Here is a 128,289-nt window from a genome sequence, read left to right as displayed (position 1 = left end):
TAACATGGAGTAATGGCATTTTGCACAAGTTCTGGGAACAGGTAGATGAGCCAACTAATTCAGTTTTGACATCTGAATTCTCAGCATTCAGATCCTCTAAATTACTACTAAAAAAACCCCTTAGCATTCATCAGTCTTAGCCTCAGCAGGGACATAACTGTATGCCACTGTTCTCAATCAAGCACACAAATGTAAGTAGTGTGACCAATGCATCTTTGTATTTCTTCAACTTGCTTGCACTTCACAAGATTCATCTGCAGAGATATCCTGAAAGCCCCAGTCAAAGCTCAGAGTCTGTAGAAACCTGTCCTTCATATGCACATGCACGCACTTCATTGAAGCTTGATGCTTGGGTTTTCAAGGATTTTGATGAGTCTTCTCTATTCTTGAAGTCATTTATTCGTAGGAGTCAGGACCTTACATTTCGTACTGTACTGTACCATTTCTTTTCAGCTGTCCATTTGCTCTCAATTAACAGTTTGTCACGACAGAGTGCTCTGACATAGTCAGGGTTCCCCTTCTGGCCTAACAACTGGTCACCCCCAACATTCAAGAGCAGTACTCCTGCACTGACAGGAGCAAACAGCCAGATTTTGCTTGCTTGCTTGCTTGTTTTCCAGCTAACAGTAATTCTCACCCGCTCTGGTGAGCGTGTGTGTCCCCACACACTGTTGCTGGTCCGCGAGTTTTAGATGGGGAGGGTCCCTGTACTGTCAAAACAGCAAAAAAACATTTAGCTTTTAATGGGAATGGATTACACCTCCTTAATAGGTGTTTCATCTTTCCTTAGAGCACAGGAGAGGCAAACCATTCACAATGCAGCTCCTCATCCTACCAGAGTTAGATCTATCCCAAAACTTCACCTAAATCCAGCATCCAGTGCTGTGGCCAGCAAAGAATTGCTGGAGATAGTAAGAACAGAGAAAGCAAGTAATGGTATTTTCCTCCACATGCTCTTTCAGCATCCTTGTATTTGCAGGTTAGGGACCTCCCAATTCAGATTTGTCATCTTTCCATTTAACTTGTGCTTAGTTACTACAATTAGCACCATATAGTACCTTATCGGGCTTCACTTGCCCAAGAAATTTCTATAGCACACACTATTCTCTTCTGCGAGCAGGCAGGAGAGAGGGGGACGTTAGACAATCTAGTAGGATAAATTTGTCTGTGTCGCATAGTCACACAGACCAGAAGACAGTATACTTTCAGTTTTTATCCCTAGAGCAGAGTACTCTTCCTTCAGCGCTTGCCAGTATCAGTTACTCATGAACGGAGGGGACAGAAATCACTAATCAGCATCAGTCTTTCACCCCAATATTAGAGTGTTCCCAATCTGATTAGTACCTCTACAGAAAACCTTTAATGCACCAGCACTGTAACAGGCGCCATATTTTAAAGAAGATTTAAAATACAAAACACTGCCATACTGAAATTCAAGAGAAATACTAAAGCAAGAAACAGAGAGCAGCTACTGGAAATCCCACATCTCCGAATGCAATAATGAGATGACAGAAGACCACTGCAGAAGCAGGAAAGGGGAGGGGGGGAAACAGGATGCAAGAACAACACACATTTTTAAAAGGAACTACAGGTTATCCTGATTATGTCGTTATGTTCCATCCTTCATTTCACCCCAGGCAGCTGACTGGAACAGTAGTTTAAGCAAATGCTACTTGAAAATGTCATGAAAGAACCTACACAACATCATACTTGACAGACAGGCTGAGGTATCAGTACCAAAAAGAGGCAAGTGGTACCTGCTAGTTAAAACTGACAATGAAACAGTCTTAGATAAAACCAGGTCCAGCACATAATCCACCGCCCACCCCTCCCATTGGCTTCTCCATTAGAACTGTAGAGACACAAACTGTTTCTACGTACTTCATTCTGAACTAACTGATCCAGACCTAAGACTCCTCCTGGACACAGACAGGCCACAGAACTCAGAGACAGATGGTGAAGATTATGCTAGGACAGAGCTATAGTTCAAGCCCACTTCCTACACACAGGTCTTCAGACAGCTGGTTCCACTTCCTCAGTTCCACTTTACCTAGGAGGGGTCACTGCTAAAGCAGATGTTTGAGAAGCAGCAATTGTTCCCCGGATCACAGATAAGCAGAATAATTACAAAGCTGATTACAGCTATCACAAGACACCATCAGCAGCTCTCCTACGCTAGAGCACATCAGACAGAAGTTATCAGGCAGCAAAGGCTTATCATAAAGTTAATGAGATCCTATACCCACTCAAAGAATAAGGACAGAGTGGGAGCCAAGTAGAAGAAAAAATCCCAAAAGTGTCAGGCTGAAATGAAATATAGGGAGCATGAAGCCTGTGAAGAGCCAGGACGAGTAATAAGAAAAGAGGTTCCAGACATGGTAAGGTCTGGACTGAATAGGAAGCTGCTTAGGAATGAAAGACTTACTTGTTTGGCACAGGTGACAAGACTACATTGGGCAAAAGCAGCATCTCCTAGAAGCAAGGAAGTATTTTGCTGCTAGAGGCTTGATGTGACACTATGAGCTAGGCAGAATGAAGGAGAGGAAATCTGAATTACAAAAGCTTAGGATCCTCTATCTCAAGAGATCACAAGAATACAGATGTTTCTTCTGAAGCAAGAGCATGCTTAGGAAACTCGTCAAATCTAGACATGTTATGATTCAAAGGAATGACATACGGTCCTGCCCTCCACCTCAATTTCACCTTTAAGATTAAACTTGATATTTAATGCTAAATCCAGAAGCAGCCAGGTTACAAAGAAGCCTCCTTTAGAAGTAACCAATTCTGGAAGTATAAATTTCATGGATAAAGGACCTGATTTTGTCAGAGTTGATGACAGCAACCTGCACAAGATGAGCCACTAGTAACCCATGGGATTGCCATAACCTTTGGCACAATTCTTCAAGTCCACATACTCTTATTCCTTAAGCTACCTTAGAAATAGCTGAAACATTTCATTACTATACATGATTCAAGACATTAACCCTACAGCACTCCGTTAAAAAAGCAGTAATTCCTTTGGTTTACTCCTTCCTATAACCCTATAAGGCTCTGCATGTGTTAGGGATTAGTGTACAAGGAAAGACTATTTGTATTTTTCTCTGCTCCAATACAAGCAGTTTGCTCGCCTTTCAGCAAGCAAATCTTGAACTTACACACACCTCTTACATGGTGACAGCAGCCTTTCCTTATTTCACAGAATTGGAGATAAAAACATCATGTATTATCTTTAGTATGACAGTGCTAGGGTCATGAGTGTCTAAAATTTTACATTCACAGAGCACTTGATAACAATCTCAGACAAGCTTTGAGACTTCACTCTCTGACCCTGCACTCAAGATTAAAGAAGATACATAGTCCAAAGCTTCCAGTAATAACCTATTTTCCCTCTTGTCACTCAGACACAAAAAGCTCCTTTGACTCAAGCAAGAGTTACTAACACGGCAGTCAGAGCCTAAGCCTCAATCAGTGCAGCTTCAAGAGGGGCAGTTCTTTCCCCTGCATTTTCATGTCCTCCCTCAACCCTGCACTTGCCCTCCGAGATCACATCGGGTTGTTTGCCAAGAGAGGCCCAACAGACAACTGAAGGTCTGATGGACCAGATGGCTGCACGCAGAGCGTACCAATGATGTAGAAGAGCCCTTTTCAGCAACATGGATTCAAGCCGACAGTGAAACCAGACCTACAAGGGCTACAAAGAAAAACAAGAGCAGGGGGAGTCCAGAACCACCTCGCACAGGAATGACAGAGCTGCTGTGCGCGGGGGAGGAGCAGAACCATTTACACCACCAGGTGAAAAAGGTACTGAAAAAGACCACCACGTGTGTGAAGCGCCAAGAGCAGCTATCCTTGCAGAAAAAAATAAATATCAAAGCAATACCCGAGACAGGGGAAGTTTTACAGAGGCCCCTCTGAACACTGCACTCTTGCCACACCTCTTATGAGTCACTGGGAAAGGAAAGAGTCGCACTGGGAAGCCATTTTATAGTGTGTTCTCTGCTCTGGAGATTTTAGATGAAGAGCACTTTGCACATGTCCTTGACTAGTACATGTGGGCTTCATGCCACTCCTCACAACTCAGGGTGGTTTTTTTTTAAACTTATTCCACTGATAAGGCAGAAACGTACTCAAAGTACATTCGGTTTCTGTACCATAGAATTTTTTTTTTTTAAACAAGCTCTAAGTCTTCTCAGCAAAACTACTGGGAAACTTGGTCACAATAATCCCATTGAACTCCAAGGTAATTCCCATTACTTGAAAATAATTCAGATACCAACTACAACCAATAACAAAACCCACTGCAACATCACAAAACGTTATTAAGGATAATGTAATGTCAAATACAGCACTGACAATCCAAATAGGTGCAAAATAGGTCATTGTAAAATTACCACAAGTAAATGCAGTGTTCCCTGACTAACCCTACTGAAGTAACGCAAGAAGTCCATTTGACTCAAGTAATCGTATGCAACCGAATGCACAAGCTTCCATCTGTTTTGGAGGAAGGCTACCTCCAGGTTAAAATGCTTAATTTCAGACTCCCTGTCACGCTTTATCTGCTTACTTAAACAGCATGCTTATGCACCTCAATTAGTTATGACTGTTCCACCAACCTGCTCTGTATGGCCATGATTGAGGTTTTTCTTAATTTCTCTCACTGGACGACGCAAGTTGTACAACACTGATCTTGTTTTTCAGGCAGGGAGGCATAGTTCATTTGCCTGACGATCTCAGCAAACAGTTCATCCACCATTGTTTTGCTCTTGGCTGATGTCTCCATGAAGGGACAGCCCCATTCCTGAGCCAGGGCTCTGCCTTCTGCAGATAAAACCTCCCTCTCCGACTCCAGATCCACTTTATTCCCCACTAGGATCAGAGGAACTTTCTCGTATCTCTTCACCCGGACAATCTGGTCCCTCATCGGCTTGATGTCCTGATCAAACAATCCAACCGGTTAGCATGTGTAAGTAATCACATGAAATTGCTATATAACCGCTACAGAAGCACATTTTAATAACCCTCACATGCAACTGAACATTCAAAATACATCAGAAGACTTCTTAACTTCATATTCATGCAGCCTGGAACTCGGAGAAAGCTTACTCCCCGTCTTTAATAAAAGTTATTTTTCATTTATAAATGAAAATACATACACATTTTATAAAATGTATGCGTATATACAAACAGAAAGCAACTACTGTACTCTAAGAGAGACTTTCGGTTCAGTTAGAGGAAGATACAGTACAGCTACTTTGAAAGTTGATTTCAGTTTTCTGAAAAAATTGTCTCAAGTCTAACGACCTGTAACATTAGCAGGAGCATGCGATTACACAATCATTTAGGAAGCTTGTGTTTAGTTTACGGCTTGAGAAAGCAAGTAATTTAAATAAAGTCTTCTCACTTCTGGAATGCTTCGAATAATTCATTGTGAACACATTTAATCACACGTAAGTAACCAAAGTAGATGCTGTAAAGAGATTTTATTACCTAGAGATGCATTTATTCAAGTCTGAGCTAACATCAGGAGTTTACACTTGAAAGCCTGAGTCAACCTCCTCTGCCCCCTGAGTGTTTTAAGCTACTATCAGTACTACTAAGTTCTACAAATTCTTGCATAGTTCCAAGACAAAGCAATTTAAGCATTTGAAGTTACCACTGTGTAAAAGAACTGCAGAGAGTGGTTTACACCTACAGGCTTCAGAGTAAACATGCTATAGACAGACAAGAATAATTAAATATTAACAGGGTGGATTACTAACTATATGTTCATTCCTCGAGTAATGGGGACTCACTGGTCCCCAAAATAAGCGAAAACGAGGGGAGAAGCATCTCAATGTCATTGCTATTGTTTTCCAAAGAAAGTATGTCTTTAGCTCGTACACGGGCTATTTCGAGGCCTCTGCTAAGATAAAGTTCAGCCTTCAGCAGAAGCAAACATTCTGCTTCAGTGGGGGTGTGCAAGGTTTTGCCAAGCAGCTGGAATACACCCAACCCAGCAACTGAAGCCAACGCAGTAGTTGCAAATCCCTGCGCTGCATGCAGTGCTGCTAAACCCACTTATTCTCCATAAATAAAGCCTCATTTCTAGAGGCAGCTTAGACCAGTTACTGGCTGAGATATTTCCATTTTTTGGAGAGTTTTAATAGTAGAAATGAAATCCAGACCCACAAATTATCGCATATGGCTTGCTTCTCCTCTCCAGTACACCACCTACGCTCTGAAAGCATCACGCTTATGCTGGACAGAAATATTGGGGGGGGGGGGGGGGAGAGCAGAAAATAGCAGTTTACTTAACAAGTCACAACTGCAGAACAATAAGACTCTCTTCAAGACCAACTGAAGAAACAGGCCTTTTAAGAGGGAGGGGAAAAAAAAAAGGGGGAAGTCTCGATTTTAATATCGAGTGATTTCTTCATAGACGGGGACTGCCAAAAGATTTCTTTTGGGGAAGTGGGAGTGGGTCATTGTTCTCCGACACTGCGTGGGATTTAACAATGGTGGCACCCTGATAAGTACCTGCAAAGCAAGCAGTTTTCCATCAGGAAGCAGAGCTGGCAAATGCACTTTCAAGCGCGGCATTTTCACTTTTGCCCCTTCGGAGATAAAGAGCTTAATACCCACACATGGCTAACCCTAAAACCCCCTCCTCGGCTCAGCGCCTTCCCCAGGGCAGGAACGGCTGTGTCCGAAGGGGGGACGCTGGGGCCAGCCGCCTCCCCGTCCCACCGAGCCGCCGCCCCCGCCCAGGGCCCGGGCGAGGTTACCTGGAAGGACTGCTGGTTGACCAGGCTGTAGACGAGGATGAACCCCTGGCCGTTCTTGATGTAGAGATCGCGCATGGAGGCGAACTGCTCGGTACCCGCCGTGTCGAGGATCTCCAGCACCGAGGGGGACGAGTCCACCTCGATCTCCTTGCGGTAGAAGTCCTCGATGGTGGGGTCGTACTTCTCGATGAAGGTCCCGGTGACGAACTGCACCGTCAGGGCGGACTTCCCCACCCCCCCGCTGCCCAGCACCACCACCTTGTACTCCCGCATCGGGCCCCGCAGCCGCTCGCCGCTCCCCCGCCGGGCCCGCCGCCGCCGCGGCCCGGGCCTAGGGCAGGCGGCAGCGCGGCCCTCGCATAGCCCCGGCCCGTCTGAGGAGAAGGGCGAGGCCCCGCTGCTCCCGCGCCGTCCTGAGGGGGAGAGACAGCCGTTAGGGCCCGGCCTGGCTCGGCCCCGCCGCCGCCCGCCGCCCCGCTCCTTACCGCCGCGCCTCACTCCATCCCGCCGCGCCTCAGCCGCGGGAACCGCCCGGCAGCGGCCGCCCCCGCCCGGAAGGGTTATGCTGCGGCACCCGGAGGCGCGCCCCTCCCCGCCGCTTTCCCCGGTCACTTCCGGCGCGGAGCTCCGGCAGCGCAGGCTGGGCACGCCCCGTGACGTGCCGCGTCACCGTTCGCGCAAACAGGGCCCGGACGCTTAATGCGGCGACACCCGCCGCGGGGGACGGGTTTGAGTGTGGCACCGAAGCGCCCTGCTCGCCTCCAGCGGGGGGACGGATTTGCATGTGGCACCGAGGCGTCCTCCCTGCCTGGCCTCGGAGGGGGGCTCCGCCCCAGCATGGCGCCTGTCAGCAGCCCCCGGGTGCGGCGGCGGAAGCCTGCCCGGGCCGGGGCGGGGATGTGGCACACGGGCAGGCTGTCCCCGAGCTGTGCGGCCACACACGCCTCCTCGGTGTCCCCTCACGCCAGGCCCGGGAGGGCCGGACGTCCCCGCGGGATGAGCGCAGGCCCCGCGGCCGATCGGGCCCAGCCCTGCCGCCGGCCACCTGCTGAGAGGCCGAGCTACTCCCGGGCTCCGGCGCACCGGAGCCTTACTGGATCCTTCCTGCATATAAATCATGCTTAATCACGGCAAAGTTCCCGAAAAAGTCAATTTTCTTGAGGAGCGCGTTGGCCCGCTCTTGCTCAGCCGTTAAACTTGAGCAGAACTCGCCCCTGAGCGCGCTGCCTCAGGGAAGTACGGGGGTTGCTGATGAGGAGGAGGGGCTGGCGGTGCGGCGGGGGCAAGGCAGGCTGCGGCCCCGCGGGGCAAGGCAGACGGCCTGTGGCACCGACAGTGACTGGCAGGGAGGGTGGAGGGAGCAAGTTCACCATCATGATTTTACGTGCCTGAAAGCGTGCTATAGATAAAGTGGGCTTACAAAAGATGTTATCTCTACTTACAAGCTTTGTCCTGTATCCTTAGGCCTTTCCGGCTGCAGCAGAAGACACCGGATCTCACAGCTTGGCTGCCGTGAACTTTCGTAGAGATTTTGCGTGTTCGTCCTGTTTTCTTTCCCTCGGAGCCCTTTGCATGACAAGCCTCCCAGAGCCGGCACTAACTCTTCCAAACAACTAGTGTGTGGTGGCTCCGGGGCGCTCGGTAGCTCGGGCGGCTTCCTCACTCCTGCCGGCCGACAGCAGGTGTCAGCAGGGCGCCGCACACGGGAGCAGAAGCCGCCGAGCTGCCGGGATGACCTCCGGTGGAGCGGCCGCTGCCGTGCTCGGCGTCGCAGCCCACCCAGATGCATCCCCGGGCACTTTTGGAATTAGCCCTGGCGTTTCCCCCATCAATGAATTTCCCCCGTTGTTAAGAGGAAGTAACTAAAAAGAATAACCGGCTGGTTTTTTTCTAAAATAAAATCCCTCAGTCAATTCAGACCTGACTCGATCGTTTGTGCAAAGCATTCCCGCCCGTAGGAGAAGCTGCCCTCTAATATAACCAAATATGTTTCTGGGCGCCAGGCTGCTGCTTCTCACGGTCTGCAGAATTTCAGCAGACACGTGTGAGACGCGGGATTTGTCCGTTTCCTCTGTGCATCACCTGTTTGAGCGAAAGTCTGAGGCAGACAGCGCCGTCTGTCTGTGGTGTGTCCGTGCCACGCTTCCAGTGGGCCCTAGAGAGGTGCCTGGTCAAGGCAAAGCGTCTTCCAATATAAGGTACTGTGGAGGTGGCTCTGCTTGTGGCTGTTTTCGCAAATAGCATTTTATTCACTTTCTTTCCATAAAGAGAACATGTCCAGTATGGAGAAAGCTCGGTGAGGACTTCTGGCCACCAGAACAAATCTTACATAAGTTACAGCAAATTTGAGTCACTCTTCTTTATTACATGTAAGTAATAACCTCTCTCCTTCCTTTGCCATTGCCTCCAAAATTGTTTTGTCAAGTGAATTGCTGGCATGAGGTAGACGTGCTTGGATGGAAGATGCTCATGTGGCTGGTGAATCAGCTCAAAAACGTAAAAAGGTGAGCACTAAAACAAGCTGCCTCCTACTTCAACCCTATTATAAATCATGAGTAGTTGCAAAGTACCTAATGCACTCAAGGTGCTCAGGGTAAAGGAAAGATGCAGTCGCTTGCAGAGGAGCTTCCCATCTAATTTTAACCATGGCACAATCAGCGACAGTGACAAATGGCGGGGAGGGAGAAAAGGGGCAAGGGAGGATGAGGGTGACAATAATGAGATTACACGGTCACTTAGGTTCATTATGTGCATGTCTTTGTGGCCCGCTGGTCCATCCCTCCTGGGTGGAGGAAAGACTAAGGGAGAGGAATCTGGGCAAAGAGCACAGTAATGGGGCAAGCCGAAGAAAAAACAAATACATTTTTGTGCAATTTGACTTAACCAACGATGCCTCACTCCTGGACTGAGTGGACAGCCCAAGGGGGTGGGTGTGGGAAAGGCTGATCTCAAAGTGCACCCATCTGTTCATTATCCGTAAGGCGAGTCGTTCCCTTCATTAAACAATTTGCGCAGCTATGTCACCGCCTTCTATGCTACCACGTACTTGGAGCCACAAAAATAGCTGGTGATGTAAAAGGTTTTGAAACTCTGGATGGGTATAGCTGCTTCTGCCATAAATGGCCAAGCCCTGAGCCAGCCACGCAGGGCACCTCCGGCCGATACTGCCGCTCCGCCGCTCCCTCGCTATCACCACCTCCGTACCGGTGAGGTGCGGCACATCCCGGGTCAAAGGCCTGATTTGATCTCTGCTGTCACTTTCTCCGCAGCTCTTGCCAAGCAGAAAGGCACAGAGCTCGGCCCTCAGCGCTGCCCCAGGAAGGTTTGCCCTCTCTCAGCAAAACAAACCTCCCAAATGAGCATCTGGGCAGGATTTGATTGCTGCCAGAGCAGCTCTGTGCTGTTGATGGTCTCAGCTGCTCTATGCCATGCCCACAGCCAGCAACAAAAAGGCAGGCTCTTATTAAATTAACCTGCTAAGACACACATCTTGCAGGGATGTTCGGGGAACGGACAGATGGCACAAGCAGGGGCCAGGAATAATTGCAATCCCCATCTCACCAACGTGCGAGACAGATCCTGCCCGGTTCAGTGTCCGGCAGGGAGGCAGGAGGGAGGGCAGGCAGCGCCCTGTCCTGCAGAGCCATCCCCGAGAGGTGACAGAGGAGCATCCCCGAGCTCTGGAGGGAGTGAGGAGCCTGGAGCATCTCCCACGGATGCCAGCGAGGGACTGCACCACCTCCCCACCCCAGCCACGGCGTGGACGCTGCCCGGCTGCGGCCGCTGCCTCTCGCAGGCTGTCCACGCTGTAATTATGGACCAGCTCGCTGCTGTGACCCGCTGTGTCTGCCCGAGCTATAAACCAGGCTCTTCCCTGCCAGGAAGCCTGCAGCAGGCTGCCGAGCAGAGGCGGCTGGGTAGATAACGCAGCAGGGATAGCCTGGATTTCACCTAAGTTACCGTCTAGCTGGGCACATCATTTGCATAAATACATGCAAAACCAGCTTAAGACCTCGTGTCGTTTCTTCTCTGCCTTTTCCAGCGGTTTTGCTAATCCACTTATTGTGCCTTATGGTGTTCAGCGTGTAAGCTGCAGGTTAGGGACTGGCTCCTTGGGGCTCGTACGGCTGCCGAAGCACTGGGGGCTGCTCTCGCATGCGGCTCTTTCGAGGAGTCGTACTGGTTACCGTCATACCAGTCGCGTAACTGTAATGACAGCTTTCGATTTCAGCTCTCTCAGATTACAGTGAAATATGTCTTAGGGGTTGGATGTGTTCACCTGGCCCAGACTCCTAATTCTGGGGCTGTTTCAGGCAGTACGACCTGCAGAGATACTTTTCTTCTTCGCCAGCTTTTCCTGTCAACACAGAGATGACTCAGAGGCAAATTCTGAGGACCTTTCTCAGAAATTTCTTATTTTCTGCCATCCGTCAGCTTTTAACCATTATTTTAGTAGCAACAAAAGGCATGATGGCACTTAAAAAAAGGTAAAGGGCATTTTCCAAAGCAATTACTTATTCTGGGGCAGAAGTGGGGCTGCACTGAGTTGTAATTGATACAACAAAGAGGTTATTGAGATTTCTGGGAGGAGAAGCATCTCTCTTTGGTCCCCAGGCATGGTACCAGATCACCAACTGTTTAGAAAAGCTTGGCCCAGGAGCTGGCTGTTGCTGACAAGCAGCACCGCAGGGGAAGTCGCTGTTGCTACACCCTGCCACGCTCACAGCCTGCAGCCCCTTACCTCCGCACCAGCCCTCTCTCCTGGTTATCCCCTCTGATGCTGCATCTCCTGCCTGCAAGATCAGCATCCCGCACCGGGGCCAGCAAGCGGGACTGCGGGTGGTGAGGAGTCACCGCTCCGTGCGAGGATGCTGGTGGTGCAGCAAGCAAGCTGGTTTTACGCGTCACTCCTCTTCCTATTTTCTCCAGATGTTGAGCTATCTCCTCATTGCCCTTCATGGTCCGAGCTAATCCAATCCGTACCGCAGTGCCTGGGAAGCGCCTCCAGGTATCGCTCACCGTATCCGTGTTGGGCTCGTGCTGAGCTGCAGCTCCGTGGCTCCCAAAAAGTGGCCCGTCCTCCACGCGCATGACATGATGAGCACAGCACTCTCTCCGTGGGTACCAGCTTCCACAAATTTCTGCAAAGCTGAGGGGACGGGGCTGTCCTCAAGCTTTAGCTTGTCAAATCACCAACACGTGGACAGCCTTTCCCTAGAAATATATATACATACATATTTTAAAGTTTCTAGCCAACATTGTAGTAGAGTAAAACTGAAAATATAGCTCCTAAAGGCTCCTTAAGGCTCAAATGCAACAGTGAACAACCAAACTTGTTGCCTTAAACCCCAAGTGAAAAGCAAGGAGGGGGGAACATAAATACACTCTCAACATATATTTTTAAGATTTGTGAAAATAATGCAATTTTAAACTGGCGTCTAACAGAAGAGTTCTCATTCGCTTTTAAAATTTTATGGGTTTTCCTTTTTTTGTTATATTCCTGCAGTATTTGCAATTTAAATGCCACAGAAATGTGCAGACTTGTGCATGAAATGTGCTAGCAAAATGAAGCAGCCAATTACTTAGAGTGAGACTCTGCTTTATTCCCATTTCAGAGAAAGAGAGAGAGAAAACGTAAAATTCAGCCCAAATGGGGTATTGAGAAAATACTTTAATATGATGTTGATCTTAATAAGCAAAAACATTTCTTTCTTCTTTTTAATAAATTACTTTTCACTTGACAATTTCCTCGTAGCAAAATGACAAGTATTATCCTGAATCGTTAATTCCTCCGTGCAGACTCTGGCGCTGAGCTCATTAAAACGTGCTGAATCCCCGGGCGGGAGCTGCCGGGTTGTGCTCCCATCCAGCACGGGATGACCTGAGACCATTAAAACTGGCAGTCTCATCTCCAGCCCTGGGACAGGCGGTGTCACCGAGATGGCCGAGCACCTTGCCTTGCCAGTGGGACCTGGGTGCCTCGGTTTGGTGACACGGGGAAGTTTCTGCTGAAATACTGGTGCCTCTTTCCCGGGGCGACCCGGAACATCCCTTCTGGTTGGGACGGGATGCACACACACACAAAAACCGGGTCCTGGCAGCCCTCACGGCACGTGGGAGCTACATTTCCCAGGTGGGCAATGCCACCGTCACCAACTGCTGCGGCGTGGCACATCATCCGCATGGCGTGGCACATCCGCATGGCGTGGCCTCGCTCGCCCACTGACGGCACTTGCTTTCCCACCCATCGCTTTTCCCCAGCCACAGCTGAGGACACACATACACGGCAAAGTCACCGGAGAGTCCACGTGCCAGGCACACATCCCCAAATGGCACGCCGCACGGGGCTCTTACGAGGGTGGAGGCAGGTCAGGGGCTGAGATGCTTCTGGAGGAGATCGACCTGAGGTCGGAGGAAAGGGCTTTCCAGACAAGTGCATTGGCAGAGCTGCGAGCAATGGCCAGCCAGGCAGAGCTCCCCAGACTGCGTTTGCAAAAAGCTAACAAAGCTGTCTGCGAAACGAGAACTCGGCGAGCTCATTACGAGACACTTTATGAGCCTTCCTGGCCAGGGAGGCCGACGGTGCAAAGCTGCGTGTCCTCTGTGCCAGAGCCTGTCAGCCCCCCTGGAATCGACACCTGGCCGCTTGGAGGCAATCCAGGCACCAGCGAGGGTCTTCGGAACACCCCAGAAAGCTGCAGCCTGGATAATGTGTGGCATCCGTCATCGTCATCCGAGGGAGCCGAATCAGCAGACCTCAGAGGCTGGCTGCTCCAGGAGCCCGGCACAGGAGCTGAGGGGTTAAAGTGCTCGGCCGGGGAAAGTCCTTGGAGAAGAAAAGCACCAAAACTGCTTAATTAGAGTATTCAAATTGGATGGGGTTGCGAAGCAGTTAATTTCTCAACTTGGAAAAAAAAAAACAGAATTAATATTTGCCAGCCAGGATCAGAAGCAGTGGGGGCCATCAACAGCCTTGCTGGGGCTCCCTGTGCTGGGGAGGACTCCAGAGATCTCCGCTGTAATTGCCCGCAGTCTTTAGTATTTTGTTCTGCAGTTTAAGAACTTGCTCGAGTTCATTTTGTGGATAAAAGCCAGTGAGCCAAACCCCAGCTGTATCTCCGCCTTCAGCAGCAAGGGGCTGCTGGCTGGTTTGTTTTTGCAGAGCGGTGCTTTGGTGTTTCAAAGAATTTCCTAATTTGCAGAGTCTGGAGAGGATCAAACCCGTGGCTGGTGAAAGCGAGCGTGGCTCTGACGGGGCCGGCACTCCCTCCCAGCCTCCGCGGCCGCCAGCCGCCTCGCCGTCCCTGCACAGACGGACAAACAAACAGAGCCCTGCATGAACAGAGCCGCTGCTCACGCCAAAGGTCCTCTGCCTCGTTCATCCACAGCCACGGGCATCTTGGCATCAGCAGCCCCCGGGCAAGCCCAGCTATGCCAGTGCTGGGGAGAGGATGCTCTTGCCTCTGCCTTGTGCTGTGCCAGACCTGGAGGCAGGTCCAGTGTGGGGATGTGGACTGGGGATGCTGGGGGGAGAGTGCCGAGGCTCATCCCTGGGCTAGTCCTCATCCACGGGCTGGTAGCTCTCCTTGAGCTGGTCCATCTGCCTCATCCCTCAGGCTTTTCTCATCTCCTGCTTTCCCCCAATATTTAATCCCAACCCAAATTCTTCCACATCCTCTTAAAATTCTGCAAGTCTCTTAATTTTTTATTTTTTTTTAGCTTGGCTGCACAATTGCAAAAATTGCAAAGTGTTTCGAATCCCTCTGTGTTTAGTCTTCATACCTTGTGCCACCGCTATATTCTGATCACTTAAACATGAGGTCTTTGCATATTACGCCTGCTTGACACAAATTTTTGCGTGTTCCCTAGAAAGAAAATCATCCTCCATTAGCCAGTGCTTTGCGGTAACGAGAAGGGACGGCACAGCAGGAGCAGAGGCAGCAGCTGGGGGTCCCCACCCTGTGCTGCACCTCGAAGCGATGCTGATGTCTGAGCGGAGCTGGGGTTTCTTTCCCGGCAATATCTAGTTGCTCTTCAAGGCTGCGAGCAAAAGGCTTTGACACCCTCCATCAGCACTGCACCAGGCGAGGGCTGGCGCGCGGCCGGGCTGCACGGCTCTGCGGGGTCCCCTGCTGCCCTCCCGCTGTCGAGGTGGCTGCCACCATCCCTGGCATCGCCTGCCAAGTCTCAGCATGATGGGAAGGGGGAGAAAAAAGCCGCTTCCCCATGCGCAGAGACGTTGCGTCGAGAGCAGAGAAAACTGATCTCTGGCTGCTGAGCCTCTCTAGTACTTCGTGTTGCTGAAAGGAATAATCAAGCCCAGCCCTGGAGAAGACAAAGATGGAAAGAAAATAAAAGCTTTCCCTGTCAGGCTGATTTCTGCCTGGGGTTGGGGCCCTCCCCGGGGACCCCGGCGGTGGTTTTGGGAGAGGATGCGCTGGGGCCGCTCTTGCTCCTGGGGCTGGTTCAGGGGCAGCTGCCGTGAGCGCTGGATCCACGAAGATCCTGCAAATTTTTGATTTTCTGGCTCAATCCCGCAGGGCTGGAGGGGAGGGCGGCTGCTGGGACTCCCAGCCGAGCCCCCGGCCACGCGGCTGCCACGTGCACTCACACCGGGCTCGCCCAGGGGACATCGCTTAAGCCACAACCACAACTTGTCTCCTGACCTTCTTGCAAAAGCCACGTCTGGTGCAGAAGCCTGGCTTTCCCGGGCCGGGGCCCTCGCGTGGCTGCACAGGCTGGAGTTAGGAGACAAGGAGCAAAATGCCGAAGTGCCGCTCGGGGGGCACAGCCGGGAGGGAACGCGCTCGAGGGCACCTCACCCGCCTGCTAATGCAAAGCAAGGGCTGAGCTCTGCCCTCCACAAGAGCATGGGACGTTTGCCACAGACACCACCACCAGCAGCTCAAAATCTGGATCTAATACTCCGCTGCCTCAACAATTACCAGGGAATTAAAGGGAAAACCCACACTGAAACGGGGAGTCCGGAGGCTCCCACTGCTCCCGGCAGCTCACCCTGAGCTGGCCCAGCCCCAGCTTCAGCTACTTGCAATCTGGGGGACGCATGTTTCGGCAGGCAGCCCCCCAGCCCCATCCTTGCCAAGCTGTCTGACAGCGGTGGGCAGAGCTGTGGCAGTGCCGGGCACCTGCAAGCAGGGGTACAGGGGGGTCCACCCCATCCCCACGCTGCCACCCCAGCCCCAGGCCAGCACTGCTGGAGGAATGCTGCATTGTTTGGTATCTGGTGGAAGATGCAGGTTGATGAGGCTGGAGGTGGGGAGAGGCAGAGGAGGAGCGGGGCAGCTCGGGCTGGAGCAGCTCTTCTCTCCCCGCTCCTGCCCGCACGCTGCAGCCCTGCGCCGGGACCGGCGGGCCGGGCTGGCTGGCAGTGGGCGTTCGTGACTCATTATCCCTGGTCGCCGTCCGACGACACGTTTACTGCCAGCAGGACAGGCCTCCCGCCAGCACGGCAGCCCCGGAGCCTTGCGGGAGGGCGGCTGGGCGCTGCTGGCGGCTGTGCCGATGCAGACGGGCTGGGAGGTCACCGGCTGCAGCCCTGGGATGCACAACCCCACCTGCACCCTGGCTGGGTGCGTAATCGGGGCAGACCAGGTCCCTCTGTCCAGTGCCCCAGGACTCGGGGTGCGAGCGCAGGGCTGGCTGCGGGTGCGGGTACAGGCAGCCCAGGGCTGAGCGCGGCAGGTCGCGGAGCCAGCCCAGCACCCTCACCTCCCACAGCAGCCCCCACCCCCCACCCCAGCATCCTGGCTCACGGCACCAGGCCCACGATGACAAATGCCTTTAAAACACTCTTTATTAAGTGAGAAATCTGACTCCACTCCCCATGCCAAGCCCTAATACAGTGCAGACCTAAATACAGCACTAATGCGAAAGCTTAAAGGATTTCCCATAATTGAGCAAAGCTGGCAGAGGGGCGAGAGCCTGGCGGGGGAGCTGCAGCCCACCTCCCTCCCCAGCACGGGCCACCCTCTGCCCAACCCTGCTGGTCCGAATCTGGCCACAGCCCCCACCCTTGGACTGTGTGACGTGGGGAATTAAAAAGACTTCCAAGGTCTCATCCTGCCCATCCCAGAGCCCCAAGCTGCCCTCATCACCCTCTCCAAAATCCCCTTGATTTATGCAATAGCACAAGTAGCATCGCCACATGTGGATTCCTGCCTCCCCGCATCACCCCTGTCCTCCCACTGCAGACTCTGCTGGGGCCCTGCCTGCCCCTGCCCCTGCCCCTGCCCCTGCCCCTGCCACCCCGACCCGACCCGACCGCCTGCTGCGGGGCACGACGGGGCCGGGGGAGCAGAACTGGGCACACGCAGCTCCCAAAGCCCGAAGGATGCTCGGAGCAGGGGAGCTGCCGAGCCAGCACCCGCTCCTCCTGTGCACCCCAATGTCATGGGGCTGGGGTGGCTGCCAGCACCCTGCAGCCCAGCAAATACACGGACTTACCTTTGCATTAACCCTGCCCTGGTGCTGCCGCACGCCGGCTCTGAGAACAGCGATGGTTTAATGGGCAACGTCCCATGTCTCCTTACCGGCGTGGCAGCGTGACCCTCGGGCAGGTTCACCCAGCAGGGCAAGAGGGCCGACAGCTTTGAGTCAAGCCTGTGTTTCTGCAGGGGAAAGCAAATGGTATTTTTCTTCAGCAGGAGTTTTCCGTGAGCCTTGCAAAGTACCCGCGAGCACCTTTGCTTTGGCGCAGACATGCGCACCCCAAAACACCGCCCAGCGCCCCTTGACACCCCAGTGCGATCACCAGGAGCTGCTTGCCAGCGGGAGCCCTTCCAGGCGTCCGGCTGCCGCCGCACTGCAGGCATGGGGGCAGGAACGGAGGGCTGGCGGGGCTGCGGGGCAAGCGGGGCCGCCGGCGGGGACACGGCCGCAAAGCCCTCCGCCGGCTGCCACGGCGTGTGCAGGACACACAGGAGCTGCGGCAGAAACACTGCCACGGAGATCAGCTGAATTACGGTGGCCTAAAGCATTAAAGCAGAAGCCGCATCGATTATAAACACAGGCTTCGAGCGCGCGATGGCTGCAGAGGGGAGGAAGGCAGCAGCTCCCTTGGGAAGGCGCAGATAACATTTACGAGCAAATAATTTACATGCACCGTGGAGCAAAGCAGAAGTACCTCTGTGCAACCCAGCTGCAGCTGCGAAGAGATAAACGGCGCGGCAGCATCGTACCACGGCCTCCTGCCTGGCTGCGGTGATCCTCGCTGCAGCAGCCGGCGCGGGTGTCGCAGTGCCGTCGCCTCGGGGCTGGATTTACACCTTCAGATCCAGGGCAAGGGCAGTGGGAACCGCTGGGGAGAGGACAGAGCATGCTGCTGCTAAATGGACTGGCAGAGCCACCCTGAAAAAGGCAAAACGAGGAGGAGAGGGCAAAAGCATTTGCAGCAAACATCTCCCAGGACCCTGTCAGAGCCGGCTTGCTGGGCACCTGCTCCTCCAAGCCCATCCCCATGGCCTTCAGGCTGCAGCTCTTTCCAGCTCCGTGCAGGTCCCCCTGCCCGCAGACACCCCAGAGGACTTCCAGACCCTTTACAGGGATCGCTTTTTGGGATGTGCTGCCATTTCGGAGATGCACCCGAGGCAGGGTCCCACCTGGGCTGGAAGGGGCACATTGGTCCATCGTCTGCAGTAACACTCAGAGCACAAGCGAGAGGCGACGGGCGATTCCTCCTCGTGCTGCAGCCCGCTCTGACACGACCCCTCCTGGGAAGGGTTAACGGGCTGCTCGCATTGGGGAGGATATTTTAGATCCACAACTCATCAGGGATTAACCAAACATTTCTTTCTCCAGTCTCCTTTTTCTCATAATAAATAGATCAAAGTGATCTATTTATCCAGCACCAAGTCCAGATTGAATAAAAACTGGCTTTGGACCACAAAGGCTCATCTGAATATGGGGCAAGCCTTGAAAAATAGATTCTTTTCCCTCATGTTTCCCACTGAAGCTTCAACAGCTGAAGAGCTAAATGGAGATTTTTATTAAACTTGTCCTTCCTGCACAAATGTGCCCCAGTGGAGAGGAAGATAGATAGGCTAGATGCTGTAATATTTCCAAATGACACATGCTGTAAATACAGTATCACGTACAGTTTGCTCAGATTCTTTAATCCAACTGCATCTATGAAGGGGTTTACAGCAGCTCCTCCTGTCACTTCTGCGAATGGGCCCTGGGTAAAATCCCACAGCCCTGGCCCAGGGATGCTGTTCAGGCTTGAAACACAATTTAAAGTCTCCTGTTAATGGGCCACCTTTGAATTTCAGTGCTAGTGCGGGACTGCCATCCCCACCCCTCCCCGCGGGGGATGCTTCTCCCAGGTGGAGCTGGTGCCTCCAAGCAGCCAAGGCTCAGCCCTTCCCACAGCTCCAAGGAAAGCATCCCTTGCAAGCCCCTGTCCCCTTCCCGCAGAGAAAACGAACCAGAGGAAAGCTGGCAATAAAAACTCATGACCATTCGGGAAGGATCCCATCCTTCCACAACATCCACTGCTTAGAAAAGTTTCAGTTCTCCCTCTTTTTTGGCGTTAGGAACAATTCAGACATTTAATTGTGCCATCAGACGAGTCATTTATAGAAAAAAGCCGTAAGTGGCCTTGACACACAAATGGAGTCAATTAACCTGCAAGGAGAAGTCAGGGAAACAGGCTGACGAAAAAAACCACTTACATAATTCATCCTGGGCTCGGTCTGTCCCGTCTCAAAGTCAACAACTTGCCCTACTAAAGGTGATGGGGAGGAGCGGTGCCTGCCCAGCCTCCTCCTGCAGCGTGCCTCCTTGCCGCACCGCTCCTGCCCCGAGCCGCTCTAGCAGACCTGCATCCCCTGAAATACTTATTTTTCAAACTCGTTTTTCCCCCAGAGTCAGATTCTTGAAATCCCGGGGGAAAATGGCCAAAGGTCCCTCCCGTGCTGCGCTCCCCTCCCTCGTGTTGGCATCAAGCCCCTCCTGTTGCACGATCTGGGCTCGCCTGTCACCTTGGTGTCCCGCGTCGCAGCAGCCTGGGTGCCGAGGCCAGACCACCACTCAGTGTCAGCAGAGTTAAGTTACTCACATCTTCAGGGGCTTCTCGATGTCGTCTTCTGCTGCTGCCCATGAGATGAGCGATGCTGCAGCCCGGCACGGCCACGCTACCCGGCTTGGTGCCTCCAGCTGAACCAACACGTGTTGCGACCGGCCAGTAAAAGCTTAAGCTTTTAGGGAGCGAGCAGTGATCTCAAGCCAGTTTAAGGGCAAAAGCCCCCTTTTACAGCAATGCTGCTGGCACGCAGGTGGCGACGCCACTGCGCAATTTTCTTACCTCTAAATCTATGCAACATTACAGAAGGGACAACCAAACCTGGCAAGAAGCAATTCTCTCTTGCAGAAGTCTAGACCAAGCTTAGCTGCGGTTGTTCTGGGCCACGGCGAGAGGCATTCCCAGCCTGCGCCGGCCGGAGGCGTGAGCCTGGCAAAGCAGCCCAGGGATGAGCTGGGCACTTGGAGGAGAGCTGGGGAATCCAGGCCGCTGCCAAAGGGAGCTTACTGTTGTATTATTGCACTGGGACGTTCAAAACGGTATCTGACACAAATGCTGAAAGAGAAAAATTAATACACACATCACTGTGCTACAAAAGCTGCAGGCCTTTGAATGATAGTCAATTTATTCTTCATGGTTATCTTCAAATGCACAGCTCTGATCTCTCTAATCACATCACAGATAGGGTTAGAAAGGAAGCACGGAAAAATACAAACCAAGCATAGCACATCACATGTGTCTCAGAAGGTCTAAGGCACAAGAGAAACCAAAAGGCAGCATCTGGAAAGTTTTACTTTTTATTTTTCTAAAATACAAATGTCTTTCTTGTGTTAGTAACTTTAATATGATAGGCCGAATGCATCCAATAAAAAGGAGGCACTGGCTACAGAATTCAAAATACTGAAGGTACTTTCTGGAAAGAAATTTATTCTGTTGTTCTACACTTTAGATATAACATTGAATCAAATTCATCTGTTATTATTTTTACATCAGAACCTTTAAAGTTTGGGACTAATAAACTGGAACTTGAAAAGTTTTTAAAGTAAACTCCTATTAATGTGTAGATATGGATCCATAAAAAACATAACCAAGAATTTTATACACTTTATTAAAAGATCAAAAAATAAACAATAACAATATAGAAGTAACATACTAAAATGAGTAGCATTATGCACATTTCTAAAGCACGTACAAGCACTACAGCAATATAACGTGGCAAAAAGAAAAATAAATTCAAAGCGTACACCCTGTTGGTAGCAGTTGAGGGAATGAACTATCGTGTTATGGAACTGAAATATTGCATTAGCCTACGCCTGTCTGGATCCGATGATATTTTAATTTCTTACAATTCCACAGGGCTAACTGTAATCGTTTGTATATATTTTCTAAACTATACCATTAAATTGATATCTAATGTTTCCCTTACTTTGTTTTACCAGAAATGCCTATGAAAAGAAGAATGTGCTTCAAAGATCTACTTTACACAGTACAGTATAAATGTTTTTATATATTTAAATTAAAAATTTACAATTTAGGAGAACATTCTCGCTTTGATTTTAGTGATTGCCTAAAATACAATTCTCTATTTATAAAAAAAAATAGTGATTTGTTGTCAGGTGATATAATAAAGAGTGTGGGGAGTCTCGGTTCGTTCTCATGATTTAAAATAAAATATAATTAAAACAAAGCTAATTGGAAAGAAAAAAAAAATCCCATAATCCAATCTAAGAATGGTCTTATCATCCCCTCATCTGCTAGGATACAAAAGCCATGGCAACAAAATCATTTGGCTTCCACCACTATCAAATAGCATCTGTGTACAGTAATAAAGAACTGGAACCTTGTAATTCGGTGTCAGGTAATTCTTTCTGTTGTGTGTTTGGAAAAATAACTTCATTTTATTTAATAGTTGTGTTATTTTTGCATGTTTAAATATCTCATTTGAGAGGCATATAGAGTTATTTTTGACGATAGAGGATGTCAGTAAAGATCACTAGCAAAGATTTTAGCAGTGTTGTCATGATCATGCTCATACCCCAACGAAAAGAAGTTTGACCAGCTACGATTCATTTCACATAGTGCAAAATATTTTTCTCTCATAATCCTAGAAATGAGAAAGAGCTTGATTACAAAAATTATGGCAAAGGGAAGCCCTAATAGCATGGTGGCTAGAATTAGCTGATTATTTCCTATTAAAATCTAGGTTATTATAACACCCATGAAGGAGGCAACATCTGACTTTTTCCCCGTTTTAAAGACACTGGGACCGCACGATGCTACGGCTCCGATTCAGCAAACCACCCGCTTAAGCAAACCCCGTGGTGCCATGCGGGCACTCGCTGCCATCGCGAGGAGTCGGAAACCTCCGAGATGCCAGCAGCGGTGGCCGAAGAGCAGGTCTTGCGCTCGGCAGCGACACCACGGCCCCCAACCCTGGAACAGGCAGGGAAGGGGGACGGCCACATCGGGTGCCACCACCCACCGGTTCTGCTCTGGGGTGCTCGACTCATCGCTTGAGTCGGGACCAGCCTCACAGCAAAACCAGTGACCTTTCCGAAGCAAATCTGGGGCTTGGGTTTTGCAGAAAGAGAGACTTGTTCTAATCAAAAATAAATGGGTCAACACAGGCGCTTCAGCTTCTCCAGAATCCCCCCGGTACTGCAGAGCCCGGGCAGTACCACCAGCACAGAGGAAAGGGAACCAAGAGGCTGCTCAGCAGGCTGGGGGACCGTGGCTGCGCTCTCCTTTGGTGGCAACTGAGTGGGGCTTGTTAACCCCAGTCAGAAGCACCAAGCTGGCCACGCGGCCACCATCAGCCTCCACCTCCCTGCCCCAACACCCAGCCGGCAGCACCAGGCAGCTCTCTCAGAGGAACACCACGGCTGTCGTACAGCGGAGGAAAGCGGCCCAGGACAATCCAAAGCCACCCCTGTCCTTCCACTGCTCATCAGTCCCTCCACTTTGTTACCTTGCCCCAAAACGGTAAAAAAAAAAAAAAAAAATTAAAAAAATCAGCAAGTTGCAACATTTCAAATTCCCTCTGGGATTTAAAACACTCGCTGCAATGACAGTCACCTCTAACGGATAAACACTCCCAGCTAGAAATAGGATTAGGTGCTAGGAAAAATGTGTGTATGCCGCCGCGGACCTATCAGTCCTAATAGGATTCACCAAGAACACAACCTACCAGAAAACATGACCTAGGGTGTGTTTGAAAATGTAGGCCGGTTAAAACAGAAAAAAAGTAACTCAAATCTTTGCTAGTGACCTTACTAATTAATTAAGCACTGTTTCCCATTTCTCTGTGCTGCAGGTTGGAGCTGACCTGTTATCAGTCTGCTGTATAATAAGCTATGGCAAACTACAAAGCTTTTACAACAGCAAAGCAACATCATGCTTTCAGATAAGTTTTATAGCAAAAAACTCCTCCTTTTCAAAGCCTTAGTAATACCTATCTCTTTTACAAACTTTTCCTGTATTATTACAGACTTTTTATATTCAAAATAAGTTCCAAGGATTTCTTTCGTGGACTATGTACATAAGTGCAAAAAAGGTGTGTCTCACACATTCGTACACTAACTGAATCAGTTTAACTGCAGCATATTTGTATCTTCAACACTGTTACGGGGTCATTCCACAATATTTTTTTTTCTTATGTACAGTTTTTGCTAATATAAATTAGTATTAAAATAGTTATATGCTTAATTATTTAGCCCTGATCTTAACGTAATCACGTGAGTGCTCAATTTCTGGAGAAAAGAAAATTGCAGGCAGAGCTACAGTACTGAAACGGATTAATTCTGAATTCCCACCGTGTGAATGAACGTGAAATGAAAGCAAGACCGGTCACTACGTCGTAAATGCAGGCTGTCATGTTTTCAAAGTGAAAATACTGTGGAATAACCCTTGCCACACAACAATTTCTACAAGCTATAAAACCTGACTCTAAATCCATGTGTTGTAAACTTCTTGACTGAAAAAGTGACCTTAAAGACACAAATTCAGCGTTCACATGGGACTTTGGGATTTTAAAAATATTCAATCATATCTTTATCTGACAGTATCGAACTGTACCTTTAACAAGCTCATACTGTTACACATCACTTTTAATTTACATGTGAAAATTTCACAAATAATGTATACAAAGGTAGCCATGTTGTAGTTTTGTTGCCATAGCAACAACAACTTAATATAATTAGTTAACAATGAATCTATCATTGTAGGAGTTACATACAAAGTTAATTTTGTTCTTAAACTGTAAACTATACAAACTAGTTATGGACTGTATTCTATACCTTACCATGCTTCAGTGTTGGTTTAGAATATAACTAAATGGGCTGAATACATGTATTAAAAATTTTAAACTTTCTCTAACTCTCCTTCAAAATTAAATTCATTAGTTACTAAAGATATCAAAAAAAGCAATAATGAAAACCTTAAAAACTAATGGTAGAGAAATGAAAATATATGAATGAATTAATGCGTTGTAGCCTAGTAACAATGTGTTGTAGCTCTATTTACATTTGGATTAGGCTATCAACTATTTTTTTTTTTTTAAAGTTATTACAGTCTTTAACATACAGTATATACTCTAAGGCCTTCAACAGGCACATGGTAAAATCAGGTCAATATCAAACTAAATCCATTCAACAGGAATGGGAAATTAGATTTTCCTCATAAATTTCACCTTTTTCAATTTTCATGTCTGTGAAATGTACAAGGGATAAACAAAACGAGGACTCCAGTTTCTCAATCGTTGTGGACCCGCCTGTCCTAGAGCTACTCTACCGCGCCCGCCGGCAGCCCGCGAGGCGGAGGAGAAGACGTCTCGCCAGGCACGCGCGTCTCCTCCTCCGGCCAGCTGCACCCACGAGACACATACCCATCTCCATCGCCGCCTCGACGGTGCCGGCCCAGCTCCGGCGGGACGTCCGCCGCCACCGGCACGCCGGGAGGACCCGCCGCGGGAACCCGGCGCGGCTGCGGTTGGCGGCCAGCCCGGCAGCGCCGCCGTTCGGGAACACTCCGAGCGTGGTGCGAGACGGCAAGGATGGATGGCAGAGAGGAAAAGCGCTTCGGAGTGCTCGGGAAGGGGGCCGGCGCGGGCTGGCCAGGGAGGTTATCGGTTTCTAGAACATCATACACAGTCAAAAATCATCAGCTAGAAATTTCCAACTAAAAAACACGGCTGATTGTGAAATCATGTTCCAAATTACTAAAAACACTGTATTTAACAAAAATAATCTTAATAGTTTTATGAATCCATTTTATTTTAAATCCCTCTTTTATTGTCTGCTTATGTTACAGTTTAGTAGTAGTACTTTTTATTGAAACTACTAACAACCTTTTTTCGTGAAAATGATCAATCTCAGCTTTCATTTTCCCTCTGCATGACCCGTTTTATCCAAGTTTCAGCATTTCTTGCATATTGTTTGCATAAGGCTGAGAGAAATGGACAAAGAGAAATAACTTTGGATAAATAAAAAATATAGGTTCATGGAAAGTGGGAAGCTTATAAAAATGTCACTAAAATTATATCGATTTAAACAAACTTACATACATCTCTTGTCAAATAAAGGATGATATTCATGCTTTTATGACATTTGTTTAGAGTCACTAACTAGCTTGGTGACTTTGTAATAGTCTATTTAGGAAATTTATAGTCTGGCGACTGGTTTTTTTTCCTTTTCTTTCTTGAACAAAGAAAATTAGAGCAAGTCATTGCACAACTAGTTTAAATAGTGCTACCTCAAAATGGCATTTTTGCCGAGATTGTTTTGAATTTGGTGAAGTTTAGTGCTTCAAGCTTTTCTTTCCTTAAACTCATTTACAAATTAACTCTAAATTTGCCAGCAATATAAAAACTGTTGTGGCACCTAATATAACTACCCTGAACATCCCTCATTGGACCTCTTTAATAAAAAATAATCCTTAAACGCTTTTTTTTTTTCAGTGCTTTAAATGTGACATGAAAACAGCTGTATTCTAGGTTTACATTCTATGCACATCTATGCCAGATGTTTAAGTCGATAAATAAAATAGGAGGTTACATCAAAGTGTCAAGATATACAAAAATCCATTTAGCACTGAAAAAATTCCAACCTCCTTGAACTCATAAAGCCATACAAGCTTGAATGCATCCTTTCTGGCTTAAGAAGATCAGCTCTGTTCTTTGTTGAGGCACTGGCACAGGTTGTGCAAAACCCATTTTTGATACACAAATAATTTCAAACAGGAAGTACTCAAATCCACTTTTTCCACTAACAATGTTATGGTTTTGGGAAACAGAAACTCAGTGGTGAAAAGAACAGGTATGCGGTCGCCAATATAAATGAGAGTCACTGATTTCAGGCAACGCTGCTGCTTGTGAACGCTGATGGCTGGGGAACATCTACGGACACAAGCGACTGTCAAAACACAGGGTTCATAAAGGAGAGTCTCAGGGTGGGTGTTTTTTCCCCTCTCTCAGGGTTTGGTTCAAAGCCTGCCGAAATGAATGGAGAGATTCTTTCTGGCTCAAGGCCTTTTTGAGCTGAGCTCTTCAAAGGTTCTTGCTATGAACGAGTCTCCACGGGCAGACGGTCAGAGCCTGCTCTGGGACGCACCGGCTGTGCCCTAGGTGCCCCTCCATCACTTGTGGTCCACGGAGATACACATCTAGCAAACTATCTGCGCTCACACGCAAGGAGAGAGGGCAAGGAAAGTCTCTAAGCAGGGCCAAGGAACTTGGAAAAGAAAAGAAAACCTGGTTGTCAGAATTTGGCACCCTACAGGACCTCTGTGAGCTCGGGGTGGCCGGCCCTCTGGACACTGGGAGCTGGCCTCTTGCTTGGTTTCAATAATGATTCTCTTTCTCCTTGTATGGAGTTCATGGATTTACAGCAGCAAATCCATCTCTTCCATAATGCCAATGATACTGTAGAGCTATGACAGGGATGAATTTGGCTGTATCCTCAACCAAAATGCATTCTGCAGCCAGATTGTTCAGCAACGTAGCGAATGACAGGCTGGGCTGTCCAGGGTGCACGGGCTGGAAATCATTTTATTCGTGCGTATGAGAAGGAGGTATTGAGAACTAGCCCTTGTTGTGTGGCAAACATTGCTCTTGATCAGGTTGAAGGTGCCAAAATAAATCCACTGACCTACAGGAGCTCCATTAAGATGAACGTTTATCTACGGTAGGAAGCTTATGCTGAGCTTTTTCCTGCTTTGTTACTGCTGTGTTTGCTTTAAAGGGCCAGAGATCACGGGGAAAAAATCACCCACTTATGGAAAATGGTGATTAAATAATCAGTGCATGCTGACAAAATTTCAAGAAGAGCCACGTTAAGATTTCAGGCCGAAATGTTTCAGCATGCTGAGAGGAGACAAGCCCCCAGGCATGGTATTACCCAGCCTGGGCTAAGTCATGGCTACGGGCCTGCTCCAGCTAACAGTTGGCATTTGCTCCTCTCCAACGCAATGAGTCTTTGCCTAACTGAGGCTGTCTCGCTTCACCACCTATTTTTTTTTGTTGTTTTGACTGCACCATGAGAACAGCAAGAGAGATTGTGCGCCGTTTGCAGCTGAGAATGCACTTCAATGGACAACAAAACTGCAGAAATCCCTTGATGCTTACCACCCTCTGAGCAAATCGTTCCTGTCCCCTTGCTGAGCCTGGGCTTTTGTGGGTTTTTTACCAAAAGTTTCCAGAATCAGCTCATTGTATTGAAAGAAATACCCTGAACTAGACTAAAATGATAGCTGTCCTTTCATATCACTTGTACTAGAAATTTGGAGACTCTATCTGAAGGCAAATTTTAAATGATAAAAGGAGCATTTAACACAAGCAACTTTAGCTGACATTAACAGCAAAATCCAGCAAAGGGCAGAACATTCCTGTGTCGTGTTTTTCAAGCACATAATTCCTGTTTCCCACAATAACATTTTTAGTAAAAAACAAACAAAACCCCATAAAACCTACAGTATATGAAAACTTAAGACATAACAATAATGAAAAAATGGTATTGAGTATACTTGATAATGATGTACACTTTAAAACAAATCAATAGACTATGATGTAAACAAAACAGTAAGATAACACTTTAAAAACAAGACAAACATTTATCCATCGATAGTATACAGTAAACCAACAGTCCGCTGTGCAGATGCACTTATCAGGATGGTAGTCATAAAATGATTAAGTGTGTTAAAGTAATGTGTTATAAAAGTCTATTATAATTTTCTACTTGTATATCTCATATAACAGAGCGCTGTTTGTTAATTGTTTCTATAGTGCTTTTTTTTTTTTTTTTTTTTTGACATTCCCATTGATCAGTTTTTGGTTAACATGTAGGCTGCAACAGGCTTACTGTAGAGGTGGTAGAGAACGATAGAGGGAAGAGGGGATATATACAGAAAGGCCATGCGCAGCTTCCCACCAAGAAGTCCTGGTGCTCCATAATTTTACTGTTCAGATTTCAACATGGTCTGCTGCAGGGGAAAGAAAAAACAACAACAAAGAAAGAGTGAGAAGTTAGAGAGAGATACATCTATATTTTAATAAAAGTCATTCTAATAAGATACATTTACACTGTGTTGCCCAAGAGGTTGCCATTAGTATGTTGCAGAGAGAAAACATTTTATTCCCTTAATTTTCTGACCTAGGGTGAAATTGCTAATAACACACTTGGCATCCTCTTTAATCTGCACTTAGGACTTTCCATTTCCAGTGCGCTTCACACACACTGACAAGACAATTAGTGAAAGAGGGAGATGGGCGAATAATAGTCTTATTTTTGAACAGGATGGCAGGTAGAGAGCAACTCAGGAGAGGGCCAAAGGAATCCCTGACCCCTGCTAGCTCCTGTTTCCTTCGGAGAGAGCCACAGATAGTCACATTAAAATCTGATTCTAAGGAGCCACGAGCCAAAGGCGAATCAGGCCTGGAGACAAAAACACAGACACAGAAACCTGTGCTCAGGGGACCCTCTTCTGGGAGCAAATCGCCTCTCTTGGGATGTACTTGTGAAAATCCTCCCCTGAGGGACCCAACACTTGTCTCCTGCAGAGCCAGCCTAGCCAGCCTGGCTACCAGGACCTCGTCAACCACAGAGGAAAAGAAAAATATCTGCCAGAGCAGCAAGTGTTTCAATTACCCAGCTCCCACTCAGGAGCTTTGGGAATTGCCCCTCAGCACTGCAGAGTGCCAACCAAGGTCCTTGTCTGGCAAAACACTTGCGCACAGGCACAATTTCACATGCTCGGGTGGTAGCATGAAACGATGTGTCCTCGAGTTTAGTTTATGCATGGACCCGCCGGGCAGCAACCCAGGAATGGGATCAAAACACACATGCTGCTCCATGAAAATGGTCGCTGGTGGGTCTGTGAGCACTGGGGATGCCGGGGGACATAGCCCTTTTCTGCCAGCCTCCGAAGGTGGTTTATGTCCCGCAGCTGCGAGGTGTTAAGAGGACAAGTGCTTCTGCAGAGTGGTGGCTCAGGCACGTGCTCACACTGCCCTCGTGAAGAACAGGCTTCTTCTCTGACCCAGACCCAGGCCCTCTCCATGCCCAGTAGCCTGATCCCCAGGAAATCCCACCAAATCCAATATGTTGACCCTACTTCTTTCAAGCAAAGGTTTTTCACGGTCCTTAACAGTACAGCCGACGCTTTGTTCGACAGACTGTGCTGTGCTCCCTACTTACTAAAGAAATATATCCCACGGAAGTTCCTCCCCGAGTCTGAAATCACTAACTATTGACAGTGCGAGTTTAAGCACACACACATGTAAAAGTGAAAAGAATTCAGAAAAAGGAAGTTTCCTGAAATAAATGCTGAAAACAATCTCAAAGAGTTAAAGAACGAGGCTCTTCCGATGCAAACGATCTCCTTATCGGGTGGAACGGGCTGTTTTGCATGTGTTATGGAAATGGGTTAACATGTCAGGTGTCACGTCTGTCTGTCTGTTGTCTGGGAGAGCAGTACACTGTGTAATGCAGAATATTTTCACTAACGGGGATAGCTTGGTGTTCACCCCTACATGAACAGGAGTCCATGGCCACAGTCAGCCGGTCATTTATATGTATGGTACTTTATTAAGGTCGCCAGAGATAAGGGCCACCACCAAGATGAATAACTTCTGTCGACTGCTGAAGATATCATTAGAGAATTGCTTGCCAAATTAATTTCCAGCATTTAAGTACTTGCCTGTAATATGTGACCTAAGGAAGAAACCAGTTGCATACCTGTGTATACTAAATGGCCTGCATTGGGAAAATCTGGTGACCTCATGTTGAATTGGCTGAACTGCTCTTTACCCTCCTGGGGTAAATAAATACAGTGATGAACTGAAACCCTCAAGGGATTTTCTCTCATGAACATCAGCTAACACTCACAAAGAAAAGCAATGGAAAAATGACACAGCTGTGAAATAATACTCTGTAAGTCAAAGAAAAGGACAAAAGTCCTCCATCATTCCCACTCAGAGAAACCTAGCAGCCTATGGAAGCCCAGGATCTGCAGGCAGGGTGAAGGATATGTTGCTTGTGGCATTCATCCTGGTCTTAAACACATACGAGGACCTCTGGAGAAACCCACCATGAGCCAGGCCCCCCACTGCAGCTGAACAGCAGATCTCTGCTCAGACCAAGCCAGCCTTGCAGATGCACCGCAGCTGATGATGACCCAATCCTGCTTACCTCAGGAAAGGAAATATGCCACTAACAGCAAAAGAGAAGTTACACCTTTTCAGCTGACTCATTACCAGAGCAGTCTTTACCATCAATAGCACAAATCCCTGAGGCAGCTGCAGGCAGCTGGGAGCCGTGCAGAGCGAGAGTAACCTGTAAACACAGCCGTCAGACTCAGGGGGATGCAAGAGGGGAGGCTGCGAACACCGTAAAACAGGTATTTTAGACACAAGGAAACATTGCTTGTTATAAACGATAGGACTGGTCCGTATCTGTGCTGCAGCTGCTGAATTTCTGTTGAGTTGGCAGAGCGTGAAGCCACTGGGGTCCCGCAGGCTCTGCCTGACCCAGCCCCCCTTTTGGGGGATGCAGTGCCCTTGTATAAAGCCGTAAAGAGAAATACTGAAAAGGAACTTACTGTTCTATCGGGAACTTCTACATTTGTGAAACAAACATGCTGCTACTCAGTTCATCTACTGATAACTGGGATATCTACAGCAAAAAAAACAAAGAACACAACACATTAAAACATTGTCTTGAGATCGGGCTGCTCATTCTGTCTTCAGTATCAGGTTAGCAAGTACATCAGTGTCTTATAAAACAGGATCCATTCCCAAGATGTCTTTATTTTGCCACACATTGAGTACAACGTAGCTGCATCAGTACTGATGCCTCGTGGAGTACGTGGTAATTGTACCGGGATTTTAACTCCATAGACTACAAGTAAGACAGAAATGCCCTGAAACTATCTGGCTGAAACAGGACTCATACAGCCACAGAGCAACGCTGCACAGGAAATTCTGCTTTCTTCTCATGACCAATACGAGTAAGACCTGCTCTACCTGAAAATAACAGCAAAGCACAGAAAAAGACTAGCAATCCCTACTGCGAGCAGTAAAACACTGCCTAGGACTTTTGCAGGCAAAACTTCTACTGAAAGCCTCGTGACCTTGCACTAACAAAAGACTAGAGGATGCCCCCTCAGATATTACTGACGTTCAGCATGGCTAACGGCCTCCTACAGAACAAAGTGACACCCCGTTTTCTTTGCAATAGCTCTAAACCTGAGAGCATGACTAATAAAAATGCTAAAAGTAGTATTGGGGGGAGGGGAAAAAGTGTTTGAAATGTCTCTGGTCTAACTGGGAAAAGTTGTGGCACACCAAATTATCAGGAAGCATCACTAGGACAGGTTGTGCATATACAGTTCAGGACTGGTGCGGAAGCAGCCATCACAACTCAGTATCTTCAGAGGAAAGTTTTGGAGAGAATTATGGCTTGGCAGACATGCATGAAATCCTGTACACTTATGGCAGTGCTACAATGGCACGTACTGCACATCCAGAGTCATTTCTGTAGGGATGGGTGACGTTACTGGTGTCAATAAGCTTCAGACTTCATAGCCTCGCCACTGATTTTTTGGGTTTTGGTTGGTTTGGGGTGTTTTTGGTTGTTTTTAGAGTCCAATCTTGCGGTGGGGAGAGGCCGCTTTGCATTTTCACTTCCACTTTCCAGCCAGGAGAGGACATGCCAAAATACCACAGGGAAGGATGCTCGGGGTGGTATTTCTGCTTGAGACTGAAAGCAGAAGTGCTGCAGGTCTTGCACGACAGTATGGTCGGCAGTTTTACAGCCCAGTTTTTCAGGACCCGGGGAGGGGGGGGTGTTGTTTTTGGAGAAGCGCCTGCATCCCTGCCCATCGCCCATCCCTATGCTCCGGCCGGGCTCGCCGCCCATCCCGCACACGGCAGGACCGGCCGGTGCCCCCTCACCGATCCCCGGACACACGCACACACACGCTGCCTCTGCGCACCCGAGCCTGCGCCGAGCCGAGCGGGTCGGGAAGGCGCTCGGCCCCGCGCAGGATCCGGCCCTCGCCCGGTCCTCGAGATCTGAACACGTGAAAGAAAGCCATTGAAAGGGCCAAACCTGATTGGCGGTAGCTGTTGCAGCGAAGGGGACGCTGGTGGCAGGAGTTGTTGCTGCAGACACAGTGGTGGGCGTAGCACCGTGCATCATGGGCACTTTCGGAAGGGAACCATGGAAGCGACATACGGGAGGGTGGAGCGTATATATTTTTTTTTTTTGGTTTTTTTTTTTTATGTAACCATGGCAACATGTGGTGGATTTGGGGGCGTGGCAGGAATCACAGCAACAAGCCATGTGACATCGTCATGAAGGACACATCGGGGCGCAGCATGCAATCACAGTGCAAAGCAAGACAGCGTTGGGAAAAAAAATAAACAAGAGAGAAGGGGAAAAGCCAATTACAATTATAATTAAGGAAAAAACCAAAACATTCTCAACACTTAGTACATTTATAAGCAGAACAATGATGTATTAGACTCCAAGGGCCAAATTTCCAAAGGGGGGAGAGGGCGGGTGTGCTAGCAAAAGCCCACGTCAGCTCGCACCCGTGGGGAGTTAGACACAGCCAGTGCACGTTCCTTTGGGTGGGGACATTTTGGCAAGCGCACCCTCCCGCCCGCCTGGGAAAGCTTGTCCCCTTCCCTCCCCACCCCGTCCCCGCCAGCAACCAGAGGTACATGATGCACTTTGCAGCGGCTGCCGCAGCCCTTTCACCGGGTTTTCTCGCCTCTCTCTAGCGGGGACGATGTTTCGGCACGGGACAGAGCTGGAGGCACGGCAAGCGAGCGGCTGGCAGCCCGAGCTCTCTCCGTACAAATTCAGCGTGCTTCCCTTCCACCCTAATTCTAGAGGATTTGGCAAAACTCCCCTCTTGCGGGGTGGGGGGGATGGAGAGGGGAGGGGGCCGAGAGGGAAAAATACACAAATGCATCTGAACAGCTACAATTTGCAGAAAGAGCATCTGAAAGGCAGCAGGGAGCTCGGCAGCCTCCTGAAGCTGCGCGTGCCGCAGAGCACGGTGCTGGAGGGGATGCTCCAGGGCCCCCTCAGGGATCCCCCAAACCCCAGGGGGGGTTTGCGGGGCCGGGGAGCCCGCAGGAAGGCCCGGCCGTCCCCGCAAACATGCGGCGGGGAGGCAGACCTGCCTTCCCCTCCACCCCTGCCAGCCCCAGCGGGCAGCACGCGTGCCTGCGGCTGGGCACGCTCCAGCCACGGGACGTTGGAGCATGTGGGTTGGGGTTTCCTACAGGCAGAGGTGTGTTTGAAGGGCTCAGCTCCCCAACATGCAAGCGGTGTGCCCTCCCTGCGCTGTAGGGATGGGGAGGTTTGAGAGCAGAGTGCTTAGCCATTCCTGCCAAAGCTTTCAGACCTACTCCCCGAAAGCCCTGCACCCTCCCCAGGGCTCCGGCTCCCACCTCTCTCCCTCTGGCTGAAGCAGGCACACACCTGGATGCTGGTAGTCTTGTATAACCTTGGCTGGAGGATGAAAGCTCAGCTTTCACCCACCCTGCTGTGCCCAGCAACTGTAGACAGAAGGGAAGGTCCTGCAAAGACCTGCACAGGTTCCCAGTAAGACCCAGATGCTGAGCCTGAACATCCTGGATCCCTGCAGCAGCAACGAGCATGTACTCAGCCCTGCCGCCTCACTGCATCCCACGTGCACCAGCAGCGGTACCTCCCTACGGTCCTCTGTACCTGCACAGCTGACACTTCACTAAAGAGATGAATCTTTAGCCAGTCCACAGTCTAAGCCCTGCTTCTCAGATGTGTTCCTCCTTAGCGCCTTTATTAAACCAGTCTCCTACAATGTCCTCAGAAGGACAACCGAAAATCCAAACTCTAATCCACCTGATGCCTGATACAAAAAAATAAACCAACAGGATCCTCCCATTGCTATTTCCTGTTGTTGGATGACTTAAATGGGTTGTAAAGACATTTCAGTGACAAATTTTTGTCTCTGCAGCGGAACTAAATAGGGGTGGGAACACATCACCTTGGATTCTCTTATTAGTCACACGAAACACTGCACTGCACAGAAATTAAAAGGGATACAACCATTTAAGCCTCAAAGAAGACAGCGGATAGACAGTCACACCACTCAGCCACCCAGGTTCTCACTGATGCATACTAACTTGCTGTCTCTTTCAGATTAGGAAAAGTTGAGAAGTTTGTGTAGAAAAACCTACCAACGCTTGCAGTGGGTGTCATGCACAGAACTGACCCTGCACACCATGCATTGAAGCGTGGAAAGATGAACAAAAGGGATATTTCATTAGTGAAGCTTCAGTGTTAGAAATCACTTTAACTAAAAAGCAGGTATTCTCTTTGCAGCATTTGGTATTTAAGCACATGCAAACAGATTCTGCATATTGGTACATAAATAGTTTAAACTCAGTTTTAAGAGATCATAGCAAACCAAATTAATTCTTGAATTCTTGGGTAGTAGAGAATATACTTCTTCTCCCACTCTGGTATTAAATTATATGATCTATCCTAGAAATCAGGGTTGTTTGGGGTCTTTTTTGGTATCGGGTATGTTGATTTCTTTCCGATCATGTCAGCAGAAAACAAATTGCCCTTAGAGGAACATCACACTCATGTTAAAACTGACTTTCCAAAAGCAATTTACTCCTGCAAGCAGGGACCGGGACTCAAAGTCTCTAGTTTAAGCTGAAAGAGGCAGTTTTTTCCTGGACTTCAAACAATTGTAGTGATGATGCCATTTTCAACAGACGCCCTGACCTTCCCCCCCATAGGCAACCCATGATGCTGATCTCTCAGTAACTGAACATGAGAAACTAAGAAAAGCAACAGCTCGCTTCCCCTCTGCACAGTGTGAGCTGCTACGTGCCACTTCTCTGCTTCGCCTTCCAGAGCACCGCAAAGGCTGAGACCAGATCTGCAGTCTGATGCATAAGGGAAAATGGGGATGCGTAACGTAAATTCATCAGAGATCCGTCCTCTGACTGGAAATTTGCTGCTCTGCCCAGCATTAATGTCCTCAGACGAGAGCAGGTGCCAGCAAATAGACCTGTTATGCATCAGCCCTGCACTTAATTTCATTGCTGTGAGACAGGGCACAACAGCACCGGGAGAGTGCTGGGTAAAAGCTAATTTATGGTGCTCGCATCAGAAATGCATGTCCTTATGTCAACTTTGGCAACTGCGACCTCGAGGAAGAGGAGCGTGTAGCCAGCTGGGGGACTTGGCATTCTCAAAGGTGTCAGTGTTTCCTGAAGAAGTATTTCACTTGGCAGCTAACAGAGCTGCGGCAAGGTCAGCTCAGCCCATCCCCTCCAAGAGCACTTTGCAGAGCACAAGGGGGGAGACTACTGCTGGAGTCCCTCCCTCCGCCTCCCCGTGCAAGACTCCCCTTCCCTGGAAGAACACCTTGGCAGCTGCAGAGTTCTGACGGTCTCCAAGTGCTCTCATAACAGAAAGGCCACACGAGCACAGGGTTTAGGTCCCAGCTCTCTGGGCCCACACTCACCCCTGAGACAGTTCGGTCTCAGCACAGGACTGCCTCTAAAGCTTTTCCCCTGGCCCCAAGGAACGGCAAGGCCAAGGTCCAGGTCCGCCGCGTGTTCACCTCGAGGGGCCAGCCCAGAGAAACACTTTGTATATTTTTGTAAATATCATCTAGCAAGTGAATACAGCATTAAACATTAAAAACATTGGGCGTTCGTTTTCTTATGATGCTCTGCAATGGTAATAATGATACTAAAAAACGAGCTATCAAGTCTGGAATATTCCCAATTCAGCCACTTATAATACTTACTACTCTAAGCAGGTTTTGTTTTTCATTTTGCTGCAGTGAATAGAGGTTAATTGGCTAGTCAGCAGTCACATCTGCCACATCAATATTTCGAGTCCTATATGAATTACTGAACTGCATCTTTCAATTTTACTCTGAGACCTTAAAGGTACAATAAAAGCTGGGAGTTAAATTGCTTTTAAAAAGCTTAGGCTATCGTACTGGTCAAAAGACAAGCAAGAGGGAAATATATGCCTTTAAAGAGGATTATGTAATTTGTATTTACTAAAGACGAACCGTTCCCTTTATAAACATCATGGGTGCTGGAACATGTAGGTCACTGAGATAGAAGCTCAGAAAGATACCTGCAGCTTCAAGTGAGCAGGCATAGAGGTCCACAAGACATTTTAACATGAGCCCATAAGAGTGCTACGCAAGAGTCAAAGAATTAATTTGGGATTAACCAGTTGAACCATAAGGAGAAGAAACAGAAAGTATGAATTCAAGAAACATGCAGACATTTTTCTTAGTTCGACTGCTTAAAAAAACCCAAAACCATACAAAAAAGGCTAAGAAGGGATCTTTACAAGTGAAAAGCTCTGAATTGTAGTAGGTGAAGGGAAAAAAAGTCAAACAACAAACATTAACTTTTCATCCATTTTTAACACGAAACTACAAACTAATACTCTTTTGCTAAGGACTCTTACAAATCTGCTCATTAGCTCAACACCTACGTCATAAAAAAAGAAAACTACGATGGTGGGGAAAGCAAGGAGACACTTACCTGTGGGGATGAATGTAGGCTGTTGCAACTGCATGTTGGCTAGAGCCTGTTGGTAGTGGAAAACGCTTGGGTTAAAGACTGTGGTGGCACCATTGTTTTTTTCAAGTGCTGGCCTCTTTGGTAAAGGTTGAAGTGCACCAGGCGGCAGGGCCTGTGGATAAGGGAGTCATTAAAGACAAGTGGAGTAAAAAAAAGGGCCCAGATGTAGATCACGCATGCAATAAATAACAGGGGGTCTTGGCTGCAAATCACCTGCAACTGCATCAACTTAGCAAGACAGGAAGAGAAGAACAGCTAAATTACAGTAGAAGTAGTAGGTGAAACCACAGCTTCACTAGGTAAGCAGTTAGTAAATGCACCAGGAGAAGGGGCAGAGTCCACAAGGAGGAGAGATGCTAAGGGAGCTCTTCAGCAGGACTGACTTGGGCACACAGCAGAAAAAAGCTTGAGGAGCAGGAAGGGGAGAGGTGATCACCTGGACAGGGTACTACGAAGAGCAGTTGCAGGCAACAAGGATTTAAAAAAAAATACCAGGTAATAGAAATATAGTAGATGACTATTTAAAAACAAGAAGATTAGCATAAGCAACAAATGCCATTGTGAAAAAGGGGTGCTTGCCTCTGTCTGTTTCAACACCTGCCTACATGTATGTGCGCACGTGTGAAAGTGTGCACGCTTGTGTGCAGCCGACCCATATGTCCAGGTGGTAAAGCGGCAGCTGTTGCCAATTACATGCATAATGTACACGTTACATTCATAGTAAAATGCATTTCCACTTGTTAGGAGAGAGGCTGAGCAACATGGTCAAGAGCAGGCCTGATTCTTCACCGCTCGCACCAGCGGCACAGCTCACCACCAGCAGATTTGGACTTGCTCCCAATTTCTAGAAGGTGGCCTCCAACAGTTCAGTGGAAAAAGCCATTGACAAATCTGGTGTTGGAAGAGGATTTGGGTGGGCCCTGCTATCAGGCAAATCCTCTCTTTTGTTCTACCACACCACCGGGCTTCTTCCAGCCCGTCAAACCTGTTTCATGATCAGACTTGGCAAAAAGCATCAACCCAACTCAGGAACTTTTCTCAGTGAGTTACTCATCATTCATCCAAGCATGTCTCAACAGCAAAGTAGTATGTCAGGTTCTTAGGAGACAGGAATGTTTCTAATGATTTACAGCTTTTCATTGTACCCAAGTAGAAACCACATTTTTTTTCTCCACATTGTGATAGAAAAGGGTCCTTTTTAATTATGCCCTGCAGTCCTTTTGCACGTAACGCTCCCATTGACGTCAATGAGATTTACGCACGTGGAAGTCATGCAGAATCAGGTCATTTCTGCCTAGTTGTGTCAGTCTATATCATGTAGCAAAGCAATGGCTGAAAAATAGGGTTATCACTCCTATTTTTTTTAATAGGTGACAGTGAAGGGTAGGTAATGGAGAAGGTTTAGCTAATGAAGGTTAAGGCTACAAACACACAGTACTCGGAAGAAAATACACAAGTAAAAAGATCTTAAAGTGTTATGAAGATCAACACACAACAGAATATAAGTGAAAGCTTGCAACAGTTTGTCACCAACTAGAAACAGGTTTCACTTTAAATTTAATTTGCTATAGGAGACTGCTCATCTGAGAAATGTTAAGCACGATACTTCCAGGCAAAATATTACTCCATCCTATCTCTATTCACATGGTGGCTTTTGGGTGGTTTTAATATTAAAAAAAAGAAAATTAGAAGAAGAAATTGCATTTGCAAAACTGCCCTCAGACATGCACACATCCTCTGCTAATGCTAGCGGGCATCCAGTGCCAGCACTAGGACTTAATCCTTCCAGACTTCTTCTGGCTAGTACCAAAAGACACCAGTCAAACACGGGACAACAGTCTCAGACACAGGCACCGAAATCTTTTACTTAAGATCTGTATTTTAGGATGAGATCTTTTAGGTAAAGATCTAAGAGTTTCCATTTCTAGGGAAGCCGTCATTGATATCTATGTTAAATCTGACTGTATCTACATCTCGCCTATTTAATGATGGCTACATGAATGTTCCTCCAGGCATGGAACAGATTTGCAGCTTGTAGAGACTGGAGTAGCTCCACTTACATCAGAGGTGTTTTGCAGATTTACAGTGACTGAAGAACTTGCTGCTTAAATTCATGCTCCTTACTGTGCACGATTGCAAAACATTCTTTTTCAGACGCTTCCAAAATCTGCCTCAGAAAAAAAATTACTAATTATAGCAAAGCAACTGTGCCAGGCACATAATGGACTTTTGACTCCTTGCTTCTTGGCCAAAGGCTGTCACCACCCCAAAACGCCCATTATCCCTTAATGGCAGTGCCAAAAGCAGAACAGCTGATGGCTTTGAGACCTCGCTGTGATGTCCCGGCTCTTTAAGGACAATTCCTCAGCCCAGCGTTGCAGTTAGAGGGAGCATACAAACACCAACAGGCCATAGGGATGTCAAGGCACAATGGTCTACCCCATCGTCTCTCTAACATCACCCTTCCTCCTACCCTGCTACAGCCCCTTGGGACCAAGAGAGAGAAAGGAGGTACGGCAGTCCCACTACTGCTCGCTGAACTGGGAGCTGGGTGGAGCTGGGTGGAGAAACCCAAATAAATGCAACATTTCCAGAGCCTTCTAAAGAAACAAGCACACTGCAGCAGCTGCTGTGCAACCTGAAGGCCAGCTCCGCCACGTGGGCTCTGTGGGCACAGGAGCCAGGAGCCCGTCTCTGTCTGCTTCTGGTTTGACAGAGCCTTCCGGGTCACCTCTCCCATCCCAGCAGCTGGGGGAGCATCCATACAGGAGCATGCCCTGAAGATGCGCTCCTCCTGTTGCCAACCTGCCTGATTTCAGATACGAATGTGGAAGAGGGCCCAGAGGGACAGAAGGATCTGGCTTCACCACTTCTTCAGCCCTTGCGTTGAGGTAAGAGCCCCAAGTCAGGAGCACACTCACTGAAAGGTCTATCTACAAATGCCTGGGAGAGGTGTTTAAAATTGCACGTGATGAAGTTGGGTCAATACAGCTCCTGCACAGGGATCTGGCAGGGACACTGGAGCAAACAAGTGTATCTCATTTGAAGCGGGCCAGCATTTCTGTAGCGGTCTCAGGACCTGCAGGAATTGTAACAGCTCACAGGCAGACATTTCTGTCTTGCACCATGCCCTGGTTCTGAAGGAATCCCCCACGCATGTCCTGCAGTCACTAGGAGACTCCTCACATTTTGACCTTACTGAATTCTGCAGCAAGTGCCTCCCCGCTGCAGGACAGGAGCTAGACTTGTAGCAAAGAACTTGGTGAGTTTACCTCATCCTGCTGCTTGTGATTTCCCTCTGGACAAGCTCTGACCATCACAGATGTAGCAGTAATCTTTGACAGTAATCTCTTCTGACTTTTTTTTTTGCCCATGTGTTTGTGTGCGCACATGGGTATGCAACCTATGCAACACGATCAGATCATCTGCACTGGTGAAAGGGTTAATCCCCATGTGATAGTCTGCACTGATCCCAATGAACAATTCGCACTACAAAAATGCCAGGCACCCTCCCATTTTTGGGCTGGGAAAGCCACATTCCTGCTGGAACACAAGCATCTGAACAAAGAGGTTTGTGCCACTTCTCTGCATGGCATGGAAGGCAATCTTTCAGCATGACTGACAGATAAAAACGCACTGCATGCCAAAATCAAAATTTCCCACGTGCTGGTTAACAACCCTCTCTTGTTATTTTTTGCAAGACAAGAACTGGATTAAATCTTTGCAACAAACAATTTAATTGCACCTCAAAGTTCCCCTCAGATGGCTATCTCCTGGGAGCAGATCACACTTTCACCCCTTCGCACTTAGCAAAGAGGGGCTGGGTCTGCATCTGGCTCACTGCTTCATCCTTGACAAATTCAAAATGATCTGAGAGCGGGCAGAGGTAGTGCCCATTCCCTGGCAAGCAGCAGAAGCAATCTGAGCAGTTTCCTCTGAAGATTACACATGCTCTTATCACCACTGTGAATCCTTCTCTGGTGCAGCCTTCCCAAAGGGTTCAGAGGAGGTGACATATTCCAGCAACGTGGCTGCAAACCTTCAGCTGTTTCAGAGCAGGAAGACTATTAAAAGTAACTTATCTGATGGGGTTTTGTTAAGTGGAGGAGGTCAGGAGGGTAGGGGAGTTAAAGGGCTTTCCCATCCTCCACCAGACTGTGTGTCCTCGGAGAGGTGGCTCTCGGAGAGGGCAGCAAGGCACTGTGCAGGTCACTGCCTACGCTGGCTTTGGGGATGCGGCTGCGCCAGCCGCGAGCACCGGGGATTGAGAGGCTGTCATGTCATTTACAGCGTAATTCCACGACTGCTGGCGGAAGCTGATCCCTAGCAAGATTTCCTACTGCTGCTGTCTAAAGCTCCAACAGGGAAACAAGCCTCTTGACTACTTAAAAAGCCCCAAAACAAGTTTTCAGAGAGGAAGGGGAGCAGATCAGCCTCTGCTTCCCAGCTCTGGGAATGTGGAGCAACACCAGCTTGAAGGCTTCAGGGCTCCCCTGTGTCCACTCTCCCCTCTCCCTGCTAAAGCTGTGAAACAGGAGCTGTTTTTTGTAGGATGTATTGGATCCCTCATTATTTGGGGGGAACAGGAAAGAGTTGTCTTCTATGGAGCCGGGACTGACAGCAGACTGAGAGGATGGCTTTTGCCTCACTATGAGTGTCACGAAGACAGGTAAAACATATCTGAGACTCAGAAAATAATGAAAGGTAGCTTATATGAAGATGGTTTGCAGACAGAAGCCTGGGGAGCGGATCCTGTGCCTGAAGCAAAAGGCACCCACAGCGAGGTCCCTTTGCTGACACACCGTCCCACTGCGGTATAGGGGGAGGAACCAGAGACAGAGCCACCTGCAGCGGCAGTCATCTCCCCAGCTTACCGAACACACGACCAAAGTCCTGCACTGCGCCCGCTTCAGTTCCCAGCACAGATCTCTATGGGTGCTGCTTAGCTCTCTCCCTCTGCTTCTCTTAATGTCAGGAACCACCACGACTGGAGAAGTCCTAAATTTGTGCTGTGCCCATTGCACAGAACACCATTTTGCAGGGCAGTACCAGCATGACACTGCCAGGCAAGGCTGTGCCGTTGGGCATACCGCAAAAAGTTGCTGGATCTGTCCTGCACCACCCAGTCCTCTGGCATATCCAACGTGCTGCAGTCCTAATGAGTTCAATTCTCACCGAAACCTGGCATCTCACGACTCCAAAGCTGCTGCTGCTTGGAAAAACACCTCAAAACCCAGCGCTGCCTCCCCCCCCAAGATTATTCACTGCCTCCAAAACGCATCCAGGTTTCAGGAGGCAAAGCGCAGAGGGTTAATGGTTGGTGTGCAGGGTTGTTAAAGGCTGAGCGAGTCTTGCTGATCATTCCTTGGCTCTCCATTCGCCAAGCTACTTCCAGCTACTAGGAAGAAAATTAACTCTATCCCAGTCGAAACCAGGACAAGGGGCAGGATTGGCATGTCTGAACGGACACTGCAACATTTCTGGCCGGGATGGGCAGTCTCCCCAGGCACTAACACAACCGACCAAGTGCGGAAGGCTTTCATGCAGACTAAGATGGTTACGTGCAAAGCGAGAAGGTGAAAGGTCCAAGTACCAGGTCAAAGGTTGCCTCGAGCGGTCGCTTCAGTGATCTGACAGCTGGCTGAGTCTTAATTAGCAGGCAGCGAGCACATGATGGCAATGGGCCGGGGAGGGGAATCAAGCACAGTAACAAAAACAGCAAGCAGAGGTGTGTCAAGAGAGAGCAACATTTGGGGGAGGCGAAGAGAAAAAAAAAATGAATGCATTATACAATACATTAAAAAGACGAGGCATGCACAACGTGGGGTGGCTGAGTAATTACCTGGCCTAGCGGCTAGTCAGCTATTTTGCCTCAGTAACTTTTAAAAGTAAAGAAATATCATCATGGGACATATGCTCTAGAGCTTCTTCACTGTGGCTGGCACAGCGGGTGAGGAGTGCTCGGGGATTAGCACCTTCAGGTGGACTTGCGCTGGGCTTCAGCCCTAATTCTGCAGCTACACGCCACGCGGAGGTCAGCAGGAGCGCTTGTGGCAAGGGAAGGACCACCAGTAAAGAAGGGTGGTTCAAGCACATGCTTAAGTGCCGTCCTGAACTGGGAACTGAGCCTGACCCAGTCCATCTGACTGTGCTGCAGAGACTTCAGCCAAGCAGGAGTGAGTAAAGCTACTACTTGTGCATGTCAAGTAAATAGAAGATTGGGTCCCTCAGAAATATCTTCTGAATTTAGATTTGAAGACATTCCAAATCTATTTTAGAAGGTACACCCATTTGTCTGGCATATGTTTTTTGATCCAAGAAAACTGGGCACCATTCTTCCCTTTATTAAAGTCTTATTCCTCAACAGGAACAGGTACAGTAAATGCATCAAACCTTGAAAAGTCAATGAATAATGTAAGCTGTTTTGATGGCAGGGGTGATGCAACAAGCCATCAATAAATATTTTAAAGGTTCTAGTTAACAACATACAAATAAGGTTAATTACATTTTTAAGAGAAGCCAGCAGCATGAATAAAACATGCACTGGCTTTGGTTAAGTAGCAGTGTCCTAGATAATTAGTGAAAAAGTAAAGATTCAGTTGTAAAGAACACAAGAGTGTCATTTCAGAAGGTTCTGTTTCAACAGATCTGGGCTGTTGGTTCAACAATAAGAATAGTAAGAAATCTAATAAACTGTGCAGGACAACAAAATACTGCAGTATAAACTGGTTCTTCAAATTACATTTCAGGTAATACTGATGCTACAAGAAGGGCAGTTGTTTAATTTCTAGAATCTTCTCGGTTTTGCGTTACATTTCACCATGAACGAAAAGCAACCTCTTTTACTGTCTTTAAAAAAAAAGGTATTTAGAAAAATTTTAGTAGCCTTACTCAAATTAGAAAGGAGACAATAACCTTTTTAATATTAATTATAAAAATAATAAAAAAAAAAATCACAGAATGGACGAGGTTGGAAAGGACCTCTGGAGATCATCTACTCCAACACCCTGCTCAAAGCAAGGTCAACTACAGCAGCTTGCTCAGGACTGCATCCAGGTAGGTTTTGAGTATCTCCAAGGATGGAGCAACCTGTTGCAATGTTTGATCACCCTCACGGTAAAGAAGTTTTTTCTTACATTTAAATGGAACTTCCTGTATTTCATTTTGTGCCCATTGCCTCTTGTCTTTCACTGGGCACCACACAGAAGAGTCTGCCTCCATGTTCTTTACTTCCCCCATCAGGAATTTATACAGATAAAGCCTCTGAGCCCCTGAGCCTCTTCTTCCCTCCCCAGGTTGAACAGCCCCAGCTCTCTCAGCTCAGGAATAAACAAGTGCCATTAAATTGAATTCAACAGAATGGCAAATGTTTACCCCAGCTAAGAATTCGATCCAGTAAGTCTTCTTGACTTGTTTTTAGAATTGTAGGTAGTAGAAGTCACAATTCAAATTAAAATGCAAGTGGGACCATCTCTACCAGGAACTAAGTATCCAACAGGTCAGGAAGTCACCTTTGGTTTGAGTCTTGTCATTTCATTAAGCCTTGGCAAAGGTATCAGGCACAAGGCTGCTCAGTTTCCTAGGCCTGAACACTTGATACCTCGTCTGCTTTAAGTCAGTGGAAATTTTCCTACTGACCTCAACAGGCCAGGATCTCCCTGCAAAGGATGTATTATGGGATGGGCATTCTTTGCCTTCATTGTGTACTGAAGAAGCTAAACTGACACCTACGACTTAGCCAGGCAAGGTGTTTGCTGCTGCACTTGCATTCATGTCACCTCATGAAGTCACGGCAGAAAATCACAGGGTTTGCCACCACGTCCCTAACTGGAGAGATGTGCTGTGCCACTCAGGGCCTCATGCTATGGTGAGCACATAGAAAGGATGAAGAAATGGGATTCATATTGCACATGCTCTCAGCGCTCTAGTCAGCCATTTACAAAGCACTCTACTTTTCCACAAATGACACATATGACACAAATGAAATCTCTTAGCAATGGAAATACAGCTTGAGAAGAGCTCTACTTACCATTGCAGCTGCAGCTGTCTGGTTCACCTGGTGTTGAGCTGCCTTGATTTTGGCTTGCAGGTGTGCAGGGGGATGAAAGTACTTGCATTTCTCCCTAGAGCATCGACCTTTGATGTAATCCATGCAAACTGTAACAGTATTTTCATTTGTGTCTATCATTGCAATATCTATAGGGTGAGCATAGCGGCAATCATTCTCACCACGTGTGCAATTTCCACGCTGAAACTCTCGACAAACCTTAAAAGAAAGTCACATTGTTGAGCAGGACATCAAGTTACTCTTCATTTAGTATTTTCAACACAGAACATCAGTTCAGCTGGCCACATTAAACTATGTGTGTATTCTAAATCCACGCTTATCTTAGGTAGCACATATATCAACAGTCACAGAGACAAGTGGTGCTACTCACAACTGGTTCAGGGTATGAAAAAAACCCACAACGTTACCAAGGCCAGTTGTCAAATGCAAGTAAGGTACAGAATCTGTGCAGAATGGAAAGTGACCCTAGGAAGTCAACGTTGTTTTCCCAAAACTTTTGGAGCTCAAGATTCTTCCCCTGCCTCTAATGCTTAAATGTTAATAACTCTGCCATTTGTCTCACAGCTGAATTATGTATTTGTTTTGGAGCACACTCTCGGGTAGGACATTTAATTCTGAGTGTTGCATGCTGCTGTTATTTGCAACAAGTACCTTTTCTTAAATATGAGGAGCCTCTTTCACATAAATAGTCTCACTGCCCTCCACAATAAAACTCTGACCCTCGGCTTACATCACTGTGCGTTTGACTACACTGTAACGTGTTCATAAGGTGTTACCAAAATTGCTAGCTTTAGGAAGATCTTGGAGATCCTCGTAAGTTGTGAGCACTGAAGCATCAAAGGCAGAGCAAAAGGTTTCACAAAACGGATCTGGAAGGCTTCCTTGTCTGAGGAACTAAGAGAAATTGTTGAGGGCTATAGCTGGTGGTGTAGATCACGTACCATGCACTATCAGACTGAGTGTGGGGAAAGGTGAGACGTCATGTGAGAACGGAAGAAATCAGCAAGGCAATATAAAGTACATAACACAAAACAATGTGTTTTGAAATTACACCCTTCTCCACTATCTTCCTGTGTTATAATTTACACCTGCAGGGGCCTCTGAATTCAGGTCCTCAGCCCTTATCTCCTGCAGAGCCTCTTAAGGTTTGAATGACATTTATAACTCCTCCAACACTAAGCCCCAGCATGCCCAGCCAACTGGGGCAGGGGAGGAGACGTCTTTCCAATGCCCCGTACCCAGCATTCCCAACAGTGTAATGCTTAAAGCTTTCTGTAAAAGCTCAATAAGCCCACGACACCATCTCAAGCCACGGGAAGTGTCTGTTACTTCCAAAACTTCTCACACTTAACTCAGTGAAACAGTAGACCATGCACTTGCATTTTTTTACGTGTGGCAGATCACACACAGAAAACAACAATCCCAGCCCTGCTCTAACGCCCACTGAAATCAAAAGAGTGAGTGCTCCCAAATTTCCAGTGACTTCCAAGGATTTGGGATCAGGCCCCACATGAGAGTGCTCAAGCAAAGAACAGCAGCCCTGTGTTAGGAAAGCTGCACTGTATGGCATCAGGTCATTCTAGCAGAGAGCAACAGCTAGGCACACATGCCCTGTTCATTCCCGTCAGCAGTATCGTATCAGACGTCCAAATACCTCCAGTTTATCCGTACGCATCAGTTTCTGCCCAGCAGAGCCTCCTGGTACTGTAACAGTAGGATTTCCAGAAACCAGGACAGGAGTATTTGGTAAAAGCTCTGCAGGAACCAAGCCCATCCCAGGAGAAACATGACTCAGGTAGGGACTAAAAGCCATCGTGGGGCTTGTTGCAAGCGATGGAGTCACAGGAAACGTTGTCTGTGTATAGAAAGAGGAAAAACAAAATATTAGTTAAAAAGCTCTGTCATGGATTACCCATCAAAGCCTTGCAGCATTTCAATCCTTTTAGACAATTTGATTAGCAACATCAAAATGCTGTGCTCTCCAATCTCTTCATTTATTGCCATTTTCTTGCGATCCATTCGCTTCTCCTGACTCACAGATTTGTGACTCATCCTGAACACAAGGCATTTTTATTTGCCAGATCAAAGCATATTGATGATCTTTATAGTTTAATGACACAATTAAGGATTTCATGCCAGCAATTAGGGCAGGCCCAAATTAAACAGACTTCTCATTCCCAAATAAATGTCTCAGCTTCTGTATGTCTACACCGCAATGGTGTACAGAGACCTCAAGGTAAGCTGCAGCACGTAACTTTTAGCTACGTGGTTCAATTCACTATCAGCCTGCACTGATGTGGTCATGGCTAGTGTGGCTCACGTAGACAAACGGGACCATTCAGAGTCAGGCGAGACATCTCTGCTACAGTATGCTTGGAGGTCTAGCATTCTACACATCCAGGGTTTGTTTCAGACTGTCAACAGCCTCCAGGCAAAAAAAATTTTGCAGGACTGTCCCGAGCCTATGCTCCACGTGAATGGCAGCAAGAGGACACCCACACAAAACTCATTAGCGTTGCAATGTGCCAGACCTCATGGCTTCGGCAAGAGCCGGTGGGTTGTGGGCTTGGAAGAGTAGATGAGATGGCCCAGGTGGGCCAGCACAAGGTCCAAGACGCCAGCTATGCTGAGGAGCGATGTCCCCATGAGGAGAGAACAAGCGATAAAGATCTGGACTGCTTCCGATCCCTAAATTGCGTTTGGCAGGCCCTGCAAGCGCGGCAGAGCTTCAATGCCAGAGCAGCTCCCTGGCTTGAACTGCTCCAGCAGTGCTCGTCCGGGAAAGGAGCTGCTGTTCTGCCAGGCAGGTGAGATCACACAAAGCTCCTAAGCAGGTGCTCAGTTTAAAGTCTGTGAACATCCCCTATAGCCAGGGAGTTTGTGAGACTTTGAAGCACCAGATCCGATGTGCGTTTGGGAATGAAACCAATTCCAGCTGATGAAAAATCCCCCCTGCCCACCCTGAAGACCAGAGCCTGCAAGGCAGCACCCCTGCTCGAGCAGCCCCCAGGGAAAGGAGCCTGTGACTTGCAACTATTTTTATTTTCCCTTCTGTCACCTGCTCCACCGTGAACTCTGGGTTACAGTTAAAGCTGCTCATATTTGCAGGCGTACGTGATGCCGTCCTTGGTAGCTAGAGCCTCTACTCAGCAATAAATGCAAGTGTGCTTACAAAATGGCCTGGGGCGTTCTTTTAGCCACACACATCATCCCCTCCCTGCTTTTATTTTTGTACCTCTAGTCCTGTGGGTTTCTAAAAGAAATCACACATGGACAGTGTGTTTCTCGACAGCATCTTCATCCCAGTACTTTCATAAGCTAGGAAGCACTTCGCTTCTTGTGATCTGGAAGAAGCGAGCCCACAGTAACACCAGCCAAGCTGTCCTAACCTATATTCAGCTTAATGATGCCCCCTTCCTAAGGTCAGAGTGACAGCAAGCAGCTCCTGAGCTGATGGGAAAGGAGATGACAGGTCACTGCCAGCATACGTCCCACTTTCTCCTCCAGAACAAGGAGGAAACACGGCCTCCTGAATCAGCGACGCTTGATGCTTTAAGTGTAGCAGAACCAAATAATCCTCTCTGGGAGGGATTTCCAATTTCCCTTCTTTTGAGTCTAAGTCAAGCCCCGCTTCAGCTGACAGGAGACGTTAACCATTAAATCCAGAGATCCTCCTGTCCACGGCCCTTTATTAAACCATTTTCTTTTTCAATTATCTGTGGCTCCCAGACATTTTACACCTTTTGCTGCTAGAAAAGCTCTTCAAGGATCTTCAAATGCTGTGACTCCCTGAACACTTTAGTGAGAAGGCAACATCCATGAGACTGTTTTCTTTTGTGTGAGCACCAGTAATTACAGCAGCATCTGCTGAACTTCTGCCACCATTCGCACTGCAAATGCTATTTTACAGAGTTTCTCCAGCCTGGCCAGCTTGCACAGGGTTATGCAGGGGCCCAACACACGTTGTCAGCACTTGTTTTGTATACCTGTAGTAGCCCAAACCTTGCAGCACATGTGGTCCTAGCGATAGGACGAGAGGAAATGGCCTCAAGTTGTGCCAAGGGAGGTTTAGATGGGACATTAGGACATTTCTTTACTGAAAGAGTGGTCAGGCCTTGGAACAGGCTGCCCAGGGAAGTGGTTGAGTCACCATCCCTGGAGGTATTTAAAAGACCTGTGGATGAGGCGCTTAGGGACGTGGTTTAGTGGACATGGTGGTGTTGGGTTGACGGTTGGACTCAATGATCTTAGAGGTCTTTTCCAACCTTAGTGATTCTATGATTCTATAAATGTGTGGGCAAATCTACCCATTGTGTTTCCAGCACCCAATACAGCAGAAGTCCTCGGTACCCTGACAGAGCAGGTGTGGCACACACATTGCTCCAAAATTTCAGATCCTTTAAGGCAGGCTTCCCCTGCCTGGCCTCAAACAGAACGGGAGCCATCCCGAGGACCTAGCTGGTTTCTGAGACAGAGGATAGATGTTCCTCCCACTGCTCAAGTGGAGGATTCCAGAGCATTTGTGCAGCCAGGGAGGAAGGCTGGGGGCTTCTAACACCTCACACTGAGTGAATTCACCAGAAACCGGTGGGAAGGGGTGCGAAACATTTGCAAAGAGATGATACACCAGCCCCTCCACTAAAGCCACTACAAACTGGGAGGCAGGTCCTGCTCCCTGAAACACAGCCCCCATCTCCAAGGCAGTTCCCTCAATAGCAGCCCCTCTCCGCACTGGGAACGACTGGCAAGGGCTAAGGGATCTGAACCCAAGCTGAAGAAAGCGGAGGAGGATGTCCATGAAGAGCAATTCAGGATCTATCCGTGGTCCCGGAGACCTGCAGAGGGGTGCACAAAGGAGCAGGATGAGTTTTTATTGCTGCCTCTGATTGTTCACCCATTTCCATGCCCTGGCATCTGCTGTGGTGTTCCCAAGGTTTCACAACCGCTTCATCTACCCGCCTGAACCGTACGCCCGGTGCCACTGACTGAAAGTGACAGCTCTGCTCCACACCCTGCCCGCGGGCAGGGGACTGACACTCGGCAGCCACGCAGGCGTTTTCAGCAGATGCACAGCCAGAGAACGAGAAGACCTCGCTCAACACGTTATACCCAGAAGCACTGGGGTTTTTAAGTCTGAAGTGTGCTAAGCACACTGAAAACTGCTCCTTTGTAAGCTGGCATCAGGGAGCTCTGTATTTATTGTGGCTGATGAGGGGAAAAGATGGGCTGCGCTCATTGCCAGCCCCGACTGCCTGTCTTGGATTGGGAAATCCAGTCTGGCTCATGCATCAGTACCAGTAATAAAGATGCTGCCAGCCAAATCTCTCCTCCCTTTACGTCTGTGCAGGTCCCCTGTGCCAGGCCTGTCCTGAGGGAATTCGAGCGAGTTTCTTCCTTGCAGCCAGAACCAAACTGTAATTTTTACTCCAAACAGCACTGCTCTCCTCAACATGCCTCCCATCCACCTCTTGTGATTGCACCCAGCCAGCAGACCTGACAGATCAATATTATGACTGTACACTAAAAAAAAAAAGTCTCAACTTAGTTGCTGGTGTGCTCTAGGGCAAAACAGCCAGATTGAAAGTATCAACACTTACCCCTGCTGCCCCCTTAAAGCTCTTGCAAATTCGGGAAATACAGGGGCAGGTTTCCTTGCAAACCACCTTTTATTAACCATAGCACACGCAGACACTACCAGTAACTCCTGAGCAGAGGGAAACAGGTGACAGTGCAATGGCAGAGGGGTTCAGACCGGTAACAGCTCACAAGACTGGTTTACTGAGTAAAGAATGTAAGAATAACAAAAAAAAAAAAAAAAAAAGACAGACATTGAAATGGCTGTTGTGAGAACACATCTCGAGGGGAGGGCTGCCAAGGACTCCAACAGCTCTGAGCTCCTCACAGACCCTGAGCACAGGAGCCGTTGGGCTGAAGGTGTGAGCAGAGAGAAGGGACCGCCCCAGGGAGGCGCATTTGTCACCACTGGTGGTGACAGAACCTGGCACAGCTGATTTTGTTAACAAACTAGAAGTTGCATTCAATTTGCCTAGCAGAAATCGTACTAAAGCTAGAGAAGAAACACAGAGTGGGTGTGAAGAGGAAGGCAGAGGAGCGGCTGGTGTTTTGTCGAACACAAGCGCTGTCTCAGCCGGGAAGTGTTCCTTCTGAGTTACTTCAGACCCTAAAAAGGGAAAGCCTGAAAATGAGAAACCCAGTATAAATACAGAGGTGTTGATGGCCTGAAGGAGGGGAGACAGGTCGCTGCTAAGCAGCTACACATGGAAAGCACACAAAAAACAGCGGCAGCTTTTATTACAGTCTGGTGATAGAAACGTAGAAGATAAAGATCTTGTACTGACAAAGCTGAAGACCCTGATATTGAAAACATAATTGATGCTGTTCAGAAAAAGCAAAAACCTGTGTTCCCCTCCAGTGCAACCGCTTGTAAAACCACCCCTCTCACGTAAAGGCTGAGCACACTGGAGTGAATCCAACCGGCCAAAGCATCCAGCTACCTACCAGCACAGATGCTCGTTTCCCATGTCAGACCACAAAGACACACTCCTAGCTCAAAGGACCTCTCATTTGTGGCTGCTGTAGTGTAAAAGTCAGGTGTTAACGCCCCACAGCACTGTCTCCTGGCAGACACCAGCTCCTGGGTGGGCCAGGGTACACGTGTTTATTCACCCCTAGTGTGCCTTTGACTAGAGGCTGAGATACAGATCAGGTTTTTGCTGCATGGAACAAATGCATGCCCAAAACACCCGCTGAAATCCGCTCCAGCACTTGTTCCAAGCGTCACTGGTCAAGCCAGTTGTCACCCTGTGCTTTAACCCCTCCACCAGCACCAAGGGGCGGCAGCCGGGCCCCGCTGCCCCAGGAGGGGACACAGGGCTGGGTTAAAGTCTGCGCTGTCTTCAGCGGCATGGGTGACTCAGAGCTGTCAAGATAGTCCTGGCCACGAAGACCTTGACAGGAAGAAAAGATGAAGAGCTTGAAAACAAAGAGAGCTCCGGGAGGGGAAACAACTTCCCCGGGCAGCAGCAGAGGCAGCTGCAGGGCAGGAGTGCTCTATCCCACTGTGTTCAGACACAGGTGACGGGGCAGCGCCATGCAGGCCGCTGCCCTGCTCCACGACGTCAATTTGGAGCCGGTGCTGAAGCATCTCCGTGGCCAGCTCCAAAAGTCTCTCTCGCACTGCTGCAAAGGGACAAAGCAGAAGGAAGAGGCTAGGGATCAGGCCCAGGGTGCAGCACTTTTTGGGTGGTCTTACTTTGGCGCACGTATGGCTCAAAGTGACCGTATCTGAGAAACCAGACACAGCGTTGACAAAACGGCTCTCCATATCAATGCCAGAGCCCAGCTCCATCCACCTTCAACCTGACTTTTACGCAGTCTAACAGAGACAGCGGCGCAAAACCAGCCCACAGAGCTTTCAGCACAGCTCAACCAAAGCCAGCAGTCAAGGTGAATTTGGACTTTCAAAAGTCAAAACTTTACTTGCTAGAGTCTTCCTACTTGGCACCTACACGGTCTCTCCAAGGTCTCTCCCAGACAAATACACCATGAGCAAATAGTCTGCTCTATGTCCTTGCTGACTTGTTTTAAAGCGCCGTACAAAACAGTTTGTTTAAAACTGCATCACGGGCACCAAACATTCATGTGATTCTCAGCTTTGCACTAACGGTTAGCAGCAACATCAGAGAGCAACCAGAGACTTCAGAGAAATAAGCTCACGCTAGCAACCATTAATTCACACCTAGTAGGCTTCCGTGAGCAGCAGGCAGCCCACCTGGGACACGGTTCTTCTCCAAGCAGCACCTTCATTAAACAGCCATCATCAGGGTCCTGGCTCTTGGTTCAACAGGAAGATTAGCTCTTGCTGGATGTCAGCAGTGGTGCAAGAAGATCTGGTGGTGAATGTTTAGATGCAAGCTCACAGACACATTCAATGCCATTTCGGGAAGCGTGGTGAAAAGCTGCTATGTCAAGTGCTGGGTGTTTTTTGGTGGGGTTTTTTTGGTTTTGGTGGGGGGGAGTTTTTGGTGGTTGTTTTTTTTCTTTTTTTTTTTCTTCTTCTCTACACACAGTAGCTTTTCTGGTGAAAATGCACTTTAAAATGTCTAAGCATTCAGCTAGTGTTGGAGCTACTAAGCACGCTGTTCCAAATCTCATCTCTGGCAAGCATCCCAATTAAGCAGGCATCCCGTTGATCAGCTTTGTGATCACATGGGATTTGTTCTGCTGCTGCATGTGAGATAATACTTTCTGCTTTGAAGAATTTCATGTGTAGCCAGAAGGAGGCCCCACCCTTCTCATTTAGAGGGGAAAAAAAATTCTCAAAGCCTGCTTCCACTGGCAGCATCTTTGGGAAATCAAAGGCAGGTGAAAGAGCAATCTCTTGTTTGTCCTGAAATTGGTGTGGAGCAAGTCGGGCAGCAGGAATTACACCAAGAGCTCGTTTACTCTGAGCAAAGTGTGGGAAAGCAGGAAGGGAGCAGTCATTACAGAACAAATTTCTATTTTTCTTCTTTGCCCATGTCTCTCTCATGGCACAATTTAGAAACCAGGGACCTTTCTCATCAGATGAGGTTACCTCTGAAATGAGAGCACTGAACAGACAAACCGACAGATTCAGTCTCAGAGGCAATTTAAAAGGCAGGAGTGAAATTGCAGGAGGAGTGAACTGGACCTGCAAGAATGCAAAATGGGAAGATGGGAACTTTCCAAAGAGGAAATCCCAAAGACGTTTTGAATAGCCAGCCAAAGAGCGTCCACTGTGAATTCCCCACAGAGGAAAACCCCAAACAGGAAAGGTTTGCTTTTGGTACAGGGCTAGGAAACCACTGCTACCATTTTGTGGGAATTCAGGATTTCCTTCTCATGCACAGGTACTTTTGTGAAAAGTGAACTCCACAAAAAGAGGTGCAAAGATTACAGCAGGTTAGAACTTAAGGTGCAGAGCAACTAAAGACTTTTTCTGTGGCCCCTCTTCTCTTCTGCCTCACTTTTCCATCTTCAAAATGGGAAGAATAAACAGCATTTCCCTAGCTTACACGGCAGGGTGAAGATAAAGCTGCTAACACACACGCAGGATGACCAAAGTGAGGGTGAACATGGAAGAGCCTTCACAAGACAGGAGGAACACGCTAGACTGGGGAAATGCCCAGGTACAGTGGCAGAGCACCATCATGGAGGGACACTGGCCAGCTTTCTCTCCTGAAATACAGCATCATTGCAAGCTCTTACACCAACCAGCACAACAGCACCCAGCAAGGAAGAATCCTCCACTGGTCTCTTGTGAGGATAAACCAGAGACGCTCCAGCTGGTCAACGCTGGGGTGACACTGCTGAGTCTGAAGCCTCGTTTGGGCAAAAATGGGCCTCATTTGGGTGAAACCAGGCGCTGTAGCTGGGACGCCAAGGGGCCAAGTGCAGGTTGGTTCACAGACTCGCACGTCTTCAGGCTGGAAGAGTCTGTCCTAGGGTTCCAGCCAGACCTCCCGTGTGGCACAGCAGAGCGAACCTCACCCAACAACTGCACATCAAGTGCACGTTGCCCCAGGAAAGATATTCAGCCCTGACTTTAAATGGAGAATTCCTAATTAGGCTCTCGGTTAAAAACGTGCAGCTTATTTATGTCAGCACCGAAGAGCTGCTTCAAGACCTCTGACATTTCTTAAAATATATACAGTGAAAGTCAAACTCAGCTGACAAATGTCACCCCATCTGAGATACACCAGCCAGCAGACACAAGTCATCCTCTCCCTGGCGTAACAGGGTTCTCCAGCCTGAAAACCTGTTTTAAGCTATAGGCTACAGCAGGGACAGGCAGTGAAGGCTTCTCTAAACTACCTGCTCTGCAAACACCCGTCTCCCATAGGCTTCCCTCCCTACTGAAGGGAAGCAAATCTTTCCCGCTGTTAGTATAAAACAGTATTACTGTGAAAAACAAGTGACAGGGCTGTGACATTAGCACAACTCTCTGCTGAGCAACTGCAGTGAAACAGGTCTCGCCCCCAGGCATAAAAATGTATTAAGGTCTGGGTAGGATTCATCTTCCCCAATTTTAGCCCACCAGTACAACACATCTAGTCCAAGGGAAGTCAACTGGCCCCTTGCCACAGCATGGAAGAACTCCAGCACCCTCACCCCAAGTGTAAAACAGCTATCCAAAATAGGATCCGTTGGAATTGAGCCACTCGGGACTTCTGGGATGCACATGAATTAACTGGTGGCAAGACCCTTCCACTTGATGCCCTGAATCTCACAGATCCTTAGTTATCAGAGGAAAGGGGAGCCACAGCTTGCAAGAAGATGCAGAGGTAGCATCAGACATCCCTCTGGAAGATGCTGCCCAACTCCGTGCAGCACGAACAACCACCTGAGCAAAAGCACAGGGCTGGGGCCTCCGTGAGCAAACAGGAAAGAAACGTGGAGCAGCGTGAACCTGATTCAGCTGTAACTTACAATTGGCTGTAGCTGCGCGCCTGGTAGCATGAACTGCATTTGCTGAGCAAACATGGCTGCGGCTGTCTTCTGCTGGATCAGGTTGTTGCGTCCATTTATTTCAAGTTGTGTTTTTAAGTGCGGGGGAGGGTGGAGATATTTGCAGTTCTCTCGGGTACACCGGCCCTAAAAAACATAATGAAACAGCATTTCAGTGAATGTAACGCTCAGGGCAGCCAGAGAATTTAATTAAGGATTGTTTGGGTTACTGTAACAACACAATCATCGAGGCGGTAGCTCAATGTGCCTCTTCTGTGATTTTTCTGTAGAAGTGCAATACCTAGGTGAAGAGAAGAGCAACATGATTTCTCCTGCCATAACACTAACTGAATACTATCAAGCTAAACCCAAGAGTTAGGCTTCCTGATGTTAAAATGATTGCTGTAAAAAAAAAAAAAAAAAAAAACACACACGAACCACCATTAACACAAATACCAGTATTTTCAGAACTTAGTGGCAACAGCTCCCAGCTCCAGAAACAACAACAAAAAAAATCCCCATTTTCTTGTGTGGGTTGTTTTTCCCCTCCCTCCCAACACCAGACCACTTAATTGGCCCTGACAACCAGACAGCGAGAAACAAAACTGTCTCCACCACTTCCCCAGCTGCGCTGGGTAAAACATTAAGAGGACAGCTCTGTAAAGCAGCACCTCTGATCCTCAACATGCACGTACCGGGATGCTGAGAACTGGTAGTCACAGGAGGAAGAATTGAAACAATTTCCCTTTCATTTGTTGAAAGCCACAGCATGTTGCATCACTGACTACTCCCCCCCCGCTCCCCAATAAACATAAGCACTAGAGAAGCCAGTGGCTCCTAAAAAGCAAAGGATCACTGATGTTACAGATCACCTCAGATCAACCGAGACCATCACTTTTAAAAAACATCTATAAACTGTGCCATGCTTTAAGAGTGTTTGCAAGTAGACATAGGAAGATAAATATCAATGAAAACAGAAAACCAGTAACAAGTTTTGTCATTAAGATGAAATAATTCTTGAAAAATAGGGTTTTCCGCCCCTCCCTTTCTCCGTCTACTCCCTCCTCAAGAAACAGAGGCATACAGAATACAAGAAACGTTTTATGCAATTTTATGCATAAATTTTATAAATAACTTACGGTGAATTTTTTTGAGGAAGTAATTCTTCTGTAGCTATTCAGAGCCTAATAAAACAAGGCCGGGCCTTGACCAGAGAGCTGTTGCATGACAGATAACCAATAATTGTTCCTGCAGCCAGCAAAGGAGCAGGACCATCCATTACCCAGCCTGTCCCTGGCACTCTTACACTGAGTTCTCAGGCTCAATATAATTAAGTTTGCTTTCAAAAAGGGGGCACATCGGGTGGCCCCACACACCTGCTCCTGTCGGCAGGATCACAGGCAGCAGAGCCATAAGCCCATAATCAGGTCCACATGGGTACACCCATTACACACCACTGCAGCCAGGGCACAGACCGGTGGAAACCCCCTGGGATGGGCCCCTGCCTGCATCCAGGATGCTCCCCTGGGGATTTTTAAGATCCATCTCCGCCTGTACAAATGGACAGGTGGAATCACTGGGCAGTCTGGGTACGACTGCACAAAGCCGACACCGTGACCTACTACAGGGGCTGCTTTTGAACCCCCAGCCAGGCTCCTCAGCATGCCACGAGGGGCAGGTCACTGGAGACCAGCCGAAGATCTGTGTGTGCTTTCCTCTGCCCCCTTTCCTGGCGGGGATAACGGCTTCACTGGGAAAAGGGCTGCAGAGCCTGTCTGTGCCATGAAATCGGCTGTACGATGGAGCATCATGAGAAACAGGCTCCTTTCTCATCCGCTCCAAGGAGACCAGAGAGTTAAACAAAACTCCTGGCTCCGTGTTGTTATTTAGAGGCAAATAATTAAATGCAAGAAGTGATGGGCTAAACCCGCTGGGACAGGAAAAAACACTCCCAAACTTCAGCAGCCTGCCCTTGCAGAGTGAAACTCTGCCTTGCTCCTAGAAGAGCCCAGTGGCTCCCGACAACCCAATTCAAAAAGAAAGAGGCTTTTTAATGCTATTGTTTTGGCTTCTCAGCAATCCAACAGCCCCAGATCCCCAGCAGGGAGTTAATTGCTCACGGGCCCCAAGGACATGAACCTTCCTCACCGGACTCCTTCTTACATCTATGTAAAGTGAGGGTAAAATGGCACCACGCAGCTGGCTGGTGCTCAGACAACCCAGCACTACCACAAGGTAAATAACTGCATTAATCTGGAAGAAGAAGGAGACTCATCAGCACTAGGTAGGTTTGGGTCATCCTTCTCATGGCATCTTTCCAGCTGCACGGGACCAGGTCCCTCCACAGCCCTTCCCATCACCTGGGACCCAACAAGAGTCCAGCATTCTGGCTCAGAGCGTATCTGCAGCACGCCACCTCCACAACTTCTGCGGGGCTGCTCAGGTGGCTGCAGACCAGGAGCAGACCCTGCAGCAGCAGGCTGTCGACGGCCAGGCAGCTGCGCTGTTCTAAGCTCCAGCCTTCGAGGGCTTACACATCAGCCTTAGAAATTCCTCCTGGTTGAAACTTGGCACAAGTGCTTCGGGTTGGGAAAACACTAATTTCTACCAAATTTGGAATAAATCTGTGTAGATGTTTCTACACTGCAGGAATGGAGGAGATGAAAAAAGAGCTACTATTTGTTGTAAACAATACTTACAGGGCCTTCTTCAACTTGAAAAGGACTTTGCTATTCCAACTAAAATTTTGCACGTCATTGATACCAGCCACCCCAGCTTGATGTGAAGCTTTGTTCTACTTTTTTCTCAAAACAGAGTTTGTTTAATTCCAACTGGGGGTTCTACAAACAGAATGTTTTTATTACCAATAAAAAACCCCCATACAGCACAAGGCCTTGATCCTGCACACAGAGTTGTAAGCAGAAAACCAGTGCCCACACAGAGTGCTACTGGTTTCAATGAGGCCATGTATTTGCAAGGAACTGAGAGCTCTGCAGATGCCGCTGCAGAGTGAACGCTGTGAAGTGCAGCATGGCCGTCAGGCCTTCTAGGGCTCCGGGAAGACTAAATGAATCGCTGCTGCACACCTTCAGTCCAGCTCCTCTTCGCCATCGTTTTGATCCTGAGCATCATCAACCACTGCATTTCACCAGGACATGTTAGAAGCCACAGCTGAGTTGCGTTGCCCTCTCCAACACCACAGTAGGTTCTTCATCTCTCAGATAATGAATTTTAGGAACTGATGATGTGACAGAGTGATACAAAACGTTCCCAGTTTAGACATCCAGCTATGAAACAACTTTCAAGATGTCTCACTCTGAAGTGATGGGCACCTCTAATATCCTCTGAACTCCCAACACTGGTAGGAGTAATCCCTTCTTTTACACTTCCATCACAACACCCACAGTTCTCAGTACTTCTCAGCAACACATACACTCTTCAAGACCAATTTCAGCTCTACGAAAGCCACCAGGACAACGGAACTGCCATTATTCACTTCTCTGTACCAGCTGCAACACAGCAGGGAAAACAACAGGGAACTGGTAGCAAATCTGCTGTGTGGATACTGGGCTGGGGACAAATAAGGACAACTCCATTTTATACCTGGGTGGCCTAGGAATACAATATGAGAAAATACAACAGGAGTCCGGCCCCTAAGTTTCCGATGAGCACCTTTATGCTAAAAGACACAGTTTTGCTGCGGTGACTAGCTGTGGCTCCAGCACATTGAATGCTCAGGACAGGGCACAGGACAGTCCCAGTGCCCCGCAGAGAGACCTGCTGAGACACTCTCCAAGCTGGGCGTTGCACCAAAAAGCACCACCCTAGCACCTGGAGTGGGTCACTGCATGTGTCGGGAAGGGGCATGGTGCTCAGAGACTGACCTGCATCAGCGAGCAGCGTGCTGAGCCTGCTGGGACCAGTGCAGCCATACTGTTGTAACTAGAGGAGTTTGTTGCTGTTAATTTAGCATGAGTATTGACTCCAGGGAAGGTGCATTCCCACCCTGTCCCAGGTGGCACGCGAGCCTGCAGCCAGGGAATCACCACCCAGCAACAGACTCTGCTGCCGGCCTTGGTAACATGCTTAACATGCTAAATATAGCTGTATTTTCTGGCTCCTCGCAAAATGGAAGGAGTCTGAAGGACCATATTCGTCAGCTTCTTTGCCAACTACAGCCAGGAGGGAAAAGCATAAGGACTGCACTTCCCAAGGCTTGAAAAATGGATATTAAAAATAAATCATTAAAGATTTTATAAAAGCATCTTCTCCCCCTTTCTTCCCACACACTCCTCCACCCTTACAGTAGGCTGCTGGCATGTGATTGACTGTGTTGCCAACTTAAGTCATGCTGTGATGGCGCATACTCTAAATGGCTGGCATCTGACACTAGCTAACGTGACAGCAGCTTGCAGTGCAACAAAGCCAGCTGCTTCAAGTGCAGCACTGATGGCAGCACACTTAAATCCAGTAGAAAAACCTGCATTACACCTGGCTGTTTGTCATCTGCATCCTAGCTCAGAGGGATGCAAATAAGAGCACGCTGGGTACTGCACCAGGATGGATGAGCCTACCCTAAGCATGCTGCACAAATTCTCTTCTCGCTGGCTGCTGAAGCAAGCTGAACTGCACTGCAGAATCAAGGCTTCCAGCACAAACCCAAGGCTTGCTCATGTTTGTACCAGTAATGCAGTTTGCTACAGTCTCTTTAATCCTGGAGCCAGTGAGGGGTTCCAGAGCAGACACGTTTCTGGTTTTAATGGCTGCACTGTATGTCCCGTCAATCACCAGCAGTTCTCATGTGAAAATCTTTAAGCTAATGTTGCTTTTCACACACTGGAGGCTGCAGTAGGCTTGTGCCCTGACCGTGCTGTCTTTTCCACAGACACTGATGACGTGCAATGACTGACAGCAAAAAGAATGAAAAGAGACCAGGCAGGAAAGGATTTCCATGTTTTGCACAAAACCAGGCACCAAAACACAGCTTGCCTGCATAACTTTTCCCTGCATGAAGCAGCAGATTTGCACCCCCCCCAAGAAGAACTCAGTGGGGAGGCACATTCAGAGATGCGCTGGCCCTGCTTAGTCAGTGCCTGCCGCTCCAGTGCCGAGGCACGAAACGCTCTCTGCTTTCCATCCCACTCTGCACATGCACAGAGACCTTCTCCTGGCGGGGGATCCTCACTCCTGCCAGAGCCTTGCATGGCTTTCACATATGCAACCTCAGCCACCACTGTGTTGGCCCCCGCATCTGGAGAGCACGCAGACACCAGGCTGCAGAACTGCCCACAGAGCTTGAATTGTCATGCAACAGTGGCAGGCACAAAGGGGGGAGCTCTGGGCTTCATCCCTGAGTCCATGCAGCACAGCTAAGAACATGTACTGAGCAGCACGTGCTGCTCCAGGTCTACCTCTACTGCCATCTGCTCTCTAAGAGAAAAGAGATACTGGGAGGCAGACTTGGTACCTGGTAATGCCCAAGATCCAAATCCTTTGCCCACCCTATAGGGACTTGCAGCTTCAAAGTTACCCTTCCAGGAAAGCAAACCACCAGGGTGTTGGGAACGCTCTCCATCCACCACCCCAACTCAAGTGTTTCGTGCTCGCTACAGTTTGTCCCTAAGCAATCTGCTCCAGGGCTGAGCAACTGGCACGCTGGCTGGATTGCGTAGCTCATCCTGCCATCTCCAATGCTGGATCACACTCCTCTTTCCGCACAGGCAGAGAGCTGTGCTAGAGGGAGGGAGGGAGACAGCTGTCCATCTCACTGCTGGAGCAAACACCTTCCACTCAGCAAACAACATCAAATAGCATGGAAATAGCATGTTTTCAACTGGAAAACAAAGGAGTCTGGAGCCAACAAGTCAGCCTGATCATTAGCGAGAGTTATGTCTCACAGATAGGTGTTCATGCAGCCAAGCTGTCACTCGCTGCAGTTCAAAGCCTAGCTCTGTACATACCTTATCTGCAATTCCTTTCTACAGTCTAATGAAATGTTAAAAGTTATGCTGCCAGCCGAGTCAGTGAGAAGTACAACCTTGCAACCTCCCTTGAATATTGACCCTGGCACAGTACATTGGATAACTTCTGTTTAATAGCAATGCTTTTCTCCTCACAGTGTTGGAGCAGCTTACTTGTACAGAGAGGTTTTAAAGTGTAATTATGTACAAAGCACTCCTCAAATGTGTTCTCATGGAAGGCTGTTAGCCCACCTACAAGGATCCTAAAAAGCAGGTCTAGAAGGATGTAAAGAAGTGACACATCACCCCTAGGCCTACACAGATCAGCTTCACCTATTTTCTTTGTACCTATTACTTGTGTATTTCCCAGACAGGGGACTCCCAACACATCGCTCTCCCTGCAGCTGTAAAGCTCTTCCTGATCCTCAACTGCAGTTTTGCTGCTCCTGTAACTAAAGCCTAAAACTTGTCTTACCCCAGAGGGCCAGAACAGGAATTATTCCCTTCCTCTTTGAGGAGGGGCCCATACTTAAAGGCTGCAGTCATATCTATCCCCCGTCCTCAAACCTCTCTGCTCCAGACTATGCAAACCATGCTCTTTCAACTTCGTGAGCACTGTCTCCAAGCCTTTCATTAGGCTGCTCCCCCCGTCAGCCCGCACCCCTGCATGTGCGCATGCATGGGGCACTGCACTCCAGCTAACCCCTTACCAGTGCTGAGCAGGTACGAAGATTTTTTTCACGTGTCCTGCAGATGACATTGCTGCTTATACATCCCTGCATGACATTTTCTTTCCTTCTAACAGTGTAACATTTTTGATTAACTCTCAACAAGCCTTTTCCAGAACTGCTGCCTACCCAGCTATGCTGCATCCTGTATCATGCAGCTGATTCGCTTAAATGCAGTATTTCGTACCGCTTTTATTGAACTCACACCCCTTTTTTATGGGCTATTCTTCCAACCTGTCAAGATTATCTGCAACTCCACATCGGGCTCTCTAAAGTGTCTGTAGTTCCTCTCAGCTCAGAGCACCCTACCAATTTAACAAGCATACTCTCTCTATTCCATCATTCAAGTCATCAGAACAAAACAAAACTGAACAGTCTGGCCAAGCACATCCTTCCAGACTGCCACTGAACTCAGTTTTCCAAGCTGTTGTGGGTTGTCACATAAAAGTTTCTCCTATGCTTTGTTCCCTGTCTTGTTTGGAAACTGATTTGTGCCACGTCAAAGACTCCCAAATCTGATGCCAGCGCTCCATCCTCCCTACCCCTCTGAAATAACCCATCTCAAAGGCTTTCCAGTACTACTGCTTTTTCTGCTCCTCTCTGGACACCTGTAGGGATGCTTGACAGTTAGTGCTCTGCACCCCTCCTGTGCCAGCAGTCCTACTTGACATCAAGCATGCATTTGTACACAACGTTGGGTACAAAGAAGCTGGTGGTCTGAAGTTACTTGTAACAGCAATAAAAAAAATACAATACAGGTAGTTGCTGACATTTTTCAAATGCAGGTGTAACAGCCATTTACAGAGAGCCCAAGGACTGCTGTTATGGTGTGGATCCTGCTGTGAACAGATCCCGAGCTGAAAGAAAAAGCAAAACATATCTTCTAGTTAGCATTACCAGATGGCAATCAGCCTCAAAGGGAAGGGAAGCAATGTAGACTTCCTCTCATACACAAGTTTCAATTTCAATGTATGTGGATAAAAATGTTAGAGTTAAGGTTAATCCGGTAGCTTCCAGGTATGGATGATATAGACCCTGTGAAATGCATATTCTAGCTACGAACGAGTATGGTTCACGAACACATAATTTGCTGGAAATAGGATTCAAACAGCTCATAAAAAGCACAAACCACAGTTTTGCAACATATCTAGGATGAGCTTTGCCTAACTTCTTTGAACTTCCCACCTCTGGGTCCAAAGAGCCACCTCCCTGAGCCTGCGCAGACAGATGAGAAGAAAACTGCTAAAAACACCCTGGGTGTTATTTTGGCCCAGCTCAGCTCCCCTGCACTTGCTCGAGAAACCCTTCAGATTTAAGCTGTTCTGAACGATGCTCTGAGCTGCGGCAGCAGCATGTCAGCTCCGACCCGGCGCTGCTCAGCTGAACAGGGACATGTCTTTTGTTGGGGTACAGAGGAGAAGAGTCAGACCTGCCTTTCCACACAGCTTCAGTGGAAAAACCTGAATATCTATCCCAAGCTCCCAGGGCTACCAATGCTCCCAGCACTCTCAAGGCAGCTCCAGCTCGTCGCTGAAACAGCGACTCAATTTCATGGCTTCAATGAATGTCAGGTCAAGCCCTTTCTGAGCAAGCCTAGACTTGATTTTGACTGAAATGACTGAACCCTGATGTTTTGCATGATTTCACATGAAAGCAGGTGACATTCGGCAGCTACGACAACAGTTTGGGGTCCTTTTGAACTGAAAGCTCAAAGCAAAGCTCAGTGCAAGTGCAAGGCAGCTAGGAAGCCCCCTGAGCAAACCAAGCAGACGTGCTGTGTTCACCCCGCTGAAGTGAGGCTGGTGCATTCTGCTCAGTCCCAGTCTGCCCAGTTCTCTTCTCCCTACAGCTGTGGGGCAGAGCCGTGGGAGGATAACCAGGAGGTAAATAAATAACTGTAGGGGGTTGGAATTAGAAAAATTATATTCCTCTGCAACCTTAAAAAAGCAAGTAGGGCAAACACAGCCACTTCAGACCAGTAAGTTAGAAAAATGCAGAAGGAATGGGAAGCAGAGAAAAAAATCCCTGGCTAGCACATTGGTGCTGCTCTTCAGCCTCCCCGTCTCACCCCTGTGATTGCCCTGCTAGGGTATTTTTGCTTTGCAGGGAGATGGAAGGAAGGACAGGAGGAAGAAAAACATCAGCATCATTTTTGCAAATGTATTCGAGTCCAGACAAAAGCTGCCAACAGCCAGCTGAGGGGACTGCTGAACAAACACTGCTAGGACCTGTAACACCTCCACCTCTCTGTCATTCCAGCCTTTGTCTATGAAAGCCAACCTCTACCACAGACACAAACCAGGGCTGCAGAGGCTGTGCCCCTGCGTGCCACTGGCTCGGGGGAATACGCTGTGCTGAAGCCCTCTCCTCCATCACAGGACTGGAAAGCAAGCTGTCCCTTGCCACCAGATGCACACCCGCTGAGGCATGCGTCCAAGCTGACAGGGCTTTGGCCATCTACAACAGGACATCAATGGGCATCATGTGAGGAACAGCAGCACTTTGCCCAAGCAGGGGACATGCTTCCCACCGTGTGGCAGAAACAGTTTAGCAGCTGAACAATTTCACCAATAAAAAAAAAAATAGTATACTGAGCACATAACATTGCTTCACTCGCACCAGGGTAAGAGACAGTCATCAGATGCAAAATGCTGGGAACAAATAGATGCACAGCGTGGACAAATCCTACTGTAGATGCCGGTCCTTTCAAATAGCGTGTATAAAACTGCAAAGCACTTGGACGGGGGTTTCTCAAGATCAGATGCACTCTGCTGGGATTCAAATATGCTTATCTAGGACTCTCCTACAAAGTCCGCAGCCTCAAAACGTTTGTCAAGCTTGTTTTTGTTACACAGCTCAAACCAGAGCAGGAGAGAAAAACAAAGCAGGGACAGCAGCATTTCTACATCCTCGTCTCCCTTTTTGGTATCACCTTAACCAGTGACAAGTTACTCACAGCTATCGCCAAGAACTTCAAACCACTGAACTCAGCAGGCAAATCCAGCTCCATACAGAAAGGATGGCTCGTTAGCATGGAGCTCAAGTATTTAAACAAGTACCATCACCCCACCGTTTTTTTTTATTTTAATTAGAAACGGGGGGCATGAAACTACTGTATTCCAGTAGACCCTAAGCAGTCACAGGCACCAGCCTAGACTCCCAAATCCTCATTCACCTGGCAATTAGGGAAGCCGAGAGCTGCTGTGAGTGAAGTTTTACTTTTGCACATTGCTGAATACAGCAATGTTCTGCTGAATTTCCCCAGGACAGCACAAAGAGGTCATGGCTGTCCTCCTGCTTTCACGCAGGATTTTCATTCCAAGCTGTTTGTTATACTTGAAGGTTCTTACAAACTCAGAGCAGTTATTTTGTTGGGGAAAAGCCCTGTAGCTCCTTCATTATATTTTTACATCTTGACATTTCTTTCCAGCTCTGTTCTCCTGCCAAGCTCTCTTCATTCAGGCCAATGGTATGCTCTGTTATGCTCAATGAAAAACGTGTATTGATTTTAAGGTTTTTGGTTTGTGGAACATTTTTGCTTGCTCCAAGCAATGGACAGTGTTTACCAAGTCTAAGAAATATATATTAAAAGGGTATGGCACTGTCCAAGTGTATTTTTTTATGAGTTGTAGAGCCACAGAGCAGAAAAACATGTTTATCTGAGAGATTACTACTTGCAATGAACAGCCATCTTATTCCACAAAAGATAGGAATAAAGACTTCATCGAGTTCTTTTCTTTTGTATCCACCGATACGTTTTGATTAGGCTACATTTTGTGAACCGCATCGGTCTGTTACCACCACATATCTGAAATGAGGTTAAAACAGTATAGAAGTATCATCAATTTACAGTTCTGAACTGATCATTTTTAATGTCTTCCAAGTATTATTCCGCTACTCTCCCAGGTTCAGGAATGTTAAAAGCACAATAAAATAGGTTTCTTTAATACAGTATCAAATACAGGCTCTCTCCAAGCGAAATAAGCTTTTATAGACTTCCCTGGCCACAGACCTCCTCAAGCAACTGATCGATAACAATTCCGAAGGCAGGCATTTAGCGCCCGGTAAAGAGCACGCCTTTAGAAGCATGCTTAGCCCTGGGATCACTGCATATATTTTGAGTAGGAGGCGAAGCAGGTGACATCCTGCAACGTTAATATTCCTGCGGGTGAATGTTTCAGTGTGGGACTACTTGTAAGTGAAGAAATCAATTCTACCAGGAAGATAGAAACACTAGCATGTCATTGATTTTTCTTCTGTAATAAATTACAAAAAACCATACCAACCTCTGGAACAATATTGCACAAGTACTGTATTAAAAAACCACCACAAAACCCCACCGAAAAACAAACAAAATAAAACTTCTCATATGTCTTCCACCTTTCGTCTCCCTCAGTTCTGTCCCTCCTGATTGCTATTACACCAGGCCAGCTTTTGAAAATACCAAGTGTAGTTTCTCTTGTCCCTTAAACCACTTTTTCATTGCAAATCCCATAATCCAATTCTACAACTTTCACCGGCTGATTGAATCTGTCAAGGTCATATGGAAAGTTGATGCTTCTGACCTTTCTCTACCTACAGTGTCTGTTGAATATTACAATTGCAGCAGGCAAACCACACGTAGACAGAACGAGGCAAAGTACATTAAAGCCCAGGAGAATAAATGTTAAAGCACTATGTTCATGAATACAAATATTGGACGCGTGACCACCTCCAGCAGCCTCGCTCCTGGAGTTTACACAAGGGAGAAGGCAAACAGGGAAGCGCAGAGACTGATAACTAAGTGTCCGACCCAAACCCTCCCTCCTGTCCTGCGGAGGGCAAAGCCATGCTCAGAAAACCTCCTTCTCGCTGCATTTTGGAGAGCAAAATGAAACTGCAAATAAAAGGAGATTTGTAGGTGGCTGGGTTTTGGGTTTTTGGTTTTTTTTTTTTTTAAGAACTTGGCAGACTATAACAATTTACCAACTGAGGATTAGCCCATTTTTTGTTTGTGTTGTTGCTTTGCTCAGAAAGCAACAGCTTAATGGGCATAAACAGATTCCTGGTTTTCAAAAAATAATGAAAAAACTTGAAAAAAAAAATTAATTCCATCTGGGCTGACAATTCCCAGGGAGAATCTTCAGTCTGGAAAAAATAACTCTGCAGGATGTGCTTCAGCCTCAGCTGCTGAGGGGCTGCCAGGGGGTAACGCAGCAGCACCCTGAGCAGGGAAGAATGCTGGCTGGGCTCTGCTAAGCGTGCTGGTGACCCCTGCTAGGGCACACCATGGCACTGCCGCCCCGGCTTTCCACCCGTCGGCTGGAAACACCAAGAGATGTCAGAACAGGACACGGGAGTCCCTCTGTGCGTTAGCTTAAGCCACTGAAGGAGGTGACCGCAGGGGAGCAGGCAGACACAGCAGAGGGTGATGCCCTCAGTTGCCACTGCAAGCCAAGATTTGCTCCCAGACGTCCGTCAGACAGGGGTCTGATGCTCCAAGGCAGAGGACACCTTTCTGCTCTTGGCTGAGATCTGCCCAACAGCAGAGAGCCAGAAAGCAAAGCCAGCTCCCCCTGACGGCTGCCCACTGATGTCCCCAGCTCCTCTCCTATTCTCACTCCTTTCTCCCCCATTGCTTGGCTCCCTTCACTGCTTCCCATTTGTCTCTTCCCTGCGGCACATCGAAGCCCACCCCTCCAGCCACTTTCTCCCATAGCGGTGCCTCTCTGGCTACAGTTAGGTCCACCAAAGACCAAGCTGTGGCCTCGTGCTCCTGTTTCAGCCAGACCTGCCGGGCAGGTTTGCGCCCAGCACCCCACCTCCCCTTCGCTCCAGCTTAGCGGAGAAGCTACCAGACGACCAGGAGAAGGGCTGACAGTGTGCCACCGACTCCACACGCTCTCACTCATCTCCAAGCAAGGACCCCAAATCTTTCCGGCCCCTGCCAGGCCTCAGATTTCACGCCCATGGTATAATGAACTTGCTGCCGTTCAGAGGATTAAAGGTGCAGATACAAAAAGCACCTTCAAGAGAGCTCTTGCAGCCTGCTAAGCACAGCAGGCCAGGACCACACATCTCACAGGGGCCCTGGCTTCCAAAGAGGGCATCCAGGCCAAGCAACGTTGAATCACAGCCCTCCTTCATCTAGGAGGCAGCAAGGCTTGAAGAGAAAGGAAGGAAGAAAAACAAAGAAAAAAAAAAAAACAAACAAAAAGAAAAAGAAAGCCTGGCTTGCCCCAGGCAGATATTCCACCTCGGTTAGCCTTTGCAGACCGAGCCTTTGATTTATTTTAGCACGTTGTTTATTACAGCCAGTAACGTACGCACATTTAAGTCACTGAGGGGATTTTTTTTTTTTAAGAAAACACCTTCAGAAGTGCTCTTTAAGAAGTGCCTGGCACTAGAAAGCAGATATGTGACTGATTTTTGCTACCATCTCAAGTGAAAGGAAGGTTAAGGCAGTGTAAATGTTTGTTAGGACTTGAGCCCACGGAGAGCGCAGTAAGCTGCAGCAGCGACAGGACAGGCCTTTTTCCATGGAGGTAAACACGATGGGCTTGCAATGCCAAAGATAACGCACTGCCATCTCTATGGGCAAAAGGAGAATTTTGTAACAACACAGTTCTGGGCTAAAACTGCAAGCAGTGGGACATATTTAACCGCAGTTCACATGCGCTAGTCACAAGTACCACGCAGGCAGCCAGCCTTAAGGGACAGGATGCCAAGTTCTGTGCCAATATCTGAAAACCTGTTAATTTATGATGGATTTATTAAAACAGCCTCAGCCAGAGCAAAACTTCTACCTGTCCTAATAACAACATTCCTCACAGACCCCTGTTCCCCCAGTCTGTTATCGAGTCTCGTGAGGGTCTGTGCAGATTCACACTCCCTACCTCGCTCAGCCAAAGCGTGCTCTTGTTCCTAGCAACAAACCCTTCCCAGGACGTAAGTCAACATGGAGGCTGCAAGGCAGCCTGCTCACGGCGGCTTTCTGCTCACCCTGTACTCCACGCTGACCTACAGACCCAGAATTCAGAGTCACTACGTGATGTAGAGCCCAAAGACCCCAAAATCTAGAAACAGAGTTCTGTTTTCTCCACGCAATGTCAGGAATGGGGATTAACAGATAATGCATTTTGTAGAAACCATGACTTCAGACGCTGAAAGGTTAATTCCATGTAGCCGCTGATTAGATCTGTTCCCTCTCCTGTAACAAGAGCTGTAGGACAGGACACTGAAAAGGTTGTACAGCCTTACTGGGTGGGTGCATCCACTTTCTCCTGCAGGATGCAACTTTTGCCCTGTCAGAAATCCTAACCTAAATTCTCCTCTGAGAGGCACTGGTAGAAGTGCCGGAACAGCTAAGAAAGGAATGTGTCATGTGTCTGCACGCATGTGTGTCCATTCGTCCGTCTGTCCCAACAGACCAGCAGGAATGGAACTGATCAGGGCCTTCATTTCATTTGCTTGGGCCTTTGGAGTTTGTGTTTTTAATAACTGCCAGATTCACTTATTTAGGTTTGAGAGCAGAGAGAAAAGCTGGGGGAGGCAGAAGCAACTAAAGCATATCCATGTGGACACGCTTGCTTATTCAGGCTTCAGTCACAAAAAGCAAACTGATCAAATTACTGTGGGGTTTTTCTGCCCTTTCCGTATTACTGCTCTGCTTTCCAAACTCCTGCCCTCAACTTCTACTCTGAGCTGCTTATCCTTGTCCCGGTCACCCGTGCAGTACAGACCGCCTGACGCTCAATCCTTTGTAGACGAGGAGGAATGCAAGGATTAGCTTTTAAAGGCTGTTTTCTATTAGAAAGCAATCTCAACAACATGACTTCCTTAGGCAGGCAGGCAAACACCTGACCTCATGTATTCTGCTTCTGCCACTGACAAGAGATACCTTCAGACACAGCACAATCCCTTCCTAAAAGGCCAACAAGAAAAAGACCTTTCACTGCCCTGATCGGGTACAGCCAGGATGAGCCAGCTGCGTTGCAAACATTCATTTGCTTTTAGGTGAGATGGGGCCCATAACTGATGGGGCTAGGAGAGGTTTTTTCTGCAAGGAAGCCTGACCTTTCCCGAGGACATCTGCAGCCTCTCCAGCCACGTGAGAGGAGTAGCTGCAAAGAAGCTCCAGTGTCATTAGCGAGTCTGGAATGCAGCACGACCGGTGCCGACGTCAGCGAACACCCGTCAGTGAACACCCGGCTGGAAAAAATGCTCTCACTCGCTTAAACCGAGATAGATGGACTTCTGATAGGCCCCAGTGGAAATCCCTACGCAAACTTTTGGGCAAGTACCTCTGACAGAAAGAAAGAAGAAATATTAAGGAAAGCGCTAACACTTTCCCTCTGGCTGGGCTAAGGTCTGAAAGGATGCTTACACTCATTCTCTGAGAATTAGCACAATAAAACAACAACAAAAAAATTTTCAGTGGTGTTTCTGTCCTAGCTTATGTGAGCTCTATTGCGAGTAAAGACTTCTAAAGATTTTACATTACCGTGGACCCACGCAGAGAAACACAAAACAACAATGAAAATCGTCTTAATTCAATCTGTGCTTTATCGCACAAGGCCACAGCAGGGGATTTTTGGCTGTGGGAATACAAATACTCATCAATGCTACAGCTCAGGGTCCTGCTCTGATTACTACCCAAACACAGAATGAGACGGTCCCAGTCTGAAGAGTTTTCAGTCTAAACACACTAGACTCAGTGGAAAAACCCCAGGCAGCTAGGGGAAGCCTCAGCAACACCGAGACTGCAAGCCAGCCGCTCCGTGCTGGACTGCTGCAGCTGCGGAGCTGTGGCTGCGATGCCCTTGATGCTTTCTGAGCTTCTGCCTCCCAGCAGCAGGCAGCCTGCCCTTCCCATCCCTGCATCGCTAGCTAAAAGCCATCCTGCCCATTTGCCTCTTGGCCCCCAAGGGACTTTTTTCCCCCCTCACTCTCCCAACTGTGGCTAGGAGCAGTTGGAGTGGGCTCCGGTGACAGAAGTGTGACACAGAGCTGGCAGGAAGGCTGTGCTGCTGCTGCGGGGTAATCCGCGCCCCGCTGCGCTGCGCCAGCCGTTAGATGCTGACAAAGCCGACAGTGATGGGTGGCAGGGGTCCTCGCCGCATCCCCAAGCTCCCCTGTCCTGCAGGAGAGTGCCCTGGGGAGCCGCTCTGCTCCTCCCCGGAGTCACCCCCACCTCCTTCCCTCACAGCCTGTCTCTCGCAGCTCGGTGAAGGTTTCAGACACCCCTGTCCTGCTTTTATCAACCCTATGGCTCTCCTGCTCCGAGTGCCTCTGAGTCACTCAGCCTGCTTGCCTTGCTCCAGCTCCCACCCTGCAGCACACCACGGAGGCTTTACAGGCAACACGACTGACACAGCAGGGAGCCAGCGTCTGCGGGGCGGTAACCATGATGATTACTTCTTCATCTGCAAGTGCACCAGATGCACCGAGAAATAAAAATGACTGCTGAAGCAACAGGAGAGGCAGAGGGCAAAAGACTTCCCGGGTTGCCTTGTTCAGTCCCTGCAGACACCACACCTAACGACAGGGACGGAGAGGACAGGGGAGCTGCAGGAGGGCTCGGGGACAAATAAGCCCGGAGGGGAGGAGGAAACAGAGCAGAAAGGAGAAACAGGGCATAAGGCTGCAAGTCTTGCGCCATGGGAGCATGATTTGGGAGTGCTCCTGCAGAAAGCACCAGGTGCATCTTTAATGCCTTCCCCTACAGCATTTGGGAAGGAGCAACATCCCCTCCAAAGACAACTCTGTCTTGGAAATCTGCTCTTTTATGAAACAAGATTTCCTCACGGGGAGGAAAGCACCTTCCTTCCTACAGCTGACCTCAAAGACCATCACCTCTGCCATATCTGGATGACCTTCCAAGCCCTACTTGAAGGCTCATCTACACGTCTGGCTTTCAACTCCCCACTGCCCTGGCTACTCAAGCGCTACTGCATGGGCTGAAATGTTCAACCCTGCGAGGCTCTCGCTTCCTCCTGCCAACCTCATCCAGCGCTTGGTATCTGCAGCACCACGTGGAAGGGACCCCGGGAGCAGAGCCCAAGCACTGCACACAGCACAATGCTGCACGAACCGACCACGTGGGATCAAGCATCACTTCACGGCAAGAAAGCAAGCTTTACTCAATGCTCTGATCCTTCAGGAGCTGACAGCAAGACGAAGAAATGCTGGTCAGCGGGATCGGCCAGCGCGTTTGGGATTACACACTGAGGTTTTGTTTTCAAACTTTGCTCGGTTATGGCGGGGCCCTTTAAGGACCTAATCTCCGTGTGACTGTTCCCAGCACCAGCCGTGCCCCTGCGGATAATACGGACTTAGGGAAGCACTGTCTAATGACGGCTGCACTCTCAGGCAGGCTGCCTGCAGCTCCGCCGTGTCTGTGCTGCCCCTGGCCATCTCCTCCACCCCAGCTAGATACTCCATGCTTTCCCAACTGCCCCTCTGTTCGAGAGCTGTTTTCTCTCAGTAAGCACCCAGAGCTGCTCACTCAAAGCAGAAGTAAGGAGACAAATAGAGTTAAAGCAGCACAGTTTGGGCGAATGGCTTAAATCCTCATCAGAACCTGGTGTGCAGAGATGTGGGCATCGCTAACGCAACTCAGCAGATCCCAACACTCCTGTCCGTAGTTTTTTTGGTATCTGTGTAGGAGAGACCAGCTAAAAGCAAGTGCTGCGTTAACGCAGAGTATGTTCAGAGGCATGATAAAACTCAGTACACACCACTAATCAGTCATCTGACTGGGCAATGCCTTGTGATACCAGACCCGCTCTGCAGGACTAGCTAAACTGCTCCTGGTTCCCTTTCTCAGGATTGTGAATTAAAGCAGAATTTATCTCCACTTTTTAACAGTGCTCTGCACACCTACCTCAGTGAGGGGTGGGGGCCAGCAGCGTCCCCAGCATCCCCGCAGCAGGCGTGCTGGGCCGGGCGGTGGGTCTTCCTCTCTACTGTGCAGCCAGATTAGTTTTAAACATTCACATTCCAGTACAGTAAGAGAAAACTTCTCCCCCCGAGCGCAGGCTGCCACCTTTCAAACAAGGTCAGACACCAACCCCCTCCCCCACCACCAATGACCTTATTAGCACCGATCATGGTTCTAATAATATCCTGCATTGTAAGCGGGCCATCTGCCGTAACATTTCACTACAAACTTGGGGAATTGCTTGGTTTGAGTACGCTCACGCCCCAGCAAGCCAATTGTCCCCCCTCAGGAACACGCACCTTCCCCACAGCTTTAAGCTAAATGTTGCAGAAAGGCACCTCCAGCTCCAGCTTTCCAGCTCGGAGCTCAAGCACGCAGAGAACAGCACAGAGCCATGCCCGGGCACTGGCTTCAGACAGAGGAGGTAAAAAAACAGAGTGAGAGGTTAAAAATCCATCACTTCAGCATCGACAGCCTCCAACTCCTCTGATGGTGGGGACACTGAGTAACCACGTCACTGAAACCCAAAACCAAGGCCAAACACTAACCAGATGTCCAGAGAATAAGAAGTAAAGTGCCAAGGCTGCCGACAACAGAGATCAGCATTACTTTTGTGCTATGTACTTTCTACAGCATGAACAGCAGAAAGATTTTATTATCCTAACACACTGGCCGAATATTTTCACTGCCATTACAGGAGAGGGAGCTTTCGTAACAAATAGGTAAACTTGCAGAAGAACTAACCGTGTTTGATAGCTATTCATTTAGAAGGAGCCAGGGTTTGAAATGCTTACTCAGTTAGGACACTTGTCTAAAACACCCAGAGTCTTATTACTACGGTAGCTCAGCTCCACTCAGTCTTCAAAGGCATTTTCTTTGTACTGCTCCTGTGAGGTCAAAAAGTGCAATTAGGCACAGAGACTGACATTACAACACTTTAAAGCAGCCTGCATCATTGCAAGGCTTTGAAAGCTGGCTTTCCAAATCCCTGGCCTTTCCTCTAATCAAAAGGCCATCATCAGGCATGCACAAGAGGCTACATGGGGCAAAGAAGGGGGTCAGTGCCTGGTTCTCTGCTGTTTTACGAACAGCAGTAAAACAACATTAATAAGTCATAAGTAAAACTGTGCCTGTATGGGGCAACATTCACCCAAGTGCCTCAAAGCATTTATTTTAATAACCAGCATAACAATATTTATAGGGGCATATTTTCAAAGAGCTCAGCTCCTCACTTGGAAATCTAACCACTTATTTAAATGCTCTGTGGGAGATGTCAGATGATGGGCTCTCCGGAAAGCCTGGCACATCTTGTTTATATTTGTTTTAAAGCTTCCAAACAGCTCAATTACATAAATGCATGTTACTGCACCCTCCTTCAGATGGGTGAGCCAAGTGGCAGAAAGCTATTGTCAGCAAAGGGATTACATCAAACTGATGCTACGCCGCTGAAGAAATCCACCAACTCCACATGCTCGTTCAGAGTCATTCTCCTCAAAGGCATCTTCCACCACCTTTCCCTCAGCTGGCTTCGCTGGGCTAATGCAATCATGAGCAAGAGAAGTAGCTAGGTAGCTTCACTGACACAGCAGCAAGACAGGACACCACAGCCAAGTGTGCCTCCATGTTTAAAAGGATCCTCTTTGCCCCAAACTCTCTCCAGGGATAGGGACTTGCCGGTTTGGGGAGTCTATTTGAATCCCAGTGTTAACTACTGCTATAGATCAGGGCTGGAAGATGTAAAGCTTGAACTTCCTTCCCCACATGGATCTGGCAGTGGCACAGCTTGTAGCACGGCACCCGTTGAGGTGCCAGAGCTTGATGTACAAATGCACAACTCTCCGTGCTCCCTTGGCCAACTTCTGACTCACAGCCACGCAAGAGTAAACGCAAGAGCTGCCGCAGCTTGCTAGCTGGGCTTCAGCACCCCGTCTTCCTCCTTCCAGTGCAGAGGAAACCCTTGGGGCTTGCAGAGCAACGCACTGCATTTGCACTGGGTCACAGGCACAGAGCTTGTGCTTGCAGATCCAAGCAGGCTTTGCAGGACTGCAAGCTCCAGGTGCATGCGCTGAGCACGTGCAAAGAAACTCTCCCAAACTGGAAAGTCAAAGGTGGCAGAGGAGACGACCACAGGCAGCTCTCCCCCTTCGGAGAATGCCTGAGGACCGTTTCCCTCTCTCAAAACCTGATGCAACAGCTCACTTCAGCGCAAGGAGATCTTTGCTGCCCACAGGAATTCTACAGTGCTTAAAATCAGGCTTAAGTATTTTGCAGAACTGGAACCTCAAACTGGAGGGCTTTGCCCTTAAGAAAGGAAAGTAAGCCTCAGGAGCAGGAGGTGGCATGCCGCGGCCCGTGCAACATTGCAATATGCCCATAAAAGGTTTCAAAATGTATCTGCTTAAGCGCACGCAGCAGCTCAGAAGGGTTTAGAGTCACATCCCAAAAGAATTTCTCTCCTGCTTTTTTAGGCAAGTGTGAGCAGCAGTCAGCACTTTACCATCATCTTACCAACCAGAAAACCAAGGTTACTCTCGGCTGATATTAATAACGTAAATGCTGCTGGCTTTATCCTTTGGGGATGGTGGTTTGCTCGCGCCACAGGGAGAAGACCGGGGCAATGTGAGCTACAGACAGGAGTGGAGGCCCTGCGCTGCCAGGGCTGGCTGGTGAGGAGAGCAGAGGCTGGCAGGAAAACGCCTCTGCTGAATTTGCTTGGCCTCCGAAGTGCGGTCTCTGGACAAATTTGTAGCCACTGCTCTGCTTTCCAACATGTTCAAGGGAAAATGCACAAAAGTCTGAGGCCCAAGAAAAAGCTGTAATAAATTAATTCATTAGCTGCAGGAAGAAAGAAGAGAAGTCCTGTGCCTGCCCCTTGCACCAAGAGTGCTGCCCAACGTGCCAGCCTGCACCCGCACCTCTGCCAGCCTCTTGAACCTGACCCAGGGACACCACGCATGAGACTGGCACCCCCAAACATCGGGTAACAGCAAAGGCATCTGTCCCTCTGCGGGCAAGCCCTCAGGAGATACGTGGGGTCAGGAGGTCTGGGGCACAGACAGTGCTCTCCATGTTCAGAAACAGAAGACCTTTAGAGGACATTTCCACAAACACAAGGCCGGACCTGGTGTTACCCTCTGACCATGCACTGCCACAGACAGGAGATCTGTTCAGCGTCCCCCTGATGAGTCAAACCCTGGCCCCGCCGCAGCGGGGGCTGCCCACCCTCAGGCACTCCAGGAAGGCTGCCAAGACACTCTGCTTATGGGTACCCATGGGAGGGCAGAAGAGTCCCAATCACTTCACCTTGCAGCGAAAGATGGGCACCAGACCCACCAGGGTCCTTCCCCACCAATGCTCTGATGCTCATCAGGCCAAAGCCACCCCAAGGGTGAGAAGACTGCCTTGGAGAGTCTCACTCCCAGGCCTGGCTTCAGCAATGCCACGCAACGGGCAGGGAAAGAGTCACGTTGCCGTGTGCCGTTAAAGAAGTCAGATGTGGGACAATGCAAGAGATCCACCAGAGGTGGGAGAGGATGGCGGGAAGAGACATACTCCTCTCCACAGGAAAACATGTCAGCCAGGGAGAGAAGTGACTTTCGTTGTTACTGATATCAGCTGATGAATGCATTCACGTCGACCAAGCCTGTACAAGAGTCCTGCAACTTTAAATGGGGAAAGCAACACACATGCTTAGATTTGCCGAGCACCTACTGTAAAGCAAAAACCCAAAGTCATCTAATATCCACGCTCCACATGACGAAGAGTCTGTGGTCTGTTAGGTAGGCCAATCTGGTATATGAGGGACCAACACTTTCAGGAGGAAGGTGTCCAAGCTAAGAAAATGTGAACTCCAAGTATTTAATTACTGCTACTACTACATGTGTCACACTGACAGCTTTGGAGGGCATTTCCTTTCAGACAGCTCCCTGCAAGCCTCCTCACAGGCTCTTAACATCCACCTCTGTACTGATGGCAGCAACCTCTGTACTGACTGACTGGCAGTTAACAGTGTGGCCCCTCCAGCTCGTATCTCCAGGAGCCCCCGAGAAGCCTTCTACGCTGGGATGGGTCTCACTTCTCACAGTTTCCATCAGAGCCACACAGTACTCCCAGGACTTCCTCTGCTCTTCCAGCAATGAGCTGAGAAGGGAGCATCCCTCCAGGCTAGCACCAGAACTAGACTATGCACCAGGAAACCTATGGACATCCCACCTTTCTTGCCATGTTACTCCTGGGTAACACCAGGTTTTAAAAGGCACACATCCTTGGAAATGTAAAGGCCAAGATAAAGTGTTCCCTGCTGAGGCTGCTCAGCTGCAGAAAGACCCAGCAGAGATAAGGACAGGGCCAATCTCTTCTCCCTCCATAGCATGTCTCAAAAATCACCTGCTTGCTTTAAAGCACAGACAAGGAATTCTGCCTTACATCTTTGCAAATGGCTGGCAACGAGTAAGACCTTCCTGCCCCTTGCTGTCTGTTGCTGTCCCTGCAGTAGAGTCACCAGGTAACACCAGCCTGTTTCCAGTTACACGCGTTCATCACCCAGCACCTCCGCACAGAGCCAGGACCAAGGGGATTTCAGCTCAGACGCTGGACTTCACATTCAGCATCTAAGGCACTCTGTCCTCCTGCTAACCCTCCCGTAGAGGCAGTAACCTGCAATGGAGAAGCAAAGGGACAGCTATGGGCAGCAACCTTTTAAACTATGATAGTAAGATTCACCAGTGCTCATTTGTCATGGTTCAGCTGTCAAAAAGTCACAGATAAATGAAGTGAGACTGCTGGGACATCAGAGAAACCTATGGATAACGCTAAATAAATCAAACGTGCTCTGCACAGACCTCTGTCCTACAGAAAGATCAGTTAGGCACATTAAAGCAACAAGGTATATCTTTCCCTGGAAAGCTGAACGTGCCTAGGGAAGTCACACACCATCCAAGTAACCAGCTTGACCCCAACAGAGAGCATCTGCAGTCCAGACACCAGGGCAGGCTTGGGAGATGCTCAGCCACAGGCACCGCCAGGTGAGCTTCTCCATCAGCAGTCTCCATCCCACAGCTGTGCCGAAAACCTTCTGGGGACATTGCAGAGAGCAGACACAGCATGTGTGCCAATTAAATTAAGCTGCGAAAACATGGAGCTTGTTGTAACCCATACACCAGAAGAGATCAGACCTAAATATTGTTTTTTCCATTTAAGCTCTCTTATTGTCCTTGAAGTACCACTCTACTTTAAGAGAAATACAATAGCAACAGTTCTTATAAATAAGTCTAAATACGTTTTTCCCCACTTTTAGATGTTTGTTTCAGTAGTTATAAAAAGCACTTATGATGTCTGGATGCTCATGTGTCTTACGGCACAAGACAGAAAGCTGCTGCAAATCTACTTCTCATCGCCAAATGCTGTCGCTATGCAGGTAAGTGCCTAAATGACCGATGGAAAGAAAAGGTTTCTCACAAAGGTGACTTGGCTCAACATTGTTCATCTGGTTTATTTGCATCTCCATTACACTGAGCTGAGACATGCAGTCAGAGTGTCTCCAAAAATATCTCTATGGCTTTGTTTGCTTTCTTCTTCCTCTGTAAGAGCGTAACCATATGCTAAGTTTAGTGGGTGTTTTTAGTTGTTTCCTAGTTTGGAGTTTATTTAAATTTAAGAAAAAAATAGATTTGATTGCAAACCAGTAGCAGTCAGAAATAATTCTAGTGAAGTCAGCATAAAACAGGTACAAATTAGCATGAAAACTATAAGGAAGAGCCTCAGGTACACCAATTTCAAGATCATATGGTACGTTTATGGCCCAAGCACAGCTAACTTTTTAGATTGCCGTGGAATTTTGAATACTATTACCAGATAATAACACTTCTTCTAGAAAACAGACAATTTAGACAAAACTGTACTTTCAACTCCTGATTTTATGCCTGTTCACAGACAACTCGCCTTTTTTTATATAGAAGAGAACTGCTTTGAAACACGCAATGGCTTAACGATGTTTTTTAAATTAGACCTCCCAAAGTCAAAATTCATACCCCTGAAATTTTCACTACACTATTTTCTGTCTTTCAAAGTGCTCTTCACAACTTTGATTTGCATATGGGAACATCTACATTCATAAAGCAAATTTAAAAAAACAACACACCCCACAAAGCTGGGCTTGTAATATTTTTTTAAACCATGAGTCCATAGTGCAGATACCCAAACCGTGAGCAGTATAAATCAAAGCCTCTGTGAACACCTGGTGTGCATTACCTGCATATTTTTATATAATACGTCACTATCTCCTAATACCCGTCTCTCAGCTTACTGCTCAATTAGCGTTTCTAGTGACCAATGAAGGTGCTTTTTTTTCCTTCCTGACATCTTTAGAAACCGAAGCACACAACTAACGATTTGCTGGCCAGGGAATTAAGAATCAGACGGCTCATACCACGCCCGCCTGATCCAGCCTGAATAGGAAGGTTAATGACTGAGCGCTTGCAGACAGCCACCGCAGTGCCACGACAAGCCTGCGTACGAACTGCCACGAGCCAGCAAACCCTGTCCTGACCCTTGCAAAAAGCACCAGCTACGCACGGGAAGGTGCCCACCAAGCCCGGGGGGAGAAACCGATGAATGAACCCGAAGGCCATCTGGGTTTACAGCAATGACAGTACGCTCCTCTCCTCTGCTGAAAACATCTCGGAGGTGCCATGGGACCTGCCTAGGAGGTACCGCAGAGCATCGGCCAATGCCCAGCAGCCCTCATGGTCACTTATGGAAGGGGGGTGGCCCAGCGGCGGCTGGCTTTCGGCCTCTGGACTGCCCTCCACCAAGCAGTGCAGCTTGCCCTTCCATTCACACAAATTAATTCAGGCAATACTGTTCTTCCAGAATAATGAGGGGGGAAGTGCGAGTAGAGAGAGAGAACTCTCTTGGCATCCGATTCAAATCTGTGAACAGCTTCTCACAAGGAACTATTTTTAAGTTTCATATAAATCTGCTTGAGAAAGGTTCCTTCTGCTGCCTACAAATGTGCAAACTCCCCCTTTGAACGATGACAGCTCAGGACAGCAAGATCCAGCCCTGCACTTGCAACCTAACCAAGACTCAGTACTTCACGACCAAAGCATGCACACATGCTTTGCACAACGAGACATCGCTCCTGCAGAGCATGCCCTGGTGAGCCCCACCCGAGCTTCAGTGAAGCCCCCCATTTCCCTCAGGAGTCCTGTGTGTTTTTCACAAGCTCATGGTAGCACACATTCACCCATGAAACAACCCACATTGAAGCACCCTGACTGCTTCTGGAGGCATTACTGCTCTTAGCACTGCAACAGAGGCAGAACTGCTATATGAGATTGAGAAAAAAAAAAAAAGTGAGATGCAGTAAGCGCATAGATGCTGTGCGTGACCTGACCAGCGAGGTGAAACCACTATACGCTGGGTTATCAGAAGTTTCTGTATGAAGGCATTGTTCAGGCTTAAGAGGTCTGTGAGAAAAAAAACAAGGAACAGCACTACACAATGGATGCAGATAAGCAACCTCTGAACAAAGCCCTGGGCGACTGCAAGAAAACGGGAAAACTTATTAGCTGCAAGCATCCTATATCCTGTCTCCAATAAAGCAACACAGATGTTCTGCTAATGCAGGGCATGAGAAGATGAAAAGAGCACTAAGCAGCTATCAAGCCCTCCGCAGGAGAGAGGGTCAGTGTTCAACAGCTGTCGGAGGGAAACAGCAGCTGAGCGCACAAAGATGTCCACAGGATGAGCAAGAAAAGCCTCTTTTTAACAGGTCTAAGAATGTAACATCTCTTTAGTCACCAGTAAGGGAGGCCACCGTTATGACCACAAGCCCCTCGATGCCACTGCAAACAGGGCTTTGCAAGCCCAGCTCCAGCCCAAGAACAGAAAGACCATTGTTCGAGAGTTTAGTCACCAGGGCGGTTATCTCCACTGGGAAACGCATGGTGTACACACACACACACAGAGGCTGCGGCGTTGCGGACTGCACCTCTCCGTGGCACAGCAGAACCGGGGCTCTGCCCAGCGAGAGCCATGGGGCTGGAGGGAGGAAGGGCTTCAAGACCCACTTCTTCTTTGAGAAGTGGGGTGCAGAAACAGCCCCCCATCAACCCTTGGCCACGTGCTCTGTGTAGTCTGACCTCTCCTCCTGGTGTACTTCCCAAAGGCAGAGCTGTCAGCCCTTCACGAGGCTTTCCTAAGCCTGAAAAATGTAGAAATTCTGTTCCCTGGAAAATTCAGGCCACTTAACTAGCACATACTGGGCATCTGCTACTGTGTCAAGAGGAAACTGCAATGAGAACATTACTTAACAGCCAGCTACACAGGAAACACGCTGAGCTGTGGAAGATCTACTCCTTTGGCATTTTTTTCTTTCTCAACATGGTGTTCCCCATCCCATTTCCCACCGTTGGAGGAGAAGTGTTCGCTCATGCCAGCGGGTGGGATTTGAACCCCAGCTGCCCATACACTTGGTCCTGCACATCTCACAGCCCCAGCTGTGTGTGCAGACACGGCACCCCAACCAGTCACCCGCCGGGTGACACTGGACGACAGCGCAGCTCAGCGCCGAGCCAAGCTGGGTGGCTGCACAGGGGACACCTCCCCAGGACGCTGCAAACATCAGGCAAGTTCTGCAAGGGGCATGGTGCTACCCTTCATGGCACGACAGCACTCCTTTCAGTTCACAAATAAATGCTATAAAATGTAAACATATTAATCTCTTAATTCAAAGTATCTGCACTGCCACTGGCTACAATTCTAAAGTTTCAAGGGCATTTTTTTCCCTCCGATAAAAATATTTTTGTCTCCTGCTGTCAGCAAACCAGCAATGTAAATGAACACTTGAAAGTCACTGTATAACTAAGAGTCATTGCATATAATCAGATTAAAAAGAGCAAAACCTAATGCAAATAGGAAGCTTGAACTTCTTGGTAAAAGGGAACAGAAGTGAAAATATGAAGAAGCCACAAACAGTAATAAAATGGGTAAACCCGTGTTAGACTGGATCCAGCCCCAGTCTGAACCTCTGCATACATAATTCCACCAGTTCTGTTACTCATTACGTTCACAAAAATAAACCCAAATCTTTTCAAGCAACAGTTGAAGTTCAAGGGAAAACTTTTAAGCTTGTAAAATCTACCAGATTCCTTCTAGAAACTCAAACAGGTTAATTGCTCTGATCAAAACATTAAACACAATGTCAAGAGTTCTCAAAAGCAATCAGTTATCCATATTGTCTCAGGGTTTTTACCATCCTTTTTAAAACACCTTCGAGGAGCCACACTTTTGGGAAAAAGAAAAAAAAAAGTGGATGTTCCTTTCCCGAGAACTGCAGTGAAGCGACCCCAAACAGAGATGTCCATCTCCCCTTCTGTGAGACCCCTGTCCCCCGCCCTGACTCAGACCCCAGGTATTTGGTAAATTGTGAAAGTCACCCCTGGAGCTCCAACAGTGACAAGCAACTACGAGCCACCTACTGCCTGCAAAATCAACCCTGCAAAGACAAGCACTAGCGAAAAGGCTCAGCTGTAACTCAGAAGGCCTAGCAGAGCCATTGCGCTTGCATGTCCCTTGCAGAAAGCTTTTTCCCAACGCCCATTTTTCTGGGAGTGCTGCCCTCCAAATATTTTGGCTGTTCCTCATCTACAGGACGGCGTTAGAGTGCATCTGCAACTCTGTCTCCAGGAAATACACATAAAGCTGATTCATTATCTTAAAATGCTGCTTTCATTTCTGCTCATTAAAAGCACATTTCAGATCCCTGCGCTGAATGCGCAGCCGATGTGCTCTGGACACAAATTAAGGCACTGGGTTTCAGTTCTCTACTCGTCTCATTTCAGTTTCATTTGCTGCCCACAACGTGCATTCTCCATTTCGAGGACAGCTACATCAGACCTGAGCTACCATCGGAAAACGCTCTGGATAAAATCCTCTCTCTCCCTGTGATGCCTGTCACTCCAGGCAATTGCACTTGATGTCAGACCCAACCTAGATTTCAGGAGCTACCTCCCGCATCAGCAGCATCCTCCCTGCAGAAACAGAGCAATAAACAGTTGTTCTGCACATCCCACACCCCAGCACGCCGAGCCATTCGGAAGAGAAGGAAAAGCAAGAGAGCTTAGGTAATGCACGCGTTAGACAGTCCTCACCTTTAGGGAGTCAAAGCAGGCAATAACTCGACCATTTTCCACATGGCAACTCCGTGACGGATGGGCGAACTTGCACTCTGCATCAGACCGAGAACAAGTACCTCTCTGAAACTCTCGACACACTTCTAACGTCAGCCATTTTGTATCACGAACCAGGGAAACGTTTACAGCCATATTAAAAAACAAAAATTAAAATGCAAGCAATCGCACCCTTCTTCAGGGCAGTATTTACTGCTGATCTTTTTTTTCTTCTTTTTTTTTAAAAAAAGGGTAAAAAAGTGAATTCAAGTTAAACGTGAAGAAATAACTAACTTGTTGCTTTGGTAGAACTCCTATTCATCAGCACTTAGGTTTTCATTTAAGTCAAATCGTGTTTGTTTAAACAAGAATTAAACATAAAGCCAATCATAAAATAGAAATCTTATCAGAACAACTGAAAATCAAATTAGAGGCCAGCTCCTAAAAGTGCAATTGTAGAAGTTAAAATATAAGTGTTATATTTTGTGCCACTGCCGAAGTTACTTGCAAATAACTGGCAGACTTTCAAAAGAATTCTGTGCTCTCCAGTTAATGGTTTCAATTATTCTTGCAAAAAGCATATGCTGCTGGCAGCACTTCAGTTTGTGGAATGGTCTCGGTCCTTGGGGAGAAAACTTCGGGGTTTTTTTTTCCTTCTATTTCTTGCTTCTAAAAATTACGGTTCGCGAGCATCAAAACGAGCAAAAGGACGTCGGAATTTTTTTTTCCTCTTTCTTTCTTTTCTTTTAAATATTTGCTACATACTCGGGGAAGAAAAAAAAAATAAAATGGCTGAGCAAACTGCGTGTAAATGGGGAGCAAAAAAAAAAAAAGGGCAAGGCTGGAGGAGTTGCCGTCAGGGCACGAACCGCAAGCAACGCCGAATTAAAAAGAGAGGGGGGCGAGGGGCAGAGAGAGGCAGCCCTAGACAGAAATCCAAGCAGCGGTGGCTTCAGGAAAGGCACTTTTCAGCAACCTGCAGGAAAAAGAGAAATAGAATCAGCCAAGAGCCGACGGCCGCCCCCGCTCAGGCGGGCGCGGGGCTGCCCGGCCCCCGGCGGTGCGGCGCGGCCCCGGCAGCCATTGTCGACACCAGGGGCATTTCCCGCACCAAGCTGCGCATGGGAGGAGGAAGCGACCAATGGCGTTTACCGTTGCAGCAGCAGGCCCGGGCAGTCGACCAATAAAAGAGACCGTTTCATAGCGGCCCAGGCTGGTAGACGCTGGGTTTTGTGCCCGCCGCAGGGAAAAGCGCCTCAGCCCCACGGCCCGGCCTGCGGGGCGGCCCAAAGCCCGAGAACCCGCGCGGCGCCCGGCAGCGCCCGGGCGGAGACGGGACGAGCCCAGTCTCCGTCCAGCCTCGGCGCGGCGACGCCACGCGCCTGGCCGGCGATGTCCCGGCCACCCCGGCAAGGGGTCCCGCAGAGTCAGCGGCGCAGGGTGGGCTGCATCCACCAAGCAGCCCTCCCAGCCTAGGGAAAGATATTTTGCTCTTTAGTCTTTCTCAATTTTTTTTCTTTTTTTTTTTTTTCTTTTTTTTTTTCTTTCCCCCACCCCCCTTTTTCTGTAGGAAACGTTCAGGCAGGAAAAGCAGCCGGTGGCTTTCTTGTCTACAAAGCAGAAGGAGCTGCTACACCTCAGCCCCATAACCACTTCGCATTTTTAAGGCGTTTTATTTAACCCATCACTAGCTGCAGAGCTGTTCTAGCAGCAACCTGGGATGGCACATGAAGACAAACGACTGGTTCACAGTCACTCCTCTGTGGATTCAGAGCCTACAAAACTAAAAGCAAACCTGACAGGGAAACCTAAGCCACACACACATGGAAAAAATTAACTCATTGCTCACAGCTGTAGTTTTCCACCAGACTAAAGGCAACTCGAATTACTCTGACTCTAGCAACTCATGTTATACAACAAGCAACTTTCAATGCATTCCTATTCAAGGCTTCCTTGGCATCCACTAAAATGTTAAGCTGTCCCTAGAGTTTCCCATTCTAATATTAGCTGTACCAATGCCGCCTGATAGGACTGGGCTGTTTCCAAGTTCCCAAAATCCAGCCCTTTATCTTCCTAAAGTACTGCCGCCCAGTTTTGCAAACACTTGACAGGCGCAGGATGTTGCTCGTGTGACTGCTATTAAGACTTCAAGCTTTCGCAGGAGAAGAGCCTTCAATTACAAGAAAAGGAAGCTTAAATTCCTCTTTTATTATTGGTGTGTTATTGCAATTACACTGATCAGTAACTGAAACCTACTGGAGCTGGAACAGTCAAACAATGCTACCAAGGAAAAAGTGTGGGAAGAGGCTGTCATCAGCAGCAGGGGGTGGGGCACAGAGGCTGTTTGATTCACAGATTGAATTATTTCACATTTAAAAAAAACAACATTTGTTAAACCTACATTGCAAGTATTTTGTAGGCTAATTAAAGTGAAGTTCGTAACAAAAACTGCCCAGATCCTTGCAATCCGGCTTACAGCATCAGCACAAAGGTTAGCCTGACCCATGCTTCTGGAAGGACCTCTGCATTTTTGCACATCAGGTGGGGAACAGAGACTTGCTAGGCATGTTTTAAACTTCAAAGGGAAGGAAGAAAAGCCATGCTCATGTCTTCTGGGTTTCGTAAGGAACAGAGATGTGCTAAATCAATTCCAATTTTGCAAACGGGGCAAATTTATACAGGAATCCCATTCACTGATGTGTGGGCTCCCAGTCCAAATGAGATCAGCAAGCAGGAAAAGGTGTGCGTAAACCTTTCTGCAGGGAGCTCGGGACTGGCTGGGCGCAGCTCTTAAAAACGAGCTAGAACAGGTCAGATATGGGTGGGGATTAGAAAGAATGCTCTCTCAGAAGCTGCTCTGAGCAGACCGAAATACACCCATCTTGTGGAGTAAGTGTCTATTCCACAGCCAGGGAAGTGAGGGTCTGTTAACGCTGGGGCCTGAATATGGTGGGTCTGAACTTAACACACAGTTACAGCACAAACAGTGTAATAACATCTACCACTTCCCAGTCCTTCCACCTTGAGAAATCCCGAAGAACATAATAAACCAAACGTTCACCTTCTCACCCATGTAGCTCAGGAGCACACAGGTGCACACACACAGGTACCTGCCTGCACTAAGCTGCTCAGGGTCCTCAAGATGAAGGGGTAAGTCACAGAAGTCTGCAAAATATTGAACTACAAATATTGAGAGACATTCATATACGTGCAACATGGTTGATATTATTCTTTTACAACTCTTAGGGGAAAGCAAAAACAACCAACCCTGAAGAAATACTTGCGGATGTCCTGCTGATGGAAACTGAGAAGAGAGACCCCCTGCCTCACACCCTGCAGAAGGGCACACTCGTCTGTTCAACACGCAAGAGTGGGACACAAGGAATATTCTGTGCTACGGAAACAATCCACCTTCCTGCAGAAGGACAGACTATCATCTCAGACCCTGGGACTAGGGCTCCTGTACCGGGGGGAGCCAAATAAATGAATAAAATGTTAATACCAGGGGCCTCAATTCTGCAGCCTGGGTGCCAACCAGCAGAGCACAGCAGCAACACACGCTGCCCCCTGCACTTGTTTGCTGTGCACTCGGGAGAGCACTTAAGCACATGCTTAACTTTGAGCATGCCGACAATCTTACTGGAAAGAAGACAACCTGAAGCATGTAGTTAAGTGCTTTGCTGAATCAGGGCCTAAATAAATGAATCTGGTTCACAGGTTTATCGAGGCTGGGAGGCCAGCAAACACAGGCAGCAGTCATCGCATTTCAGCTTACGTGATCGCAGTCCAGAGGAGCACGAGCTAGGCTTTTCTGCAAGTTAACAAATAGAGTTCTGTCAATGTTTGGATTGCTGCAAATTCCCTCTACATGTGGCCACGGGGAAAGCTGAAAACGCATGCACACAGGGCTGACATCACACCCGGTGCTGTATACTGCTGCAGCAAGGCTCCCGCGCATGCCGCCGAAGAGTAACACACATCAGTCAGGAACCCGCCACTGACACTATAAAGCTTCAGTTCTCCATGTTTCAACTCCTGGCAGCAAAAATTGCAACCATTCTCACCACGATGCATCTTTACAATTCCCTTATATTACCCTTTTTTTTTTGGGGGGGTGGAGGGGGGAACTGGCATTTTATTCACTTTGTTCTCCCGCTCATTTCAAATGGGAGAAATAAAAGCATCCATGCCAAAACCAACACACAACAAAGATAAAAAGTAGCTCCAGAAAACACAGGCTTTGTTAGCGTGCAGGAAATACAACAAAGGGTAGGTGCTGCCTTTTGAACCCTTCCCAGCGCTGCTGCTCAGCAAGCCAGATCTGTCTGGCAGAGCTCATCTTCTCCGCTACCAGATGGGCCAATCTCGTTTCAACGGCATCAAAGCTGGAGAAAGCAGCAGAGCAGAGAGAAAAGCCCGTGGTCTTTACCCTTGTAAGGAAACTATAATATCCCTGAAGCCCCTGCTCCAGGGCCACTTGCTGGGCCAGGCTCTAATTGCCTGAGATGCAGGAGGATGGGGCTTGCTCCAGATGTCAGATCCAGCCTTGTAGCTACCAAAGGGAAAGGGAACAAGGGCAGTCTGAGGAGCAAGGGTCACGCCGGGGCTCGTCTCTGGTGGGACTGAGATGCTCTCGCTGCTTGAGGTAACATGAGAACGAGCGTATTCACTTGACGCTTGAATACCTCCTCCTTTCCATGAAACCAATCCGCTTCAACTGACACCCCCTATGAATGTCAACTTGCGAGGACGCTTCCTGACAGCCACGTTCAGAGATGGTAATTTACGTGACAGGGTGGGTTCAAGCTGCTCCCAAGCGTAAATGATGCTATTTAAAGAGATTTTTTTTTTTTTTTGAGAAGAAAAAAATGACTCAGTAGAAGTGGCAAGGTGGGTTCCTTATTTGTTGTTCCTCAAGGATTTCCGGGTCACGACTGCTCAGATGGGAAGCAAAAGTGCTGTCGTGGTGAGGACAGTCCTGGTGAGTGAGAACAGCAGCTATTCCCCTTCACCTGGAATGGAATAGGGACAGTGCGGAGACACTGGAACTTTCCCAAAGCCAAGTTCCAGCCGTGCCCTTCCTTTAGCGTAAGTGATGCTGTCCATGCTCCTCTCCTCAACACAAACCACCAGCAAATGACAGAGGATTGGAGGACCCGCTCTGCCGAGTCCGAGCTCAGCCCTATACTGCCAGGCTGCAGCACGCTTTACCCAGTTTTGCAAGTTATGGTCGATGAAAGCTCAAACCCAGCCAGCCTGGATGGACGGACACCCTGGAGGCACAGCAACAGAGAAAATGTGCTCTTAAGCTTGCAAAATTCAGACCTCAAATCTTTCACCAATTCCACTACAACTTACATCCCATCCCTGAACTATTAATGTTCTCTGACTGTCTAGATGTTGTTGGAGCCAAAAAAGACTTTTTTTTTTTTTATGGCCTTTCCTCAAAGCACTAAATTCAGCTGGCAGCACAAACGACACTCTCACTCATCAGTCCTTGCACCTTTGAGGTGATTCTGTAATGTCAGCTTTTCATTGCACCTTAATGGGTACAGAAGAGCTTGGTGGACCCACCACCCCCTCCTCGATAAGCCATAATGGAGAACTCCTCACTCAAACAGCAGTGAGACGTTGCCATTATCAAAAAATCTTCCAAATAAATGCTCTGTTCCTGGAAACACTGCATGGCAAAGAGAAATGGGAACAATGAAAATAGCACATTGAACTGTTTTGTTCTGAAAGAGAAACAAAAGTCTAAGAGAATACCACCACCATCCAACAGCATTTCCACATTCCCATGGAAAACCAAGTCTGAGCATCTTCCCCAGCCCTTTCTTTCTCCTCCACTTTCACAGCAGTAACAAAGAAGAACACATGAAGCTGCATCCTTACTCTTCAAAGAAACCAAAAAGGTATACACAAGGGCAAGATTTTACTGGGGAATGCTATATTGGTACATTTATTGGCAGTGATGCATGAGAAAAGATAATCCACATTTGTGGGGAGCTTTCAGAGTCAGTGAGGAGGAAAAAGAAAAAAAAGAAAAAAAAAAAAGAAAAAATCTTCATTTAGGACCCACCGAGCCAGGAACACGATGACATTAGTTCAGTTGGCTGACATTAGAGAAGCTCGTTTTGGACCTCACAAAAGCCTATGGCAAGTCAGGTGCTGCCATGATCAGATCACAGGGCAGCTCTGCTTGGCTTGGGACTGGTTTAAAAGTGGAACTAGCGAGGCTGTACAACAGCAAAAGAAACCACAAAAATAACACCCAGAAGGTCAAGGTGTGGATCCTCCATTGCTGAAGTCCCGATTAGCAAGGCTCTTATCCTGTATCACATAAAACCCAGCAGCGCTCAGATTCCTATAGACTCCAATTCCTCTGCTGCTGCAACGCCGACAGTTTGAACGCAGCGGGGCTGCCTCCGACGTGGGCCGGCTCCCACCCCCCGCGCTCACACGGGCTGTGCACTTGGGACAGGAGCCATCTCTGCAAACAGCGGCTTCTCCATAGCTTCTCATCGCCTGTGTGCTTAATGGGCTGCAGTATCAAGCCCGAAGAAGGTCAATTTATTTCCTACCGCCTGCAAGAGGTATTTTTGCTTTCAAATTAGAAAATAATATTCTATTTTTCCGCTCTGGCCCTCGTACTTTAAAGCAAACACTTTAAGGACGTGGTAGACACTTTGAATATTTCCTTTGTGAACATTCTGTACCTGGACACTTTCTCCCTCAGGGAACAGTTTACTTAATTTAAGGTAGACCTTCACAGCTATAAGAAAACAAACCTTCTTTTGTTCTTCTATTAGTTATTCAGAAAAGGAGCAGGTTTTCTCTACCATGGCCATGCATGAAAAGTTTCTGTTCAAGGTCTAATCACAGATGTTGGGGGCCGTGAATCACCAGGGATCACACCGCGTGCCAAAAAGTCAACTCAGCCCCGAGTGCCGTCTGTTCAGAAGAGAACAGCAGAACCTAGAAGGCCACATGCGCAAATAAAACAACCCCCTGATGCTGCTGCAATGGAAAAGCCTCGTTGGCAGGACACAAACCCACTACAGAAGTGGCTGCGTGCACAAGGTGGATGTTTGGGCATGCAAACACCACACATCTCTGTGCTGAAGGAGCCACTAATGCTCGTCCTTCTTGCCCCACACTCGCTCATGCTGCTGGCTTAGAGCGACTTTGCAGAGTGTGGGTTGCTGGTTGTGACCTCTAAGAAAGAGGAGCACAAGAAAAATCCTCCTGCTCCTCAGTGGGGAAGGCTGCAGTCGCACATACTGCATCCCACCTCTTAAGAGGCTTGTCTTGCTAAAGCTCCTGGATTTATGGCACCCCAGAAGATAGCTGCGGTGCTCTGTGGGGACAGCAGTGCTGCCATCCTTGGGAAAATGGATCGTCCAGCCTCTGGGTGCTCCCCATGGCTCTTAGCTGCCCTGGCATGACCTAGCCTGGCCCAGGCACCTCCCTTACCTGGAGAGGTGGCAGCTGAGGAACGGGTGGGGGGAAGATAAAATAAAGTACTGTGAGGGTAGGAAGCCTCGCTGCAGAGAAAAAAAAAAGTGAAAAATAAACTCGGGGAACTTTATCCTCCCTTGCGTACATGCAATTCTCCACATTCACGCTCTGCAGCAAACAATCACAGGAAAAATAAATGCCAGGTTTAAGGAAATATTTGAAAAAAATCCCTTTGTTTCTGAAATCTACCATTCTTCACTGTGGACTACGGTGCTCCTATTCCTGCAGCTGCCTGAAATCTTCACAATCTGTTTTCCTTCTTCATCAACCTCCATCACCTCTTGTCCACCAAAGTTCAAAGAACTCCTCTCCCCTTTGCTCCTACGGGATTAGCTCTTCTCCAAAATGCTTCCACAGGGAAACGGCTGGGAGCTATTTGCCACTATCTGCTGGGGATTTCTAACCCAAAAACGCATTACGAAAACATTGCAATTTAAGGAGCTTTTTTGTTTATTTGTTTGTTTTTGAACAAAGTCACAGAAGCTGCTCTGCTGCACCCACACACGTGCCTCGGCAGAACAAATACCTTTCCATAGGGTGTTCCAGGGCAGCATGTGGTGCCTCAGAGGGAGCTTCCCCCTGTTCCGCTGAATAGATTTGTTGTTAGAATAACCACACACGCACATTTTTGTTCTTTTGGGCTTTTTGATTTCCTGCCATCAGCTTATTCGGGACCAGTTACAGAACAAGACCCCTTCCCTATTCCTCTGCTAGGAGCGATGGACACCCACTGTGACCCACACCTGGGGGATATGGGCATTCCTGGGGGATGCTCTGCTGATCAGGCAGCCAAGCAGGAGTTTTGCTTGAGCCAGGCTCCAGCACAGCGCCCATCGCTCCCCAGTTACAGACACGCGGAGAAGGATGCTCCCTTCTATTGGGACCTGCCTGGCAAATCCCTTCTAGCCTCCTATGGGAGGCAGCTTCCCAGTGCCAAGGGCCAGGGAGCCGCGTTAGAGCAGGGTAGTTAACCTGAAAGAAGCATTTCCTCTGCGGTGCAGAAGCAGCTACTGCACTGCTGTGAAGCGGTGCTAAAATCCCCTCCAGTGCCAGCACTGCTTGGGAGGGGTTAGGACCACAATTACACCAGCTGCAAACACAAAAGAAAGAAAAAAAAAAAAAGTTGGCAGGGATCTCTGGAGGTCAACTAATCCAAACCCGTCTCAAAGCACATCCAGCTTCAGAGGTGCATGCTGCCATCTCCAAGCACAAAGAGAGCTGTCTCACACAAAGGGAGCTCAATTGAGTCAAACAAATTTACAGAGGAGACAGGAAAGGCCAAGGCTCATTAAGGCTTGTTCCCCACCACGTAATCGTAAGAAATAGGATCAAGCAGATGTATCCCACAATCTATCTGATTATCCTACTCAGTGTTCAAGAAACCCCCAAGGTCCTTGCCAATCAGATAAGTGTCCGCGCGTGTTTGGGCAGGCTGATGGGGACAGCTGAGGGGAGGGAATGCTTTTACCCAACTGCCCTTCGTGGGATTCTGCTGGCCGGAACGACCTACGAGCCCCTCCTAAGCTCCAAGCATGGCCCTCGCCCTCAAGCCAGGCAATATACTCCGTTAAGCAGGAGAAATACTGAAACAGGAGCCCAGCTCAGCCATTCACCATGCAGCAGAGGAGGCCTGGGGCTTTTGGGAGGTATCAGACTTGCTCCATATGCAGAGGAGACCTGCCCAGGTCTGGTGCTTCATAGGTGCCTCTGCCTGTGCGCATGCATTTGTGCCTGGAAAATCCCACTCCAGACATCTCAATCACAGAGCCTGCTGCTCAAGGAGACAGGTTTTCTCCAACAGGAAGGCATTTTCCACTTGGGTCCCATACTGCATCTCCTCAAAGCACGTATGTGCTCCTACACACACACACTGTAGTTTCACGCACTCACGTGTTAGCTGTCCTACCTGGTGACCACAGGCCTGCAGAAAGAGGAGACAGCATTTGGACACTGGTTTGAATTCTTCCTCAGCTGGAAGAATTCACAGAAAACAAAAATAGTTTTTCTTTTAACATTCTTTGTACTAAGCACTTGGATAAGCCATAAGTAACTTGGCAGCAAACCAGTTTGGTACAAACACAGAACACCAGAACACAATGCAGTCATCACAAAGCCACCACTCTGGGCCAGACAGTAATTTTCCCCTTCGCACAGGGCAGGCCTCCAAAGTCTTTATGCTACTACATTCAAGTCCATCTGAATTACATGATGTGTTAAAAATGAGGACTCATGCACAATAACGAAACACCTATCATTTATGGGCTACGCGGAAGGGCATACTGCACAAAGGTACTCAAGAAACATTTGTGAAATGATTCAGGACTCAGGAAAAGCGAAGCCTTGTCTTATTCCTCAGCTCAGACCTCTAACAGCATCCTCACGTTGCCAATCAAATACGTGATGGCAGAAGGAGACTGAAAGATCGGTAACAAAAGCATCCAATGTATTTAGGATAATTTCTTTCAGGATTAAAAGAAAGAAGTTAGAACATGCAGGAAATCAGAGAGAGCAAACACAGCGACAACTGAGAGTGCATTTTCCACTTCCATATGTCAGTAAAAAATCCAGGGCAGCCTAGTCCCAAACCCCAAAGGCATTATCGTCGTGCAGGTAGTTGCCGCAGGTCACCACTTAGATGGGAAAGATATTTTAGTCTGTAAGTGCCAGACTGGGACCCTGGAAACAGGGGCTCAAACCCTGCTGCAGCCACGGGTGCCACCAGTGACAAGTCACTTAATCCCTCTGCAAACAGGGGCCGTAACGTCCCTCTCTCTCAGTGACGTTTGGCAGATAAAACGCAGGAACGGCAATCAGGCATTAAGAAACTACTATGGTAAAGGCTGTACAAGTACTGGATTAATAGATCTGTCTCAGACCCCACAGTCATCATAGTACGAAATAGGATACAGGAGGGGGAGCAGAAAGCATGCACACACGCACACATATATCTGCCCCATTAATCCAGCAGGCTGCAACAGGATGAAAGGCATGTCCAACAACTCCAATCCTGCTTGTGCAGCAATAAGCAGCCTCCCGGCATGGAAGGGAGGCACTGCTGCAGTACATGCGGGGGAGCATCTGGAAGGTGTAAGGGCCAGTTTTGGCAGCGTACTTTGGCACCAAGTGCCACCCACTCAGCTAGTGGCCAGGCCTGGTGCCCCTGTGGGACACAGAGGGGTTGGGGATGCACACGGAGAGGAGCTAAGCCCTGAAACAGGCAAGGGGAAGTCTAAGTTGCCCTTGAGGCACTTCCCAAGCCGTTCAGAGTTAGTGTGTTGGCCTCTCCTGCCTTCCACACGCCCCAAAATCTGTTATTCATTGCTCTTCATCTCTCTGCCAGGTGGATGAATCAACTTTTCAGGGACTGAACATCCTCTGTTCTCCCTGAGATGCCTGAGTCATGGATGCCAACTGAAGTCCTCAGATCTTCAATTCTCTCCTTACTTCCTGCATCTGTAACACGACAGCCTCCAACTTCTCTCCCCTGTGGAAGTCTTAGTGACCTGAATCACTTCCAATTTCCCACTTAAGGCCCGTGGCATGCTTTTCTTCCAGAAAGCATCTGACTCAGCATGAAACTACTGAACCAAAACCAGGAGCCTGAGAAGGTGGGCTCTAGCTAGCCAGGGCAGATGTACCTATGAACAGTGCCTTCTACGTGCCACCACCCCGCAGCCCCCAGCCACTCATGGCCAGCAACATGCAAACACATAGGCACCCACCCCTGCCTGTTGGGCGTCTGTCCAAGCTGACTTCTAAACCAGCAGGCAAAAAAAAAAAAAATAGGGACAATATTCCCTCAAACCTTAAGCGTGTACTCTGAACCACCATCCATCAATGGACTTATTTCTCCCGACCCAAGGGAAGGAGCTTGGGTGATGTTAGAGGGAAGAGGGGATAGATGGCAAGTGGAGTCTTTGTTTTAATTGGCTGCTGTTAAGAACATTAGAAGGATGTTTGAAGGAGAATGATTACGGGCAGAGTGCAGAGGAGGTAATCAAAGGTGTCCGACGAACTGAATTTATGATGTCGCTTAGCAATCCATCACCTGGCTATCATTCCTACGTACATGCACATACATAAGCCTCCAAATATATTTAGCTTAGGGGGTCTGGAAAAAAGCGGCTGTTCTTGCAACCCCAGCTAACAGCACTTTGCTCCTTGTAACATTACAGAGTAATTTATTTCAAATCGGGGAGGGAAATCAGTTCAGATATAAAGGATAAATTGTTTTAAATTCTTCTAAGTGTGAAGACAACTTTGTTTACTAAATGCATATGAGGGAACATATGCGTACAGCACAAACTCGCAGTGGAAATTTGGCTCCCTGCAATTCCCTGTGATATAGATGCATTTTTTCCAGAGGAAGTCCAATGGTCTTGTTTGTTTTCACCGCTAATAGAGGAGTTCAATGAAATTTTCTGTTGGAAAAGTCTAATGAGGTCAGAATAACAGAACACAGTAACTAGGAAGGAATGTCCTTGCATTTTATTTTTAGAATAAGGATAAAGGTGGGGCCTTGCAAGAGGCAGCGGATGGGCCTGTTCTGGCACACATGGCCAGGCTGGAACACTTGAGGCTGGAACTCCCTCCTGTGAGCTTGAGGGAGTTTTGAGCTTATTTTTGCAACAGCGAATCCCTTGCTGAAATCAGCAAGAAGAGGGTGGAAGGGTCCGGCTGGGAGAAGAGCAGAGTGATGCCTGGGGGTGCACGGACAGCCAGGGCAGCAGCAGCCCGGGGACGGATTGCAGCTGGGCAGCTCTTAGCCACGCTCTCCTCCTCAACCTGTTTCCCTTTCTTTCCTGGGAAGATAAGTGCCTCCAGCAGCTCCGCTGAACCGGGGATCTCTCTACTTCTGCACATGAAGGGGAATCCAAGTTACAACAGGGTGAGTGTTACAACAGGGTGAGGCAATCAAGAGCAAACAAAGCCTGACGCAGCAGCGCGGGGGGCACGCGGCACTGCAAAGGCAGCAGCCAGCAGTACGACAGGGAACAGGATTTACTCTGCTGTTAAGGCTGGATGTCAAAACCCGGCAAGACAGCCTCGGGGAGAGAAGAGACAGGCCAGAGTAAGGCTGTGAAAATGAAAAGGAAGGAACAAAGCTAAATAAAAGAACCGAGGCGGAGCGGGAAGTGGCTTGACCGGGATAAACAGGTAAGGAGGAAAAAGGGTGCATTCAAGAGCAAGCAGGCCGTGGTCTGTTTCCTGGCACCAGCTAATCTGATTGGCAAGGAGATACAAGAAACAGAGGCTTAAATAGCTCATGAGAGCAGATCTTCAGCCGGGGAGAGCCATCATCACTCAGCAATTAACTCCCTCACAGGCTCTGCCCCTAAACCCGAAGTGCAGAGCTGACCCTGCCAAGCACAGCCAATGCAGAACAAAGGAGAATAAGATGAAGAGTCTTTGTAAGGGTTAACAGACAGCAGAGAACAAGCTGTTCCATGCATTCAGGTCAGGAAAAACAGGACTGGGACTTGACACAGGCACCATGCACACGTTGCTCTGCCAGGATCACCAGAGCTGAAGCGGAGGAACAGCCAACTTTGCCCACCAGGAATGAGACTGCAAGGAGCTTCACCTTAAAATCTGCAAGGACAGAGTTAACCCAGGGGAATATCTGGTGGGGGTATAGTTTAGGGAGCATCAAGGCATCCAACAAGACCAGAGGCTAGCATCTCTGCTCTGCTCCTTGATACTCTCTCTGGGAAAGGAGTAAGGGAAGGCTAAGTAGGGGGAAAGCGTGCAGGACAAGGTGCAAAGCACCCTTTCACCCCTCCTGTGCTGCCCAGAGCTGCAGGTCTCCTACTTGTGCTGAAGACGTAGATGGGAACAACCCAGCAGACTGGAACCAGAACCAGAATGGTTCAGGGAGGGCAAGAAAATGCGCCTTGACAGGCAGTCACGGGAGGCTGGACTTGCCCCCCAGCATGCAAGTCCTCAAACACGATGTTTCAGAGTGGTACATTGCCTGTGAGGCCTTCCTCTGCTGTCCTCCACAGGCAGGTGCGGGCAGAGAGGGCAAGCCCCCCAGGCAGCAGGAGAGTGGAGGAACAACCCTCCTTCCACCTGAAGCCCAGCTGGAGACAAGGAGCCAGCAGCACCCACAGATGCCCAAGAGTAACAGCAAGGCAGACATGCACGATCTCCCACCCCGATGCTCTCCAGCAAACCACTATGTCTAAGCCGGAGAACTTCCTGAGCCTGCTGTGGTTTGCCTGCGCACTATTTCCCAACCAACTCCTCGCGTAGTACTTGCTCAGTCTCCCCAGCACTTGTGCAAGCTTCATGCACCCACAACACCCTTTGGCAAGGACCTCCGCAGCTCCACCATGCCTCACGTGAAGGAGGAAGATCTCCTTTGGAGTCCTTGGCCACAATGACGCCCTTATCTCCCTGCCTTCCCCCCGGTTGGTTTTATGATATGCTGCAGTCTGAGCACCGCTCTCTTCCCAGAGACACATCCTTTTAGGGACTTCTAGTATCAGCGATGAAGTTAAAATCTATGCACAGCAGTTTACAAAGCTTATTTTCCTCTTAGATAAAGGGGAGGGTCAGGGTGACACAGAGTAATCACAGGATGAAATGCCACAATTTCCAACGCTTTCTGGGAGCTCGATGCAGCAAGTCTCATTTGCAATCCCAGACTTGGGAGAAAGCTTGCAATTAAAAAAATTAACAGTGACCTTGAATACACGGGCTACAATTTAACTAACCCGCATTCAGGCTTTGTTAATAAAGCAGCTCTTCTGTAGGCTGCAGCACAAAGGCACTTTTCCAAAGATCAGGTTACCTCTGCCCAGCTACGCTACGGTGGAAATTTTAGAGACCTTTATATAAAATCTCCAAGAGAGTGCTCCTCTGTGGACACCTCCCCGCCCGCTCTTCGCCCTCCAAGGAGCAAGGTAAGCTCGAGCCTGGCTCAATCTATGGGTAAGGCAGGGCTTGCAATTAAGCAATAATGATCACAATCACAAGGCATTTTCAAGGGACTGATGACCAACTGGGTGGAGTTACATTACAATCCATTAACCTAATCAGCATTTAAACCTCAGGAACTACACAGCAGAGGCTGCCACCGGGATTATAAAACAAAATGAGAACATACTCTTAAAACACACGTCTTTCAAGGCTCTGGAGAGCCTTACAGCTACCTCTTCACGGATAATCACATCACAGGTACAGGACAAGGTTAGCAAATAAGTGCCCAGAGCTAATGAGCCAGTTTATTCATCTTATCTAGAAGAGAAGTGTTTTTTATCCTCCATCCCATGGTAATATTACCTTGACAGGTGCAGTGCCCGCAGTAAGTACTATGTCTGTCCCATATTCTGAATTATCCCTTTAGGGATGAGAGCAAAGATACATATTCGGGGAATGGATGCTTCCTACAGCCTCCTGCACAGCTCGCAGCATCAGAAAATTAAGCTGACTGGAAGAGCAAAGCCTGATGCTGCCCCTAAAGCAGAACTTGTTTGGTACCATTACTCATAGGCCAGTTAAACTAGGGAGTTTAACTGGAGCCTTTTCTGCTTATTTCTTTATGGATTATAGGGCAAGGGAAAACCAGGAACTTCAAAGAAATGTCCTGGAAATGCCATGTGCCCTAGAACACCCCATATATCCCACTGGCAGTAGCACTGAGCCTAACTTTACCCCTCTCCTTAATTGCTACTCTACCTCTTAACAAAACATCAATTGCATGCCTTTGCTCTTATTGACCAGCTGGGATATCACTGAAACATGATCGCAGTTGGTAATTAGTATTTTTAACTCTTGGGAAGTCTTTTGTATGCCAGTACTTCCTGCTGGGGTGGGTTTTAACATGCTGTCCTCACTCCTTTGGAAGGCTGACTCACCCACAAGAGGACCTTGGGTGTAGATGTCTGTGCACGTGGATGGACTAAGGTCTTAGAAGTGCTATCAGAATACAAGGGAGCTATCAGGTCCAAATGGTCTCGCCTCCATCCAGGCAGATGTTCAGCACTGCAGCATGGATTTTACCAGTTTTCCCATCATTCTCCTCTTTTTGTGGTTTTAGTCGCTAGTTCAGTACATCCCCCAAGCTCCACACCATTTCTGCCCGGCCGGGAACTCTGCCTGCAGACAGGAGGGCTCTTTTTGTCTGGATCTTTGTTCTTTCAACATCGTCTAAATATCACTCCCTTAACACCTGATTTAATATTTCAACCCCTTTAATTACACGCAGTGGAGATTTTATCGGAAATCTGATTATTGTTTGAAAGTCTGAGCATTTCATCCCAGCCTCAGAATTGATCTATCGACTGCTTTTAAATCTCTCATTTTAATTTAACGTTTAACACTTTCTACCCGTATTAATTACATTTCCCATGATCAATATCAACAAACACAGTCTCTGGCCCTCTCCCGATAGAGAGACCTTGGAGACCTTGCTCTGCCAAAACTCTCAAGATAGCTTTGCTCTTGAACACGATGTTTACAGGGCTGATCTCTCCAGTGGGAGAGGAAGAGAAAGAAAAACCCATGAAAAACAGCGGTACTGAATAAGTAGCAAGGTTTAGTAAGCAACACCACCGGCAGAGATGCGCAGGCGCAGACCTGGCCCCGGTGGTGGCACGGGGACTGGCCTGGCCCCAGGACATGGGGAGCGGAGACTCCAGCCAGCTCACCATCCATCTGTCCCACCTCCATCTCGGCTGGAGGGGGACCGGGCTCTGATGCGGGGAGCCACCGTGTATAGGCTCCATCGTAACTCCTGCCCACGCTGAGCAGCGGGTGAGCTGGGCTTGGCCTGTCCAAGAGCTACACGCAAGCGCTGGGGCACGGGAAATGCTGACGGGTCTGTCAGGGAAAGCAAAGCTTTACCGGCTCAGTATCTCCTGGCATTTAACCAGCCTGCAGGTCTAGGTCCCTCTGCTTGCCTCACCACAGCACAACATGGAGAGCAAAGCACTTCTCTGATCCCTGAGCTTAGCAGAAATCTTACTAGCAGACACAAACTGCATGGAAGACACTTTCAAGGAAGACACCCATCACGCTGCCTTTATATCCAGCCACTGCCAGCTCTCAAAGGTGGCTGCTATAAGGCACTGGAAGGGTCCAGCTTCGCCAGGAGAACAGTACCAGATTTCCTTCTCCAGGCCATGGGAAGCAGAATTGGAAGTGCTTGAGGGGAATCGGGTGCTCCTCTTACCTTGTCTGCAATGCATTTGTGTTTCTGTATTGCAACTGGAGATGGAAGAAGATAGCGTCCCCAGTGCCGCAGAAAACAGGAGTATTTGTCCCTGAATAATTTCTCTAGTATATTAAGCACAAGTCATTCTTATGCAAAGGCTGCCCTGTACAGCTGCCAAGGTCAGCAAGACCTTGCTTTATTTGCTGCATAAGGGCTGGCTGCTCAAGTTTTACCTTGTACATATTTTTTCCATGCATTCTCTTGTCTTAGATTTCCTTGCTGCTAGTGCCTATGCATCTTGCTGTCTGTCCAGTAGGTCATGCTACCTTCTCCGGCTGTTGATAATGACTACACAATATCCAATCCTCCAGAACAGTCAAAATTCCAGCAAACCGACTCTTACAGTATGTTTAATTCAAAAGACACCAAGGACAATATTGAATAACAATTTTCAAGGAAAACATGCTCCACAGCTTTTGCTAACAACATCAATATGTTTCTATTTTCAGGGGGTCTTGACCCGCCATCCACTCACACAGCCATCACTGTTCACATTCTAGTATCTACATACAGATGATTTTTTGTGCAAGGATTGCATTCAACCAAATGGCACTGCCTGCACACACAAGCTCTGGATTACAATACCAGCAAGTGCAGATTTCAGGAAGCAGCCAAGTGCTGAACAGCCTGGATCTAAATAGACAGGGTCTGAAAATAAGGCCCTATGCTTTTTAAACTGCAGATACATTCTTACAGAATACAGCCAATGGTTATAGCTAGACTCAGGACTGTCCTTCTCCCCAGTTTACTAAATCCTATGACATTGCAGGGGCAATGGTCAAATTTGGGTATTTGCACAAGGAAGAAAAATAGTATTTTGAAACTGTATGACATCATGATACTGCAAAGGACTCGAACGTCAAGAAACTTTAATCCAAGCAGTCCCTTTGCAGAAGAACAGAGTTAAGTGACCTACCTGAGGTCAGTGGCCAGGTAGGAAAACTTCACAACAGCCTGCCCTGCTCAGGAATCACGCTGCTCAGGAAGCATGCTGCCTTGCTCCAGCCTCTAAACCCAAATCAATGGAGAGATGGCAAGCAAAAATGTTCAACACCTCCCCTGATCTCCCAGGAGCAGTGCAGCAGAGTCCCCCAGTGACAGCAGTTCTTTCTTGCTGGTTTATTTCAAGCTACACCTCACCACACCTGATCCACCACAGCAGCATTCAGTGCAGAGTTCTTGCTTATCAGTGTCTGATGCAAGACACAAGCTTCCAGCCAGCCAGGAGATCTGGTCTGGTGGGAACAGCAAGCCAGGACTCCAGATGAGGGCTCACACATCCTTCTTCCAGCCCAGAAATCAAGCTGTTTCGGCTGTCTCACTTTGCTCCTCTGACATTGCTTGAACCCCATTCACAAGTTACAGTTAATAATGCTAATGTCACTAATGAGTATTTGCCCTGAGGGCTACAAGCTCCTCAGGGTAGAAACCCTCTCCCCCTTTATTCTGCAGCAGACTCTGATCTTGGTAGGACCCCACAGCCACTGACGTAGCACAAACCATCATTCAAGCTTAAAACATACTGGTGCCAGAAGTCTCTCAACTGGAGACAGGCAGCATTACAGTGGGGCTGCGCAGAGGGGGTAAGAAGCGCTGCTGAACAGGGCAGTGCAATGCAAACAAGGACTTCAGGCTCTGAGCAAGCGCACGCTGCCATACCTGCAGCTCGAAGGTTAGCACCGCTTGTGAGCAAGAACTGTCCGGCCTTTGTTAACTGAGAACGGCTACGTGATGGAGTGGGCTAATTAACTGCATTTTACTTTTGGGGACCCGGGCTTAAACCCTGGCTCTTGTCACGGCTGAAAATGAATTTAGGGACTACAATGAGAGCCGAGATAATTTATTTTCTACAAAATCATCAAATAATTGCCAGTCTCCTGACAGGGAGGCCCAGAACTCTATGCAAGGGCACAAGTGCTTATGTTGTTACTCCCCTGGGAACAAAAGTTATTAATGGATTCACGTGAGCGGTCATCACAGTTACCAGTGCTGCTTAGCTGGACTGAGCACCTGAATGGGAAGAACCTCGCCACGCAACACAGTGCGCGCTTCATGATGCGGTGCCGTGCAGGCTGCGGGTCCAAAGGGAGGGAAGCTGTCCCTGGCAGGATTTAAAATTAAATTTTCCTACGGATTCATATATCCCTTAAATTTAGAGGGCCAAAGCGCAGTCCTGGTGTAACTCTAGTTACTTCACTGGAAAACCACCAGGGCTGGTCGTGGTCCAAGGGAGCTGAGGGTAATTTCCCCACTTCCTCACGGCTGAAGGCCACCCAGCAGAGCCGGCAGGGAAGCGAGTACTTTCCCCATAAAGTAATTCTGTTTTTATCTCGCTAAGAAAGTTTTTCATTTAGAAACTAAAACTCCTGCTTCAGGGAGAAGCCAAGCACCCTTTTCCTTTCAGATTTTTACCACAGAAGTTTTCATCTAATCAAATAAGCCATTTTTCCACTGAAAGGAATCATCATGGAAAAATCAGAACAGCAGACCAGTCCCTGAAGGTCTCCTACAAGAAATACAGATAAATCGCATTCCTGACTCTGGCGGCGGCGTGCTCCTTCATACTACTGTTTGCAGCGTCACCTCACCCCTCTGTGCCTCAGGTCACCCATCCCAAACGATGAGGATCCTTGGTGTCAAAGCACTTCTGAGAGCAATGCGCTCAATGTGCAAGTTCAGCAGCAGCTAGTGATTGTGAACCACAATTTTGGACACAATATGCCACTCTACTCAAGCAGAGGGGTTATTGCTTCTGAAGTGCCATCATCCTCCTCTTTCTTCCTCTCTCAGCAAAGAGAGAGTCTCCAGCATCCTCAGCCACCCCAACTGAAGGTGGGCAGGAAGATGCAACAGAGGTCAAAAGGAGCAAAGAAACTTTTTCTGAAGCAGCCTCCGGCACATAACGCTCAGCAACACAGCACGGCTCAGCAATACAGCACCCTTCATCTGCACCAAGCAAAAGACCTGGACACTTAACCCTGTAACACAACAAAGCGAGGGGTGGGTGTTGTCTTCACGGTAGCGTTTTACAGCAAGCCAAAAGGCTTGTGTGGGAGGCTTCCCTTGAACAGCAGAAGCTTAAGTCAGACTTCTGTCCAAAAAGTCAGACGCGGAGGGAAGGGATCGGTCAGAAGACGTCCATGAACTGGGGAAGAAAAGAGCACCAGCCACAGTGCTCTGGGGCGTAACGAAGAACCCAGGGACCAGGTTCTCCCTGCTCCCAGGCAGGGTAAGATTCCCAAGGCCAAACCAAATTCTGCAAGTAAGGGCCACACATCTCCCCCCGCCATTATCTTTAAATCCTCTTTACTCCACAGAGCTATTCTCCACCCTCCTTCCCTTTTAATCAGGCCTGACCTACAGATGTCAGCCTCATTTCGACTAAGTCAACACAACTGCCACATCTAGGATGCTGTTACAGGAAAAACCTTACTTACACTCTTGGCTGGATTCCAGAGTCTACTTCTTGGTCTAGACCTGACCTTGTTCCTCTTCTGCAAGCCTAATCCTTTACCTTGAGGGCACAGTGAACACACAGGGACTCAAACGTGGGCCTGTCTACACTCAGTCTCCCCTTCGGCCTGCAGAGCCAGGAGACTCCTTTGATCACACTGCACAAACACTAACGATTATTGATGGGAAGCTCCCTCAGAACTGCATGTTCTTCAAAAACACACATACGTTCAAGAGCGAAGAAGCAAACGCGAAACACGCTTTATAATCTGCAAGGTAAACCCCTACTCTAAAGCTCACCCAACAGGACACGAACCTTCAATCAACAGTCCCCGAAGTTTTCTCAGATGCAGCCCTGGCCTCGCACCGAAACCATAACCGCATCTGATACATCCAGCTTCATCTAAAGGCTAGAATAGGATAGAATAGAATAGTTTGGGTTGGAAGGGACCTTAAAAAACCCCCTGCCATGCCTTCCACGAGACCAGGTTGCTCAAAGCCCCATCCAACCTGGCCTTGAGTACTTATTCACCCTTGTCCTGGTTTCGGCTGGGATAGAGTTAATTTTCTGCCTCGTAGCTGGCATAGTGCTATGTCTTGGATTTAGTATGAGAATAATGTTGATAACACACTGATGTTTTAGTTGTTGCTAAGTAGTGCTTACACTATGCCAGCTGAAACCAGGACAATCCTTCAGCAGGATCACAGAACATCAATACAGGACGCTAACTGAAGATGAAGGACTTCAACCAGCTGCCATGTCACCCACCAACAGTACTTTACCAGGCAGAGCCCAGCAACTTGCTGCAATGGTACAGTCGAAGTACGAGCTAGCTTACAGCTCTTCCAGTATGTCACACTTGGCACGTTCCTTGCTGGCCAACACGCAGGAGTCACAGACTGGAGGTGGATGGACAACAGCTTGTCCTGTCTTGCCCAAACACATCATATAAACGGGGTATCAAGACTGAGCAGGATCTGGCTCGTGCACTCCACCTTGTAACCCAAAAACCTCGACCCCGGTCACATATCAATAGCAGCAGTGGAAATATCAACCCATGAATGAGATATTAGCAACTAATCTGCTATCAGCTTATTCCAAGAAGGCAGCTAGCTGTGGATTCAACCTTTAGGCAACAACACAGGTGTTTCTTGGCTCTCAAAGACATTTGCACAGTGTTTTCTTTAAGTGTTTGTGGGGGATGTTCAAAATCCCAATTATCTGTATCTGACATGATGCTGAACCAATACTCTCCTGGTTCACAGGAGCTGTAAAAACAAAACCCCACCGAGGCTAGGAGGAGCCTCCGGATCAAATTCTCTGAGCTCCGAAACAGTCCTTGAATGTGTGCTGCAAGAAATCCTCCATACAGACACACCTTTCATATCGCAGGAGGAGGAGGGGAGGGAGCGGAAAAGAGATTAAAAACGAGATAAAAGCCAGATCCTCAGGTAACAGAAAAATCAGAGATGCTCCCTCAGTTTACACTACCACAGATTGGAGCCAAAGGTGCTTTTAAAGTCCTTTTATGAAATATTTTAATCTGCCTTTCTATCTGCTATGATTGCAAGTGAGGCAGTGCTTTTCAGAGAAATTATTTATTCAGTTTTACAGTGACTAACCTGAATTTCCAGACTGCTTCAAAAGAAAAACTGAAGCATTTCTCTACAAAAGGTAAGGAGCATTGGGCTTCTTCCCTCCTGTTTTTCTTTTCTTTTTTCTTCCACCCCTCAGCTGAAACATCTCTACCTCTCATCTAATAAATAAACAAACTATGTATCTTTCCACCAAAAAAAGCTCTTCCCTTGACCTCCATGCCAAAAACAGGATGACAATTTTTTCAGGTTTTTTTGCTGAAGCCACCCAAAGTGGAATAAATTCCTTTTTTTTTTTTTTTCAAATTGATTTTTCAGTTTAGTCACCTACTTGACAAAACAGCTAGCCTTACATCGCTGGCTGTAGTCTTACAACCTGGAACAAACCGAACACGAAGCTGAAAGCATGGGATTACCACTGGCTTGGCTTTAGCAGGGTACCCCACAAAAAACATCCACAGTCAACAGCAAATTACAGGCTCGGTGAAAGCGGCCACACTGCTGCATGAACCGCCACAACGTTACCTCCCAGATTAAAGAACAGAAAGTAGCAGCACAAAGCTTAAATTAAATACAACTAAGGCTCTAATCCAAGTCCATCAAATTAAGGACCAGTTCCAGAGGGCATGGACTCACCGGGATGCGCTTCTGGCACCCAGAGGAGGTTTCCTGGGACCGGGGAGCTCAGCTAACACACACCTATCTTCACCGAGGCGCCTACCACATGCCTGCCGCAGGGGAAGCAATGTCACACAGCGGGTCCGGTTTAAGGCAAGATTTAAGGCCCTTACAACTATATTTCATCACCAGTAAGCTCTAATTCTGGGAGGCGGAGGGCGGATGTACATTTTCTTGTGTGGAGATGCCCTCTACTCAACCCAGCCTAAGACCTCCACTTACGCGAGACTGTGATTAGGGGATTCAGGTCATGAGCAAGCAGATCTCACATTTTAATTCTCTCTCTCTCGTTTCTGTTGCCTGACTCTCCAGGATGAGCAACATCACATTCTTGCAGAAAGCTAAGCAAACTCGCTTGCAGCAGCTCTCTCAGCACAGGGAGATGCACGAAGTCGATCGTGATAACCTCCCACCCAAAGGAGCTGGATGCTGCCGCTGTGCCACGGCACTCTCTCCCCACATTAAAGGCTCAAAACAACAATCCTAAGGCCCGTCTCACCTCTTTGTCTCCACAATCCAGCTAACAATACCGCATCAAGTACATCAATACTGTTGCATTTGAATCTCCCCTCCAGTACACCCCCCAGAAAGATGTACATCCAAAATACAGCAGCCTGCACCCCCCTCCTGCTCTCCCAGCTCAGCAAGCTTCCTCCCAAGATCACCCTGCTGAGAACCACTTTGGCAACGTACAGGTTTAAGACCATCCTAAAAACACCCATGCACCCAATATCAGACTGTAGCCCTAGTTCCACCCTCCTGTAAGCATCACGCAGGATTAGACCCTTGCTAAGTGATCTGGGACTGCAGTAACATGCTCCCAGCATTGCTATTTATTTGTGGCAGCTTTCACTACCTGCAGATGCTGTTCAAAAATACAGAAGAAAAATTTGTGCTCTTGGGAGCTCATAGTCTAAAGACAGAGGTCAGGAGAAACACTCTGTTCTTATTAATGCAGTTCTATGGCAAGGAGGAAAAAAAAAAGTCAAGCCTGTATGCTTCTCAGAAGCAGATTATGGCTAATAATACAAAGATTACTGACATTAAATGAATTTAAATTCATTCTTCTATCATTCAGAATATTAAGTTTTTTACCTTCCTCCCAGTATCGCTCCCATTTGTAGTCAGCTTCACTTTCTGCCTATCACAAGGATGTTATTTTTGGACTACAATCACCATAATGGACTTCTGCCCCTTGGCAGTTTTGTTGTACTAGGCGTCTTAAAAAAAAAAAGGCATTTGTAATGTTAATTTAACAAGCATCCTATCTTCCAGGTTTTTTTTAGGTAATTGCTGCATAACTCTGCAAACAAGTTCAGCTGTCCTAATGGCTTTTTTACCTATCAACAGGCAAGGGGAAAGTCTCACTCCCGCAGCAGCGTTAGTCCTGCAGAAGGAGCGGGTGCCGCTCAGCGCAGGGCTCTCCGTAGGAGAGGGAGCCGACAGCGCTCTCCAGCCTGGCCACACCACAGCACCAGCCCACATCACAGGCAAAGGGGACCAAAAAAAGCATCTGTTGCTGGTGACCAAAACTCGATTCTGAATTTGAATTGCTCCTCGCTAACATTTGGACTCAAACTGAAGACACTGCTCCGCGCTACCCCTCTAGGAATTTAATGGTTTTAAAGCCAGCACCAGCAAACTGAAGATGGAGCACAGTAACAGGAGCAAAGTCAGGCACAGATTTACTTTCAGGAGGAAAAACTCCTTTTGAAACTTAAAAGTTCCAGTTCAGCTGTAGGATTCCTCTCCCCAAATGTTCTATTGCCAAACAAATATCCAAGGATGCTTAAAAGAAAGCCTTCAGTCAAGCAAATCACCAGCCACGTGTTTGCTGCTGAACATCACGAATGTTCGCGCTAAAAGCTTCTCACAGGTGTTTGCATCTACATTTTACTGAAAGAAAGGGAACTCCGCAGCAAATAAACTGCAAATCCCTGCCTGTCAGCCCCAAATCTGGAGTGCTTGGCTGGGCTGTGGCCCTCCCTGTTTGCTCTCCTGGTCCCCACAGCAGGAGGGCAAGCCAACACATCCCCAAGCCTCCAGAGCAGGAATCGGTGGGCAGTTATTTGAAATGTAGTTTGCGGTGAACTACCGTAGCACAGGATCAGTCCATCTCAACCGCCCAGTCCTTTTGTTCAAAAAGGGAGTCACTGCTGGTACAAGGCACCTGCCTTAGCTCACAGCCTTATGCAATGGCTGTATTAAGCATTAGTCTTAATCAGTACATAACTATAATAGTTAGCACTTTATTGAATTAAAAAAAAAACAGCACCTTGCAAATGGCCGTCAGTGACCGGCTGAGCCCCCCCCGTGCAGACGCTCCCCTGCAAGCCTGGGCATCCTGCAGCTCTGCTTTCACCACTATTTCCAGCTGACCCAAGTACAGGTTGCATCGGCTGGGGCAGCTCTGCCCTCCCATGGGGCCCAGGTCTTGTTCCTGCCCTGCAGGACAAGCATTCATGAGACTGAGCACAAGGCAGAGGAATGAAGACAGCAGCAGGGAGGAAAGAGAGTGCACCTTTCCGTGCCAAAACCTGTTTGAAGGGCATGAAATGGCAGGCTCGGCTTCTCGTGGCACCTGTGGAGGCCGAGGGCACTCGGCACAGCCTGGGAGCTTGAGCAGCCAATGGCTCTGCCTCAGCAATGCCCGCCTCTCAAGAGGCTTCCACAATTCCCCCAAATACACACGTTCCCCACAAGTTTGCTTCTCTCCTTATGTGCACTCAAAGTCATATACATTAGAAACACACGGGAAGAACTGGGTGCGGACCCTATGACAGGGGTTGTGCATTGTGCAACCAAACGCTCTTCCCCCCCAGAAGTCGCCAGGTACTGCACCCCCCGTGTTGGCTGAGCAGGTGGAGATGCTCCAAGACCTGGGGGAGAAACTGTTTCTCATGTAAGCTGGTATGCAAAATGGTGTAATCGCCCAACTATGGGCATCTAGGACACACTCTACAGCTGGGCTGAATTTACAAATCCTGGTATCCCCAGAGGAACAAGATGGTGGCACTGTACAGAAAATAAATAAATCTGTTGTTAGACACACCAGAAACTTCCCTGTACCTTACGAATAGGGTCTTGTCAGAAGGATAACCTTCCACCTAACATAGGACACAGAATGAATCTGCCTTTCAGCAGCAGCATCCTCATTGCAACCTTGGTATCCGAGCATCAGCTACTGAATGCGTCATATTACAACACAGTCACCGGTGCTGGAAAATCCCCAACCCAGCAGGTCTCTCCCTTCAGCAAGGCCAATATAACCTCATGCAGAATCCGCCCTGCATGCCCTACTCATCTCCTCAGTCTCAGAAGAAATGTGGATCACAGCTGTTCAACTGACTGCTCTGGAGACCCTGAAGATCATAGTGAAGGTGGTCAGTCCTGGGTGGGAGCCACCCAAGCCAGCCGCCCTGGGCAGACTGGTCCAAGGGGGCGTGCAGAGCGGGCAGGAGAGGAGCGGGGACAACCTGCCTGCACTTCTGAGCAAGGTGGTGGGGGCTGGCTGCGTCCAGAAGCAGCAGGGGAGGTGTCACCTCACTGCAGATATGCAGGAGGGAAGAGGTTTGCTGTTCCTCCTGCAGGAGCAGCCCACTCTGGTCGGCCTCATTTACATGACCTGTAGCGTAGCTTCCTCCAGCACCGTGTGAAAGGTGCTGCTGCATTAGCCAGACCACGCCTGGGCGCTCGGGGCACAGCCGACGTTAGCTCGTTACCAAGGCTATGCTCAACGAAGGGCAACAGGGTTGTCGCACCAAGTGCTTCACTGAGTTAATTAAGTCAAGCCGAATTCACGGGTGGTGGACTTGGTCTGGAGAAAAGCCAAGGACCTAAGACGGAGACATTCAGTTGTGGATCTGGGAGTCAAGCGCAGCAAAGGCAAGGTGGAGACACCAGTGCCAAAACCTGGGCAGTCTGTCCGAGGGCGTGGAGGCACTTCACAAGATACCTCTGCGCCCTGGCTTCCTCGGTCAGATACAACACCAGCAGCTGGAGGCTTCAGAGAAAGGAGGATAGACCACCTGTAATCCTATTGATGGCTCCGTGCTACTGTTTCTTTTTTCTGCCTCAAAAATAACCTTACTGAAATGTATCTGAAGATGCCACACAAGCCCCCCTGGGCCAGCACTGCTCATCACCATTTATTTAAAAACATTCAGACTGTATTTAAAAGGATCCCACTGATACCTGGTATGGCTATAAAAAGATCTATCCATCCTGACTTGCTGGCTGTAGACAGGGTAGGAGATCCTACAACCAAGCAGCTTGATGAAGAAGAGTGAACAGCACTGATGAAGAGTTTTAACCAGATTTTGGGGAGAGAAACCCAATGCCCTTTGCTGCCCAGCCCAGCCAGGGAAGGACCCAACCCTCTCTTCTCCATCAGTTTTGTATCTCATGGCCTGTGGTAACACTTTGCACGCCGTGGACTAACCCAGCGCTCTGGAGAACAACTCCCAGCAGCAGCCTGGCAGCCAGCCATGGCTCAGAGCAGGCGATGCTCTTTTGCAGGAGCCGGTTTTCCTTTACAGGGCAGGTTTCCCCATCAGCGAGCCAGAGACGTTTGGCAGCTCGCCATTCCAGCCTTTAGGACCGCTTTAACGACCGGTCCATCAACCCACACGCGTCCCTCCTGGCATCACAGCCCTGAGCAGCACAGCCACCGCCCCCCCCGCCCCACGGTCCCAGGACCTTCCACCGAAAGATCACCAAACGCTTCACAAACATCAACGAATTAAGTCCCAGCATCTCGATTAACGGCAGCAGCATTACCCCCTCGTGAGCAAGGAGCGCAGAAGCGGGCTGAGGTGCCCCTGTCTCCCCGGGAGCCTGCCGAGGAGCCCGCCACGGCAGCCAGACCTGCCGGCTCCCTCCCTCTGCGCAGCAACAGACCTGCGAGCTATTTCAAAGGCTCTTTCCAAAAAAGAAAGAAAGAAAGAAAGAAAAAAAAAAACCCAAAAAGCTTTGTTTTCCTTGAAAAGCAGGTCTATGCAACAAAAAAGGTACTAATAAAGGTTTCACCATCCAAATTAAAAGTCAAAAGCAGCAATAAAGAGTCTCTGAAATATAAGAAACACGTTGTGCACGGTGTGAAATTTATTGCTGGCTTGCAGAATGAAGCCAAACATCTTAATATGGAAAAACACCGCTACTTTTGACCCAAACAGATTGGGAACAGGAAGTAGAAACAAATTACCCAGCTGCGGCCTCCCCGTGTTACGAGCAGCAGCAGCGGCAGAGAAACCAACGTTTCCTGCCCACGCTCGCCCCGTCCGCGGCCGCCCGGGTCTGCACGCCGTTTGCCCAGGGGCCAATCCCACCTAAACCAGTCAGAGTTTGTTACGAAAGCTCTCGCAGGCAAGATCAGGCCTTTATCGAAGGGGAATCGGCTGGGGAGAGCCAGGGAAACAGGGATTGCAGGAATCACCCCAAATGCTGCACCCATTTGCAAACCACACAGGGCCAGGCTCCCCTGAGGGGATTCCCCTTCTTTTGGTGGCTCTCTTGATTTTCACCAGCCAAATTCCTGACTCAGGACAGGCATATTTCAGGAGTTAATTTTGGTTTTACTGCATCATCATCAGCAATCCCTAAGAAATTAAGTCAAGCCTCAATTGGCTCAGAACATAATTGCATTTCTTTTAAATAATAGCTTTGCATTACTTTATTTTTTGTCAAGGTTTTGGTTTGTTTTTTTTTTTTTTTGAGCTTGTGCGTATTACATCCTAATTATATTTTCAAGCTTTCATTTGCAGCTTCAGGAATAACCCAGAAAGACATACAGATAAGCTAATCTTCAAATCATCACTTGAGTAAGGAGATGGAGCTTTAAAAAAAAGTGACAGACAGACCAAGGGACCTGCAAGAAAAAAGAAACATGCAAAACTGACAGTCCGGCATCTCTTTCGTTAAAACTGCTAAGCCAATGCCAAAGAGAATGGCTTTAAGACCTTAGCAGAGCAAACATTGAATATCGCACATGTAATGCAACAGAAATGCCATTTACACAAACGCTATACACTAACAGCAGCTCAGAACCTGGTACTTTGATTAAAACTCTGCTTTCAGAAAATCTTATCATTTTTACTAGCTCAAGCAGATTTTTTCCTACAAGATTTTAAAAGATTACACGCCAGGTGTTGAATACTTCTTAAAGCAGAATAAGATTTTTGACTCGCGTGAATTTTTTTTTTAAATAATAGCAACCAGCAAATTACAGCCATTAGTACAACACTGCCTTCACAGCAGATTTATGCCAGCATTACCGAAAGCAGAATTTCAACCAACAACACTTCTGGGTAATACAGACATCTGCAGAAGTGAGGGGAAAACGCACATAAACGTGCACAACCACACATTTTGTGCATTACCATCCAAGACTTTTACAAGGAGGCATTCTGTGCCATTGTGCTACAAGAAAGTACCCTGCGCATGCCCATGAGTACGCTCTTTCACGCAGCAACCTCCAGTCCTACCTCATATTATTTTAAATCCATCACCTTCGTGCTCCTAAATGCTGCTTTGGCAGAGGGGTTGCACTGCGAGGAAGGAAACTCCGCCCGCAGCACCGTTACCGTGCTGCATGAAGTCCTCCCTCTGCCCCAGCAACCTCCCAGCAAAAAAAAAAAATCCAAGTTTATCACGCCAAGGAAAGAACAGTAAGTGGGAGTCCAAAAAGGCAGTCAGAAGTGCCGCCAAAAAATCGGAGCTTTCTCAAAAAAAGGCCCTCCCTTAGGAAGCCTGCCAGTCAAACCCGATCACGAGGCTGTTTTCTGAGGGTGAATAGAGTTCTTATTGACACAGCTTATGTCTGCAGCATGCAGCCCTCCGCAAGGCTTTCAAGAGCAGATCGGATTACACAGACACATTCTCTCTGATTTTATGCATTCAGAAGCCCTCAGACATAAAATACCCAGCTCTGAAGGCCACCCGTTTTTCAGCTCACTATCTGCCTTTGTGTTTTATAAAAACAAAACAAAACAAAAAAAAAAAAACCCCAAAACAGACGAAGAGATGCTGGCACCTTTACTTGGGCTCCAGAGGACCTCACCGTCACGGAGCAGGGCCATGTAATTTGGAGGCCAAGCCACAGATTTGCTCCATGTGAGTAATACAGGACGACTCATTCCCATGGTGGGTACTTAGCATCGGGATGGGAGAAGGGAAAAAATAAATATCTGCTGACACCTTTTAAAATGGGGGAAGATAACATCACTCCGGGTAGACAATGCTTCCTGGAAGATGGCATGGAAAAAGGGGAGGATACACACCTTGTAAAAGAACACCATGTACTGCCACAGCTTAGCAGGCAAGAGGTGCCCAACTGCAAGCACAAATTCAGGCAAACCATCCATCCCAGAGCAGCAATTTGCACACACATGGGAACCTAGAGAAAACAAACTAAAAGGATCAATTTATACCATTTCTATACTTAGGGGGCACAATGAGGAACTCTGTTCCAAGAGCAGACACGCATACAAAGTCTGGGGTATTTGTGATGCTGCATTAAAGGTGAACAGAGAACTACAAAATGTTTTGTTATTATAAATGCTCTGGCTTAAAGACTGCACTTCAGCAAGAGAGACAAGTCTGTGCTTAAATCATATGACAAATTAGGACCTGAGCATTGCCCTAGAGAAGGATGCATGTGCTGCCCAGAGGTCTGGAACACACCGATTAAAAAGAAACTCACAAAAGAGTCTAACAAGCAAACCAGTGCATTACACATGAGTAACTGGTTCCTTGTCACCTAAAAGGGAACAACTCCTGCATCAACTTATCCACACTGAACTGAAACTTCTCACTGAAATATTACATATGGCAAACACAGCAAATCAAGCAAACTTGAGCTTCAGAGCTTTTAAGGGATTTTAAGAGTAAACACACACTGTTCAATAAAGACATCCTCTCCCCCCCAGCTTCCAGGCTGCGATCACTCCCCAACTAAGTATTTTTATCATGTTGCAGAAGATTTTTCTCACATTTTTCCTGCTAGAAAATTTTCAGAGGCTGGACCGGGGTAATCCAAATGTGGGGCGCCATGTCTGCGGTGGCAGTTCTTTGGTTGGACATTTGCGCTCTGTTTTCAGAGCACAGCAAGAGAGCCACAGCTCCTATGACTACCTTTGGAAACAGAGATCTAAGCAAACGCTGCTTTTCAGTGCACAGCCTCCCTCTCAATGAGCAGCCTCGTGTTTCTAGTACTCATTTTAGTTTCCACACGTGACTTCTAGTATGTTCATGGTCAGAAAAGCCTGCTCCTATGAAGGCTGCATACTCTTTCCCAACACGTCTGAGTCACACAATGGTTTGCTCCACTGCCAAAGCCAAGCTCTCACCACCGGCACGGCAGGGGTGTCCTGCTGCAGGCATCAGTCACCAAATCCTGACTGCAGATTCATCATCATCACCTTTGTGCCTGCATTAGCCACAAAGAAAATCTTCATTTGCTTTCAGGCTCCTGACTAAGCTGCGGGCACTGGTGACTAGGAAAGCCATGGTTTGACTTGTGCATGAAGAAAGATACATTTGCAAGACACTAGCAATGCAGTTTTTCCATCAGTTTAACTTGGAATAAGCCAGTGCTGCAAAAAAAGCAGCAGCCCAGCCTCATCCTGTCCTGTCTGTGCACCCCAGGTCCTTGCGCCAACACAATTGTTTCTGTGGCCAGATGGAGAAGCGAACCAAGGAAGCAGTGATGGCTAAAATGAGCATCGCTTTCTTTCTTGTTATCCTGCAAGGTTATTGTTAATCCACAAGGATGGTGAAGAGACTGGAGCAAAGGGCTGGAAGCAGGACCACTTTTTCCACCAGCTTCAAAATTGATTTGTGAGCTATACTGCAAAAGCCAACCTCCCCCCTGCTTTGCAGTCACAAGTTTTTAAGTCCCACTTTGAGATTCCCTTAAATGTGCAGAACAGCCTCTCAAAACCTCACTTCTAGCGGCAGCACAAGTGCAAAACTCTAAATTCCATGTATTCATCTTGCTAAGACGAGGTAAGCCCAGGAGAAAACTTCTAGGTCTGTAAAAATCTAAGAATAACAACTAAACCTCATGCCAGCCATTCCCCAACAGAGAAGGAAGAGGCAGAGCAGGCCACCGCTGCTCGTGAAGTGGAACTGGGCACAGAAACCACTAGAAAATCCTCCATGTGGATGTGACACCCCAAGACCTTAGATGGACAACTGCCCAGCATCCCTGCTTGTCAGCAACCTTCCTGCAGCACGTGGGCCAGCACTGGGAGGGAGGAATGGCAGCCCCAGATCTGCTCCCTCCTTCTCCATGGGGATCCCTCACTCCTCCACAGCAGTGGGAAGGATGTGGCACCCTGACTTCTCCTGACCTGGCCAGATGCTGCAGGAGGCTGAGCAGCACAGAGGTTATAGCACCGAGGGGCTAATTTCCTCACTGACCACCAGGTCTGCTTTGGGCCCCTGCTGGTATATCCCAAACCACCTGGAAGATAGCACCAGACCCACGACAGACATACAGCTGTGTACAGGGTGAACCAGGCGCGTACATAAAACTCAGCCGCTTCTGGGAAGACTGACTGTGCCCGAGAGCAGACTGCACCTTCTCCTGCTGTAAGCGCATCCCATAATACCTAGAAGCTTCTGCACAGCCCATTGTCTTTCAAAGAGAAACACTCAAACACTGAAATAGCTCTCAAACTTTTCTGGGCCATCACTACTTTAAAATGACTTCATTTAAATATGTACCATGTCTATATATATACACACGCACACACCAAGGGAAATCAGCATCCGTGAGAAGGGCTGGTGCCCACACACCGTAACTCTGCACAGCCTCCCAGGTTTGCCTGTGCATGACTGTACCGCCACGGCCCCGCACTAGTACAACCCTACAGCAAACCAGAGCAGCTCGAGAGCCTTGCGAGGATCCTGCCCCACTGGCAGGAGCGTTGGAAAGACCACAGCCTCCGGGCTCTCCACCAGACCACTTGCTAACACACATCTTTTCTGGGGTATAGAGAGCAGCGGGGGCAGGGAAGTTTTAAGACCAAATTACAGAGTCCTTTAAATCCTTCAGTTCTGTACAAAGCTGAACGCCTAAGTCCTTCCTTCAGGAGTTCCCCCCCCACCCCAGGGCTGAGATGCATGATTTGGACCTTCGTTTGTAAATAAAGCTCCAAGGAGAAGGACTGTGCCACGTAAGGCATTTCTCCAACCTGGAGAGCAGCACCATTGCAGCCTCCACGTGCTACCTTAAAAGCAAAATACCCGCAAGGAGGACCCATAGGGGGAAAACATCTCTGCAACCCCATGGAAGCTGCTCTATGGAAACTTTAACTGCATTACTTCTGCTTCTGCGTAATCCCAGAAGAACTAGCTTAATTCAGACTGCTCCAACTCAGACACTCGATAGTTTCAACATGGTATAGACTATTACCTCGCTCTAATTACAGGATGACATTACATGTCCAACAACTGCTGCAATTTACTCTTGCCTGATGCACCCCAGCTCAAAATTGCTCACCCCACCTCTCATTCCTATACTTTTTGGCATCCTTTGAATAAAGGCAGGGATACCTAGCAACACTTCAGCATCTGACACATGCGTACCCCAAGCCCCCCAAAGGTGAAGTCGTCATCTCCTTGCGGTAACAAAGATAACGACTTTCACCAGTGCAGAACAAACTAGTTTTAGGTAAATAGCACAGACACGACACTACTGCTCACACACTTGTCTGTGCAGATGAGTTACAGGATTACTGCTCGTAACCGCTGCTGCACAATACCACGAATTCGCACGTCGCTCCCTGAGCCAGGTGTTGATCTCGCACGGAGCCTATCCGTGCAAGAAAGGAGAGAAGCAAAAACTGCAGGATCAGGCCCTCGGAGTTTCATTACCTCAAAGGCAGGGACGTTCCTTACAGCACCGCACGTCTTGCCTTTGAGCTCAAAACCGCATCCGCAGCTCCCGCTGCCACGAAAGGGAAAGGTTTTCTCCCTGCAACCGTTCGCCCGCGCCTGAGCCGAATGCTAACAGGTCTCTTACTTGCGTCTCGCCTCGCCTCGCCACCGCCTCATGCTCGACAGGGGAATATTTTGTTCCCTGAGCGGACGAGCTGTCCGGCCATCGCTCCACGATGATTCAGCAAGGGGGTGGCTCCCCGTCGGAAGGCACACCTACTGCGAACTGTCATACCACGGGGCTGGGTGAAAATGGGAGAAGTTGCTCTATCTATCATGGCTGCACTTTCCGAAATGCGTAGACCTGGCCTGGTAGGGTCGAGGGGGGCAAGGGTGGAAGGGGGGGGCAGGTTTCCATCAGCAGGCACATGGAAATAATTCAAGCAAATATCTCGAGGCTTTTAACTGTGCCACAAGTAAATGAGGCACAAAAAAAAAAAAAAAAGCCAGACACTTTCCGAGCCAGCATCAACTTCGCCAGGCTGTGTTCTTTGTTTCTAGGCAGACTCCAGTGCGGTGGCAAGAATGAACAAATGCGCATGTCTTCATAAGAGTCCAAAAAAAAAGAAAAAACCCCACAACCAAAAAAAAAAATCCCCCCTCCCCTCAGGCCCCTCTCTCATCGCTGTAGCGGTAGGGGAGGTAGGGGAGTCCTCCGGATAGTTTGTGCTCCTTTTTCAGAAGTAAAAGTCCACTTCAGCCCTGCCTGAGTTGAGTCCATTTCGCTACGCTACGAGGCATTCATGGGTAAGACAGCGCCTGGAACACTTTCGGCTACAAAAACTAGTTTTGCTGCGGGATTTTTTAGGGCTGTTGGGGTTTTTTTTAAGAACGAAACGACACCCTAGCAATGCACCGCGACGCGCCGGCCACCCTCCGCAGACGCTCCGGCAGCCGGCGGAGCGGGGCCGCGGCCGGCCGGCCAGCCCGCCGCCAGCAGACAAAGGAGCGATGCGCCGCCAAGGAGCCGCGCCGGCACCCCCGGGCCAGCCCGCCGCCGCTCCCCGGACAACCGCCCGCGGCCGCCGAGCCCCGGCCGCGGGACGAGCCCCCCCCGCCCCTCCCCGGAGCGCGCCAGACCCGTCCCCGGGCGCCCCGCGGCTGGGCGGGGGGCAGCCGGCCCCCCGCGGCCGGGCCCGGCCTTACCTCAGCGGCGGCGGCGGCGCTAGCAGGCAGCGGGCGGCCGCACCGTGCCACGCGCGGCGGCACGGGGCGAGCCACGGGGGCCGGTTTAGCGCGGGGGCCGGCTGCGCGCCGCCATTTTAACGCCTCCCGCCCGCCCTCCGCCCCCCCCTCCTTCCCCGCGGCTGGCGGCCACGCGCGGCGTGGAAATGCCACTCAGCGGCGCCCCCCCCCCTCCCCTCCGCCCCGCCGCCGCCGTTACATTGACGCAGCGGCTCCTGGTCGCCGGGCCCGCCGTGGCGGAGCTAGCAGGGCAGCAGCAGCCGCCGCCGTCGTGGCCCCTCCGCCGCCTCCCGCCGCCGGGCGCACATGGTACGCTCCGGGGCCGCGCCGCGCCGCGCCCCGCCGGCCGCGCGCGCCGCCGCGCCGCCTGGCTGCTGCCATGGCAACCGGCCGGCCGCGCCGAGCAGGCCCGGCCCGACCCGGCGCCCGCCCGCCCTGCCGGGCCCCGCGCACCCGCCGCCGGTGCGGGACGGGCGGCGGCCCACCCGAGCAGCGGCGCTCCCGGGCCCCGCGGGAGGATCTGCTGATCGGTGTTGCCCCTCGGGGCTCCCGGACAGCTGCTCCCGCAGCTGCGGGGTTGCCGCGGCCGCCCGCGCCGGCGTGGCATCGGCACAGTCCGGCGCACCGGAGGGGGAGCCGGGCCCCGCACCCGCACCTCTTCCTCCCTGCAGGATCCCAAAGCCACCGCCGCACCCTTGCCTGCCGTGTCCACGCTGTCTCCAAAGCCACCACCACAGCCACCTGCTGAGGGGCTGCATCCCCACTGTCCCCAAAGCCACCATCATACCTCCTCGCTGTGTCCCCACTGTCCCCAAAGCCACCATCATACCTCCTCGCTGTGTCCCCACTGTCCCCAAAGCCACCATCATACCTCCTCGCTGTCCCAAAGCCATCATCACACCTCCACCCTGTCTCCAAAGACACCATCACACTTCCTCGTTGTGTCCCTCCTGTTCCCAAAGCTACCATCACATCCCCCCTCTGTGTCCACCCTGTCCCCAAAGCCACCATCACACTTCCCCACTGTGTCTCTGCTGTCCCCAAAGCCACCATCACATCCCGCCACTGCGCCCACCCTTATCTCCAAAGTCCCCTCACTGAGGGGTTGTATCCCCGCTGTCCCCCAAGCAACCATCACATCCCCCCAACCACATCTCATCTGTCCTCAAAGCCACCATCATCCCCCCCCGCTGTGTCCCCTCCATCCCCAAAGCTGTTGTCACTCCCCCCCGCAGAGGGGCCGTGTCCCTGCCAGGCTTGGCCACCCTTACCTGGGTAGTGGCACAGCTCTTCCACACTGCAGTGCTCATTTTCACTCCTGTTTTGCAACAGAAAATTGCGTACGCCAGGACAGTCGCGAGGGAAAATAGGCGCAATGTGAAGCAGATGAGAGAGTAAATCATAAAGCCGTCGTACATGTTCTGCATACTGCAAACGAGGAGCTAATTTCCTGGCAGCCGTCTTCAGGATGCTTCAAGTCAGTCTTCGCCAATGTGGCCCTTAAAAACCTCACAGACTTTGGCTGCGAGCAACCCCACGCATTTCTGACTTTAGCATCTAATTCCCACAAATACAGGTAATTTAATTATGCATTTTGTTAGGGTGAGCTGAAAACAACCAGCAACTACTGGATCACTGAAGAAAACAAAGTCAATCACATATTTTTTTTTAAAATCAGCATTCTATCGGGTTCAGCGACATTTGCTACGTTTTGTCAAGCGTGAGCTCAACCAGAAGCAGAAAGAAGCAGCCGAGGGTTGTTTATTGCACAGAGAGTGGCCCTCCCTGACAGCCGCACTAATGGAAATGACTGTAATAAAACCGCCGGTGTTCGTGGTCTGAGCAGCAAAGCGGGAGCCCTGATTTCTACACCCTGTTCTGACAACCACTTCCCAGTGACCAGGAGCAGATCGCTTCGCCTCTCCTCCTAGTTACGCCACTGATTCATAGCTGAGATCAATCAGTTAATGTTTGCAAAGTCAGTTGAAGATGAAAAAGCATTACATACTGATAATAAAACCATAATGATCCCACTGTTAAACATTAAACACACAACGATGTGTAAAAAAAAATCACATTTATGGAAAATTCCTCTTGCTGCGAGGACAAAGGATTAGCTTCTAAAAAAGACGTCACAGGATTGTGTCTCAGGGGTTTGGCTTCTGTTTAGGTCTCTGCTACCGATTATCTGTGTGGCCATGGGCACATCACTTGAGCCAGCAGTTGCTGACCCACCTGAAAGTGGCAACTTAATCCACAGCTAGCTAAAATCACCAGACACTTTTGGAAAATGCTGGTCCTGGTCATTTTGCACCTCCACTTCCCAGTCTGCTAAATGGGATGAGGATTGCAGCTGCGTAGCCTGATTTGTGCAGCAGCGAGCAAACCCTGGCAACATGGTCCTTAAAAGCCAGGAGAGCTGTGCGGCTCGCGAGACACTCGCATCACGCCGCAGTGCAAGGAGTAAAAGCTGGCGTGTGGGACTTTCTAGGAGATTTTTCCTGGCAATGAGCCTTGCTGTAGATGTAAAACCAGTAGCTGTGCCATTGGTAGGGCTCCGGGTCGCAACGCATGTCTGATGCTCTGACCTACAGGCAAGCAGGAGGAGAGGAACCAGGAAAACCATGTTTGTCTGTACCTTTGGGCCTGCACAGGGCCACATTCATGGTGATGAGGCACCGGTGTTTCTGGCAGGGCAGAAGCTGTGGGTGGGGATTTGCACAACAGGAGCTCCAGGCAGTTTAGGATTTGGCACAGCGATCTCAGAGAGGAGAGCTCCTCTCCAAAAAGAGCAGCCCTTTGACAAGGTATCCCCTCATCTCCTCAGTCGAACTGCCCTTTGCAAGGAGCATCCCTGAGCTGCAACAGCCTATTGCATGTTCCTCCTGAAATCTGATGCTACCCTGCTTTGATGGTGATCAGTTGTTGACTGCAGAAAAGCTGAATCATGAAACAGAGGTTATAAACAAGGTTATTTTTAACAAAGGAAATGAATTCCACATCATGCAGAAGTCGGAGCAAGGGATAGTCAACCAGGGCTCACAGGTCTCACTCGTGCCCCGATATTCTCTATGGCCTGAAGCAAATTACAATCTCTCTAACCTTTAATTTACCTGCTTATAACATGGACAAAGCAGCAGACTCCAGTTGTGCTTTCTTTGTACAGCAAAGCTCCTGGCGTGACAGTAAAGTGGTGCTGGGAGCCGCGCGATGCCGGGGGCTGGCTTGCACTGTCGCTCGGCACCTTGCAGAGCTATTTTCAGCCATGCAAAATGATCACACACAGTATTTCAACAATGTCCGTAGACGTTTTGAATGCAGAGAGAGACTACCCAGTCTGATTCCCCTCTCCCATATTTCACAGTCTTACCTTTCAGTTCCCACATGCAGCCCAGTAATTTCTGCTTCATTTTGCTCACTGAAAACTCAGACAAGTTTTGTAGCCCAGAGTCTCATGTTGTATCCTTCAGGCACCGGCGTGCTGCAGGGTGTGTATTGTAGATACCCAGCCCAGGGGGAGGGAAGACGAGTCTGGTACACCTACAGCTAACCGGGAAATTTCCTTATTATGCCACTTCTTATCTCTCTCTCACACTTAAATTCTTCCCAGAAAAGCGTGTTTCATTTTCCCTAGGAAAGATGCCTCAACGCAGGGAAGCAGGGGACTGGCCAGGCTTCCACGTGCTGCCCGAGGAATACGAACAACCCCACGTGCAGATCCTTCCGAACCTGCCTTCTCTGCTCCATGCCCGAGTTAACAAGTGCTTTGGTGTGTCTCCAACTTTACACAGATAACTACTAAGGTTAAAGAACTCTAGCTTTTCTGAAAATATTTTGTGAATATGTATTTTTTAAATACACACACACACACACACACACAGAAATTTCTGAAAACTTTAGGAGATTGGAAACTTTCCTGCCGTACTTTATTTACGACCCTGCTAGGGCTCTTTGCTGCTGGTGGGGCTTACCTTCCTCGCTCAAGTTTTCTTCGAGCTAAATAGTTATTTCCACATAGAAAATACCACATAAAAAGCAAGGTATCAATGGATTGGATCCAGAGTGGGTTCTGCTCCCCCTGACCATTCACTGGTGCAAAGCCCTGGCCCATCTTCACCTGCCTGCTGTGGAAGCAGACACCAAACCTGCACACGCTCAGGACACACACCAGCATTTTGGCACAGGTGCCTGGGCACCTCCAGCACGGCCGTGAGAAGTGGAACAGGACCAACCTTGCAAGCCAGTTCCCTCTTGCAGGTGCCTGCAAGGACACGTGGCCACGTGCCAGCGGATGGAATAACCATCGCCCCGCGCTAGTTATGGGGCAGGGATGCTGCAAGGCTGCGTTAATTAGTGCCTGAGACACCTCTGTGATCTGTAGATGAAAGGTGATTTACAGCTGCAAATTATTGCTCTTCTTCATGTGAAGTCTATTATTTTCTGATGTCCCTCACTTTGACTCACGCCACGTTCCGTATTTGGCGCAGGGCAGGCTCCTTTCTGTGGGCGGCCATATAGGTGCTTTACATCTCCAGCTGGCTGCACGCTGTAGAAGCGTGTGATCTGCTCACAGCATGCATTCGAGGCAGCCTGGCCGTGCCCATGCTTGGGTAACTTGGGCTGGGATTTGCACAAAACTGCAGCACTTAGCAGATTGCTTAGCTGGTGGGTTTGGAGGGCCTGTATTCCAGGCTGGATACTCAGCTGGGTTGTGCACTCAACTCTGTGAACAGGCAGAGGACCGGCTGGGTGAACCTTAAATCCTGCTGCAGAGAGGAGAAACAGGAATATCCCGAGCCTTTGTGTTTGGGGCTGCCCCAGGCAAGGGGAGGAAGCCAGAGAGGACCAGACTGGGGCCCCTCAGTCTACAGCTTCTCATCTGCGTCCCAAACCTCCTGGGCAGGAATTACAAAGCAGGAGAGGTTCGTGTCTTTGGCAGGCGTCTGGAGGGAAGGGATATTAGGGTGGTTTTGTGAACAACCCATGGACAGCAGAAGGAGCAGGTAGATTCGATGTCCTTCCCACATTATGCACCACAGCACGCTCAACCCATCAGGCTGCAGAGAGCAAGCAACATTTTGCTCTTTACTGATAAATAAAACAGCAGAAAGTAGCACATGGTGTAAGGCAGTTGTAACGATGGAGGAAGAAATATCCCTGATACTCTGCACTGCACAGGGCGGCCAAGCACAGACGTGCAGGAGGGCAGGACTGGCGACACCGGGCAGGCATGGCCATCCAGGCACCGGAGAAATTAGCATCTGCGAACACTGTGACCCACAGCAATTCCAGCATGGAGCGGGATTTCCTTCCACTGCACTCACCGTGCAGCTCTCCAGCTGGGAAGTAAATGACCACTCACACAAGCTAGCACAAGGCAGTCGGATTTTTAGAGTTGGAAGAGATCTCCTACCTTCTGCCTAGCCCACACCAGTTTAATTTTAAACCCCTTCAAGTGATGAGATTCCCAGGTAGCCAGGTATCAGTGAACAAGGCGGACTGGATGGAGTCTCCAGTCTCATTGCACCCTTTCTCCGTCACCCTGTCCCCCTGGCTCCACCAAACCCTCCTGGCAGCTGTTTGCCTACACGGTGAGTTGGTCTGGGGCTGCCATTACCCTCCCCATGGACACCACAGTCACGCTCTAATTCCACCTTTGGCTTGCTCCTCACAAACCCATTTGGGTCCCGTTTTCACGAGTGGCGGCTGCAGCACAGAAGGGCACGTGCCGCATCGCCCGCACTGGTAGCCGGGCTCCTGTGCTCCCTGAAACGCAGGCTGCTGCTGACTCTCACCTGTCCCTGCCGTCTCCTCGGGCGCCAGCCATGGCAGTGGCCCTGCTTGTCCCTGCAAAACCACCGCTAACATGCACATGGGCTGCCCGCGGATGTGTAACATGAACAAATCCGTGTGCTGAGCTGCGCCCCGGTGGCAATGTATACACATACAGAAAGAGGCTATTTCAGAAGTGTTTGGGCCAAGAGGGCTAATGAAGGCTGCAGCCGTTCTCCGGGCCACTGTCACCTTCACACCCGCTTGCAGATCCCTTTGCGGGTGGCCATGAGACCCATGGCCTCTGCATCCCACACTGGAGGGACCTGATGCTTCGGGCTGATGCTGTGACCCCTTCCCCTGTCCCACGTTCTTGTGGTACTGTGAATCCTCTGGGGTACTAAGAAAGCTACAAGTTAATTCCTTTTCTTGCTGTTAAAGGCTGCAAGACGGTCAACAGAGCAAGCCAAACGCTGCTATGAGGAGCACCAGGGAGGTAACTCATTAGAGCTCCCATCCCTGCTGCAACAAGCCCCAGGGAAAACACAGAAAGACAGACTCCCACCATAAAGTCCTGCCCCGGTCTCTAACCTGCTGTTGTGTTGCATTTTCTTGCTGCAAAGTTTTCTTCAGAAGGTTTTGTCCTGAATTCCTCAATGTGCCAAGGCAGAGGGGCTCGGGGTCTGCCATCCGCTCACCCTCGTGGCAGCAAAACCCAGCATTTGCTGTGAAAGGGTGCTGCACTGTATTCCTGCACTTCTCTACGGATTGTACTGACTATGGGAAATGCTGAAAATAAGTCTTCAAAACTTAACCCCACTCAAGCAGAAGCTGCTTTTAATGGCCACTGCTGAATATTAATCTTACACGTGTTACCGAGAGGTAAGCAGAGACACGGGCCACGAGCACTGCTTAGAAAATGACATTTTACATAAAAGGCCAACAAGCCAGGATCAGTTTGACACCTTCAATAAGAAAAATCCTGGTAGAGTATTAGAAATCTTTTATTTTTAGCAGCTGAATGTTCGCAAATAACAGTTTTTAATAACCATGAATGACGATATCAAACTGCCACACCCCAAACTGAAATCATCGCTCACTTCTTCTGGCAAGCGGGGAGGGATTTCTCAGCTTTCCTCCTCTTTTTAAGCAACCGCTGCAGCAAAGAGACACTAAAAGGTGGAAAAACACAATCTCGCGTGGTGGTGACATTGACAGATGTGATGGTGCGGGCTGTTCATGACGTTGTGATTTTTTATTAATAACTCTGCACTGCAGAGCTCAGTTAGGAAAAGAAGGAGTGCCTGTGCGCGTGGGGAGGACAGCTTTGTTCTTTGGACTTGCAAGAGAAGGAACGTAACGTGGAAGGTAGAAACACCAGAGGGGAACAAGAACTCGGAAGGGAGGCAACAGGCTGCGGGTGGTTGCAAGCACCAGGTACGTGTACAAGAAAGAAGACCCCAGCCATGGGGTAGTCAGGTTTTTAAATGAGATGACTTGGACCAGCAAAGAGAGGGCAGGAAAAGATACTCTCAATTAATATGTGGGAGCAGATAAGGGAGGCCCAGATGTGTTAAACTTAAGGGTTTGGGAGTTTTTCTTTGCTGATCGATGCGGTGGGATACCCATAGGACAACGCGTGGTCCCTTCCCCCGGCGAAAGAGTGCTCCTGTCCCCCCTGCCCCGCACACGTCACCCACGCAGAGATGTGCAGCGCCAGGCAAGACGGGGATGGAGGACTCGCTCCTTCACAGCTCACAATCGGCCGCGGCCGCCCCGTGCACCCCCCTCCTAACCAGCCGTGGAGGAGCTGCTCTGCAGGGCAGGACACGGGCGGCTGCAGAAGCAGAGGGGCACAGCCCGGCAGAGAGTGAGAGTGCCAGCATGTAACGAACACGCTGTCCCCAGTCACGTTGCCACCCCACCGAAGGGAAGGAAACCAAGCTTCAAAGGGAGGGGAGGCAGGAGGGGCCCGAGTTTCCGGGGGCGGCTGCTCCCCAGTGTTTGTCATCATCTGAAGGAAGAGTGAAAGTTTTTGCTCTTGGGATAATTGTTAAAGACATTTGGGTTTTGCTTTCACATGCCCTCTTCCTTTTTTTTTTTTTTTTTTTTAATTAACTGTAAACCCCATCCTGGCTGTTAAACAGGGTTCTGCAGAACTGAAGCTTGTATAAACGTAGTGATTTATGTTTCTCTGGAAGTGAACTGGCATTTCTGAGGAACCCCACCCAAGCCTAGCAAGTACCGAGGGAGCGCGCTGACTCACTGGCTGCTGGCACTCGCTCCTCTCCCTCGATGGCCGGAGCCTGCAGCCAATTTGGGCACATGCGAGACGGTCGTGGTAAATGAACCCCAGTCCCCAGTGACACTACCTTACACCGGAGAAGTGCCTGCCGAAACCTCTGGCTCCCAGGAGAGGCTCGGATGGGAAGAGCAGCAGCACTGCAAGGCTGAGTCAAGCTGTAATCAGCGGAGCGATGTGCTGAAGGAACCAGCGTGTTGGCACAGCCTCTGCCTCCAGCAAGGGCTAATGACCTGCTGCCAATTCACAAGCGTTCAAGTCACCCGAAGGCAGAGGAGAGCCCCGCAGAGCAGCCTGCCTGGTAAGCCTTGGCAGAAGCCCGTTTGCTTTGCTACACTGTGAGAGCAGCCGGGAGGGTCGATGAGCTTGAGGAAGCTCTCAAAAAATCCAGTGCTTATCGCAGAAGGATCAGCCGAGGAAGCGATCGCCCTCTGAGCGCCTGACACAGAGGAGTCCGAGTTACAGAAATCGGTTCAGCCATTTGCAGGTGTGATCTTGGTTTAAAAAAAAAAAAAAAAAAAAAAAAGGCGTTACCACGTTGTTAAAATGGCCCCTGCCTACTCAGCTGTCTGCTCCCTCGCATTAATGCAGTCGTGTTTGACGACTTGAGGGAAAAAAGTCCCTTTTGATTGCAGCATTCCCGCCAGCCGTGCAGAGCCAACCTCGCAGGCTGGTTCTTGCCCGGCTCATGGGGCATCTCCCAGCGCTCGCACACGTCCCGTGTACATGAGGCTCCCCCGGGGCCGGCAGCTCGCTAACCCATCCGCCTGCACGCTCTGTCCCGACGAAGATCCCCTTCCCACGCACCCGGAGATAGCAGCATCGTCCTGGGGGCACCTGGGTGGTGTTTGCCTAGAAGAGTGTGTGCTAGGCTCCTACAGGTCCCAAATATCTGAAAGCCAACCAGCTGGGCTGGTCTTTCCCTGCTTTTTTTCACTAGCTACCCATCCAGTATCTGCTGTAATAAAAAAGGCAAAGCAGAAAACAATGCGGTCTGTTTGTGTGTTGTAAACCGGGAGAACAGCTGCTACTCCTGGGCTAAACGGGAAGCCTTGCTACAAGAGCCATAAAAAGCCGAGTTTCTACTTTCAGTTGCTGAATCATATTGCAAAGAGCGGCTTCTGTCAGCCTTGCTGCCTTTTTTCTAACTAAACTAACTAAACTACAGTAGTGGGAACAATACACAGGACAAAACTCAGCGCTTAGCTGTGCCTTCGGAGAGTCTGAGATGCATCCGAAAAGGAGCAAAATTGTTTCCCAACAGTGCCCAGCATGCAGGGGAACCCTAATGTATACTGTCTCCAGTGTGTCCCTCCGAATTGCGGCGTCACCTCCAAACACAACCAGCTCCATCCCCCCGGAAACCTTTCCCTGCAGATCACACACCGACGGATACCGTGTCTGGTGTGCATTTCAGATCACGTTGGAATAACGTCTCCATCTCCGATTTAAATAAACCTCCCTGGGTCATCGCTGGACTCGGGATGCGGCTGATGCTAACAGGGTATCTCCCTTTCCCAAACGGGTCTCCGCCGCTTCCTCCAGTGTCACCGCTCCGGGCAGCAGCGCGTTCAGGCTTCATCAGAAGCTAAAAGCTGCTCTAAATTTGATCTTGGGCCAGGCTGGGCAGCGCAGCCTGCATACTCCCCACCGTACCAAAACACACAGATGCTTTGTTTAAGCATTACTCAGCTAATATTTTTTTTTTCTATGATTTACAAAAAGTGCACTAATCACCGTGGGAGAGCGGGAGAGGCCGGGAAGGATTGCCACTCCTCGCACCACCACGGCTCAAACCCGTGGTCCTCAAAATGTGACGGTGTCCGTATCCCACCCGCCGAGCCGTGCATCCGCCGCTGTGCCACGGTTCAGCTGAAATCCTGGAAAGCCTTCCTGACTAGTTAGCTAGTGTCTGCTTCTCTCTCCCAGCCTGTTGCTGGATTTCTTTATCCCCAGTGGCGGGTCTTTTGGGGAATTGCAGCATCAGACCCAGAGCCCCTTTGAAGCTTTACACAGCTGGGGACACAAAAAAAGCACAGGAGCAAGAGGAAATAAATAAATAGGAGAAGTCTGCTCTTTGCTGAGAATAACCCTGTTTGAGGGAGAAAACTTCGGTCCTATTTTCTGTTTTATCAGCAGAACAGCACTTGACAAGACCACTGCTCAGCTTTTCTTTTCTTGTCGTTCAGAGGGAAATATTTCTGCCTTAACAGAGATGATGTTTCCTTACAGACAGAAAAGCAGCCCTTACCCGAGCTGCGGCATAGACAGCTCATCAAAGCTGCAACAAAGATGCCGTTGTACTGTAACACAGCAAAGCAAACAGCCGGCGCCTGTTATCATTCAGGCCTCACATATGCAGCACTGT

The 128,289-nt window shown here is 48.8% G+C and overlaps 2 protein-coding genes across 16 annotated transcripts; both read right to left on the bottom strand.

Moving 5' to 3' along the window:
• Positions 1-4,613: 4,613 nt before the first annotated feature.
• RAP2C (RAP2C, member of RAS oncogene family) lies at positions 4,614-7,325 on the bottom strand. Its single transcript, XM_075162065.1, has 3 exons — positions 7,250-7,325; positions 6,765-7,177; positions 4,614-4,933 (listed from the first exon to the last, which is right to left on the bottom strand). The coding sequence occupies exons 2-3, from the start codon at positions 7,035-7,037 to the stop codon at positions 4,655-4,657; spliced, it is 552 nt and encodes a 183-aa protein (XP_075018166.1). The 5' UTR covers positions 7,038-7,177; positions 7,250-7,325; the 3' UTR covers positions 4,614-4,654.
• An 11,849-nt stretch (positions 7,326-19,174) lies between these two features.
• Positions 19,175-118,135, bottom strand: MBNL3 (muscleblind like splicing regulator 3). 15 transcript variants are annotated; one of them, XM_075162055.1, is made up of 10 exons: positions 116,748-116,958; positions 83,239-84,232; positions 55,458-55,622; positions 46,642-46,842; positions 44,949-45,185; positions 36,881-37,031; positions 34,529-34,564; positions 32,403-32,497; positions 30,892-30,965; positions 19,175-20,358 (listed from the first exon to the last, which is right to left on the bottom strand). In XM_075162055.1, the coding sequence occupies exons 2-9, from the start codon at positions 83,410-83,412 to the stop codon at positions 30,909-30,911; spliced, it is 1,116 nt and encodes a 371-aa protein (XP_075018156.1). In that variant the 5' UTR covers positions 83,413-84,232; positions 116,748-116,958; the 3' UTR covers positions 19,175-20,358; positions 30,892-30,908. The 15 variants fall into 15 exon arrangements, 11 of the variants coding, with proteins under 11 accessions (XP_075018156.1, XP_075018154.1, XP_075018155.1 ...); XM_075162053.1 differs by lacking the exon at positions 19,175-20,358 and adding an exon at positions 20,585-28,275; XM_075162054.1 differs by lacking the exons at positions 19,175-20,358; positions 116,748-116,958 and adding exons at positions 20,585-28,275; positions 84,409-86,188.
• Positions 118,136-128,289: the final 10,154 nt, after the last annotated feature.

This window comes from Calonectris borealis, chromosome 13 (assembly GCF_964195595.1).
Source record: "Calonectris borealis chromosome 13, bCalBor7.hap1.2, whole genome shotgun sequence".
NCBI lineage: Eukaryota > Metazoa > Chordata > Aves > Procellariiformes > Procellariidae > Calonectris > Calonectris borealis.
Note: the sequence above shows the minus strand (reverse complement) of the source record. Positions and strands in the feature narration are given on the sequence as shown.

Excerpts from the sequence above, each read along its gene's own strand:
- RAP2C (XM_075162065.1), bottom strand. The coding sequence starts at position 7,037 with ATGCGGGAGTACAAGGTGGTGGTGCTGGGCAGCGGGGGGGTGGGGAAG. Across the intron at positions 4,934-6,764 it reads TCAACCAGCAGTCCTTCCAG|GACATCAAGCCGATGAGGGA; the intron begins GTAACCTCGCCC and ends TTGTTTGATCAG.
- MBNL3 (XM_075162055.1), bottom strand. The coding sequence starts at position 83,412 with ATGGCTGTAAACGTTTCCCTGGTTCGTGATACAAAATGGCTGACGTTA. Across the intron at positions 46,843-55,457 it reads GCGCGCAGCTACAGCCAATT|ACAACGTTTCCTGTGACTCC; the intron begins GTAAGTTACAGC and ends TTCTATACACAG. Across the intron at positions 32,498-34,528 it reads GACACCCACTGCAAGCGTTG|TGCCCATGATGCACGGTGCT; the intron begins GTAGGTTTTTCT and ends CCCTTCCGAAAG.